We start from the raw sequence: 144,179 nt of genomic DNA, 5'->3' as shown, positions 1-144,179 counted from the left end.
CTGTTGTGCCTTCTTATATACTGAACCCAGGACAGATCCTCTGAAATGATAACACTAAGAAATTTAAAGTTGCTGAACCTGTCCACCTCTGATCCCCTGATGAGGACTGGCTCATTGTTTCCTCTTCCTGAAGACAATAATCAGGTTTTTGGTTTTGTTGACTTTGAATGAGAGGTTGTTGTTTTCAATCATTAGATGTTCCAAGACAGGAGAACAAGACCGCTATGTCTGCGCACTGCGAAGAGCTTATCATGAAATGCACACCCCTTACCTTTTTCATTTCCCGAATATTCTGCAGATTGAGACCCCCTCCGACATAATCACCATATCTAACATGTCATAAGTGAGCCAAATCTCAGTGAAACAGAGAATACAGCAATCCCACATTTTTCTCCAATACACTAATCTTGCCCTTCAGTTCTCTATCTTGTTCTTCAGTGACTGAACATTTTCCAACAAAATACTGATTAGGGGGACCTTTAGACCCCATCATTTTAGTTTGGCTTGGAGTCCCCTCCCCCTTCTCTCTTCTCACCTTGGCAATGTTGCTTCATCCTCTTATGTTTTCCATATCTGCATTCCTGAGAGTTCAGCAGCACAAAATGCTAGAGGCACTCAGCAAGCCAGGCAGCGTCAAAGGAAAAGAGTAAACAGTTGACCTTTCAGACTGAGACCCTTCATCAGGCCAAAACACTGACTGTTTACTCTTTTCCATAGATTTTGGCTAGCCTGCTGAGTTCCTCCAGTATTTTGTGTGTGTTGCTTTGATTTTTCAGCATCTGTAGACTTTCTGGTCTTCCTGAGAGTTGAATCCACCAAGTCTATTAGAAGATCGTAAAATCACTAATTTGTTTAGCTGGTTTAACAGTACATTACTTAAAGGGGAATTACAGGCTACGGATTGCAGGCTACGGAGCTCAGAAGGAGTATATCTAGATGTTTTGTGAGCTGCCCACCAAACATCATTGTATATCACAGTGCCATCCTGTATGAACTTCTTAAAAAATTCAGGATACAGCAGCTGATTGATTGGCACACCATCCACTGCAGATGCACAGAGGCTGTGGTGCGTTCCATCTACAGAAGGTACTACAATTACTTATTCGGGGTACTCTGATTGCATCTCACCGATTCAAGGTGGTTGGGGTTCTGTTGAAGTTCATGACCTACAGTTAAAGCTATGATCTTTTGCAAGTGGTGGGTGTTTGGACCGGCTGTGCAGCCCGATGCTTCGCTATCTCCAGGAATAGCCTGGAAGATGCGTGCCCTCAAGGAGTGGCTCCGCAGACAACTCAGTTCCTCACTGATTTCACTGACTGAAGTGTCGTGGGAGACTGAAAAATCAAGACAGCAGATGAGTGGGTGGAGCATGCTGCTGTTGGAAGAAAGCCTCTGTCCTTGAGCGATCTGTCTCTCTTGCTCTCTTTGATGGTGAATGAAAGCCTGTCAGTTTTCGAGTCGGGGGCTTGGCGAAATGACACGGAAGATTGTAACAACAGAAGTGAGTTGCTAATCTCTGCTCTCTTTGTTGCAGGAGCACTTCACTGCAACGAAGTACTGAGTTATGAACAGTAATTCTTGATGGATTCTGGATCAAGGAGCCATTGGTTGGCATTTGCTATTGCTTGCATGATAGGGTTCGGTTCTTCTGCTGGGGCAAGTGGGGTAGAGAGGGGAGGGGGAAGATCAATGCTTCTATTGCTTGTGCAGTGGGAGGTAGGGCGGGGGGGGGGGGTGTCTTTGGTGTTCTGATGTTCCTATCGTTCAGTCTATTGGGTTTCTTGTTTTGTAGATGTCTGTAGTGTAGGAACTTCAAGTTGTAGACTGTATGCATTCTCTTATATTAAAATTAACCATTTATTTTGTTTTACTTTATTCTACCTCAATGCACTGTGTAATGGTTTTATCTGTATGAAAAGTATGCAAGACAAGTTCTTCACTGTATCACAGTACATGTGACAGTAATAAATCAATTCAAATCACATTTTCAATTCATTAGCTCATTGGATGCTGATAGAGTACCCAAAGAACATAATGGGTGACAGAGAGCATGCTGACATGCAGAATGACAGTGTGGTGCTCTAGCTGCATCAAGACAAATCACAAAGCACTCCAACTGGTTATTAGGACTTCTCAGCACAACATTGGGTCTCAGCAACTGAACCTGGAGACAATCTACAACTCTCGATGCCCAAGGCGTGCTCATAACAACATTAAAGACCCATCCCATCCCGAACACTGCCTGTACAATCTCTGCCATCTGGTATGAGATACAGAAACATCTTAGCCAAGACGTAAGACAGAAATAGAGCTGCTTGCCCAGGGCTGTTGTGCAGTTGAATAATGCTACAGACCAGTTTACCAGTGGCCTCTGAGTGCTATGGACCATCAAAGTCACTTGTTCCATGTAAATATGGGAATTTTTAAAAAGTTGAGCCATACCACATGCATTGTAAATATCTGTTTAGCACAGACTGGAGAAGCACCACAATCTCATTGTCTTTAGCAATATACTCTATTCTATTCTATTCAAAGCAAGTAACTGTTGTGCATTTTTTGATGGCATACTTTGAGCGATCATGTCCCAATGGTAAACATAAGAAATAGAAGCTGGAGTAGGCCACTCAGCCCCTCACATTCAGTCCAATAAAGATTATGTATGGTGACTTCAACTCTATTCTTGTGCTCTTTGCCAACATTGCTTGGTTAAATTATCAATCTCTTGTCTTGGACACTGTATTTACAATGTCTCTGTCTCCATAGTTCTCTGCGGTAAAGAATTCCAAAGCATCATAAACCTCAGGACAAGAAATTCTTCCTTATCTCTTACATTTCTGAACTATGCAAACTAGTTCCAGGTATCCCCTCTAAGAGAAACATCTTTCAAGCAATGCCCAATGGATCTTTTCAAAAACTTGAATGTTTCAATATGATCAGCTCTCATTTATTAAACTATAAACAATATATATGACCATAAGACATAGGAGCAGAATTAGGCCATCTAGCTCATCGAGTCTGCTCCACCATTCAATCATGGCTGATCCTTTTTTCTTCTCCTCCTCAACCCCAGTTCCAAGCCTTCTCCCTGTAACCTGTAATGCCATGTCCAATTAAGAGCTTATCAATCTCTGCCTTAAATACACCCAACAACCTGGCCTCCACGGCTGCATATGACAACAAATTCCACAAATTCACTATCCTTTGGCAAAAGAAATTTCTTCGTATCTCTGTTTTGAAAGGGTGCCCCTTTATCCTAAGGCTGTTCCCTCTTGTCCTAGACTCTCCCACCATGGGAAGCCTCCATTCCACATCTACTCTGTCTAAACCTTTCAACATTTGAAAGGTTTCAATGAGATTCCCCCTTCATTCTCCTGAATTCCAGTGAGTACAGACCCAGACCATCAAATGTTCCTCATATAATAACATTTTCATTCCCGGAATCAACCTTGTGAACTTCCTCTGGACCCTCTCCAATGCCAGCATGTCTTTTCTAAGATGAGGGGCCCAAAACTGTTCACAATATTTAAGGTGAGGCCTCACATATGCCTTATAAAGCCTCAGCATCACATCCTTGCTCTTGTATTCTAGACCTCTTGAAATGAATGCTAATATGACATTTGCCTTCCTCACCACTGAGTCCAATCTATACCCAATCTATTCAAGTTTTCTTCCCCAAATATGTCACCACCTTCATCTCAGGAATCAACGCACTGAACATTCTCTACACTACTTCTTGTGCAGATATATTCTTACTTAAATATTGAATAAAAACTGCACACAATACTCCAGGTGCCATTTCTTATAAAGCTGCATCAGTACTTTCCAACATTCATTCTCTAGTAAAGACTGATATTCAAATATACTTCCTAATTACTTGCTGCAACTGAATGATAATATTTTGTAATTCTCACACAGTATCCCTGGTCCCTTCGTTTTGCAATCACATTCCACCAAATCAATAATTTACATTTTTATTCTTCCTACTAGAGCTGATAACTTACATATTTCGATATTATACTCCATGTGCCAACATTTTACTCCTCATTTAACTTATCTAAATCCCTCCGCAGCCTTTTTGTCTCTTCCTGATGACTTGCTTACCATCACTCTTTGTGTTCTCTGCAAAGTTTTCTAAAATACACAAGTTTTTCCTATAGATTGTTAATAGTTGAGGTCCCAATATGTTGACAGCCTGACAATTTTGGGCAAACCCTATAGTTATGGATAGACCACCTGAAAATGACCCATTTATTCCAAGTTATTGTTAGTTGGCCAGTAAACTCTTATAGGGTATCTCACTGAAGGCATTCTGGATATCCAAATAATTTATCTATTTTCTCTTTTTTATATACTTAAATAACATGATAAATTTATCAAGTATGACTTCCTTTCTTTAAAATATTTGATTGTTTTATGATTTTTGAAATATTATTTTATTACCCCATAAAATGTTCCAACTTCTAAACTTTACCCTTCATGTTGGGTGTCTGGAGAATAATGTTTATGGTGGTGGCTGGAGTACCAGTCAGGTAGAATCCTTTATCCTGGATATTGCTGAGTTACTTAGGAGCTGTTGGTAATGCCCTCATCAGGCAAGAGGAGAGCATTCTACCACACATCTAAATTGTCCCTTCTGAATGATGGAAGGGCAATGGGCTGGTAGAAAATGAATTACCCGCAAACAAAGCATTCTGACTTTTCCTTGTAGTCATAGAATTTATAGGACTGGTCCAACTTTGTTTAATAGTGACCTGCAGGATATTGATAATAAAGGACTTGGCAAAGTTAATGCTACTGGATAAGTGTTTATACTCTCTCTCGTAAAGTTAATGCTACTGGATAAGTGTTTATACTCTCTGTAGTAGGAGTTAGTTTCTTTATGTCACAAATGCTATTTTGTTCCTATCAGTTCATGTCTGAATGTTGTGTATGTCCTTGCTACAGGCAGGCACGGGTTTAGGAGCTGTAAGTAGAATTGAACACTTTACAATTATCTGTATGTGATCTCACAGCTAACCGTACATGCCTGGCTCATATGTTGACAGGGTGGTAAAGAGAACTTCTGGCACATTGATAGTTGTTAATCAGTACTGAGTGCAGGATTTGTATTGTTATGTTGAAGTTAGAAACGTAGTACAGTTGGCCCTCCTTATCTGCGGATTCCACATATGCGGATTCAACCAACCGTGGATCAGGAAAACCTGGAAATTCTCTCTCCAGCATTTGTTGTTTGAGCATTGTTCACCTCGTGTCTTGTGTACAGACTTTCTTTTTCTTGTCATTATTCCCTAAACAATACAGTACAACAACTATTTACATGGCATTTACATTGTATTAGGTATTATAAGATAATCTAGAGGTGATATACAGTATATGGGAGGATGTGCATAGGTTATATGCAAATACTATGCCTTTTTATACAAGGGACTTGAGAATCCATGTTTGTTGGTATCCGCGTGGGGTCCCAGAACCAATTCCCCACAGATAAGGAGGACCGACTGTACCATAGAAAACCTACAGAACAATACAGGCTTTTTGGCCCACAATGTTGTGCCGAACATGTACTTACTTTAGAAATTACCTTGGGTTATGCAAGGCCCTCTATTTTTCAGAGCTCCATGTACCTATGCTGGAGTCTCTTAAAAGACCCTATCGTATCCACCTCCACCATCGTTGCCAGCAGCCCATTCCACACACTCACCACTATCTGCATAAAAAATTTACCCCTGACATCTCTTCTGTACCTACTTCGAAGCACCCTAAAACTGTTCCCTCTCGTGCTAGCCATTTCAGCCATGGGAAAAAGCCTCTGACTATCCACACGACCAATGCCACTCATCATCTTAAATACCTCTATCAGGTCACCTCTCAACCTCTGTTGCTCCAAGGAGAAAAGCCCAAGTTCACTCAACCTATTCTCATGAGGCATGCTCCCCAATCCAGGCAACATCCTTGTAAATCTCCTCTGCATTCTTACTATAGTTTCGACATCCTTCCTGTAGTGAGTCTTACCATTAATACTATATTCGGCTATCATATTTTACCTACCAAAATAAACCACCTCACACTTACCTGGGTTGAATTCCATCTGCCACTTCCCAGCCCAGTTTTGCATGCTATCAATGTCCCGCTGTAACCTCTGACAGCCCTCCACACTGTCCACAACATCCCCAACCTTTGTGTCATCAGCAAATTTACTAACTCATCCCTCCACTTCCTCATCCAGGTCATTTATAAAAATCACGAACAGAAGGGATCCCAGAACAGATCACTGAGGCACATCACTGGTCACCAACCTCCATGCAGAATATGACCCATCTACAACCACGCTTTGCCTTCTGTGGACAAGCCAATTCTGGATCCACAAAGCAATGTCCCTTAGGATCCCATACCTCCTTACTTTCTCAATAAGCCTTGCATGGGGTGCCTTATCAAATGCCTTGTTGAAATTCATATACACTACATCTATGGCTCTATCTCATCAATGTGTTTAGTCACATCTTTAAAAAATTCAATCAGGCTCGTAAGGCATGACCTGCCTTTGACAAAGCCATGCTGACTATTCCTAATCATATTATGCCTCTCCAAATGTTCATAAATCCTGCCTCTCAGGATCTTTTCCATTAACTTACCAACCACTGAATAAAGACTCACTGGTCTATAATTTCTTGTGCTCTACTCCCTTTCTCTACTCCCTTTCTTGAATAAGGGAACAACATCTGCAACCCTCCAATCCTCTGGAACCTCTCCTGTCCTCATTGATGATGCAAAGATTATTGTCAGAGGCTCAGCAATCTTATTCCTTGCCTCCCACAGTAGCCTGGGGTACATCTCGTTCAGTCCCGGTGACTATTCAACTTGATCCTTTCCAAAAGCTCCAGCACGTCCTCTTTCTTAATGCCTATATGCTATAATGTCAGTCCACTGTAACTCATCCCTACAGTTGCCAAGATCCTTTTCCATAGTGAATACTGAAGCAAAGTATTCACTAAGTACCTCTGCTATGTCCTCCGGTTCCATACACACATTTCCACTGTCACACTTGATTGGTTCTATTCTCTCACGTCTTCTTGCTCTTCACATAATTATAGAATGCCTTGGGGTTTTCCTTTATCCTGCTCACCAAGGCCTTTTCATGGCCCCTTCTGGCTCCCCTAATTTCATTCTTAATCTCCTTCCTACTAGCCTTATAATCCTCTAGATCTCTATCATTTCCTAGTTTTTGAACCTTTCATGAGCTTTTCTTTTCTTCTTGACTAGATTTTCAACAGTCTTTGTACACCACGGTTCCTGTACCCTACAATCCTTTCCCTGTTTCATTGGAATGTACCTATGCAGAACGCCACACAAATATCCCCTGAACATTTGCCACATTTCTGCTGTACATTTCCCTGAGAACATCTGTTCCCAATTTATGCTTCCAATTTCCTGCTTGATAGCTTCATATTTCCTCTTGCTCCAATTAAATGCTTTCCTAACTTGTCTGTTCCTATCCCTCTGTAAAGGAGATAGAATTGTGATCTCTATCTCCAGAAAAACTCTCCCTCTGAGAGACCTAAGCTGACTAGGTTCATTTCCTAATACCAGATCAAGTCCAGACTCTCCTCTTCTAGGCTTCTCTACATATTGTGTCAGGAAAGTTTCCTGAGCACACCTAACAAACTCCACTCCATCTAAACCCCTTGATTTAGGGTGATGCCTGCCAATATTTGGGAAATTAAAATCTCCCACCACGACAACTCTGTTATTATTACATCTTTCCAGAATCTGTCTCCCTATCTGCTCCTTGATGTCCCTATTACTATTGGGTGGTCTATAAAAACCATCCAGTACAGTTATTGACCCCTTCATTTGCCTATCTTCCACCCACAGAGACTCAGTAGACAATCCCTCCATGACTTCCTCCTTTTCTGCAGCCGTGACACTATCTCTGATCAGCCGTGCCACACTCCCATCTCGTTTGCCTCCCTCCCTGTCCTTTCTGAAACATCTAAAGCCTGGCACTATAATCATTCCTGCCCCTGAGCCATCCAAATTTCTGTAATGGCCACAACATCATTAGCTCCAAGTACTGATTCACACTCTAAGCTCACCTGCTTTGTTCATGGTACTGCTTTCATTAAAATAGACACATCTCAAACCATCGGTCTGAGTTCATCCCTTCTCTATCACCTGCCTATCCTCCCTCTCGCTTATAAGCTTTCTTTATTTGTGAGCCAGCCACCCCTTCCTCCATCTCTTCAGTTCGTTTCCTATCCCCCAGCAATTCTAGTTTAAATTCTTCCCAATAGCCTAAGCAAACTTCCCTGCTAGGATAATGGTCCCTCTTGGATTCAAATGCAACCCGTCCCTTTTGTACAGCTTATGCCTGCCCCAGAAGAGTTCCCAATGATCCAGAGATCTGAATCCCTCAGTCATGCATTTATCCTCCACCTCACTCTGTTACTATCCTCACTGTCATGTGGCACAGATAGTAATCTCGAGATTACTATCTTTGAGGTCCTGTTTCTCAGCATCCTCCCTGTACTCTGTTTTCAGGACCTCCTCCATTTTCCTACATATGTTCTTGGCACCAATATATTCCACGACCTCTGGCTGTTCACCTTCCCACTTCAGGATATCGTGGACGTGATCAGAAACATCCCAGACCCTGGCACCTGGGAGGCAAACTGCCATCCATGTTTCTTTCCTGCATCCACAGAATCACCTGTCTGACCCCCTAACTACAGAGTCCACGATTACTGCCGCCTTCTTCCTTACCCTGCCCTTCTAAGCCACAGGGCCAGACTCCGTGCCAGAGGCATGGCCACTGCCACTTCCCCCAGGTAGGCCATTCCCCCCCTCCCCCAAAGCAGTACTCAAACAGGAGTACATATTGTTAAGGGGTACAGCCACAGGGGTACTCTCCAGCATCTGACCCTTGTCTTTCCCACTCCTGACTGTTAACCACTTATCTGTCTCCTGAGGCCCTGATGTGACTAAGGTGTTGGTGAGGTTGATTTTAGGATATATTGTGCAATCCTGGTTACCTACCAACTGGATAGCTCTATGTAAGCTTGAAAGAGTGCAGGGGAAATTTACAAAGATGTTGCTGAGACTTGAGAACCTGATTTGTAGGGAAAATGTGAATAGATTTGGATTTTATTCCCAGGAGTGCAGCAGAATGAGGCCCTCTGTTGGTTTGGGTTGACCATGCATATTGCTTCATAGGCTACGTCCACACTAGACTGGATAATTTTGAAAACACCGGTTTCACGTGAAAACAAAAGGCGTCAACACCAACTTTTTTTGAAAATACCTCCATCCACATTAAAACGGGTATTTGGGTGTATCTCCTCCTACTGGGCATGCGCAGGACACATCTACAGAAATCAAGCAACATGTTTGGTGTCGAAGCTCGCTGTGAATGTGCGTGTTTGTGCAGTTACAGACTAGAAAAACTTAAAAGGAAATTGCCAAATGACGGACAGCTGTTGGCTTTCACACAGGAGGACTTAAAACTAAAGAAAAACAAATACTGGAGCGTATGGAGGCAACCGACAGGGAGTTCACGGACAGTATGAACCGGCTGATGATGAACATTGAAAAACTGACTAACTCTGTTGCATTGATAAAGCACCTTGTTAAATGTATAAAACATGTCTGCATCAGTGTTATCTTGTATTTCCATACAATGTTACATTAGGCTGTTACACATCTATTGTCAGAGAAGTACTTGATTAAATAGGTAAACCACCTTCATACGAGCAAGGACAGAAAACAGTGTAAAGTGAGTATACTTATTTATTCAGTAAGTTATGGGTCAAAGTAATTGTGAGTACATTTCTAACTCTTCCGGCTTCAGTTTCGTTGCCGTCTGTTCTGAAATTGTTAGGTTGTGTGGGGGGTTGCATTCAAGAAATCAATGAAGTGACGCCATCTGTTCCGGCACGTCATGACAGCATTTTTTACAAATATCCAGTTACCCCATCCGCACTGCTCTGCCCAATCTGGCATTTTCAAATTTACACACTCTGGAGAGCGTTTTAGAAAAGCTCCGTTTTCGGGGGAGGAAAATGCCGTTTCAGTGCGTACGGAGGGTCAAAACAAAGAGAAAAAGCTTCGGTTACGGATTAATCCAATCTAGTGTGGATGTAGACTTAGCTGTCTACATGATATGCAAGCTAGCATGCAAGCCAGAGTACTACGATATGAAGAGCAAGCAGTTGCCCATGCAGCAGGCTCCCCTTCTCCGCACAGCTAATGAATCCGAAGGAAAGGCAGAGGCTGATACAGTTAGGCACCAGCGTAATCACAGGAAATGATAATCAGCGTTGAATTCAATAATATTGGACAGTCTTAGAGACTCCAGCTCTGGTTTCTTCCTCAGGGTCTGCTTCCAAAGCCTTCCCCATGAGTGGTTATAGCAGTGGAGGTGTGAGAAGAGAGTTCTCCTTCTGCCAACCATGGCTGATGCATTGCATTTGCCTGAAGTGACAAATTTTAAGGCACCAGAAACCTGCATTTGTCCATTCTGTCAGTAGAAATGGTTCTGCTGGGTTGACTAGATCAACCACACATGAAAGCCAGGCACTGGACTTGGCTGTCAGAGGCTATTTGATATGAACACCATTGGGAGAATTTAATAGGTAGTGTGAGCTTATCACCACTATCTCTCCTGAAATGACTGTGTCATTTGGAAAAGGAAGTCGGAGGATCAGAATGGGAGTGCGGCGGGAGCCATTTTGATTTTTTCTTATTCTCATCCGAGTCAAGAGAGGTGGGACTGCGCAGGCGTGTGACGTCAAGCAGTGAAGCGGGGAAGATTTAAAAAGGACACAGCCTTATACAGTGGGCAGTATCATTTGTGGGCAGTGGAGTGAGCTGGGAGCAGAGTATAGGCTTAAGGGCTTTGGCTCAACGGGCTTAGGTGGAAGCGGACGAGGCAAGGTAGGTTTAGGTTTCAGTTTTTCCTGTTATTTGAGGAAAGGGGAAGTATGAGTGTGGGGGCGTGTATGAGTGTGAGTATGAGTGTGGAGTGTTGTTCTCAGTGTCGGATGTGGAAGGTCCTGGAGTCTCCTAGACTCCAGTAGGAATGAGAGTAGGAATGGAATGAGGTGGAGGATAACTGTGTGGCTGAGGGATTGGAGCAGGAGGCAGGGATTCAAGTTTCTGGATCATTGGGACCTCTTTTGGGGCAGGTGACCTGTACAAAAAGGACGGGTTACACTTGAATCCTAGGGGGACCAATATCCTGGTGGAAAGGTTTAATAGAGCTGTTAGGGAGGGTTTAAACTAATTTGGCAGGGGGATGGGAACTGGAATGATGGAGCAGAAGAGAGGGAAAACAGAAATAGATCTAAGGTAGTGAACTGTAAGGATGTCAGGAAGGACAGGCAGGTGATGGAGCAAATTTGCAGCCATTGGGATGAGTTGCAGTGCAATAAAGTTGCAGTGCAATCAATGCAAAAAGTACCAAATACTGGACTTAAGGTGTTATACTTAAATGCACGCAGCATAAGGAATAAGGTGGATGATCTTGTTGTACAGTTACAGATTGGCAGGTATGATATTGTGGCCATCACTGAGACGTGGCTGAAGGATGCATGTCTCTGGGAGCTGAACGTCCAAGGATACACGGTGTATCAGAAGGATAGGCAGGTAGGTAGAGGGGGTGGTGTGGCTTTAATGGTAAGAAATGATATTAAATAATTAGAAAGAGTTGACATAGGATCGGAAGGTACAGAATCTTTATGGGTTGAGCTAAGAAATCGCAGGGGTAAAAGGACCCTGATGGCAGTTATCTACAGGCCTCCAAACAGCTGCAGTGATGTGGACTACAAATTACAACAGGAAATAGAAAAGGCTTGCCAGAAGGATAGTGTTATGATAATTGTGGGGGATTTTAACATGCGAGTGGATTGGGAAAATCAGGTCGGCACTGGATCTCAAGGGAGAGAATTTATAGAACATCTACGAGATGGCTTTTTAGAACAGCTTGTTGTTGAGCCCACTAGGGGATCAGCTGTACTGGATTGGGTATTGTGTAATGAACCACAGGTGATTAGAGAGATGGAAGTGAAGGAACCCTTAGGAGGCAGTGATCACAACATGATTGAGTTCACTGTGAAATTTGAGAAAGAGAAGCCGAAATCTGATGTGTCGGTATTTCAAAGGAAATTACAGTGGCATGAGACAGGACCTGGCCAAGGTTGACTGGAAAGGGACACTAGCGGGAAGGATGGCAGAGCAGCAATGGCTGGAGTTTATGCGAGAAGTGAGGAAGGTGCAAGACAGATATATTCCAGAGAAGAAGAAATTTTTGAATGGAAAAAGGATGCAACTGTGGCTGACAAGAGAAGTCAAAGCCAAAGTAAAAGCAAAGCAGAGGGTATACAAGGAAGCAAAAATTAGTGGGAAGACAGAGGATTGGGAAGTTTTTAAAAGCTTACAAAAGGAAACTAAGAAGGTCATTAAGAGGGAAAAGATGAACTATGAAAGGAAGCTAGCAAATAATATCAAAGAGGATACTAAAAGCTTTTTCAAGTATATAAAGAGTAAAAGACAGGTGAGAGTAGATATAGGACCGATAGAAAATGATGCTGGAGAAATGGTAATGGGAGATAAGGAGATGGCGGAGGAACTGAACGAGTATTTTACATCAGTCTTCACTGAGGAAGACATCAGCAGTATACGGGACACTCAAGGGTGTCAGGGAAAAGAAGTGTGCGCAGTCACAATTACGACAGGGAAAGTACTCAGGAAGTTGAATGGTCTAAGGGAGATAAATCTCCTGGACCAGATGGAATGCACCCTCGTGTTCTGAAGGAAGTAGCAGTGGAGATTGTGAAGGCATTAGCAATGATCTTTCAAAAGTCGATAGATTCTGGCCTGGTTCCGGAGGACTGGGAGATTGCCAATGTCACTCCGCTATTTAAGAAGGGGGCAAGGAAGCAAAAAGGAAATTATAGACTTTTAGCTTGACATTGGTGGTTGGAAAGTTGTTGGAGTCAATTGTCAAGGATGAGGTTACGGAGTACCTGGAGGCATATGACCAGATAGGCAGAACTCAGCATGGTTTCCTTAAAGGAAAATCCTGCCTGACAAACCCAGTGCAATTTTTTGAGGAAATTACAAGTAGGCTAGACAAGGGAGATGTAATGGATGTTGTGTATTTGGATTTTCAGAAGGCCTTTGACAAGGTGCCGCACATGAGGCTGCTAAACAAGATAAGAGCCCATGGAATTACAGGAAAGTTACATATGTGGATAGAGCATTGGTTGATTGGCAGGAAGCAGAGAGTGGGAATAAAGGGATCTCATTCTGGTTGGCTGCTGGTTACCAGTGGTGTTCCGCTTCTTTTTATGTTGTATATCAACGATTTGGATTATGGAATAGATGGCTTTGTGGATAAGCTTGCTGATGATACAAAGATAGGTGGAGGGGCCAGTAGTGCTGAGGAAACAGAGAGTCTGCAGAGAGTCTTGGATAGATTGGGGGAATGGGCAAAGAAGTGGCAAATGAATTACAATGTCGGAAAGTGTATGGTCATGCACTTTGGTAGAAGAAATAAATGGGAAGACTATTATTTAAATGGGGAGAGAATTCAAAGTTCTGAGATGCAACGGGACTTGGGAGTCCTCGTGCAGGATACCCTTAAGGTCAACCTCCAGGTTGAGTCGGTGGTGAAGAAGGCGAATGCAATGTTGGCATTCATTTCTAGAGGGATAGAGTATAGGAGCAGGGATGTGATGTTGAGGCTCTATAAGACACTGGTAAGACCTCACTTGGAATACTGTGTGCAGTTTTGGGCTCCTTATTTAAGAAAGGATGTGCTGACATTGGAGAGGGTTCAGAGAAGATTCACTAGAATGATTCCTGGAATGAGGAGGTTAACATATGAGGAATGTTTGACTGCTCTTGGACTGTACTCCTTGGAGTTTAGAAGAATGAGGGGTGACCTCATAGAAACATTTCAAATGTTGAAAGGCATGGACAGAGTGGATGTGGCAAAGTTGTTTTCCATGGTGGGGGAGTCTAGTACGAGAGGACGTGACTTGAGGATTGCAGGGAGCCCATTCAGAACAGAGATGCAAAAATTTTTTTTTAGCTAGAGCGTGGTGAATCTATGGAATTTGTTGCCACGGGCAGCAGTGGAGGCCAAGTCACTGGGTGTATTTAAGGCAGAGATTGATAGATATCTGAGTAGTCAGGGCATCAAAGGTTATAGTGAGAAGGCAGGGGAATGGGACTAAAGGGGAGATTGGATCAGCTCATGATGAAATGGCAGAGCAGACTCGATGGGCCAAGTGGCCGACTTCTGCTCCTTCGTCTTATGGTCGTATGGTCTTCTGGTCATAAGAGAAAGAGAAGAGTTCTTATAGCGGTATACAAAATTATGAGGAGTATAAATAGGGTGAATGCATGCAGGCTTTTACACCTCAGGGTGGGTAAGACAGAACTAGGGCTCATGGGTTTGGGGTGAAAAGTGAAATATTCCAGGGGAAATCTCAGGGGAAACTTCTTCGGTAGTGCAATTGTCAAACTAGCTGTTAGAAGCAGTGTTACATGTGGGTTCAACTGAAATACCTACTAGAAGTATGGATAGGTACATGGACATAAGATGTTTGGAGGGATATGGGATATGGTTTGGGTGCTGGTCGACAGGACTAGAAAGATCATCAGGTCTGCGTGTACTAGGGACTGTTTCTGTGTTGTAGTACTCTGTGATTCCGTCATAGAAGGAAGGTCATTGATGAAGAAGGTGAATATGGTTGAGCCTAGGACACTGCCCTGAACAACTGCAGTGATATCCTGGAGGAAGAATGCCTGACCTCTAACAACAACAACCATCTTCCTTTGTTAGGTTATAACTTCAGTAACAGAATTACTTTCCCCTCGTTGCCCTTTGACTTCAGCTCTGAATGCCACCTGTTACTCTTCCCAAGGATGTATGTACCGGTAATCTAAATGCCAGGTTTTGTTTTCAGCATTGAGCATTCTGCTTATACGAGCTCCTACATTTTTCATGCCTGCTGTTGCATTTAACTAGATGAGCACCTGCCTCCTGTTATTTGAGGAATGGGGGTTAAAGCAACTAATACATGGAATTTTAAATGTATTTGATTACTTATATTTGGGGCATTTTTGGCATTATATACGAGGGAGACAGTTCCTTTCATCAGAATCCATTACTTTGCAGGTGATCAGTTTTTCTCTATCTGATGTATATCATCATTAGGATGATTAACTGGTTCCTACTTATTGTTCAATAAGTGTTCTGTTTTGAATGTCTAAATGAGAAATCATGCACGTTTTCTGATGGCAGTGTAAGAGAAGCAGAAAAGATCTGCAACCCAGAATTCTTGTGGATTACTTCAAGTATACAAAAAGAAAAGCCACAGCTGTTGAGCATACAATACAGAGGAACAAACCATATTCAACCAGTCATTACATTTATTCAGTAACAGGCTTACTTTACATATTTTCACCGCTTTCTGAAACCTGCAGGTGCATTGCTGCATTGCAGAAATATAATGCTCTTTATTTTGCTCAGTGATCTCCAGAAATTGATAATGCCTTCATCCATTTGTTACTTTATATTAAAGAAAGCTGCAATTAGATTTTAAAATAACAAGCAATTTATGAAAATGGTAAACCACTGAACATTAAACACACTTGGCATCAATTTCACACAGTGTAAACAAATAAAATTTATTCAGTTACCTGAAAATAGGCTTTAATACTTTGCACATTTTCTTTTCTTGCTCTATACTCCAGCAAACTTACCAAAGCAGAGTAATTGATAAAAACATAGAAAATAGGTGCAGGAGTAGGCCCTTCGAGCCTGCACCGCCATATTCAGATGTTAATATCATTATTATCAGATGTTAATAATCTGATAACAAAGCAACAGTCAGCTTTTCATCCCTTCCAAGTTTTACAGTCATACAGAGATACAACATCAAACAGGCCCTTCGGCCCAGCAAGTCTGTGCCATGACTCTGTTTACACTAATGCCTGCATAGCAGCTTTTAATCTCTCCATGTTCTCAGCAATTTCCCCCTGATTCCACCAGTCATTTACACACGAGGGACAAATTACATTGGTCAACTAACCTGTCAACCTGCAACTTTTTGGAATGTGGGAGGAAACCAGAGTACTCAGAAGGAGCTCATGCAGTTGAGAAAATGCCACATTATAGCAGCCCATTTGAGCTGTGAGCAGCAGCTGAACGAGTTCAACATTATGTCTTTGATATTTTATTTCTGTTGATCTTTTGTATCATTCTACCAGAACTGACAATATCAGAACGGTCAAATGCCAGAAATTTTAAAATCTGTTTTCAAGAACTGTAGTTAATTAATGTCTGGAGGATGGAATCAAATTTGAGGTGATTTTGACAACACATTTGGAAGAAATGAGGAAGGTGCAGGATAGATACATTCCAAAAGCAAAGAAATACTCAAAAGGCAAAATAGTTCAACCATGGTTGACAAGGGAGTCCAAGCTAATGTAAAAGTGAAAGAGAGGGCATATAACAAAGCAAAAATGGGTGAGAAGATAGAGGATTGGGAAGCTTTGAGAACCTACAGAGATCAATTAAAAGAAACATTTGAGGGAAAAGATGAAATATGAAAGCAAGCTAGCAATCAATATCAAAGTGGATAGGATAAGTATGTAAAAAATAAAAGCGAGATGATAGGACTGCTGCAAAATGAGGCTGGAGAAATAATAACGGGGGACAAGGAGATTGCTGATGAACTAAATAAGTATTTTGCATCAGTTTTCACTCTGGAATATACAAGCAGAGTGCTAGATGTTGAAGGGTGTGAGGGAAGAGAGGTGATTGCAGTTACTATTACAAGGGAGAATGTGCTCAGTAAGTAGAAAGACCTAAAGGTACATAAGTCACCTGGACCAGATGAATGACACCCTAGGGATCTGAAAGAGGTAGCGGTAGAGATTGTGGAGGCACTAGTAACAAACTTCCAAAAATCATTGGACTCTGGCATGGTGCCAGAGGACTAGAAAATTGCAAATGTCACTGCACTGTTTACGAAAGGAGGAAGGAAGCAGAAAGGAAATTGTAGACCAGTTAGCCTGACCTTTGTGGTTGGGAAGATGTTGGAGTCAATTTTTAAGGAAGAGGTTATGGAATACTTGGTGACACAGGACAAGAAAGGACAAAGTCAGCATGGCTTCCTTCAGGGAAAATCTTGCCTGATGAACCAGTTGGAATTCTTTGAGGAGATTAAAAGTAGGATAGATAAAGAGTATGCAGTGGATGTTGTATGTTTGGACTGTCAAAAGGCCTTTGACAAGATGCCACACATGAGACTGCTGACTAAATTAAGAGCCCACGGTATTACAGGGTTGTTGCTGGCATGGCTTGACCATTGGTTGATTGGTAGGAGGCAGTGAGTGGGAATAAAAGGATCCTTTTCTGGTTGGCTGCCCGTGACTAGTGATGTTCAGCAGGAGTCGGTGCTAGAACTACTTCTTATGCTGTATATAAATGACTTAGATGATGAAATTGATGGCTTTTTTGCCAAGTTTACAGATGGTGCAAAGATTGGTGGAGGGGCAGGTAGTGTTTGGGGAAACAGGTAGGCTGCAGAAGAAATGAGACAGATTAGGAGAATAGGCAAGAAAGCGGCAAATGAAATCCAATGTTGGAAAATGCATGGTCATGCACTTTGGTTGATGAAATAAATGTGCAGACTATTTTCTAATTGGGGAAAATATCCAAAGATCTGAGATGCAAAGGGATTTGGAAGTTCTTGTTTAGAACACCCTAAAGGTTAACTTCCAGGTAGGGTCAGTGGTGAGGAAGGCAAATGCAATATTAGCATTAATTTCAGGAAGTCTAGAGTACAAGAGCAGGGATATGATGCCGAGGCTTTATAAGAACCTGGTGAGGCCTTATCCTGAGTATTGTGAACAATTTTGGGCTCTTCACTTAAAAAAAAAGATGTACTGGCATTGGAGAGGGTCCAAAGACAATTCACAGTAAATGAAAGGAAATGAAAGGGATATCATACAAGGAACGTTTGATGGCTTTAGGTCTGTACTCTCTGGAATTTAGAAGGATGAGGGGGATCTCATTGAAATCTTTCAAATATTGAAAGGCCTATACTGATTAGTTGTGGAAACGGTGTTTCCCATGGAGGGGGAGTCTAGGTCAAGAGGGCATAGCCTCAGGATAGCGGGGTGCCCACTTAAAACAGAGAAGTAGAGAAGTTTCTTCAGTCAGAGGGTGATAAATTTGTGGAATTTGTTACCACAGGGAGCTGTGGATGGTAGGTTGCTGGGTGTATTTAAGTCAGAGATTGATAGGTTCTTGATTGGACACGACATCAAAGGTTACGGGGAGAAAGCTTGGACGTGTGGCTGAGGAGTGGAAAAAAATGATCAGCCATGATTGAATGGTGGAGCAGACATGATGGCTCAAATGGCCCAGTTCTGCTCCTATGACTTATGGTCTTGTGATCTAAATGGGTAAGTAGCCATATTAAGATATCTGGGGTTCCATTGTTTCAGACCTGATAGAGCAGGAGGAATTAAATAGGTGGGGCAAGGAAAAGTGTCATGGCAGTGCTCAGTCAGGACAGACTGGAGGGCTCGTCTAGTGAGGCTTTATGGGAAAAACTAAGGAATAAGAAAGGTATTACCTCATTAATGGGACTATGTTATAGACCAACCAAAAGTCTGTGGGATTTAGAGGAGCAAATTTGTAGAGACTGTTGCAAGAAATGTATGGTTGTAATTGTAGGTTATTTTAATTTTTCACATATTGACTGAATTGAATTGACTTTATTTCTAACATCCTTCACATACATGAGGAGTAAAAGTCTTTACGTTACATCTCCGTCTAAATGTGCCATGTGCAATCATAGTAATTTATAATAGAGTGGTCAATGTAACATAGAGTACACTCAAATCAGTATGAGTTAATCAGTCTGATGGCTTGGTGGAAGAAGCTGTCCCGGAGCCTGTTGGTCCTGGCTTTAATGCTGCAGTATCATTTCCCAATGGTAGCAGCTGGAATAGATTGTGGTTGGGGGGACTTGGGTCCCCAATGATCCTATGTGCCCTTTTCACACAACTGCCTTCGCAAATGTCCTGAATCATGAGAAGCTCACAACTACAGATGCGCTGGGCAGTCCACACCACTCTCTGCAGGGTCCTGTGATTAAGGGAGCTACAGTTCCCATATCAGGCAGTGATACAGCCAGTCAGAATGCCCTCAATTGTGCTCCCATACTGTAAAAGGGCTGGATGGAAAAGAGTTTGTCAAATATGTTCAGGAAAGTTTCTTTAATCAGTACATAGAAGTCCCATCTACGGAGAGTGTGATCAAGATCTCCTATTCTGGAATGAGACAGGGCAGGTGACAGAAGTTTGTGCAGGGGAATCTAATTGGATCTAATGATCACAATGCCATCACCTTCAAAGTAATTATGGAAAAACATAGGACTGGCACTTGGGTTGAGATTCTGAATTGGAGAAAGGCCAATTTTGATGGTAAGTGTGGATTGAGATAGGCTGTTTCCTGGAAAAGGTGTAGTTAGTAAGTGGGAGGCCTTCAAAAGCGAAATTTTGAGAGTACTAAGCCTGTATGTTCCTGTCAGAATAAAAGGCAAAAATAAGAGGTTTAGGGCATCTTGGTTTTTGATAGATATTGAGGCCCTGGTTAAGAAAAAGAAGGAGATATGTAGCAGGTATAGGCAGGCAGGAGCAAATGAGGTACTTGAGGAGTGTAAGAAATGAAAGAGAACAGTTAAGAAGAAAATCAGCAAGGCTAAAAGAAGGCATGAAGTTGCTCTAGCTGACAAGGTGAAGGAGAATCCTAAGGGATTGTACAGATACTTTAAGAGCAAAAAGATACCAGGGTACAAAATTGGCCTTCTGGAAGATCAGAGTTGTAATAGATGCAAAAGAAGTGGGTGAGACCTTCAAAGGATTTTTTGTATCTGTATTTACTCAGGAGAAGGTCACAGAATCTACAGGTATGAGGCAAAGCAGTAGCAAAAGTATGAGGCCTACATAGATTACAGAGGAGGTGGTGTTTGCTGTCATAAAGCTGGATAAATCCCCAGGGCCTGACAATGTGTTTCCTTGAACCCCGTGGGAGGCTAGTGAGGAAATTACAGGGGTACTAACAAAGATATTTAAAACATCCTTAGGTATGGGTGAGATGCTGGTGGATTGGAGGATAGTTAATGTTTTTCTGTTGGTTAAGAACATTTTTAATAAACTAGGAAATTATAGGCTGGTGAGCCTGTCATCAGTAGTGGGAAAGTTACTGGAAGGTGTTCTAAGGGATCAGATATAAAGGTATTTGGATAGACTTGGACTGATTAGGAACTGTCAACATGCCTTTACGTGTGTTAAGTCATACCTAGTCAATCTGACAGAGTTTTTTGAGGAAGTTACCAGGGAAGTTGATGAAGCCAAAGCAGTGGATGTTGTCAACATGGACTTTAGCAAGGCACTTGATAAGGTCCTGCATGGGAGGTTGGTCAGAACGGTTCAGTTGCTTGGCATTGAAGTTGACATAGTGAATTGAATTAAACATTGATTTCATGGGAGAAGCCAGACGGTGGTTGTAGATGGTTGCTTCTCTGACTGGAGGCTTGTGACTAGTGCTGTGCCACAGGGATTGGTGCTGTTGTTTGTCATCTATGTCACCGATCAAAATGATAATGGGTATTAATGGGTAGTGGACAGCAAGGAAAGCTATTAAAGCTTGCAGTGGAATTTGGACCAGATGGAAAAATGAGCTGATAATGGAAGAAGGAATTTAATGCAGACAAGTTTCTGATGCTGAAGTTCAGGAGGACCAGTCAGTGTAGGTCTTACATGGCGAGTGATAAGGCATTGAGGAGTGTGGTAGAACAGGAGGATCTGGAATACAGTTCTAATCTCTTGAAAGTGGTGTCACAGGTAGATAAGGTTATAAGGTAAGCTTTTGCACACTGACCTTCATCAATCAGTGTACTGAGTTCAAGACTTGGGATGTTATGTTGAAATTGGGTAAGGTGTTCGAGAGGCCTAATTTGGAGTATTGTGTCCAGTTGTCATCACCTGCACAGGAAAGATGTAAATAAGATTGAAAGAGTGCAGAGAAAGTTTAGAAGGAGGGTGCTGGGACTTGAAGACCTGAGTTATAGGGAAAGGTTGTATAAGTTAGAACTTTATTCCTTAGAATGTAGAAAATTGAGGGGTGATCTGATGGGGTAAACAAAATTATGAAGGGTGTAGATAGGGTAAAAGCAAGCAGGCTTTTTCAGTTGAGGTTGGGTGAGACTGGAACTAGAGGTCTGCTTAAGGACGAGAGATGAAATGTTTAAGAGGAACATGAGGCGGAACTTCTTCACTCAGAAGTCAGTGAGATTGTGGAACATGCTGCCAGCATAAGTGGTGGGTGCGGGTTTGACTTCAACACTTGGGAGATTTGGATAGATACATCAATGAGAGAAGTATGGAAAGATATATTTTGGATGCAGGACTACGAGACGAATGGCTCAGCACGGAACAGATGGGCCAAAGGGTCTGTTTCTCTGCTGTGGTGTTCTTTGACTCTGTGAGAGATAAAGGGAGAGGTGAGGTAGGGGCTAGCAAGTGATGGGTGCAAGCAGGTGAGGAGGAGAATGATGGGTTGATGGGACCAGGTGGGAGGGAGGGGATTTTGGGACACAGAGGGTAGTGTGTGATAACTGAACACTCAAAGCACTGCTGATACTGGAATCTGATAAGTAAGGAAGGTGATAAGTGGATGACGAGTAGGGGTAGGAGACCCAATAGTTTAGGTGAGAGGGTGATAGGTAGAACAGGGTGGGGAGGGGAATGAAACTGGCTAATGGGGGACTAATGGCATTTTGAATAACGGATGAGAGAATCAAGGTGGATAAGAAGGCAGGAGAAGATCACAATGGGAGTATTTGTTATTCCCAGGAAATTCAAAGGTTGCAGACGACCATGGCAGAATATGATAACACATTTTAACACTTGCATCCCGGGCCCAGTCAAGTATCACTGACTTGTCATGTTAAAGATAAACTTGTCTAGATGATTAAAATAGAGAATAAAATGTGAAATGTTGCAAATACTGATTGGGATAGACAGCAACTGTGAAGAAGGGAACACAATTAAAATCTTAGCTCATTAATTTTTCATCAGAATTGAAAAATATAGTCAGGTTTTATAGGTACTGAAGTTGAAAAAATGGGGGTGGGGGAAGGTGAGGACCAAATGGAAGATCTATGATAGCAGGAAAGATGGAGATGAATGATTAAGGGTCAAAGTAGTATCCCATGGTAAAAAAAGGAAAATAGTGATGGGACTAATAAAGAAATAGAAGGGGATGATAGAGAAATATGATGCTGGGACAAAGTAGAAAACTGACACATGTCCATACCTAAATCGAACAGAAGATATTTGTTTAATTGATCTTTCACCTTGAAGAGGGAGAGTGAGATCTGTTTTCTTTACACGCATGTTCCATACAATCTCTCTCCCACTGTACAGAGAATGCCTTTTATTTTACATAATAAGTGACCAAAGTATGAATGTTCCCCTGTCATTTCTTGTAGAGGATGAATAGCCGTGCGATCAGTTACTCCTGATATAACCTTCACTGAATGTTATTGTGCTCCTTGCAGTCATCAGTGGGGGCTGGGGGCTGGTGGCCTCGTGCCTCAAGTATCCCTTTGTTCAGTTAAGGTATTGGTTACCATGGTGATGGTACTAGGAACATACTTATTATCTCTAATTACCACATTCCTCCAGGGGCCTTCTAGCATCTCTCATCTTGTTCTTTGTTGTTTAAACCAGGTCTGACTTGCTACTTGGTGCAGAATACACTTTTGTTGTACAATTTACATCTATAATACGCAAATTACTCCTGTTGGCTGTTTTCCCTTTGTCCACAATTGAACTTCTTCAATAGGAGTAACAGAATTGTTTTCAATAACTTCTTTTGAACAAATGAGTGCAGTGCTTATGATCTGGAACTATAATGCTCTGCAGTAATTCTCCAAAACAATGGTTAAGTGTCATGAGTAATGATACAGCAATACTTAGCATGTCCATGTACATGTATATTATTCCTTGAGCTCAGGTTGAATTTCATTGGGATGATGAAGTAATGAGAGAGTGGTCAGTGTGGAGAGTTCCAGGAAATAACATTTCTGGTGACAGGAAGATCAGAGTCAGGTTTGTGAACTGAATGGGGTGTTCCGCAAATCTTTTACCAAGTCCTAGTTCAGTTCCCCAGTGTAAAATAATAAGCATCAAATTCTCTGCTCTATTTAAAGAAATTACCGTAGATTCCGGACTACAGAGCGCACCTGATTAAAAGCCGCTGGCTCTAATTTTAGAAAGAAAATCAATTTTTTACTTGTACAGGCCGCACCGGATTTTAGGCCGCACCGGATTTTAGGCCGCACCGGATTTTCGGCCGCACCGGATTTTCGGCCGCAGGTGTCCCACGTTGTAATATGAGATATTTACACAGAAAGATATTACACGTGAGGACTTTTTAACTTTTAATTAAATCCATATGGTAGCATAAACAAATACATATTGCAAATGCTTTTTTTCGAACCGTGCCTGTAACGCGGCTACTTTTAAATATACGTTGCGTATACTTTTTTACTGAACAACATTCCAATATCTCCTAACGACTGGTAAAAAATATATATACTGCAGCCTACCAGGAAAAGTTATTGATCGCCTTTAACTTAAAAGCAGCGTTTGGCTCCGCCGCTCGCCCCCGCCGTCCCGTTTATCGCAAACGGCATTTTTCCCACAAGACGCGGCGAAACCGGGTGTGACATCATAGCATCCCGCGATGTAGTACAGAAAACAAATATAGTTAAAACTCTTCTAACTTTAACTAGAAAATGAATTACTAAGCGAAAATATTATAAACTAAATAACTGCCATAAAGGCAGCACAATGCTTTTCTTCGAGTGTTTTCCATGTTGATGAGGGTGAGTACAAATGACTGATTTACAATAATTTAATTGTGAAAGTGCGCTTGATTTATCGTACAATTTCATTGGACCTCTGTGAACTACTCATCAATTTTATTGGTCTACTGTTACGAGGCAAAATGTTTTTGGCGGCATGAAAAAAATCATGCATTAGCCGCACCGTATTAAAGGCCGCAGAGTTCAAAGCTGTTCAAAATGTGGGAAAAAAGTAGCGGCTTATAATCCGACATCTACGGTACTGAGTTTATGAGTTGGGACATCATGATGTAGTTGTACAAAACATTGGCTAAGCTGCACTTGGAGTATTATCTCTGGTCAGCTCTCTGCAGGAAGAATGTGGCAGTATTGAAAAGAATGCAGAGAAGCTTCACCAGATTTTGCCTGGATTTGGATTGTCTAGCTCTGTGGACATGTTCAGAATTAGAATCAGAAGCAGGTTTGACATCAGTGACATTCAGTCTGTCATGGAATTTGCAGCAATACATTGCAACACTTAATAATAAAAGCAGTAAATTTCAGTAAGAAGTATATATACTGTAAATTAAAAAGTTTAAATTAAATAAGTAGTGCAAAAAGAGAAAAAAGTAGTGAAGTAATGTTCATGAGTTCAATGTTGATTCAGAAATTAGATGGTGGAGCTATCCCTGAACAATTGACTGTGTGTCTTCTGGCTCCTGTACCTCTTCCCTAATAGTAGAAATGATAAGAGGGCATGAGCTGGGTTGATGGGGTCCTTAATGATGGATGCTGACTTTCTGAGGTATCGCTCCTTGAGAATGTCCTGGTTGCTGAGGAGGTTTGTGTCCATGATGGAGCTTACTGTGCTTACATTCTGCAGCTCACTTTGATCCTGTGCAGTACAAGACTGTGAGGCAACCAGTTAGAATGCTCTCCATGGAACATCTGTAGAAATTTGAAAGTGTCTTTATGACATACCAAAACTCCTCAAACTCCTAATGAAACATAACTACTGTTATGCCTTCTTTTTACCTGCATTAATATGTTGTGCTCAGGCTGGATCCTGAGAGATGTTGACTTGAAATTGCTCATCCTTTCCACTTCTGATCCCTTGGTGAGGACTAGTGTGTGTTCCCATGTCTTACCTTTTTTCAAGTCTACAATCAATTCTTCAGTCTTACTAACATTGAGTTACTGCTGCGACACCACTCAACTAGCTGATCTTTTTGTTCCTGTATGCCTTCTTGGCATCACCTGAAACTCTGCCAACAATAGTTGTGTCCTTGGCAAATTTATAGACGGTGTTTGAGTTGTGCCTAGCCACACGGTCATGGGTGTAGAGAGAGTAGAGCAGTGGGCTTAGAACACATCCTCGGGGTGTGCCAGTGTTGATTATCAGTAAGGTGAAGATGTTATTTCCAATCTGCACAGAGTGTGATCTTCCGGTGAGGAAACTGAGTATCCAGTTGCAGAGGGAAGTTGGAGCTTTTTAATGAGAACTGAAGGAATGGTTGTGTTAGACACTGAGCTGTAGTCTACAAACAGCAGCAAGATGTAAGTATTAGTATTGTCCAGGTGATCCAAGGACACGTGAAGAGCCAATTAGATCACATCCACTGTAGACCTATTGTGGGAATAAGCACATTGCAGTAAATCCAGGTCCATGCTTAAGCAGGAGTTGATTGTAGCCATATCCAGCCTCTCAAAGCACTTCATTACCATTGATATGAGTGCTTCTCGATGACAGTCATTACAGCAACTCACACTGCCTGGTATTATTGTTGCCCTTTTCAAGCGGGGGGGGGGGGTCTTCCAACTGTAGCACTGAGAGATTGAAAATGTCTTTGAATACATGACTGCACCCCTACCACAAGGTGAGGCATTCCAGGCAAACATTACTTGGCAATGTGGATCATAATATGTCTGACGTCACCAGTTCCTTTGTCAGCTCACAGAGTCCTGATGAAGGATCTTAGCCCAAAACATCGACTACTTATTTCTTTCCATAGATGCTACCTGACCTTTTGAGTTCCTCCCAGCATTTTGTGTTTCCAACATCTGCAGATTTTCTCATGTTTGTGATAAAAGGCGTTGAGCTTATTTGGAAGTGAAGCATCACTGCAATTCATGATGTTAGGTTTCGCTTTGAAGGAAGTAATGGTCTGCAAACCCTGCCAGAGATGACATGCATCTAATTCCTCCTCTAACCTGATTTGGAATTGTTCTCTTGTTCATCAGTTAGCCCTCTGTAAGTTGTACCTGGCCTTCTTGTGTAGTCCTGGATCACCAGTCTTCAATGCCTCTGATCTAGCTTTCAGCAGACAACGAATCTCATGGTTCATCCATGGCTTTTGATTCGGGTACTTGCAATATCTTCTCATAGGCACACACTCATCCACGCAGGCTTTCATGAAGTCAGTGACAACTGTGGCATATTCATTCAGAGTCAAAGAAGAACCCCTGCATACAGTTCAGTCCACCAACTCAAAGTAGTCCTATAAGCACACCTGCACCTCCCTATGTCCTCTCTACTCTGGTCTTCAACCTCTGCCTATACTCAGAGAGTAGAAGTACAGCCAGATGATCAGACTTTTCATAGAGTGGGCATGGGCTGGCATGGTAAGCACTCCTGATGTTGGTATAACAGTGGTCCAGTGTGTTGGCTCCTCTTGTTCCACAAGTGATATGTCAGTGATAACTTTTTAGATACTTTTTCAAGCTGGCCTGGTTAAATCCACCAAAATGATGGGAAAGGCTTCAAGGTATGCTGTTTCATGCTTGTTGTTTAAGTTCGGGTTGGACAAACTTAGTTTGTTATCTCTAGAGCATCAGTGAATAGGTACTTCTAAGCTGATGAGAGGCTCTCTTCTTTTCCAGCACAGTGGAGTCTAGAACTATAGGGGCCAGCTTTAAGAAGAGAAGGCAGGAATCAAAAGCAGAACTGAGGGAATGTTTTTCACACAGAGGCTGGTGGGATATGGAACAAGATACTTGAGGAAGTGGTTGAGGAAGAAACAATTACAGCATTTAAAAGGCATTTGGGCTGGTACTTGGTAATGAAAGGAATAAAGGGAAGTGGGATGAGCATAGCATAGGCATGCTGAGTGGTCTGATTTGTGCTGTACATCTCGATGACAATGTGAGGGAGTTAAAAATCTTTGCATTATGACTCCATTGCAATGTACAGAGATGTGAGTATGTAAGTCTAATGGCTTGTAGAAAGAAACTGTCCCATAGCCTGTTGCTCCAAGTTTTAATGCTGTGGTACCATTTGCCAGATGGAAGCAGCTGAAACAGCTTATGGTTGGGGTGACTGGTGTCCCCAATGATCTTCTAGGCCTTCTTTCTGTACCTCCTGCTGTAAATGTCCTCAATGGAGGGAAGTTCACATCCATAGATGTGCTGGTATGTCTATACCACCCTCTGCAGTGGCCAGCGATCAAGATTGGTACAGTTCCCATACCAGGGCTGTGATACAGCCAGTCAAGATGCCCTCATTGGTGCCCCTGTAGAAGGTCATGAGGATTTGCAGCTCAGGCCAAATTTCTTTAGTTGCCTGATGTGGAAGAGATGCTGTTGTGCTTTTTTTTGCCACAAAGCCGGTGTGTAGAGTCCAGGTGCAATCTTCAGTGAAGTGTATCCCAAAGAACTTGCAACTATTCACCCTCTCAACTACAGTCCCATTGATATTGATCGGGGCAAGCCTGTCTCTGTTCCTTTTGTAATCCATGATCAGTTCTTTTGTTTTTTTCAGACATTGAGGGAAAGGTTGTTATATTGGCACCACTGTGCCAAGGTCTTAACCTCTCCGCTGTTGGCTGTCTCATCACCACTAGAAATTAGGCCAATCGATGTCGTGTTATCTGCAAATTTGATCAGCAGATTGGAGCTATGTGTGGCAGCACAGTCGTGGGTGTAAAGGGAGTAGAGGAGGGGACTCAGGACTCATCCCTGGGGGCACCTGTGATGAGGGTCAGGGGGCAGAGGTGAGGGAGCCCATTCTTACCACCTGTCAGTGATCCAATAGGAAGTCTAAGATCCAGCTGCACAAGGCAAAGTGCAGACCGAGGTCTCTGATGTCTCTGTCCAGTCTGGAGGGAATTATGGTGTTGAATACTGAACTGTAGTCCAGGAACAGCATTCTACCTTATGCATCCCTCTTCTTCAGGTGAGTGAGGACAGTGTGTAGTGCTGTGGCTATGGCGTTTTCGGTAGACCGGTCCCAATGACTCAATAGGCGAATTGTAGAGGGTCCACTGTGGGTGGTAGCATGTAGTCTTTAAACAGCCATTCAAAGCATTTTCTACTGATAGATAGATAGATAGATAGATACTTTATTCATCCCCATGGGGAAATTCAACTTTTTTCCAATGTCCCATACACTTGTTGTAGCAAAAACTCATTACATACAATACTTAACTCAGTAATAATATGATATGCATCTAAATCACTAACTCAAAAAGCATTAATAATAGCTTTTAAAAAGTTCTTAAGTCCTGGCGGTAGAATTGTAAAGCCTAATGGCATTGGGGAGTATTGACCTCTTCATCCTGTCTGAGGAGCATTGCATCGATAGTAACCTGTCGCTGAAACTGCTTCTCTGTCTCTGGATGGTGCTATGTCGAGGATGTTCAGAGTTATCCATAATTGACCGTAGCCTACTCAGCGCCCTTCGCTCAGCTACCAATGTTAAACTCTCCAGTACTTTGCCCACGACAGAGCCCGCCTTCCTTACCAGCTTATTAAGACGTGAGGCGTCCCTCTTCTTAATGCTTCCTCCCCAACACGCCACCACAAAGAAGAGGGCGCTCTCCACAACTGACCTATAGAACATCTTCAGCATCTCACTACAGACACTGAATGACGCCAACCTTCTAAGGAAGTACAGTCGACTCTGTGCCTTCCTGCACAAGGCATCTGTGTTGGCAGTCCAGTCTAGCTTCTCGTCTAACTGTACTCCCAGATACTTGTAGGTCTTAACCTGCTCCACACATTCTCCATTAATGATCACTGGCTCCATATGAGGCCTAGATCTCCTAAAGTCCACCACCATCTCCTTGGTCTTGGTGATATTGAGACGCAGGTAGTTTGAGTTGCACCATATCACAAAGTCCTGTATCAGTTTCCTATACTCCTCCTCCTGTCCATTCCTGACACACCCCACTATGACCATGTCATCAGCGAACTTCTGCACATGGCAGGACTCCGAGTTATATTGGAAGTCTGATGTGTACAGGGTGAACAGGACCGGAGAGAGTACGGTTCCCTGCGGCGCTCCTGTGCTGCTGACCACCGTGTCAGACCTACAGTCTCCCAACTGCACATACTGAGGTCTATCTGTCAAGTAGTCCACTATCCAATCCACCATGTGAGAGTCTACTCCCATCTCCGTTAGTTTGTGCCTTAAGATCTTGGGCTGGATGGTGTTAAAGGCACTAGAGAAGTCAAGGAATGTAATCCTCACAGCACAATTGACCCCCTCTAGGTGAGAGAGTGATTTGTGCAGCAAATACGTGATAGCATCCTCCACTCCCACCTTCTCCTTATACGCAAACTGAAGAGGATCCTGGAAAGAATATTCAAAGCCTTAGAGAGAGGGAAGGGAGAAGGTGAAATCTCATTGATACATTCATGAGAAATATCTCTAGTCCTAAAAAATATAACAGAGCTAACTCATTCATTTTAATTCACTGCTCCAATACCATTAACCTTTCCTTTCTCAGCCTTCCACAATACCTTACTTCACAATGATTTCAACAATATCAAATCATTTGTTCAGTGAGCTGTTGGCAGTGAACCTGCCATTCCCATGTGCACCTCCTGTAGATGAAAGCTTATTTCTTTCTTGTTGACCCCGCATCCCCTCTGCCAAGCTTGAAATCACGGGAGCCATTACTCGTCGTGAATAATGCAAAATATAAAAAGTAAGCCAAGTCTGCTGGGACTCCCTGCTGAACTTGAGATTGTTTAGGTTATCAGACAATTCCTAAGGGCCAATAAAAAGGAGTTGGGTTTAAGTGGAGCAGCCAACGTGGGAAAGGGGCTGAGTTAGAGTGGAGAACTGAGGCTTTGTCTTAAGAGGCTTCAGTGAGAAGAGACGAAGATTTGGTTGATGTTTATTTCAAGTTTCTCTTTATTTCCTTATTAGTGCCTAGCAAGAGCTGCGAAAATGAAGCCTGGGACAGTGGTGTGCTCCTCTTGTACAATGTGGGAGATTTGGGAACTCTTCAGTGTCTCTGATTGCTACATCTGCGAGAAGTGCATCTGGGCGCATTTTCTGGGTGTTAGGGAACTGGAGCAGGAGTTGGATGATCTTCAGCTTATATGGGATTTTGTGGAACTGAGAAGTAAGAATGACAGACAATCATAACAGTGCTGTAGGAGGCAGGTAGCTGGGTGACTGATAGGAGAGGGAAAGGGAATAGGCTGACAGTGTGGAGTACCCCTGTGGCCATTCCCTGAAGTAACACTTTGGATTTTGTTGGGGGGTGGGATGACCAACCAGTTGAAAGCTGCAGCATCAAGATCTCTAACACTAGGTCTGGCTCTGCAGCTGAGAATGGAAGGGGGTCAAAGAGGAGAGCAATGCTGTCATGGGATTTAGCATTTACGGGAACAGACAGAAGATTCTGTGGATGTGAAAGATACTGCTGGATGGTACATTGCTTCCCAGATTCAGGAACATCCTAGCTTGGTTCCACAGCTTTTGTAAGGATGAGGGTGAGCAGCCAGAACTTATAGTTCATATTGTTACCAAATACATAGGTAGGAAAAGGAATGAGGTCCCAAAGAGTAAATATGTGGAGCTAGGTAGGAAACTAAAAAGTAAAACTTCAAGGGTAGCACTTTTTGGATTGCTGCCTGTGTCATGTGCCAGTGAGGGTAAGAATAGGATGAAGTGGCAGATGATTGTCCAGCTAAAGAATTGGTGCATGGGGCAGAATTTCAGATATGTGGATCATTGTGGATTCTTCAGGGGAGTGTACAGCATGTTACAAAAGAGGTGGGTTTCAGCTGAATTTGAGGGGGGCAATGTCAAGGACTACTGGGAGGTTTTAAATTATGTTGGCAGAAGGATGGAACCAGAGTGTTGGGACAGGGGCTGGAGCAAAGATGTGATGTGTAGATTGACTGTGATGAAGGATAGACAGTAGATAGGACATAAATACTGTCAGTTAGATGGGTTAAAATGAGTCTACTTTAATGTGAGAAGTATCAGTAACAAGGATGATGAACTTACCATGGATCAGTGCATCGGACTATGACATTGTGACCATTACAGAGACTTGTCTGTCACTAGGGCAGGAATAGATGCTGGACTTCCCAGCATTTAGCTATTTCAAAAGGGACGGAGAAGGAGGTAAAGGAGGTGGGAAGTGGTATTAGTAATCAGGGATATTAACGCAGTTGCAGAAAGGCAGGGTGTTGTGGAGGGATCATTTACTGAGTTAGTGTGGGAGAACGTGAGAAAGAGAAAGGAAGCAATCACTCTACTGAGAGTATTATTTTGAGGGTTGTTGTCATGAGGCATATCAACTTCCCTAACAGTGATTGGTACCTCTTTTGTATAAAAGGTGTAGATGGGGCAACATTTGTTTGGTATGCCGAGGAAGGATTTCTGATAATATGTGGGCAGCTGATTAAAGGAGGGATCTAGAACTAGGCAATAAGCCTGGTCAGGTGACAGATCTCCCAGTGGGTGAGTATATTTCAGTGGTCACAACTCTAACATTTAGCATAGCCTTGGATAGGAATACGAGCAGACAGTATGGAAAAGTATATAATTGGGGAAGGGGAATTATGATGCTATTAGCCAGGAATTGGGGAATGTAGATTGGGAATGGATTGATTGTGTATTTGATATTTCAGTAATATTTGAGTAATATTTTAAATACATTGTTTGATTAAGCATTCTTTGTTGTTTGCATAATTCATTATGAGTTATATATAAAAGTACATGAATAGCATACGTCATTATGTTACTATGTCATATCTCATTAAAGCGAAACAAAAGTAGACATGTATCTCACAGTTTCCTGCCTTTTTCTTTTACTTTGTTTCTGGAGTTACAAAATACAACAGTTTTAAAATGAACCCATGGTGACTGCCTACCTGTTGAAGTGAGCAAGAAGTTCAAAAACAGAAGTGCAGAGTGCTTTCTTCGCAAGAGGAGAGAAATGGATGAGTAAAAAAAAGTGTGGTGAATTTTTTTGCAAGAGGAAAGGAAGGTCAATATAAAAGAAGGCAGAAAATGAACAAAAGTTACACGTTCATAAAGAGTGAGTACTGGGTGATAATAATAATAATAATAATAATGATAATGTCTGGATACATTGGAGAAATAGATGCGTTTGATTGCACAATATATAACTGGATTGAATTGGGCAGTATTTTGAATGAAATGAAATTGCCAATGAAAGTGTACTAGTTTTGTTGATTGTAATAGGTGGAAAGGCATACAGTTTGTTTTGATGTTTAACTGCTTCATCCAAATCAGAGAAAATGAGCTTTCCTAATACCTGAAAGTAATGCCCGAACTGAAACCATTGTTGATTGCAGAATACTTTAGGTTTCATAAGCAGAATCAAAAGGACGGGGAGTCCATTTCAGCATATATGACTGAATGAAGAGATTGTCCGAGCATTGTCAGCTCAGTGATGGACTGAATGATGCATGGAGAGTTTATTTACTTTGTGGAGGCTTATAAGAAAAAAATCAAAAATGGCTTATAACAGAAGCACAACTCACATTGAAAAGAGCAGTTGAAATTGCTGTATCAATGGAAACAGCAGACAGAGATGCAACTGAGTAGCAGTCAGGAATGAAAGTGAGTCTGAACAAAACTGCAACAAACAAATTGTGCTACCGTTGTGGCAGGGGATCACATACACCAGACCAATACAGATTTAAAGGCGGAACTTGCAGAAAATGCAAAAAAAGTAGAACACATATGATACAAAGATAAATTTAGGTTGACAAAAATAAATGGTCTTCACAGGAAAGAGAAAAAAATGGAAAGTCAACGATGACAGCAACTCAGAACTGAGTAGTCTTCAGATTTACAACATGAAAAGTAACAGATAAGCAATCGAGCAGACACCAGAAGTGAACAACAAATTAATTAAAATGGAATTGGACACTGGCTATGCTGTGTCAGTCATTCTACAAAGTGAGTTTGAACAGCATTTCAAATGCACTGAACTGAAGTGTGCAGCTATCCAATTAAAGAACTTATAGTGGAGAGAAGCTGTGGGAAAGATATTTGTGCCAGTGAAATCCAATAACCAACAAGATACATTGGTCTTGTATGTGGTAAAACAGGAGGGCCAGTATTGTGGGCCATGATTGGCTGAGACAACTACATCCACCATTTGCATGCCACATCCCCTGCAGAAGAGTCAACTGAAAGTGAATTAAGAAAGGCATTGGATGATACCAGAGCAGTGTTCAAGGATGGCATTAGAAAACTCAAACATATCAAGAGTACAACAGTGTTAAATGAAAATGCCACACCCACATTTTACAAAGCCCGTCAGGTTCCTTATACCATCTGTGATCAATTAGCCAGAGAGCTAGATCACATGGAGGCTGAAGGAATTCTTTCCAAGGATGAGTGCAGGCCATAGGCAATGCCAGTTGTACCATTAGCCAAGGAGAATGGGTCACCATCAACCCAGTAATGAAGGTAGATCAATACCATCTGCCCAGGACAGAGGATGTCTTTGCACGTCTGTCTACAGGAAAACACCTCAGCAAAGTGTTTTCCTACCTGCAGATGGAAATGGAAGAAGAGTCAAATGTGTTTCTCACCATAAGTACTTACAAAGGGCTTAATCACAATGATAAGCTTATTAATGGAGTAGCACCTGTGCAGAAAACTATGGATCAGGTGATGCAAGGCTGTCCAGGTGTTCAGCGCTACCTCAATGACATCATTGTAACAAGTCAGGATGACAAAGAACATCTCCAAATTCTCAAGGCAACATTAAAAAGATTAGAGGAATATGGGCTCAGAGCATGACAAAATGTGTGAATTCTTTCAACCAAGCATCACTAAATATGGTCACACTATTGCTGCACAGGACAAAGCAGTGTGAAATGATGTCAGACACTTAATTCACACATTATAATCCACATTGCCATAATAGGCCAACAGCAGATGTAATCTCAATGTTCGACACACAGCCTTAGACCACCTGGACAATACAAACACCTATGTCAGGATGCCGTTCATCAACTATAGCTAAGGACTTAACACCATCAGTCCCAAATTCCTGATTTATAAGTTACTGAACCTGGGCTTCTGTACCTCCCTCTGCAATTGAATCCTCCAATTCCTAACCAGAAGACCATAATTTGTGTAGATTGGTGATAACATCTCCTCCTCACTGATGATCAACACTGGTGCACCTCAGGGGTGTGTGCTTAGCTCACTGCTCTACTCCCTCTATACCCATGACTGTGTGGCTAGGTATAGCTCAAATACCATTTATAAATTTGCTGCTGATACATTCCATTATTGGTAGAATCTCAGATAGAGTCGAGAGGGCGTACAGGAGTGAGATATGCCAACTAGTGGAGTGGTGTCACAGCAACAACCTTGCACTCAACATCAGTAAGACGAAAGAGCTGATTGTGTATTTCTTGAAGGGTAAGACAAAGGAATACATACCACTCCTCACAGAGGGATCAGAAGTGGAGAGAATGAGCAGTTTCATGTTCCTGGGTGTCAAGATCTTTGAGGAGCTAAACTGATCCCAACATGTTGATTCAGCTATAAAGAAGTCAAGGCAGGAACAACACTTTAAAGAAATTTGGTATATTGGCAAAAACTTCTATAGATGTACAGTGGAAAGAATTCTGACTGGCTTCAGCACTGTCTGGTATGGGGGGTTGGTACTGTTCAGGACCTTAAAAAGCTGTAAGTTTGGTCAGCTCCATCTTGGGTACTAGCCTACAAAGTACCCAGGACATCTTCAATGAGTGGTGTCTCGGAAAGGCAAAGTCAATTATTAAGGACCCCTAGCACCCAGGGCATGCCCTTTTCTCATTGTCACCATCAGGTAGGAGGTACAGAAGCCTGAAGGCACACACTCAATGATTCAGGAACAGCTTCGTCCCCTCTGCCATCTGATTCCTAAATGGATATTGAACTCATGAACACTATCTCACTTGTGAAATATATATTATTTCTGATTTTGTGTGATTTTTAATCTATTCAATTTACATATAATGTAATGGATTGATTGATTGATTTTTATTTATTCTATATTATGTGTAAGCATTGAACTGCTGCTGCTAAGTTAATACATTTCTAGACACATGCCAGTGATAATACATCCTGATTCTGATTCTTATTCTGTGATGCCTCGCCCTATAGTGCAGGTGCAGTCATGTCATGTGCTGTGAATGATGGAGGTGAACACTCCATAGCTTCTGCATCATATTCCTTTCCCTCTGCAGAGAAAAATCCACACAGATTGAACCAGTACTTGTTTGGGAGAGTGTTCAGCCTCATTACTAACCATTAACGACTGGTGTCCATTCTCAATTCACAGAAGGGTCTTACACTAGTAGCAATAGCGCTGTTTCTTGGAGGATACAACTACAAGATCGAAAACAAAAGGACTCCTACTCATTGAAATGCTGATGGATTGTCCCGTTCATGCATTGGAAAAGGAAATATCTGAAAAATTTACGAAAGAGGACACTCCTCTTGACATATTCTCCCTAATGTAAATAAAAAATATTTCTATTACGACCGAAATGATCCAAAATGAAACCCAAAAAAACCCCACACTCTCTCAGGTCTACATGGTCTACTTGACATAATATGTAGAAAAGCATACAAGTGGAGAGGCAGTACTTGATCTGGTATTGGGAAATGAACCGGGTCAGGTGTCAGATCTCTCAGTGGGAGAGCATTTTGGAGATAGTGATCACAATTCTATTTCCTTTACCAGAGCATTGGAGAGGGATAGGAACAGACAAGTTAGGAAAGCGTTTAATTGGAGTAAGGGGAAATATGAAACTATCAGGCAGGAGCTTGGAATCATAAATTAGGAACAGATGTTCTCAGAGAAACGTACAGAATAAATGTGTCAAATGTTCAGGGGATATTTGTGTGGAGTTCTGCATAGGTATGTTCCAATGAGACAGGGAAAGGATGGTAGGGTACAGGAACCACGGTGTACAAAGGCTGCTGTAAATCTAATCATGAAGAAGAGCTTACAAAAGGATCAAAAAGCTAGCTAATGATAGAGATCTAGAAGATGATAAGGCTAGTAGGAAGGAGCTTAAGAAAGAAATTAGGAGATCCAGAAGGGGCCATGAGAAGGCCTTGGCAGGCAGGATTAAGGAAAACCCGAAGGCATTATACATGTATGTTAAGAGCAAGAGGATAAGACATGAGAGGATAGGATCAATCAAGTGTGGCAGTGGAAAAATGTGTATGGAACTGGAGGAGATAACAGAGATATTTAATGAATACTTTGCTTCAGTATTCACTACAGAAAAGGATACTGGCGATTCTAGGGATGACTTACAGTGGACTGAAAAACTTGAGCATGTAGATATTAAGAAAGAGGATGTGCAGGAGCTTTTGGAAAGCATCAAGTTGAATAAGCCAGCGGGACCAGACAGGATGTACCCCAGGCTGCTGTGGAAAATGAGAGAGGAGATTGCTGAACCTCTGGCAATATTCTTTGCATCATCTATGGGGATGGGAGAGGTTCCGGAAAATTGGAGAGTTGTGGATGTTGTTCTATTATTCAAGAAAGGGAGTGGAGATAGCTCAGGAAATTATAGACCAATGAGTCTTACTTCAGTGGTTGGTAAGTTGATGGAGAAGATCCTGAGAGGCAGATTTATGAACATTTGGAGAGGCATAAAATGGCTTTGTAAAAGGCAGGTCTTTTTTGAGGATGTGACTAAACACATTAATGAAGGTAGAGTAGTAGATGTAGTGTATATGGATTTCAGTAAAGCATTTGACAAGGTACCCCCTGCAAGGCTTATTGAGAAAGTAAGGAGGCATGGGATGCAAAGGGACACTGCTTTGTGGATCCAAAACTGGCTTGCCTACTGAAGGCAAAGATTGGTTTTAGAGGGATCTGTTCTGGGACCCCTACTCTTCGTGATTTTTATAAATGTCCTTCAATAGGAAGTGGAGGGCTGGGATAGTAAATTTGCTGATGACACAAAGGTTGGAGGTGTTGTGGATAGTGTGGAGGGCTATCAGATGTTACAGCAGGACATCAATAGGATGCAAAACTGGGCTGAGAAGTGGCAGATGGAGTTCAACCCAGATAACTGTGAAGTGGTTTATTTTGGTAGGTCAAATATGATGGCAGAATATAGTATTAATGTTAAGACTCTTGGCAGTGTGGAGGATCAGAGGGATCTTGGGGTCCGAGTCCATAGGACGCTCAAAGCTGCTGCGCAGATTGACTCTGTGGTTCAGAAATCATACGGTGCATTGGCCTTCATCAATTGTGGGATTGAGTTTAGGAGCTGAGAGGTAATGTTGCAGCTATATAGGATCCTGGTCAGACCCCACTTGGAGTACTGTGCTCAGTTCTGGTCGCCTCACTACAGGAAGGATGTGGAAACCATAGAAAGGGTGCAGAGGAGATTTACAAGGATGTTGCCTGGAATGGGGAGCATGCCTTATGAGAATAGGTTGAGTGACCTCGGCCTTTTTTCCTTGGTGAGACGGAGGATGAGAGGTGTATAAGATGATGAGAGGCATTGATCGTGTGGATAATCAAAGGCTTTTTCCCAGGGCTGAAAAGGCTAGCATGAGAGGGCAGAGTTTTAAGGTGCTTGGAAGTAGGTACAGAGGAGTTGTCGGGGTAAATTTTTTAGGCAGAGAGTGGTGAGTGCGTGGAATGGGCTCTTGGCGATGGTGGTGGAGGCGGATACGATAGGGTCTTTTAAGAGACTCCTGGACAGGTATATGGAGCTCCAAAAAATTGAGGGCTATGGGTAACCCTAGGTAATTTCTCAGGTAAGTACATATTCAGCATAGCTTTGTGGGCTGAAGGGCCTGTATTGTGCTGTAGGGTTTCTATGTTTTTATGGGAACCCAAAATGGCTGGAATGTTCAGCAGAAATTCCAGTTTGCCATTTTTACTAGTGCTGGCATGTATTTACCATTGATGGGGCTTGCCTTATGTGGGGATTGAGAGCTGTTGTATTCTCCAAGCAAAGAGTTAAAGTGCTGGTCATGTCATGTCATCTAGGCACAGTCAAAATGAAAGCACTTGCTTGAAGATTTGTCTGGTGGCCTGAGATAGATCAGCAGATCAAGCAGCTTGCTATACACTGTTTGAGATGCCAGCAGGTATAGAAGATGTCAAGATCAGTGCCTCTCCATTCCTGCATTGCCCTGGCTGAGGATTCATGTCGATTTTACCTGACCATTCATGGGCACAAATTTCTTGGTGGTAGTGGATGCAGCCACAAAGTTGCCAAATATGTTCCCAATAGTCTCCACTACAGCCTTGCACACTGTTGATGTGTTAAGAAGCCTCTTCTCAAGAACTGGTATTCCAGTCAGTGACAATGGAGAACAGTTTGTTATGGAACAGCTACAGTTGTTCCAGTAAATTAATGGAATAAGTCATATTACATCTGACCACACCACCCAGCTCTAAATGGCTTGGCAGAAAAGTTTGTCCAGAGTCCAAAGAATGCACTGCAAATAATTTTCAACACTACACTGACAATTTCCCCTTTGCATAACCTAATGCAGAATGCTCCCTAAACAATAACTCACCAGCTATGCTGTTCCTGGGTCATTTTTTGTGTTCATGCTTGAATCTCCTCAAGCCCAATCTCAGAAATAGTATTTAGGACAAACAGCTAAGTAGGGTCCCTCAAATAAGGAGGTTCAATGTTTCACTCCTGGACAAGCAGTTCTGGCAAGGGACTACTTAGATGATCAGGATTATGTACTTGGAAAGATTAAAGACAGAACTGGACCTCTCTCCTACACAGTGGAGATCATTTGGCGACAACACATCTATCAGTTGAGGACACCAGAGTCAATTATTAGAGAAGAAATGTTTCCTGAGCTGTCAGACCCACTTCCTGCAGTCCCAGAGTCAACTCCTACAACCACCACAGAGGAAGCCCTAGAGGCTGAGATTGCTTTGCAGCCATAAGTCTCACCTGCCAAGCAGAAAAGATGCTGTTGTACAAGAATAAGAAATCTTCCACCGTGATTAAATTGTCAAGTCTGAATGGGACAATTTAAAATTGACTATTCTGTGGATGTCTATATATACAAAAAATATATATGTTGAGCTGCAAACTATATTGAGTTGGAGTTTATAACTGAGCAGGAAGGAGTGTTGTGTATTTAATATTGGAGTAGTATTGTAAATATATTATTTGATTAAGCATTCTTTCTTGTTTACATGATTCATTATGGGTTACATGTAAATATATGTGAATGGCATACATCATTCTGCCACTCCATCATATGTGTGTTCCTCAATAAAATGAAACTGAAGTTGACATATCTCCTCGTCTCCTGTGTTTTTCTTTCGATTGGTTTCTAGAGATACAAAACATTACAGTCAGTATAGCTTTGTGAGGGGTTGTTCATGCCTTATGAGTATGACTGAAATCTTTGAGGAAGTGATAAAGAAAATTGATGAATGCAGAGCAGTGGATGTGGTGTATATGGGTTTTAGTAAGCCACTTGACAAGGTTCTCCAAAGTAGGCTCATTCAGAAAGTCAGGAGGCATGGGATCCAGGGAACTTAGCTGCGTGGATTCTGAATTGGCTTGCCCACAGAAAAGCAGAAGGCGGTAGTAGATGAAGCATTTTCTGTGTATTCCGCAGAGACATATTTTGGGACATTGCTCTTTTAAAATTTTATAAATGACTTTGATGAGCAAGTGAAAGGATGGGTTAGTAAATTGACAGATGAAATGAAAGTTGGTGGTGTTGTGGGTGATGCACCATCAATAACGCTCGGAGACGATAGTTAAGGTAGGCTTTTATTGGCTGGAAGAAAGCACCGTCAGCAGCAAGCGACCACCACACAACAACCTGGAGACTGAGGCAGGAGCAGTGCCTCCAATCGCCTTTATACCGGGGTCTGTGGGAGGAGCCACAGGAGCAGTCAGCGGGGGGGGGGGGGGGCGTGTCCAGACAGGTATATGTAGTTCACCACATTCACCCCACTTTGTTTTAAAAGAGAGTCCCCATGGGGCGGTTTCTTACAAGTATATTTACAGGTTAAGTCTATCAGGTGGTCGAATCTGTCGCTGCGATCTACGTAGCACCGGCTGTGATTGCACAGGTGCCGGTGGTGATTGCACTGGAGACGGTGGTTGTGCTGGTTCTGGCCTGACTGGAGGTGTCAGCTCATTAGGCGTCAGTGACCCCTCATGTGTGTGCGAAGCGCCTGGTATATACGTGTGCGAGGTGCCCGGTATGGGAGTGTCGTGAGGAGTCTGTGTAGGGCTTGGTGTGCGCGGTGTCAGGTGGGTATACACCTTGGTGGGTACAGGGTTCATAGTTACCGTGGAGTGTTCGGGGTAGTGGTCTGCTGCTCCTGCGGGTGCCAGGTCACGGACAGAGACCGTGTCCTCTTGCCCATCAGGTAAGACCACGTAGGCATACTGGGGGTTCGCATGTAGAAGGTGAACCCTCTCAACCAACGGGGAGTATTTATTGCTCCGCGCATGTTTCCGGAGCAGCACTGGCCCTGGGGACGTCAGCCAAGCCGGTAGGGTGGTCCCAGTGGCAGACTTCCTGGGAAAAGAAAAGAGGTGCTCATGAGGGGTGGCATTGGTGGACGTACATAACAGAGAGCGGATGGAGTGGAGTGCCTCGGGGAGGACCTCCTGCCATCGAGAGACCGGCAACCCCTTTGACTTAAGGGCTAAAAGTGTGGCCTTCCACACCATGGCATTCTCCCTCTCCACCTGTCCATTTCCCTGGGGATTATAGCTCGTGGTCCTACTAGTAGCAATGCCCCTAGCCAGCAGGTACTGGCGCAGCTCGTCACTCATAAAGGAGGACCCTCTATCACTGTGGATATAGCAGGGATATCCGAACAGAGTGAAGAGCTGGCACAGGGCTTTTATGACGGACATGGCAGTGGTGTCAGGGCAGGGGATGACAAAGGGGAACCGCGAGTACTCATCGATTATGTTGAGAAAGTAGACATTGCGGTCAGTGGAGGGAAGGGGGCCCTTAAAGTCAACACTCAGTCGCTCAAAGGGGTGGGTGGCCTTGATAAGTTGCGCCTTTTCAGGACGGTAGAAGTGCGGTTTGACAGTCCCAGGTCATCGTCCTGATGTCCTCAAGGGAGTACGGCAGGTTCCGGGCTTTCACAAAATGGTAAAATCGGGTGACCCCCGGGTGGCAAAGATGTGCATGGAGGGCGTATAGCTGGTCGAGCTGTGTGCTGGCACACGCTCCCTGGGATAGGGCATCAGGGGGTTCATTGAGCCTTCCAGGCCAGTACAGGATATCATAGTTGTAGGTGGAGAGTTCTATTCTCCACCGCAAAATTTCATCATTTTTGATTTTGCCCCGTTGTTGGTTGCTGAACATGAACGCAACCGAGCGCTGGTCGGTCAGCAAGGTGAACCTTTTGCCGGCGAGATAGTGCCTCCAGTGCCTAATAGCTTCCACTATGGCCTGGGCTTCTTTTTCCACTGTGGAGTGCCGAATTTCAGAGCCTTGAAGGGTATGAGAAAAGAATGCTACTGGCCTGCCTGCCTGATTGAGGGTAGCAGCCAGCGCGAAGTTGAAGGTGTCACTCTCTACTTGGAAGGGAATGGTCTCGTTCACCGCATGCATCGTTGCTTTGGCAATGTCCCCTTTAATGCAGCTGAAGGCCGCGCAGGCCTCGGCAGAGAGGGGAAATGTGGTAGACTTGACCAGGGGGCGGGCCTTGTCTGCGTAATGGGGGACCCATTGGGCGTAATAGGAAAAGAAGCCCAGGCACCATCTGAGGGCTTTGAGGGTGGTGGGAAGAGGGAGTTCTAACAGGAGGCGCATACGGTCGGGATCAGGGCCAATGACCCCATTCTCCACGACATACCCAAGGATAGCGAGTTGGGTGGTTCCGAACACACACTTGTCCCTGTTATAAGTAAGGTTCAGGGCTTTGGCCACTTGGAAAAATCGTTGGAGGTTGGTGTTGTGATCCGGCCAGTCGTGTCCGCAGATGGTGATGTTATCCAGATATGGAAATGTGGTCTTCAGTTGGCACTGGTCCACCATCTGGTCCATTTCCCTCTGGAAGATAAAGACACCATTCGTGACACTGAAGGGGACGCGCAGGAAGTGATAGAGCCTGCCTCCCGCCTCGAAGGCGGTGTAGGAGCGGTCCTCTGGGTGGATGGGGAGCTGGTAATAAGCGGATTTCAGATCTATGGTCGAGTACACCTTGTACTGAGCTATCTGGTTGACCATATCCGCGATGCGGGGTAGGGGGCACGCGTCAAGCTGCGTGAACCTATTGATGGTCTGGCTATAGTCCATGACCATCCTATTTTTCTGCCTGGTCCAAACAACAACCACCTGGGCCCTCCAAGGACTTGTGCTTGGCTCAATGATCCCCTCCCTGAGTAGTCGCTGCACCTCCGACTGAATGAAGGCCCTCTCCCCCGCGCTGTACCTCCTGCTTTTAGTTGCCACAGGTTTACAGTCGGGGGTCAGGTTGGCGAACAGCGGTGGGGGAGGGATCTTTAGGGTGGAGAGGCTGCAAGTGGTGTCAGTAGCGCAGCTGTCGGCATGGTGCTGGGTGGGATGTGTGGATCAGTGTGTGTGTGTGGTCAGTAGTGGAGTATATGACGAAGTCCCACAAAACTGAGGATTCCTGACAGTGAGTGGTGGGAGGGGCCCGTCATATGCCATAGTCACACTTTTTAGGTGGTTCTGGAAGTCCAGCCCCAATAGCACAGGCGCGCACAGTTGAGGCATGATCAGTAGCACAAAATCCCGATATTCTGTGCCCTACACCACCAATGTCGCTACACAACCCCCCCAGATGTCTGTGGAATGCGACCCAGAAGCCATGGTGACCCTCTGGCTTACCGGTCGTGTCACGAGTCCGCAGCATTGCACTGTGTCCGGGTGAATAAAACTCTCAGTGCTGCCCGTATCAAACAGGCAGCTAGTCCTGTGCCCCTCCACCAGGATGTCCATCATTGACCTTGCAAGCTGGTGTGGAGCGCTTTGGTCGAGGGTTACGGAGGCCAGAGTTGAATTGCCATCTTGGTGCGCGGTAAGCACCCGTGGGTTGGAGGCGGGGCGAGGTGGCGCTGACAAAGATGGCCGCCCCATGCCTCGCACGAGGTGGGCAGGCAAGGTTGCGGCGACCAAGATGGCCGCCCCCATGCCTCGCACGCAGCGCTGCTTGACCCCGCTCGTGGTTTAGACTCACAGACCTTGGCAAAATGGCCCTTCTTTCCGCAGCTGGAGCAGGTAACTTTTCGGGCCGGGCAGTGATTTCGGGGGTGCTTTTCGAGTCCACAGAAGTAACACTGCACGGACTTGCGACTGGCAGCAGCTCTGGCCGCTTCGCCGGAGGGTTTCGGGGAGTTCGTGGACTCGCGAGTGGCAGTAGCTGTGGTTGATTCGCCGGCGGGTGGCGGTGTCTGCAGCGTCCATGGGACCGGCGGGAGATTGCGCGGCTGGACAGCGTCAGCGTTGTGCAGAGCAGCCTCCAGTGTGTCGGCCAGCTCAATCACCAAGCGTAAGGTAAGATTGGCGTTTTCCAGCAGCCGCTGGCGCACCTACACTGACGTGATCCCCGTAACGAAGGCGTCTCGTACCAGGAGCTCTGCATGCTGTTCCACCGTCAGTCCCCTGCAGTCGCAGGCCCACACGAGTGTCTGTAGGGCTCGGACAAACTCAGCGCTCGACTCTCCGGCCCGCTGCCGCAACGTCGCTAAGCAATGTCTTGCATAGACGGTGTTCACCGGCCACAGGTACTGTCTTTTGAGGGCGTCCAGTGCCCCTTGGTAGGTCGGCAGGTTCCTGATAAGGGAGAATACCTTCGGACTGACTCTGGAGAGGAGGATTTTGTGCATGATAGCAGGCTCAGTCACGGGAATCTCTTCCAAGTACGATTGGAAGCATGCAAGCCAGAGTTCAAAGGCAATAGCTGCTTCTGGGGCTTGAGGATCAATGTCCAATTTTTCCAGATGTAAAATACTTTCCATGTTTTAAAATTTCCAGCCAATAAAATTGATGCACCATCAATAACTCTCGGAGACGATAGTTAAGGTAGGCTTTTATTGGCTGGAAGAAAGCACCGTCAGCAGCAAGCGACCACCACACAACATCCTGGAGACTGAGGGAGGAGCAGTGCCTCCAATCGCCTTTATACAATAGTCTGTGGGAGGAGCCACAGGAGCAGTCAGCGGGGGGGGGGGGGGGGGCGTGTCCAGACAGGTATATGTAGTTCACCACAGTGGGTAGTGTAGAAGTTTGTCATAGGTTGCAATGGGATATTGACAGAATGCAGAGTTGGGCTGAAAAGTGGCAAATGGAGTTCAATCTGGAAACATGTGAAGTGTTGCACTTTGGAAGGTGAACTTGAAGGTAGAATACAAGATTAATTTCAGGATTCTAAGCAATGTGGAGGAACAGAGGGATCTTGGAGTCCATGTCCATAGATCCCTTAAAGTTGCTGTGCAAACTGATTGGGTTGTTAAGAAGGTGTATGGTGTGATGGACCTCATTAGTTCAAAAGCTGCAAGGTAACATTGCAGCTCTATAAAACTCTGGTTAGACGACATTTACAGTATTGTGTTTAGTTCTTCAGGGTTGCCTCAGTTTAAGAAGGATATGGAAGCTTTAGAGAGGATGTAACGGAGATTTACCAGAATGCTGCTAGGATTTGGAAGCATCTTTTGGGAAAGGTCGAGCAAAGTACAGCTGTGCTCTTTGGAATGAAGGAAGGTGACAGGCAACGATAGAGTTACATAAGATGATAGGAGGCACATTTAGAGTGGATAGTCAGAGACATTTTCTCATTTAGGAAATGGCTAATATGAGAGGGCATAATTTTAAGGTAATATTGGATGAAAGTCTGTGGAGAGAGGTCCATTACTCAGAGATGGATAAGTGCCTGGTACACACTCTTGGGATGGTGGTAGAGTTGGATACTTTAGGGCATATATGTCAAACTCAAGGCCCGCGGGCCAAATCCGGCCCGCGGTGGAATTATCTTTGGCCCGCGAGATAATATCTAATTACTATTAAAGCTGGCCCCAGTAATCGAAGCGCCTATGGCGTATGATATGGCTAATGCTGAGTTTATTCAGGTACCAGGTTTTCAGGGTTTTTAGTGTTTATTCGGCAGTCTTGCTCGGCAGTCTTCTTCATAAGAAACGGAATTTGTAAAGTGAAACACTTTGTAGTTATAGCAGAGACTGAGACACATGAGAGCAGGCTGAAAAAACGGAGGCAACGAAAGCTGCGTTCGCACGCGTCCGACTGATCCGGCCTGCACGAAGCTGCATTTTGCTCAATCCGGCCTGTGACCTAAAATGAGTTTGACACCCCTGCTTTAGGGGGATTTACGATATGTGAATTAAAGATAAAATGAGGGCCATGTGTGAGGGAAGTTCTAGATTGATCTCAGAGTTGGTTAAACGGGTGGCACAACATTGTGGGCTGAAGGGCCTGTACAAAGCTATATTGTCCGGCGTTCTATTTCTATAGCATTTGCATCTTGCACCATCAACTCCTTTGTCACTTAATCCCTTCTTCCTTTCCATACATTCCTCAGCACATTTTATATTTCTTCCCAATTCTGGTGAAAGATCATCAACTTGAATCATTAATGGTTTCTCTCCCCAAAGATCCAATGATGCTGCCTGACCTGCTGGATATTGCTGGCAATTAATGTTTCTATTTGCAATTTTTGCATGGCAGTGTACAGTATGTCTAAGGCAGGATCAAGTTTCTCAGCAGCAAAAGGGCTGGAAGAGATCCAAAGCATTACATTTACAGTGTTTTTTCTACACTTCTCTTTTGGTGCCAATAAAGTGCAAGAAATTAATTCTTTTGCATGTCATCCAAGTTGTAAATTCTTGCAGCTTTCAAACGTTTAAAACGTATCCCCCAGCCATGCAGGATAATAGTTCACATTTACTCTGACTGTCATGGACCAAAAATAGAAGTGAAATAAACAATCCAAACCTGACAAAAGGGTATTGAAAACTACACGGTCCTAAGAACTTATTTCAAAACTGCCAACTGACACTAACGAAAGTTTTACAACAGGTTCAGATGTCCTGACTAAAGGGCAGCAAATGAAACAATAAAGAGATAATGCAGGCAGGTTAATCTGCCAGAAGACAAGGAAATTAGATCTGACATAGGACAAGTTGACAATTAAGAAGCCAAGGATGAATTAGAATCTGTCAACAAGTAGATGATTAAGAAAAACTAAAAAGCAGTAGTACAGTGTAACTGTGATGAGTCATATAAAAGCATAAGTAGGAACATGAGTAGGCCACTCAGCCCTCAAGGCTCATCCATTATTCAGTAGGATCATGGCTGATCAAATATTCCACCTTCTTGTCTTTTTCACAAAACCCAGGATCCCCTTACCGATTAGAAACCTAACCAACTCATCCTTAAGTATACATAGAAACATAGAAAACCTACAGCACAATACAGGCCCTTTGGCCCACAAAGTTGTGCCGAACATGTCCCTACCTTAGAAATTACTAGGCTTACCCATAGACCTCTATTTTTTCTAAGCTCCATGTACCTATCCAAAAGTCTCTTCAAAGACCCTATCGTGTCTGCTTCCACCACCGTTGCCGGCAGCCCATTCCATGCACTTACCACTCTCTGAGTAAAAAACTTACCCCTGACATCTCCTCTGTACCTACTCCCCAGCACCTTAAACCTGTGTCCTCTTGTGGCAACCATTTCAGCCCTGGGAAAAAGCCTCTGACTATCCACACGATCAATACCTCTCATCATCTTATACACCTCTATCAGGTCACCTCTCATCCTCCATCACTCCAAGGAGAAAAGGCCAAGTTCACTCAACCTGCTTTCATAAGGCATACTCCCCAATCCGGACAACATCCTTGTAAATCTCCTCTGCACCCTTTCTATGGCTTCCACATCCTTCCTGTAGTGAGGCGACCAGAACTGAGCACAGTATTCCAAGTGGGATCTGACCAGGGTCCTATATAGCTGCAACATTACTTCTTGGCTCCTAAATTCAATTCCACGATTGATGAACGCCAATACACTTTATGCTTTCTTCATAACAGATATGCCTTCTTAACCATAGATTGTCTCCCCACTCCCTGTGATAAAGAGTTCCAAAGACTCTGAAACCTCTGAAATAAGAAATTCTTCCACATCTTCATTCTAAATGGGTTTAATTTATTCTGAGACCATACATTCTAGTCCTAGACTCTCCCATGTTAGAAAATATACTCTCAGCACTTATCCTTCCTGGTTGCATAAGGAACTCTTTACTTTTAATGCCTCTTGCTCTTCCAGGGTTCAATGAGTAGAGTCCCTACTTGTTTAACCCATCCTTGTAGGACAATGCTTCTATTTGAGCTTCATTCTTGTGAATTTTCTTTGGACTACAAAATGAAACAATATATTTCCTTAAATAGCAGAAACAAAACTCTTTGCAGCATTCTGTATATCGTCTCACTAGTGCTTTGCAGAAATGCAGTAAGTCTTTCTTATACTCCAATCCCCTGGAAATATGACTCAAGATTGCATTAGCCTTTCATCTTATCTGCAATAAATTTCAAATGCACTAATAAATGAATCTGATTCTGAAGTTGTGTGTTAGCTTTCTGGTTTATTTTTGCACAAGGTCTCCCGGATCTCCCAGAGCTGCAGATTTCTGTAGGTTTCATCACTCAAATAATCCTGCTCATTTTTCCTTTCGACATGAACAACTTCATATTTCCCATTTCTTATTCCAGTGACAAGTGTGTTGCATCCAGCCTGAACTGATACCAAGATAATCAATCCTGGGCACCTATTAAATAGTGCCCACACTACAGTTAAGTATTGGAATAAGCAGATCGGACAGCATGGAACAGTATGGTGTTGAAGCCAAGTCCACTTATAATAAGCCAAGTTAAGCATTTTTTGAACATTTCTCTGTAGTTAGAACTTTGCTGATCTCATCATAAAATTACTGGAATGGATGATGATGAGATGGCAATATTTTTGGTGTGGAATTGAAGATATATTGCATTCAGCAGGTATTGTGAAGTTAAGATAAGGGAAAATCCTGCGTTGTAAAGTGGCTTTCATGTCCCAACGTTCTTTTATAGCCCTTGATGTATTCCTGAATTGTATTCCCTGTTAGAAAATACAAAATGTGAAGCTCTCAGAAACTGTAAGATGAGTAAGACCAGACCGACAGTTTTACTGCTGTAGATCACTGTGCACTTGGACCCTTCCCTGCTATCAAGCCCCCACAAACTTTCCCACTACCAGTCTTAGACTACAGTTTTCAGGCTAACTTGGTTTTGCTGTAGGATTTTAGGTTGTCAGTCAAGTTGGCAATGAGCAGGAAATCTGTGTTCAACATTTGATGAACTTGCAGGTTTTTTGACCTCAACATGCTTATCTGACCCTCACCCCTCCACGCCCCCCCACATTTGACTGGAAACACATTTTATAAGCGGTGATAGAATTTCATGAGGAAATTAGCACAAGAAATGATTCACAAAGAGAGGGCTTTCAAATGTTAGCACAAGATGAAACTTGTCTTCAACACTCATTTGATTAAACCCCAGGGAGCTTGTGGGATCACACGCAGACTGACAATTAAACTGCTAGTTAACTATGATTGAAGTACATTATGCACATAATCACTGTCACTCTGTAATGATGGCAAGGGATAGGGGAACTCATTGAAAAAGCACTAATAAATTAAGATTCCCTTCTACATGCATCTCAAGTCTTCAAAGGCCAAACTCTAACCGCTATCATGATGCAGGCTCCAAATTGTTCCATGTTCTATTGGCTTCTAGGACGTCTCATCTGGAGTGTCAAATGGAATATTAACCAGCAGATAGTCACTGCCTGTAAAAGTGCTGGTGCTTAGGGCAGTAATGAAGGTCCTCCATCTCTGTCCTTGGCCAGCTTCTCTATTGTGCCCCAAGTGTTGTTCAGAGTCCTCATTTCTGCCTCTGTGGTACTGCACCAAGTTGCCTTTAGACTCCCACATTTACTCCACTTTGTAGGGGTCCAATGCAGTGCTGTCTTAATGATGGAGTTGGCCTGTCTTCTCATCATGTGCCCAATCCATCTCCAATGTTCCCTCTTGATGAAACTGAAGGAGTAGGGTGTGGTTGAAGATCTTTCTTGGCCTGAAAATTCAGAGGATCTTCCAGAGGCTCAAGGTGTGGAGTGACAGCAGCTTGGCGAGATCATTCTCTGTCATGTGTCTGCATTCTGACCCATACAAGAGTGTGAACAGAACACAGCGCTGGTACAGCTTCAACTTGGTGTGGACACTGTACTTGGTTAATTCTCATATGTTGCTCATTGATCTGAAGACATTTATAGCTTTGCTGAGTTTGTCCTTGGTCCCATCATCCTGCTGTATGATGCTTTCCTGGTTGATGAATCTGCTAGTGCTGGGTAAGTCAATGCCATACACCTTGATGGGAAGAGGAGACTACATTAAGGGTCACAGTCTCAGTCTTTCTCTGGCTGACTCTGAGTACAACCTGTTCACCAAAGGTACATAGGCACTGAGTGATGGTGTGTATGGGATAGTAATATGAAGTCATCCATAAAGTCACGATCTTCCAAGGTAGAGAATAGAGTCCACCTGATGCCTCTCTGCTTATATTTCATTGTTTGTCTCATAGCTCAATCAATCACCAGGTTAAATAATAAAATAATAAATGACATCACACAGCCTTGCCTGACTCCTGTTTTGACTTCAAAGCTCTCATTTCGGTCCCCAACTATGCAGGAGAAGTTAGCATAGAAACTCTGGATAAGCCTGACAATTTTGGAAGGGATCCCATATGATCTGAGAACTTACCAGAGACTGTCCCTGTGGATGCTATCAAAAGCCTTTTCAAAGTCCATGAAATTCACCAATTGTTGTCTCTGCCATGCAGCGTGCTGTTCCATGATATTACTCAGTGTAAAGGTCTGGTTAACACAACCTCTGTTTCTCCTGAAGCCAGCTTGCTCTTTCCTTGATACACATCAACAGCATTTGTATTCCGTTGGACAATGACTTTGATGAGAATCTTGCTGGGCACTGACAAAACTGTGATGCCACACCAGTTGTTGCAATCACCTAGCACTCCTTTCTTGAGGATTCTAACAATAACTCTCTTTGTCCAGTTTTGGGGTACTTGTCCCCTTTCCAAGAATATAGTAAGCAGCGGATTCAGGGTGGCTGCGGCAACTTTTGATTCAGCTTTGAACAATTTGGGCATTCAAATTGTCCTGTCCTTGAGCTTTGCAGTTCTTTAATGATTTAATCACAGCAACAATCTTTTCTTTCTTGATTGGATCTGTGTTGATGTTGAGATCCTCCTCTGTCTCTAGTGTCAGGATCTTCATTTGGTCGTGCTCTATTCAGTAATTCTCAGAAAGAGACTGTCCATCTTGCTTCTACTCTTCCTCAGTTGTCAAAAGCAGACCATTCTTATCTCTCATGGAGCCACTGGAATTGGCCTGGAACTTTCCACATACCAATTTTGGAATCTTGTAAATATTTTCCTGATCACCTCAGCTGGCTGCTCTTCCGGCTTCCTGTGCACTGGGAAATTCACAAACTGATAAGGTGCTAACCCAAAGGATGAGACAATGATCAATGGTATGTGGTGACAAACCTTGCAGGATGGGAAGTTGAAGAGAGGAGTAGATACAGGAAGTGATTACCACCTTGTTGCAGCAGTGATGAACTCAAGCTGAAAAGCACCAGGAACAGAACACATGCTGTGGTGAACTATATATACCTGTCTGGACACGCCCCTCTGCTGACTGCTCCTGTGGCTCCTCCCACGGACCCCTGTATAAAGGCGATTGGGGCACTGCTCCTCCCTCAGTCTCCGAGATGCCGTGCTCCCTTTTGCTGTTAATAAAAGCCTATCGTTCTCTTCCAGTCTCTGAGAGTTATTGATGGTGCATCACATGCACAAGGAGGTTTTGATGTTGAAAAACTCAAGGACACCAGAGTGCCGTCTGCCTTCGGCATTCATCTTAAGAACAGATCCAGGTTTTTCAGGACCTTGATGAGGATGTATCAGTAGAGAGGCTTGACATAATGTGGAAATGGATTGCTTCAGATTTTAAGGAGAGCAGCAAGGCTTGTCGAGGGTACAGAGCTGGAAAGAAGAACAACACATGGATACAGTAGGAAACATGGACAGCCTTAGAAGGAAGATGAAAAATTAAAAAGAAAATGTTAGATGCAAAGTCAACATGAATTAAGGTGAAACTTCAATCAGCATACACTGAAGCTAGTAAGAAAGTGAAGAGACTTCTGAGACACGGAAGACCTTGCAGAGAAGGCCAAAAAAGCAGCCAGCTGAGGCAAACAAGGAAATAGCCAGCAGATCCTGTGTTAAATTCATCTTGCACCTTACTGCTGGAGCAGCTCGTAGAGGTTTTAGCAGCAATGCTGCATTATCATTCAATTGAAGTGGGAGCACAGCTTATAGCTTAGATGTGCAGCATTATGGCTATGGCAAATGGAGAGCAGAGTTCTGCAATTTTGAGGGTCCACAGATATGTAAGCTTCCCATTTATGAAGCATTAATAATTAAAGCATGGTATCACTTTTGAGTTGCTAGAGTGTTCTGTAATAAATTTTGATTTTTAAGATGGCTAGTTCAGGGATTATTGTTGGCTAAGTATAAAAACTACAAAACAACTTTTGTCCATTCTTCACAGTATTGATGTGCATAATCTTCCCCTTGAAGTAAGATTTACTGCTCAGGTAGGCTCTTGCTCATGGGAATGGAGAAAATAGTTCTTTTGATGTCAATCAGTCTGTTGAGTCCAAATGTCAACACAGATCTCATCATCCTAAATGGAGTAGGCTGAACAGAATCCCTAAAGGCAGAAAAGAAGTTGTCCGTGCTGTTAGATGGCATGTGGTCAAAGCTTAGAGTTCTTCTGTTAGTATGTGATAAAGACAGTGGAAATATCTGTAAGGTGGCTGAATAGTGCTAGGTGAACCAGATAAAATTGTGCCATCTATTTCATGAAACCTTTCACATTGTTAACTCTTCTTTTGGTTATGATATTTTTAATAGCCTTCAACTTCTTACACAGTTGTTCTCTTCCCCGAAGATCGCTTGGAATGGGAAGGTGGAGGCAGGAGCGGAACAAAGCTTGGTTGAAAGTATATAACGAGGGGTGATTGATAAGTTCATGGCCTAAAGTAATAGGAGTCAATTTTAGAAAGCCTAGCACATTTATTTTTTAACATAATCCCCTCCTACATTTACACGCTTAGTCCAGCGGTCGTGGAGCATATGGATCTAGGATCTCCAGAAAGTGTCCACAGCAGGGGTGATTGATAAGTTCGTGGCCTAAGGTAGAAGGAGATGAGTTATTAGCTTCAAACTTTCTGCATAATCACTCAGTGAGTTGAACTGCATGTGCATGTAACAAGAGCTGTATAACTTATCTCCTTCTACCTTAGGCCATGAACTTATCAACCATCCCTCGTAATTATTTAAGACAAAGCTTATCACAAGCTTTTGACGTAGCGCGCCAAAGGTTTAAAAAGGAGAGGAATTTTTCAACGGTCTTTTAAATCGAAGCAAGAGGCTGAGAGTGAAGGACTGAAGACATCTCGGAGAGAAGCCATTTTTTTTACTGTTTGGGGAAAAGAGGCTAGACTGCGCAGGCGTGTGACGTAGCATGCCAAAGGTTTAAAAAAAAGACAGTGGCCATCATTGTAGCAGCCATCGTCAGAGTGGACTGAGTCAGAGTGGGACAGCTTTGGCTCAACAGACTTCGGCGTGAACAGGCAGAGGTGAGGGTAGGTTCTGGTAAGGTTTGTTTTGTTCGTTTAGAGTAGAGAGAATGCCAGGCAGGATGTTGGAATGCTCCTCTTGCAGGATGTGAGAAGTCAGGGAGACCTCCGGTTTCCCTGACAACGAAACCTGCAAGGAGTGCATCCAGCTGCAGCTCCTAACAAACCGCATTAGGGAACTGGAGCAGGAGCTGGATGACCTCCGGATCATTCGGGAGAATGAGAAGCTTATAGATAGTAGTTCAGGGAGGTAAGTACGCCAAAGGAGCAGTGCATAGGTAATTGGGTTACTGTCAGGTGAGGGAAGGGGAAAGGGCAGGCAGAGCAGGGCTCCCCTGTGGCCATTCCCCTCAACAACACGTATACCGATTTGGATACTGCTAGGGGAATGACTTACCTGGGACAAGCAGGATCTCTGGCACTGAATCTGCTTCTGCAGTGCAGAAGGGAGGGGGGAAGAAGAGGAGAGTGGTAGTGATAGGGGACACGATAGTTAGAGGTACAGACAGGAGGTTCTGTGGTCACGACAGAGATTCCCGGATGGTTTGTTGCCTCCCGAGTGCCAGGGTCAGGGATGTCTCTGATCGCGTGCACAGCATTCTGAAATGGGAGGGTGAGCAGCCAGATGTCGTGGTACACATCGGTACCAATGATGTAGGAAGAAAGAGAGAGGAGGACCTGAAGAGCTTGGTAGGAAGTTAAAAAGCAGGACCTCGAGGGTGGTAATCTCAGGATTGCTACCTGTGCCATGTACCAGTGAGGGTAAGAGTAGGATGCTCTGGAGGATGAACACATGGCTGAGGAACTGGTGTAGGGGGCAGGGTTTCAGACTTCAGGATCATTGGGACCTCTTCTGGGGCATGTGGGACCTGTATAAGAGAGACAGGTTATACCTGAACTACAGGGGGACCAATATCCTTGCAGAGAGGTTTGTTAGTGCTATGGGGGGGGGGGGGGTGTTTAAACTAGATTTGCAGGGGGTTGGAAACCAGAGTGACAGAGCAGATAGTGGAGCGGCAGTGAAAATAAATGATGTTAAAGATCCATGCAAAGTCACAAATAGAAGGATTGCGTGTGGTGGTAATAATCTTCTGAGGTGTTTCTATTTCAATGCGAGGATTATCGTGGGGAAGGCTGATGAGCTGAGGGCATGGATTGACACGTGGAATGACACGTGGAATTATGACATTGTAGCTATTAGTGAAACTTGGCTACAGGAGGGACAGGACTGGCAGCTTAATGTTCCAGGGTTCTGATGTTTCAGATGTGATAGAGGCAGAGGGATGAAGGGTGGGGAGGTGGTATTGCTGGTCAGGGAAAATGTTACAGCAGTTCTCAGGTAGGACAGATAAGAGGGCTTGTCTACTGAGGCCATATGGGTGGAGCTGAGAAACAGGAAAGGTATGACCACATTAATGGGGTTGTATTATAGACCACCCAATAGTCAGCGAGAATTGGTGGAGCAAATCTGCAGAGAGATAGCAAACAACTGCAGGAAACATAAAGTTGTGATAGTAGGGGATTTTAATTTTCCACATATTGATTGGGACTCCCATACTGTTAAAGGTCTAGATGGATTAGAGTTTGTAAAATGTATTCAGGAAAGTTTTCTAAATCAATATATAGAGGTACCGACTAGAGAGGATGCAATATTAGATCTCCTATTAGGAAACGAGTTAGGACAAGGGAACACTTTGTTTCCAGTGATCATAACACCATTAGTTTCAACTTGATCATGGATAAAGATAGATCTGGTCCTCAGGTTAAGGTTCTAAATTGGAAAAAGGCTAAATTTGAAGAAATGAGAAAGGATCTAAAAAACATGGATTGGGACAGGTTGTTCTCTGGCAAGGATGTCGTTGGTAAGTGGGAGGCCTTCAAAGGAGAAATTCTGAGAGTGCAGAGTTTGTATGTTCCTGTCAGGATTAAAGGCAAATTAAGTAAGAATAAGGAACCTTGGTTCTCCAGGGATATTGGAACTCTGATAAAGAAGAAGAGAGAGATGCATGACATGTATAGGAAACAGGGAGAATATAAGGTACTTGAGGTGTATAAAAAGTGCAAAAAAGTACTTAAGAAAGAAATCAGGAGAGCTAAAAGAAGACATGAGGTAGCTTTGGCTGTCAAGGTGAAGGATAATCCAAAGAGTTTTTACAGGTGTATTAAGAGCAAAAGGATAAAATAAATGGATAGTAAGGGATAAAATTGGTTCTCTTGAAGATCAGAGTGGTCGGCTATGTATGGAACCAAAAGAAATGGGGGAGATCTTAAATGGGTTTTTTGAGTCTGTAGGAAACTAGCATGGAGTCAATAGAAATAAGGCAAACAAGTAGTGAGGTCATGGAACCTATACAGATTGAAGAGGAGGAGGTGCTTGCTATCTTGAGGCAAATCAGAATAGATAAATCCGAAGGACCTGACAGGGTATTCCCTCGGACCTTAAAGGATACCAATGTTGTAATTGCAGGGGCCCTGGCAGATATATTTTAAATGTCGGTGTCTATGGGTGAGGTGACGGAGAATTGGAGGATAGCTCATGTTATTCCATTGTTTGAAAAAGGCTCTAAAATTAATCCAGGAAATTATAGACCAGTAAGTTTGGCGTCAGTAGTAGGTATATTATTGAAAGGAGTACTAAGAGATAGGACCTACAAGTATTTCGATAGACAGGGACTTATTAAGGAGAGTCAACACGGCTTTGTGCATGGTAGGTCATGTTTAACAAATCTATTAGAGTTTTTCAAGGAGGTTACCAGGCAAGTGGATGAAGGGAAGGCAGTGGATGTTGTCTACGTGGACTTCAGTAAGGCCTTTGACAAGGTCCCGCATGGGAAGTTAGTTAGGAAGATTCAGTCGCTGGGTATACATGGAGAGGTAGTAAATTGGATTAGACATTGGTTCAATGGGAGAAGTCAGAGAGTGGTAGTGGAGGATTGCTTCTCTGAGTGGAGGCCTGTGACTAGTGGTGTGCCACAGGGATCAGTGCTGGGTCCATTCTTATTTGTCATCTGTATCATTGATCTGGATGGTAATGTAGTAAATTGGGTCAGCAAATTTGCTGATGATACAAAGATTGGAGGTGTAGTGGACAGTGAGGAAGGTTTTCAAAGCTTGCAGAGGGATCTGGACCAGCTGGAAAAATGGGCTGAAAAATGGCAGATGGACTTGAATACAGACAAGTATGAGGTGTTGCACTTTGGAAGGAAAAACCAAGGTAGAACATACAAGGTAAATGGTAGGGCACTGAGGAGTGCAGTAGAACAGAGGGATCTAGGAATACAGATACAAAATTCCCTAAAAGTGGTGTCACCGGTAAATAGGGCAGTAAAGAGAGCTTTTGGTACATTGGCCTTTACAAATCAAAGTATTGAGTATAAGAGTTGGAATGTTATGGTGAGGTTGTATAAGGCATTGGTGAGGCCAAATTTGGAGTATTGTGTGCAGTTTTGGTCACCGAATTACAGGAAGGATATTAATAAGGTTGAAAGAGTGCAGAGAAGGTTACAAGGATGTTGCCAGGACTTGAAAAACTGAGTTATAGAGAAAGGTTGAATAGGTTTATTCCCTGGAGCATAGGAGAATGAGGGGAGATTTGATAGAGGTGTATAAAATTATGATGGGTATAGATAGAGTGAATGCAAGCAGGCTTTTTCCACTGAGGTTAGGGGAGAAAACAAACCAGAGGACCTGGGTTAAGGGTGAAGGGGGAAAAGTTTAAAGGGAACATGGGGGTGGGGGGGAAGGTTCTTCACACAGAGAATGGTGGGAGTGTGGAATGAGCTGCCAGATAAAGTGGTAAATGCGGGCTCACTTCTAACATTTAAGAAAAACTTGGACATGTACATGGATGAGAGGGGTATGGAGGGATATGGGCCAGGTGCAGGTCAGTGGAACTAGGCAGAAAAATGGTTCGGCACAGCCAAGAAGGGCCATAAGGCCCATTTCTGTGCTGTAATGTTCTATGGTTCTAATTATGTGGCACAGGCAAGATGGAACGTGACTTCTTACATCACTTGTTCCAGAAATGTCCTTAATATCAAAATAGCATTTGGCCAAATGCCATTTCGCTAGGGCCCTGTTGAAGGTCCATAAATGTTCAGCTACTTCATTAATGATCTTCTGTCTTTCATAATGTCAGAAATGGGATATTTGCTGATAATGGTAGCAGACATTAAATATTACCTGCGGCAAGTAATGCAGGTATATACAGTATGTTAAGCTGATTCACTCAGTGCAACAGAATAGATAAAATCTATTTTTTGTACACAATTTACAATAACATGTTGTTTATGCAGTATTATTTTAAGATATTATTATTCATACACTTCTCTTTGCATTGATGCCTAATTTTTTGCATCATTTATCATACCAAGGTTTTTATAACTCTTATTTTAGGTACCTGTTTTACTTCATACAGGACTCGGAATATAAAAGAGAGAAATTCCAAGGTGATGTTCATTGTGATGTTAGCTAACATTTAAATTAACAATGGACAATCAGTTTTACAATACTGGAAAGTTATAAATAGGCAGGTCATTCTATAATTGTGTTTAGCTAGTGTTGAATTTCAATTCCCTGCAACAGGAATAATCTCTATTTATTATTCAATCCCATTTCATTAGTATAAAAAAACTGTTAATAGGATTGAAGCCTGGACTTTTTTTCAAAAGTTCGGCTGAGAATTCATCAATACAGCTGTGAGTTTGTGAAAAATAATTCCTATTGTGACAGCTGCATGTTTTGCTTGGGTTCCCCTGTGTTAGCTAATGATGTTGCACATTTGTAAATTGCCACTGGTGGTAATGAAGTTATGATTAACATTATTCAAAATTTCCTTATAATATTTATAATTAAGTGACACTTAACACATCAGATTCTCTTTAAGAATGAGCCACTTTCAAAGTATACCAACTTTGTTGTTGTGAAGTTAATTGTGATTGCCACAGATGGTATGATCAGTATTCTATGCTTGTTTGAAGTATTATTTGAGATAGAACATTGGTCCAGATACAGGTGAGAAACCCCTGCTTTTAGCAGCAATGCTGTAGACAACCTATGACCATTTGAACCACAGTTTTGTTGAGATTTGCCCCTGTTTGCAGAATAATCTTCTGATATTACAGTTGAATTTGAGGGGAAGTTCCACAGCCTCTCCTAAGTCATTAAGTCAATGGTTTATCTAAGTTAAAAATAGACACACATAATGGCTGGGTGCTAATCATTGATACTGTTTTTTTTTGTGTGTGTGTTGTTGCACAGTGGATTTCATGTCCTGTATGCCTCCAGCTCAAGTGTTTCCAACCCGAGGTCCATGGACCCCTTGGTTAATGGTAGGATTTTATGGCCTAAAAAGGCTGGGAACCCCTGGTCTAGTAGGATATAATCGACTTTGCAATTTGCGAACTGTTCTTCAGTCAGAGGGAGGATGCGAGTGAAGGGACCCTGGCAAAAGCTTTCTCTGTGGCAGACATCAGAGAAAGCTCCCCTGTAATTACTTTGATTGGCTGTTGTCTTTCTTGACTATGACACCCCTAAGGTTCCCCAATATAGTACGTATCTTCCTCGTCCCAGGTGATGAGGTGGCAAATTTGTGATTACAGTTCTGCATCATGCAGTTGTAGGAATTTAGTTGGGGAGATGATCTGATCTTGAGGCCTTGCTTTTTTTTTTAGTTGATGGCATATGGTCATTTGAACTTCTCGTCAGCCAGGAGGAGCAACAAGAGTGGCCCTGAATGAGTAACTCTGATTGGAGTCAAGATGCTCACATAAAGGTCTTCAAATTGTTTCTTTTAGCATGCATTTGTTGTCTCCTTGTACAGTTTGTTCACATCATCACAGTGGACGGAGCTTGTAGAGCTGTTTCTCCTTCCATGAGGCTATTTACATCCAAGTCAGGATCTGATGTGGCTTGGAGGAAAACTTCCAGGGAATGGTGTTCCCTTGTCTTTGTTACCTTTGTCCTTCTAGCTGTTAAACATTGTGGGTTTAGAAGATGCTGCCTTAGGAGTCTCAGTGGGTTGCTGCAGTACATCCTGTAGATGGTACAAACTGCTGCTGCTTTTGATGGTCCAGTAAGTAAATGGTTGTCGATTGGGTACCTATCAAGTGGGCTTCTTGAGTCTTTTTGAAACTTCATTAATCCAAGCAAGTGGAGAGTAATCCATTAAACACCTGACATGAGTCTCATGAATGGTGGATAAGATTTCTGGAGATAGAAGATCAAAGTTCAAAGGAAATTTTATCATCAAAGTACATATATAACCGAGAGGTTCATTTTCTTAGAAAATAGAAATAGCAAATAGAAAATCTACAGCACATTACATGCCCTTCGGCTCACAATGTTGTGTCGACCATGTAACCTACTCTAGAAACTGCTTAGAATTTCACTATCACATCGGCCTTTATTTCTCTAAGCTCCACGTATCTATCTAAGAGTCTCTTAAAATACCTCTCTTAAGAGTCTCTAAAAGAGTATGTGGACATACTCAACAAATCTATAGAATAGTAACTATAACAGAATCAATGAACGACCGGCCAACTAGGGGGTACAAACAGAGTGCAAAAGACAACAAGCTGTGCAAATACAAAAAGAAGAAACAATAATATAAATAAATAAACAATAAATTTCAAGAACATGAGGTGAAGAGTTCTTGGAAGTGAATCTGTTGATTATAGGACCATTTCAATAATGGGGTAAGTGAAGTTGAGTGAAGTTATCCCCTTTGTTCAAGAACCTGATGGTTGAGGGGTAGTAACTCTTCTTAAACCTGGTGGTGCGATTCCTAAGGTTCTTGCAACTTCTTCACGATGACAGCAATGAGAAGAGAGCGCGTCCTGGGTGCTTTAGGATTCCTAGCCTCTGATGGCATTCTGCAGCCATATTGTGTAGATGCTACACCAATGCAGTTTCCGGTAAATGGTGAGATTACAGAGCACCAACCATCACAATAATCATCCTTTCTGCTGGGTGTGATTCATTTGATTCGCTTGTTTAAATATTGCCTTGATGTCAAGGCAAGTTACTCTCACTTCAGCTATGGAGTTCAGCTCTTTTGTCCATGTTTTGGACAGAGGGTTGTACAACCCATAGAGTTGTAATGAGATCAGACACTGAATGACTGAGTTGATTATTGCAAAGCAAGAGCCTCTTGATAGCACTATCAATGATACCCTTTATCAATCTGCTGATGATAAAGAGTAGACTAATGAGGCAGCAATTGGCTGGGTTGGATTTGTCCTGCTTCTTGGACATATTTCCACATTATCAGATAGATACGAGTGTTGTAGCTGCACTGGAACAACTTGGCCAAGGAAACAGCAAGTTATGGAGCACATCTCTTCACTACTATTGCTTGAATGCTGTTGGGAACCATTGCCATTGCTATATCCAGTATCTTTAACCGTTTCATGATTTTTATGTGGAATTGAATTGGCTGAAGACTGGCATTTATCATGCTAGGGACCACTGGACAAAGCTGAGAGGGATAACCTTCTCGGTACTTCTAGCTGAATTACAAATGCTTAATTTTTCTGCTTTGCTTAACCCATGGTGGTTGCCAAGAGATCTTGCGCTTGTCCCCGTGGTGACGCAGGGTTTTCGCTATGGCAAGGATCCTGTTACATTTAGCCTTCCTTCTCTTTTCATGTCATGTCAGAGGGTCCCGTCTTATTTGGCCTTTTGTTGGTTTGTCCTGTTAGTCTGTGGGCCTGGATATTTTCAAGATCACTGTGGAAATATTATTGGCCTCATTTCAAGCTTCCGGGCTGGAGGTATTCTCAATGATGATGGTAGCATGTTCGTTCTGTGTGAGAAAATCGTAAAGACGTTCTGTATTCATTAAATCATTGAGAGAGTTACTGAGGTGCCAGCCTCATTTATTCTTATGACAAAGCCCACTCAGTGAAGATAGCATTTCCCTCCTGTTTGCCTCTCCATAAGAAGATGCCCATATTCTTTAAAATGACCAAATCTTGCCCTTTTTTTCATCAATGCTGTTGATGTCAGTGTTAATGTGCCTGGGTTCCAGAGTAAAGGTTAGCTGTGTCGTTGTGGGGCCTGCCCATTGGAGTGGAAGTTGCTTGTGCATTGTTCATTTTAATGTTGGGTAGGTGCAGCACAGCAGCTATTACATGGCCTTCAGAGAGAAAATTCTTGATTCAGTGGCAAACGGGATTGTGATATGTAGGTAGGCAAATATACAAAGGACATCTGGCATGTACACAATTGCTCATTTTCTCATGTGCACACAAACATACATGCTTACCACTACGCATGCACTTGCACATTCACACACACACACACACACACACACACACACACACACACACACACACACACACACACACACACACACACACACACACACACACACACACACACACACACACACACAACTGCACATGCAAGCACGCACATCCACACGGTAGCTCTTGCCCTTCTCACTTCTCAACATCCTCACTCACCCTCCTACTAACACTCCTGATTATCTGGCTGTGTCCCGCTCTATAGCTCCCAAGTCCAACAAGATCGGTATGAGGCACATTCCTTGGCTCCAGCCGCTCACCTGAACCTCTGGTTCCTGCTTCATACCTGCCCCCACGTTCCCACTCTTTCAAATGAGCAATATAACATTAGGAATGGCCTAGACAGAATAAACAAGGAGGCTCTACTTCTCTCAGCTGAAGGGTCAATAAAAAGGGAATATTGGTCTAAAGTAACTTGGAGCATGATTAGAAGAGAAATAAGGGGGAAAAATAATTCAGATGGTGGTAGTGCTTTGGAACACACTGCCTTAGTGGGTGGTAGAAAGAGAACTCTCATCACAGTTAATGAGTGTACACTTGAAGAGCTGTGACCTTGACAACTGTAGACCAAGTATGAGTCAGTGTGAATGGAATGGGTGGCTCTTTGTCAACCAGTGCAGAATTAATGCACTGAAATGCATCCATTAATATTCTACGATTGTATGATCCCGATGAGACACAGCCAGACATGGAGGTTTGGGATTTCCTGAAGTACAGATGCCAGGCACTTAACAGCCTGATTTGCTGGTGTTCTCACTCTAGAGTCCAGTGAAAGGATACACATTAGATCTGATGTTTAGCTAACTCCAGGCGGGCTGGCACATGGATGGGAACTCATTGACCTTGTCTGGAGAAAGGTAAGAGCTTTCCTTAATTTACCACAATTTGATTGTTTTAATTAGTTATGATGTATTAATGCATTTTTAATTAGAAATGTTATTTCTTTTCAAGTTTGTAATTTTTTTGTATTATTTATATCTTTTAATAGTTTTTAAATGCCTCTGGCTGTCAAATGCATTTAAAACGGTTAAAAAGTCATTTACATCCATTAACCTCTGATAGACTTCCAAAGATGGTCAGGGTTTCCAGGGGTTGGGTTCAAGATGTGATACCCACTGCTTGGAACCCGCTCCATTTCACTGTGTTCCTGTGGGATGAGCTGAGGCATTTAAGTTGGCCCTCTTGTTCTGAGAAAAGTGAGTGAAGCCAATGGTTGCTAATTCTGTCGATGTTTATGTGGTAGCAAGAGTCCAAAATAATTGTCCTATTGTTTTTTGCATTTCTTATGTGAAACTGCTTTTAGCATATTAAATAAACCTCCTGTTTCCTCTCCTTAGTTAGTGTTGCAATTAGTTTCCTGTGCTGGTTATTACCTGAGGGTTTTGGATTACATCATTTTTTATGGATGCTTCCTTTTGTCATCTTTCCCTCAGAGAGCTGTTTGCTTGAATATCTTTAATTACTTTCATTTGTCACTTCTTTATGATGGGTTTCAGTGATTAACATCTGTGACCAGTATCCTGAAGGATGTCTCTTACATAAGATCATGTTTATCATTTACATTCATTCTTACTTTACTCCGAACACGGCAATACAGAGATGCTAAACTTTGGCAATTATTATGCAATTATGGCTTAATTTTCCATCATATCATTCTTCCATATTTTTTCACATGATTTCAATTTATTGCAATATCCCTCCCTTGAGAGAAAATTCATTCTCAGTAACCCCTGATTTTTGCTTTGGTATATTGATTATTTTAAAATGTGCTTGTTCACTGTTCTGTTTTTAATTTTCAAAAATTCTTAATGAGACTGAATATTAAACACTGTGTCACTGTAAATGCATGAGAAATTATTCTGATTCTTCTAGTGATCATCTTCTTCATGACTCATCTCTTAATCAATAATCGAGTCTGTTAGGTGCGCACTGACTTATACTGATGAACTGTTAGATGTGTTTGAAGTCATATGCTTGATGACTTGTTTGCATACATCCTTCATTGGAGAAGGATCACACTGGAACCTTGCAACATGGCTGGACAATTCATTTTTAACTATGTTATTAACTGGAAAGTAACTCACCCATGAGTCACGATTTTAAGCATGACTTTTTGAATGGCATCAACAGGCGATTGCAGAGAAGAGCGAATCAGGACATGTCATGTTATCTCTGAGACACTGTAGTTGTAGTAATGGCTCAGTACTGAACATTTCAAGGAGCTAATGGCTTGTGTTGCTCATTATATGTCTCTGATCTAACCTTAACATTTATCTTGTTGCAATATTCTCAGGGCCTGACTCCAATAAGTAAGTGGCCTCTACATTCATTACTACAACATGTACACAATTATTTATGCATGCTGTTTCTTAAGTTAGTATGAGATGGTTAAGGAAGGATATAAAAGACATACCTCCTTATTTAAGGAAGGATGCAAATGCATTATTTCCAGTTCAGAGGGCTACTGATTGATACCTAGAATGGGCACATTGGAATTTAGAGAACTGAATGGGTATTGGATTGATACACACATAACTGAATGATCTTGACAGCTTGGATGTAAAGAGGCAGTTTGTTGGAGAATCCAGAACTACATTCATGGTTTAAAAATAAGGAGTCATCTACTTAAGATAGCGGATGCTTGTTTGCCTCTCAGATCTGTTCTTTCTCAGAAGACAGTGGGAAAGATGTCTTTGAATATTTCCAAAACAGAGATTGATAAAAGGTTATTGCCGTTTTGTAGGAATTAAAGGTCAAGGTTACAATCAGCATTTATTTAATAACCCAACAGGGATAAGAAGTTGAGTGGTCTACTTCAGTTACTATTTCATGTCTTTATACTATATGTTCATGCTTAAGACCACTAATAGGCAGATAATAGGCATAGGAACCATTCTACAATACTGTGCTCTGAAGACACAGATGATCAACAAGCAGAACTGTCCTCTATGTATTTTATCTCCACTTCTTGTTCAATTTTCACCATGGCTCTGGGTTGTTAGTGACATCCTGTTCCATCTTTAAAGGGAATAGTTGGCTTTTTCACTGGACTGGTATATTGCCTCTTAACTCATGCAATAGATTTTAACCTTCATTTGTAGCACCATCAGCGGTTAACAAATAGGCCTCACTGTCAGTTTTGGTTATCACATGGTCTTTGAAGTACTGTGTCATCTTATCAATCTTATGTTTTATATACGCTGATGAACAATTATAATGCAACTGAATTATATTTCCTTATGCCTTTACAATCTAATATTGCGTAACAAATCTGGGCACAATATAAAGGGACTGTAATAATATCAAAGTGCTTCATTTAGATAAAAAAAATCCCAATTGAAATTCTTGAGAAGGATGTATTTATCTTTGAACTGATATAAATTATGACACTTTCAACATGAATATATTAATGATACGAACACTCAGAGCATTAAAAAAAAATCTAGGGACCGGATTGACAAAATGCAAATGCTTTTGACAGTAGTAAAATGATAAAATACGTCTTCTCCAGTGCAACATAACATAAGATAACCAATATCATCATTGTTTGTTATACTGCACTGGAAAAGTTGTACAGACTGGAAAGAATAAGTATTAGAACAAAGAAATTATTCAGAACAATGTCAATACGCTAGTTAGTAAATTATAGATCATGAAAATTGATCCCATCCCATAATGTATTACAGATTATATTTAGAAATGCATTTTATAACAATGATTTTTGTATGTCAAATCAGCTGAAGTAATTTTTTTTCTCATTTCTATATCAAATATGAAAATGACAGTAGAACTAATTGTTAGAACTAAATGTAATTTGCTAGTAATGACCTGGGAAAAAATTAACATTCATATAGATAAAAATCAAAAATACATTCAGATTGAAGTGAATTACTGCAATGATGTAGTCACAATGCCAAGAAAAAATAAGCCCAATTAATGTTGGTGCTTGTGTCTTGTTTCCGTGTTGGCCACTGCTTACCATATGATGCCGCAGAGCACTGTAACAAAGTGGAAGACTTCCTGAGGGGTAGGATATAAGCAGTAAGATGTAAGCCAATAAGCGGGAGGATATTCAGGGTGGGTGGTTGTATTAACTGGTTTTCAGTTCAGCAGTGGTGCAAAGGAATTACCTAAAAGAAAGCACTACCTTTTAATGCTGTCTGCTGTATCTCCATTTATTTTAGTGCTGAGCCCATATCTGCAGGTTCTCTGGTTTCATCCTACTTCCTCAAAATGTGAACTTAGTAGGTTAATTGACCACCGTAAATTTCCCTAAGTGTATAGATGAGTATTGAAAGCTTGTGAGAAGTGGGGTTTGAATTTATTTATTTATTGACGTACAGCGTGGAGTATGCCCTTCTGGCCGTTTGAGCTGCACTGCCCAGCAGTCCCCAGATTTAATCCTAGCCTAATGACAGGACAATTTATATTGACCAATTAACTTATCAGGCAGTTTGTTTTCTGAATGTGGGAGAAAACTGGAGCATCTGGACGAAAGCCACAAGGTCAACGGGAGAATGTACAAGCTCCTTACAGAGGCGGGAATTGAACCTGGGTTACCTGCACTGTAAAGCATTGTGCTAGGCACTACACTACCGTGCCACCAAATTGTTTGGAATATGATGAAAATATAATGTGTTAGGGTAAGATTAGTATAAAAGTTGACGATCAGCATGGTTTTGATAAGTCAAAATACTTACTTCCATTCTGTAACACTCCATGATTCCAACTCTTTCTCAAAATGCTCAGTGCCTTCCCTGTGCAGCACAATCTAATTTCAAAAGGAGCTTTTCAAACCAGTGCAGAACTTTCATTAACATGTACAAGGTTCCCACTGCCTGCTTTTGGGTGATACCAGGTATTCTGCTGGAATAAATTGAGTGCTTAGACCAAAAGACTGGAAGACATGGGAGTAGAATGGGCCATATAGACTATCAAGTCTGTTCCGTCGTTTCACCATGGCTGATCCAATTTTCCTCTCAGCTCCTATCTCTTGACTTCTCCCCATATTCCTTCGTGCCCAGAACAATCTAGACTCTATCAACCACTGCCTGAAATATATGTATATATAGACTTGGCCTCCACAGATGCCTGTGACAAAGAATTCCATAGATTCACTACTCTCTGGCTAAAAAAATTCCTCCTCATCTCTGTTTTAAAAGGATGCCCCTCTTTTTTGAGGCTGTGTCCTTTGGTCTTTGACTCTTCCGCCATGGGAAACATGCTCTCCACAGCCACTCTATCAAGGCATTTCAACATTTTATAGGTTTTATTTAACCCTCATTCTTCTGAATTCCAGTGAATATATGCCCAGAGCCATCAAATTGTCTTCATATGACAAGCCATTCCATCCTGGAATCATTTTTGTGAACCTCCTTTGAACCCTCTCTAGTTTCAACACATCCTTTCTAACATTAGAGGTCCAAAACTGCTCGCAATACTCCAAGTGAGGCCTTACCGGTGCTTTATAAAGTTTCAACATTACATCCTTGTTTTATATTCTAGTCCTCCTGAAAAGAATGCTAACATTGTATTTTCCTTCCTTACCACTGACTCAACCTGCAAATTAACCTTTAGGGAATCCTGCACAAAAACTCACAAGCACCTTTGTGCCTCAGTTTTTTGTATTTTCTCTACATTTATAAAATAGTCAACCCTTTTAGTTCTTCTACCAAATACTCATTGCCTCCTGCCAGTCAGTCATGCTAGAATCTTTCCTGGGATACAACGGGCTCATAGCTTGTTAAACAGCCTCATTCATGGCACTTTGTCAAAAGTCTTCTGAAAATCCAAATACATAATACATCAACCAATTCTCCTTTGTCCATCCTGCTCATTATTTTTTCAAAGAAATCCAAAATATTTGTCAGATAAGTTTTTCTCTTAAGGAAACCATGCTCACTGTGGCCTATTTTATCATGTGCCTCCAGGTACCCTGAAACCACATCCTCAATAATCAACTCCAATCTTCCCGACCCCTGAGGTCAGACTAACTGGCCTATAATTTCCTTCCTTCTGCCTCTCTCCCTTCTTGAAGAGTGGAGTGACATTTACAATTTTTCAATCTACTGGAACCATTCCAGAATCTAGTGATTCCTGAAAGGTCATTACTAATGCCCCCACAATCTCATCAGCCACCTCTTTCAGAACCCTGAGTTATACACCATCTGCTCCAGGTGGCATTTATATCTTCAGATCTCTCAGTTTCTCATGAAGCCTCTCCCTGGTAATGATAATTTCACGTACTTCATGACCTCTGAATCTCCACCATACTGCTAGAGTCTTCCACAGTGAAGACTGATGCAAAATACTTATTCTGTTCTTCTGCCATTTTCTTGTTTTCTTGTCCCCCATTACTACCTCTCCAGCATTGTTTTCCATTGGATCATTATGTACACTTATCTCTTTTTTAAACTTCATGTACCTGAAGAAACTTTGTGTATCCTCTTTGATATCATTGGCTAGATTACTTTCATATTCCATCTTTACTTTCTTAATGACTTTTATAGTTGCCTTCAGTTGGTATTTAAAAGCTTCCCAATTATCTAACTTCCCACTATGTTTTGCTTGATTATATGTCCTCTCTTTGGCTTTGACTTCTCTTGTTAGCCATGGTTGTGTCATTTTGCCTTTTGAATACTTCTTCCTCTTTGGGATGCATACCCCCTGTGCCTTCTGAATTGCTTCCAGAAATTCCAGCCATTGCTTAACTACTGTCATCCCTGCCAGTGTTCTTTTCCAATCAGTTCTGGTCATCTCCTCTCATGCCTCTATAATTCCCTTTACTCCACTATAATACACATACATCTGACTTTAGCTTCTCCTTCTCAAATTTCACAGTGAATTTGATCAAATTTTGATCACTTACCCCAAATGGTTCTTTTATCCTAAGCTCTCCAATCAATTCCAGTTCACTGCACAACATCCAATCCAGAATAGTGGGTTCAGCCACAAACTGTTCTAAAAAAAACCCATCATGTAGGCATTCTAGAAATTCCCCCTTTTGGATTCTAGCACTGACCTGATTTTTTCAATCTACCTGCATATTGAAATCCCCCATGACTATTATAACATTGTCCTGTTGGCCTGCATTTTCTAATTTCCATTGTACTTTGTGGACCACATCCTTATTACTATTTGGGTGGCTGTATACAACACCCCCCCCCCCCAAATCGGGGTCTTTATACCCATGCAGTTCCTTAGCTCTAACCACAATGATTCAACATCTTCTGACTCCATGTCTCCTCTTTCTAATGATTTGATTTCACTTTTTAGCAACACACCAACCTCTGCCTTCCTGCCTGTCATTTCAATACAATGTGCATCCTTGGACATTAAGCTCCCAGCTATAATCTTCTTTCAGCCATGATTCAGTGATGCCTGCAGCATCATACATGCCAATCTGTAAATATGCTACAAGTTCATCAGCCTTATTCCATATACTGTGTACATTCAAATCTAACACTTTCAGTGCTGTGTTCACCCTTTTTGATTTTGTCCACCTTTTACTTTGCAACTCATTATGTTGACTGCAATTTTGCCTTATCATCAGACTCTCCTTGCTAGGAGTCACTCCACACATTGCTTCTGTTTGTAAATCAACTGCTTAATCTTCAGTACTGTCACTCTGGTTCCCATCCCCTGTCACATCAGATTAGACCCAGCCAAACAACTCTACCCATCCTGCACTCGAAGATATTGGACCCACTCAGGTTCAAGTGTAGACTAACCCTTTTCTACAGGTCATACCCTCCCGGAAGAGATGCCAATGATCCAGAAATCTCAACCCCTGCCCCCTGCACCAGTACCTCAACTATGCATTCACGTGCCTAATCATTCTATTCCTACTCTCACTGGCACATGGCACAGGTAGAGATTACTACCCTGGACATCCTGTTTTTCAGCTTTCTACCTAGCTCCCTAAACTGTCTCTTTAGGACCTCCTCAGCTTGTCTACCTATGTCATTGGTGCCAATATGCACCAGGAATTCTCTCTGCTCACCCTTGCCCTTGAGAATGCTGTGGACCTGATCCAAGACATCCCTGATCCTGGCATAGGGAAGCAACATACCATCCAGATGTGTCTATTGCGCCCTCAGAACCTTTTCTCTGTTCCTCTGACTAAGGGACATCCAATCAACACAGCGGGCAGTCTCACCTCTCTGCTCTTTTGAGACTGCTTATGTGCAGGAGTTTACCTTTCACTGGACACACAAGAGACTACAGATGCCGGAACCTGGAGAAGTACAAAAAGCGTCGAAGAACTCAACAGATTAGGAAGCATCTATGGAGGGAAATGGACAGTGGATGTTTTGGATCAACACCATTTGTCAAGGGTCCCCAGCTTTTCGGTTCTGAAAGCAGATCCAACACGGTACAATATTTTTAGCACTCCTGCAATCCATGTCAAATGTACTTATGTTACATTTGATGACACTTGGGTTCAGCAATGCTTTGATTTTTTATTGTAAATAAATTAACATATTCTGCTCCCCCAGGATCAGAGAGTTTAAAGTACACCAGAGTAATTATTAGGATGATCAATTTCATCACCACCTGTTTTCTCAGAATGTGGTAGACAGAAATAAAATGAGGTACTTGTGTTTGAGACTGATAGCTCAGAATTATATGCATTTGAATTCCATTAATGTTCCCATGTCATCTTAACTCTTGTAATTTTTTCCACCCTCAAGAGCCTTTAAAATCTCTGCTCTCCTCCAGCTTTGGCTTCCAGCTGGCATAACTCCAGGACTTCTAATACTCTTCATAAATTTCTCTGTTGCTCTAACTCCTTTTAGGTCTAAGATGATCCTTAAAACTAGTTTATTCAAGCCTTTGGTCAGCTCCCATCTTATATACTTGTGCAGTTTGGTGTCAATATTTGATTGCTCCTCTTCAAATCCTGCTTAATTTTGAAAGGTTGACTTGCTCTGATAATGGTGCAGTATAATGATTGTTTCATTACTGAAACCTCTCCTTTATTTCATTTTTGTCCGTTTTCTGTTGGTGCTGACCAACACTGACAAGATTCCTCTAAGCAGGAGTCATACCTAGCTGGATCATAAGTAAAACGTCGTCCTCATTTGCCAATACCAGGTGTATAATAATGTGGCCACTCAGCATTTTTCTCTGCATTGCCACCAAGAAAACTGAATTTCGGAAGGGGAGTGCAACATGCAGGTGCAGCTGTATTGTTGACTCAGAACCACTGTGACCTTTACAGACTGTTTCAAGGATTGGGGGTCGACTCTATTTGTCAAACAGATTCACATGTATTAGGAATTTGATGTGGTGTGTTGATGTGACATGCAACTAAACATAACATTCAGCAATTATGACAATAAAGAATTATATTAAAAACAGAGGTTAGGATAGGGGTACAGAATACAATGTGCATAAATACGTAAATAGCAGCATATATTTACATTGTAAGCAGGATTATAAAAGTGTTTTAAAGTATTTACAGTGCAGAGCAGTGACTGAGGTAATAGATAAAGGGTGGTGGGTGCAGTTAACTGGAATGGTTGACCAGGTTAACTGCCTGCAGGAAGAAACTTTTAAAAAGGCATGAAGTTTTTATTTTAATAGCCCTATAGCACTTTCCAGAAAGGAGCTTTTGGAAAAGGCATTTTGTAGTGTGGGTAGTGTCTACAATGGTTTTTCTTGCATCATCTTGTCCTGGACAAATACACGTCCTACAGTGATGGCAGAATGCAGCAAATGACCTTTCCTGCTGACCTGACAGTTTGTTGTAGTTTTCATATATTGTGAGAGGATGTTATACCAAACTAGACATTTATGACTGATGTGTGAGGATGCTATCTATGAGGGCAGTGTAGAATTACACCAGTATGTTCTGGGAAAGCTGGAATTTTACCAACTGTCAAAAGAAGTACATCCTCTACAGGACCTTTTGTTAATGAAGGAGATAAGGTTCTCTCACATAGGGTCCTGCAAAATAATGATGCCCAGGACCCTGAATGTTGAAATAGTGCTTGTTAACTGTAGAGTTGTTGATGGGTGTAGAGTTGTAGAGTTGAGATGTTGAATGGGTGGAGAAGAGATACATTTCTCCTGAAGTTGATTTGGATCTCCACAGTTTTGAGGGTGTTTACCTCCAAGCTGCACCAGGACTTTAGCTTGTTTACTTCCTGGTGGTACTTGGATTTGGTGTCTCTGGTGAATTGTCCAATGACAATGGTGTCATCTGCTAACTTTATCAGTTTAACAGATGAATCACTGCAGTGCTCCATTTCCTTGCTGACCTAATCAGCGAAAGAATGGAACAGGCAGAGGAATGTGAGATGTCTATTAAAGAGAGAGAAAGACAGACAGATTTTGTTCTCATCTTTGCTTACTGTTGTCACTCCTTTTAAATTTTATAGATTAGGCTGTTGTTTCTTGGCACCGCAAGAGGAATTATTAAACAGCTCTGGTGCAGGAAGCTAAACGACTGTTCAAGATGTTGAACTCATCAATTATAGAGCATTCATTAATGAAGTATATGGATTAGTGCAGTATTTATTGTGTGTACAAAACAACAAATGCTATCAGTATGCTATGAAGATGCAATAATTTAGCTGAGCAGAAACCAACATTAGAGAAGGTTAATGAACATCAAAATGTACAAAACTGAAATGCTGATTTAAAGTGGTGTTATTTATCATCTAGTGTGTATACATTTCTAACAAAATGTTTTAGACATATAAAACCTGGCTGAAATCTCCCAGATGTGTCAGCATTAAAAGTAAATTTTAAATAAGTAATTGTGATAATTTAATGTTTCGATATTGCTCCTGGACATTTCAGTTTGACTGGGAAATTAGTTATTCATTGTTTAAACCATGAGGTACATCAGTTCTGTTAAAATTTTCCATGTGCTGTGTATTGTAGGGATATTACACTATGAGCTTTAAAACTCCAGGGCTTTTTTAAGGAGAAGATGAATTACTGCATTTTTCTTTCCTATTCCTCTTGCCCGATGATAGTAGTGAGAAGAGAGGGTAACTGATCAAATGCAAATAGATGTTGCTGAATATTGGCTCATTTTCTGCTCTCTGTGCTTTATCTGGTTGTCATTTTAATCATCACAAAGTGATGTAGCTGAGCACAGGTTCATTTTCTGCTTTCGGACTTTAACGTAGCATCCACCCCCAGTAATGGCCACCCTGACAATGGCTGTACCTGCATTTTCTAGAGTCAAGTTCAGCGAATCAAAGATCAAAGTTCAAAGTGCATTTATTATCAAAGTATGCATACATTATACAACCTTAAGGTTTGTCTCCTTACAGGCAGCCACAAAGCTCCCCAAAAAAGACAGTCAAACACCCAATGAGCAGAAAGAAAAAAAACATGCAAAAAATAAAAGCAAGCAAATAGCATTCAGAACTGAAGTCCATCAAAGAGAGTCCGACCACAGATCCTCAGTTCAGTGGAGAGCCGAGCAAACGTCAAGGAGCAGCAAGATCACTAGCTTGTTTAGACAGTTCAAAAGTACATTTCTTTAGGGAGATTACGGGTTGTGAATTGTAGTCATCGTAGTTCAGAAAAAGCGTGTCTAGTAGAATGTTTAGTAGTTGTGTGAGCTGCCTGCAAAACACCACCGTATAGTGCCAGCACCATTATGCTATAATGCTATATTGCTATAACAGAAGAACATAGCAGTATTTACTTGGGATGCATCTGCAATCGATATTCAGAATGTCTGATACCATATTCGAGAACAAACTGATCTATGTTTCACGCAAACATATCAGTAACGTACTTTGGTTAATATTATGCTCATATCCACTTAGGTTACATAGATAATTTAACAGGACTATTTTTCACAAGATTTGATCATGTTCAAAATTTGCAAGGACTAAGAATTATCACTGCTTTGCTAATGCACACCAACTTATGTGGGCTCAGATGGCTGACGGAATTGTACTATTATTTAGCGGCGTTAGTCCTGCTGTCGATTGGTAATACATCTAATAAGAAGTTTGAGTATCAGATGGTCGGGTCTGAAGGGATATTGTGACATGTGAAAGGAATAACAGTTATGGAAGTGTTGGACAAATGGTGCAACTGTTAATGTGCTAGAGAATGATTCTGCTTAAAAGGTTCTTTTCTCAATGACTTTTTGCTTTCTTCTCTGATGTTATCATCTCACAGCTTACTTGTCAACTTCTGCTTGTGTCATCAGCACAGTCAGCCAGTGTAATTTTAGCGTCCTCATCCAAATCATGATATAATTGTAAAAGGTTGAGACTTCAGCTTTAATCCCGTCTTTCATTACATCTTGCCAAGAAGAAAAAGACTTATTTATAACTTATTTCTTCCTCTTTAAAGTCAATTTTCTTTCCAAACCAATATGTTACCTTGAAACCATGAACTTTTGCTTTCCACATAATCTTTGATGAAGCACCTTATTAAATGTCTGATGAAGTCAAAGTATCGTGAATTCATTGGTGCTCCTTTAAACACAGCACTAGTTGAGTCAAGTCAGGTCAAGTTTATTGTTATTTAACTATACATATGTATATAACATTTAAACCATACAATGTATATAGAAACAAGAACCAGGGTGTAAGGCACAGTAGCACACATAACACACTTATGAAGATAAGGATAAAATCTACAGATGAATCACACATAAATAACAAATTAAAGTGCATTAGTATTAAATATTGTAAGGTACGGAACAGGTTAACCAGTGACACTTTGAGTATAATGCAGCCAGGAGTTCAGAAGCCTAATGGTGTGGAGGAAGCAACTGTTTCTCATCTGACCGTTCTTGTGTTTATGCATCGTAGTAGAAAGTCAAAGAGGATGCTGGATGGAAGGGTGCTATCCTTAATCATACTAAAAGCCCGCATACGCAGCACTCCTGAAAAATGTCCCCGATGGATGGTAGGGAGACCCCTATGATTCTCTCAGCTGTTCTCATAGTCCTTTGTAGGGACTTCCGATGCTCGACTGCTCCCATAGCAGATAGAGATTCAACTTGTCAGGATGCACTCAATGACGTTTCTGTAAAACGCTGCTAAAATGGTGGGGCGGGGAACATTGCTTGTCTTAATCTTCTTAGGATATGGAGGTACTGCTGTGCCTTCTTGTTCAGTGCTAAACTGTAGGGTTGTCCTGGGTTTTTCAATTGTACCTTTGTCTAGGATGCCAGAGTTCTGATTTCCAGGTAGTTCATATTGCTTTGCTCTTCATGTCTTGCCTAGGTTTCTGCCAAGGAGCCAGGAACCAGATTCTTGTATTCCCCAGAATCTTCTTTGACAGCTGGAGGACTGCATTCAAGACATAGCAAATAAAGACCTGCCCCAAATGAAGTCTGTGGCCACATCAGCAGAATTATGACCATTGGTTGTTGAAACAAGATGGCTTACAATTTAAATTTAACCAGTTGAAATCTTATAGCTGGAGAAATCCATTGGTTTTGAAAAGTCCAAGATCTCTCAGCTCAGTTGCAAGATCCATATCTCATATTGTTTGAAATAGTATATTTCAGTATTTGGCTCTTCAACCTCAATCAGAAAAATACTCCCACAAGAAATAATAGTAGAGTGTCTTGAATGCAATCTGTGGTTCACTCCTTACAAATTGAATTTGTATGACAGTTTGAAATCTGTACCCAAGAATATTGTCAGTTTAGAGATGCTGCAGGTGAAAGGTGAAATAAAAGGAGGATAAGGTTGGAAAACACAGAAGTAATGACAGAAAAAGGTATTAAAGAGCATAAAGTGGAAATGCGGTGACCAGTGATAGTCCTGTGTTAGCCTTAGTCTCGAGGAAAAAGGTTTTGAAGTGATGTTTTGATGGTTTCTGGTCAGGCTGCAGCCTATTATTAACAGGATGGAAATAGTGGGATCTGAAGCCACACAGATGGAAAAGTAATCATTTCAATTTATTTCTTTCCAAATCATTATAATTAGTTTCATTGAACTGCTACTTAATTTTTTTCCTGGTCTGTTTGCTTATTTTTAGACAAGTGCAACACAGATGGAGGCCTTCATCTCTCCTGCTGCCACACTAGTTTTCAAAATGGCCATCCAATCAATCTCAGTTCCCTGTTCCGTGCCCACAGTCACTTTGCTTTCACTTTGCTGGTACCTATCCAACTCTCTCTTGAAAGTCAATATTGAATTCCTGTTAAGTGGAACATTCCAAGTTGTATGAATGAATTAACTTTATTTCTTACATCCTTCACATAGATGAGGAGTAAAAATCTTTACGTTATGTCTCCGTCTAAATGTGCAATGTGCAATCATAGTAATTTTTAATAATTTATAATAAATAAAACAGTGAATGTAAACTAGAATACACTCAAAACAACATGAGTTAGTCAGTCTGATGGCCTGGTGAAAGAAGCTATCCTGGACCCTGTTGGTCCTGGCTTTTATGCTGTGGTATCATTTCCTGGATGGTAGCAGCTGGAATAGATTGTGGTTGGGGTGACTCGGGTCCCCACACACTTGTCTATATAAATGTCCTGAATCATGGTAACTATCATAAATTTGTTTTTTCTTCCTGTCAACTTTACTTTTTGGAAACTACATTATCTTTGTATCCTCTTGTCGCTGGTGTTTTTGCCACAGTTTCTCCTCAGTTACTCATTACAAAATGCTGGCCAGTGGTGTAGTGGCACCAGCACCAGACTTTGAGGTGAATGGTTCTGAGTTCGATTCCGACCGTGCCGCTTTCTATCTGTGCTGGGTTGAGCATCGAGCTAGCAACTTGACCTCATAAAAAAAAAAGTCCAAGTGCTACAGAAATGACAAAAATGCCACCCGATAAAACACAAGGAGTGGAAAGGAACAAAATCACCTCATTGTAAACGCTTCTTGAATCAAAACTCCACTTTATCTCTTCCCAAAAGGTACCATTTAAAAATTCTCTAGTCTATTTATATAACTAGAATCTAACTATATAACTAGGGGTGGTTAGCATTAAGATATTACAGCACCAGTGACCCATGTTCAGTTCTGCCACTGACTGTTCGGAGTTTGTCCATTTTAACCACAACTGTGTGAGGTTCCTCCAGGTGTTCTGCTTTCCTCTCATATTCCAAAGACGTACGGCTTAACAGGCTAATTGTTCACGTGGGTGGTGTGGACTTATTGGGCTAAAAGGGCCTGTTGTAACTCTGAATAAAATAATTAAAGTAGAGGTTTTCATTCATACCATTCTTGTAATGGATGCTTGATTGTCAGTGCATTTTCATTTTCAATCTTTTTTTATTGATTTTCAAATAAAGAATATACAAATCAGAAGAGGAGTTTAACAAATAGATAATATAAAAGACATAAACAGCAATAGTAAAAACAGAAAGTATATAATGTCAAAATCAAATAAGTAAAATGTTATGCTGTTATATATACAATGGTCAAGAAAAAAACTGCAACTCCTCATAGCAATCATTAAAAAAAAGGATTGGAAATTTTATTGATAAAGAAAAAAAAACCCACTAATTAAACTGCAACAAAAAAAAAAGAAAGAAAAAGAAAGATTGGGCAGTCCAATTGAGGATAAAGTTAGAAAAAAAAGAGAGAAAAAAGAACACATCCTTCCAGTCATCTCCGAACCTTCATGGATAAGGATTTTCCCCAAAGAGAATAAAGAAAAATAAATAAATAAATATAAATTAAATCATGTGAAAATATTGAATAAAGGGTCGCCAGACTTGTTCAAAATTAAAGGATGTATCAAATGTCCGGCTTCTAATTTTCTCCAAGCTTAGACATGACATAATGGAGGAGAGCCAATAGAAAACATTAGGTGGGTTAGATTCTTTCCAGTGTAGCAAAATAGCTCTCCTAGCCAGTAAAGTTGAAAAAGCTATCACATGTTGGGCAGAAGCAGACACTTTGCTTGCTTCCTCTGGAATAATCCCAAAAATTGCTGTAAGTGGATTAGGTTGAACATCCATATCTATAACTTTAGATAATATTCCAAACACATCCCTCCAAAAATTATTTAAACTTACACATGACCAAAACATGTGAGTTAGAGTAGTCACTTCTTCATTACATCTGTCAGAAATAGGGCTTATATTAGGAAAAATATGCACCAATTTATCTGTGGACATATGGGCCTTGTGTACTATCTTAAACTGAATTAAGATATGGCATGCACAGATAGATGAATTATTGACTAAATAATAAATTTTACTCCATTGATTATCTGAGAGTAAATGTTGAAGTTCTACTTCCCAGGTGTGTTGAACCCTATCATTAGGCGACATGCGAGCATTCATTAACTGTTTATAAATGATAGCTATTAATCATTTTTGAAAAGGGTTAAACTGAAAAATAACATAAGCCAAATTTAAAGAGCAGATCAAGGGGAAATTTGGTAAAAAATCACATAAAAAATTTCTAACCTGTAAATACCTGAAAAAATGTGTATTAGAGATATCATATTTATCCATTAACTGTGAAAAAGACATTAAACAGTCTTGTAAAAACAAATCTAAAAAAGTTTTTATTCCCTTAATTTTCCATGTTAGAAAAGCCTTATCCAAAATTGATGGTTTAAAAAAGAAATTAGGATAAATATTACTAGAAAGTAAAAAATCATTTAATTCAAAAAATCTACGAAATTGAAACCAAATTTTTAAAGTATGTTTAACAATAGGGTTAAGAGCTTGTCTACCTATTCTGGAGAGCGAAAACAGAAGAGGAGCTCCTAATAAAGAAGCTAACGAAAACCTCATTACTGAATTTTCCTCCAGCTGTAACCACGAAGGGCGATCTTGGTTGCCTATATCATAAATCCAAAAAGTAATAAAACAAATATTAATTGCCCAATAATAAAATCTAAAGTTTGGTAAAGCCAGTCCTCCATCTTTTTTTGTTTTTTGCAATAAAAGTTTATTCACTCTAGAGCTTTTATTATTCCAAACATAAGACAAAATCAGAGAATCTATTTTATCAAAAAATGTTTTTGGAACAAAAGAGGGAACTGCTTGAAATATATATAAAAATTTCGGTAGAATAGCCATTTTTATAACATTTATTCGACCTATCAATGACATTGACATAGGTGACCATTTAGAAAGCGCCTGTTGAGTATATTCAACTAAAGGGAAGAAATTATATTTATATAGGTCTTTAAATTTTTTTGTAATTTTGATACCAAGGTAAGTAAAATAGTTTTTGGCAATATTAAAAGGTATTTGACCATAATAATCAAAATAATTATTAATAGGAAATAATTCATTTTTATGTAAATTAAGTTTATATCCAGAAAAAGTACCAAATTCCATAAATATAGATAACATAGAAGGAATTGATTTCTTTGGATTTGAAATGTAAACTAATAAATCATCTGCATATAATGAAACTTTATGTAAGTTATCCCCTCTCCTAATACCCTGCACAGAATTAGAATCCCTAAGAGCAATAGCAAGTGGTTCTAAAGCCAGATTAAATAATAAAGGACTAAGGGGACAACCCTGACGGGTTCCTCTATATAATCTAAAGTAAGGAGACTTTTGATTATTAGTTAGAACCGCAGCTACTGGGGCTTGATAAATCAATTTAATCCAGGAAATAAATCTCTGGAACAAAATTGAACCTCTTCAAAACCTGAAATAGATAAAGTCACTCCACCCTATCAAAGGCTTTCTCTGCATCCAAAGATACAATACATTCAGATTCTTTGGCTGAGGTGGAATAAATGATATTTAATAATCTTCAAATATTAAAATGTGAGTACCTATTTTCAATAGAAACATAGAAACATGGAAAATAGGTGCAGGAGTAGGCCATTCGGCCATTCGAGCCTGCACTGCCATTCAGTATGATCATGGCTGATCATCCAACTCAGAACCCTGTACCTGCTTTCTCTCCATACCCCCTGATCCCTTTAGCCACAAGGGCCATATCTAACTTCCTCTTAAATATAGCCAATGAACCGGCCTCAACTGTTTCCTGCGGCAGAGAATTCCACAGATTCACCACTCTCTGTGTGAAGAAGTTTTTCCTCATCTCGGTCCTAAAAGGCTTCCCCTTTATCCTTAAACTGTGACCCCTCGTTCTGGACTTCCCCAACATCGGAAACAATCTTCCTGCATCTATCCTGTCCAATCCCTTTAGAATTTTATACATTTCAATAAGATGCCCCCTCAATCTTCTAAATTGCTGTGGGTATAAGCCTAGTCGATCCAGTCTTTCTTCATATGAAAGTCCTGCCATCCCAGGAATCAATCTGGTGAACCTTCTCTGTACTCCCTCAATGGCAAGAATGTCTTTCCTCAGATTAGGGGACCAAAACTGCACACAATATTCTAGGTGCGGTCTCACCAAGGCCTTGTACAACTGCAGTAGAACCTTCCTGCTCCTGTACTAATAAATCTTGTTTGATCGTTTGAGATAATATTAGGCAAGATACTCTCAAGCCTATTTGCCAGAATCTTAGAGAGGATTTTAAAATCTACATTCAGTAAAGAAATAGGTCTATAGGATACACATTCCAGTGGGTCTTTTCCTTTCTTTGGAATCAATGAAATTAGTGCTTCATAAAAAGTTTTAGGAAGATTCCCAAAGGATGTAGAATCGGTGAACATTTGATGAAGATGTGGTATAAGCATTTCATGAAAGGTCTTGTAAAATTCTACCGTATAACCATCAGGTCCCAGAGCTTTACCTAATTACATAGAGGATTGTGATGAACTACATATACCTGTCTGGACTGCTCCTGTGGCTCCTCCCACAGACCCCTGTATAAAGGCGATTGAGGTCTGAGCCCGGCCTCTCAGTCTCCAGGATGTAGTATGGTGGTCAACCACTGCTTGTTCCTTCTTCCAGTCAATAAAAGCCGATATCTCGCCTTTACGTCTCAGAGTGAGTTATTGATGGTGCATCAAGGATATAGCCTTGGCTATCTCCTCTTGTTTAATAGGTGCATCTAACATATCAGCATCTTGAATCGAAATTTGAGGTATGTTTAACCTTTGCAAAAATCTATTCATAGTAATAGTACTATCAGAGAATTCAGATTTATAAAGATTAGAATAAAAGTCCATAGATATCTTATTAATTTCATAAGGATCTAAAGTTTCTGTTCTATCTGGTCGACGAATTTTAGAAATCTGTCTTCTGACCATCCCAGCCTTTAACTGACCCGCTAAAAGTTTAGCAGATTTTTCCCCATGTATATAAAATAAACTTTTTGATTTAAAAATTTGCTGTTCAATGGGAAAGGTCAGAAGCAAATCATACTGTGATCGAAGTTCCACCCTTTATATAGGTCTTCAGTAGGTTTAACTGAATACGCTTTATCTATCTGTTTAATTTTATTAATAAGCACTGACAATTCCACTTTAGTTTTCTTTCTCAAGGCTGCTGAATATGAGATTTAATTTTTTTTTACCTTAGTAATAATTAGTACATATATAACTGTTTTGTAGGGAACCTTTATAGTATTATACTCTAATGGTCCATGTAGGACCTGTTGTGTGTTAATCTTTTTATTTCTTTTATTTGTTTCAATACTTATAGTTTTAGGTCTGTTATATATATATATATATATATACTCATTTACTTTTCTTTTTCGAGGGAAAGAATATTGTTTGTAACATTATTTGCTCGGATTTATTCCTTCTTTTGAATATGTGTTTAAGCTACTTTAGCTGATTCTAAGATGGCCGTTGTTGATTATGTTTTTATTAATGCTAGACATAACATTATAGTAGTTGAATTCTGTTTGTGCCTTTTATTATGGCTATTTTTCGTGGGATTTTTGCTTTTTTTAATTATACGGAGCTGCAAGATGGAGAACAGGGTCAAAGGTTATTAGTTAGCATGGGACCAGCCTATCGGTTCCTTCATTTCTATCTATTGGGTGGAGGGAGGGGGGAGGGGTCTATTAGAGTAGGATCTTTTCTTGATTGGGCAGTTCTTTTGATGGATTTCTCTTTCGTAAATGCGTTACTCCTTCTGGTTGTACCTGCGCCTTTTGGTTTAATCTGTACTTGCATAACATTTCCTTTATATAATATTAAACTCAATTTTAAACATGGATGTTAATAAAATCAATATAATATCTTGGAATTGGAACGGTGTCAATCACACCATTAAGCGTAAAAAGATTTTTAAGAAATTAAAAACACTTAATGCTGATATTATTTTTGCGCAAGAAAATCATATACGAAAACAGGATGAGGACAGGTTTTTTCGCTTCTGGAAAGGGCCCTTATTTCACTCACTGTCGGATAGTAAAATAAGTGGCGTTTCTATATTTCTTAGTCCCAAAATCCCTTTTGTACATTTTAATACTACTACTGATTCGATTGGAAGATATTTAATTGTTACTGGTTTATTATGCGAGCAAAAGGTAGCTCTGGTGTGTGTATATGCACCTAATGTAGATAATTTTGATTTTTTTAAGAAACTTTTTTCAGAGTTACCGAATCTCAATGAATGTAAGCTGATCATGGGTGGTGACTTTAATTGTTGCTTAAATCCGGCGATTGACAGGTCATCAACCAATCTGTCGCTTTCTAATAAAGTGGCAGCTTGTATTAACTCTTTTTTATTAGAATATGGCCTTGTCAATATTTGGAGATATAAACACCCCAATGATAAAGATTTCTCTTTTTTCTCACACATCCATCACAAATATTCTCGAATTAACTACTTTTTTTTAGATACACGTCTGTTAAATTCCGTTGTTGAATGTGCGTATGACATCATTGCGCTTTCAGATCACGCGCCTTTAAAGTTAACCCTTAAGCTTTCAGATAGATTTTTAAAAATCTCACAGTGGAGATTGAACCCCGTATTGTTACAGGATCCAGCTTTTGTTAATTTTATTAAGGAGCAAATTTCTATATTTTTTGAATTTAATACAACTGAAGGAATGTCAAATCTGGTTATATGGGACACCTTGAAATCTTTTCTTAGGGGACAGATAATCTCATATTCAGCAGCCTTGATTGTCAGTGCAAATGTACTGGGCTGTAGGCCCTGTTTCTGTGTTGTATAGAATCATAGATATGGGCGTCACTGTGGCATAGTGGTTAGAGCAATGGTATTACAGCTCGGAGCGTCGGAGTTCAGTGATCAATTCCGAAGCCATCTGTTTGAAGTTTGTATGTCCTTCCCATGATTGTGTGGGTGCTCCATTGTGTGGGAGAAGAGAGTGGAGAAAGGGAAAGAGGAAGGGACCCAAGGGAAAGTAATAGGCAGATGAGAAGAAGTGGAAAGTCAGAGTGGGGAATAGAGGAGGGGGGGAATGGACTTTGCTCAGAGGAAGGAGAAATCAATATTCATGCCATCAGGTTGGAGGCTACCTAGATGGAATACTGATTGGGTAGCCTTCCAATAATGACTGTCTTGCTGGCAAACATGAATAAAATCGATGATCTCAGAGCTAGGGTGCTGAATCAGAGGGACATTAGGACTGTGTATGTCCTTTATTTTATGGAATCCTGGTTAACCCCTTCTGTACTGGATGCAGTGATTCAGATCGATGGGTTTACTATACACCATCAGGATAGATTATAGAGTCTCTCAAAAGCAGAAGTGGAGGAGTATGCCTCATGATCAGCACTTCTTGGTGCACAAATATATTAGTGCTGTCTCAATTCTGCTCACCAGACCTGGAATATCTCACAGTTGTGCCATCCTTTTTACCTGCCATGGGAGATTTTCAGGATCATTTTGGTAGCGCTATACATTCCACCTCAGGCCAATGTCAATCAGGCTTTAGATGACCTGAACAATGGGATCAACATGTATGAAACAGCATATCCTAAAGCTTCACCATCTTTCAGGGGATTTTAACAAGGCCAGTGTGAAAAAAAAATCACTAAGCAATTACCATCAAATTACCACTTGCAATAGCAGAGGAAACAACACACTGGACCAGTGCTACACCACAGCAAGAATGCCTACCGTGCTATTCCATGCCCTCACTTCGGGAAGTCTGATCACCTGGCTGTACTTCTACTCCCTGAGTATAGGCAGAAACTGAAGACTGCAGCACCAGTAGTGAGGACCAAGAAAGTATGGACAAGGGAAGCATAGGAGCGCCTACAGGACTGCTTTGAATCGGTGGAATGGACTGTATTCAGGGATTCAACTTTGAATCAAGATGAGTATGCTGCAGTTGTTACCAACTTCATTGTGTGGATGAGTGTGTGCCTACAAAGACTTACTGTCCATTCCCAAACCAAAATCTATGTATCAGGAGGTAGATCGTCTGCTGAAGGCTGGATCTGTGGCATTCAAGTCTGGCGACCCAGGCTTGTACCAAAAAAACCAGGTATGATTTGCAGAGGGCTATTTCAAGGGTGAAAAAACAATTTTGAATGAGGTTGGAGGCAACATCGGATCTACGACAACTCTGGTAGTGTTTGCAAGACAATAGCATGAATGGCAGCCATGCTTCACTACCAGATGAACTCAACGTCTGTGCACGCCTTGAAAGGGAGAACACAAGGACAGCTGTGAAGATCCCTGCTGCATCTGATGACCCTGAGATCTCTGACTCAGAGGCCAATGTTAGACTGTCTTTAAGAGAGTGAACACTCGCAAGGTGGAAGGTCCCGATGGAGTACTTGGTAAAGCTCTGAAAACCTGTGCCAATCAACTGGCGGGAGTATTCAAGGACATTTTCAACCTCTCACTGCTATGGGCAGAAGTTCCCACTTGCTTCAAAAAGGCAACAATTATACCAGTGCTTATGAAGAATAACATGAGCTGCCTTAATGACTATCGTCCAGTAGCACTCGTATCTACAGTGATGAAATGCTTTGAGAGGTTGGTCATCACTAGGCTGAACTCCTGCCTCAGCAAGGACCTGGACCCATTGCAATTTTCCTATCACCACAATAGGTCAACGGCAGATGCAATCTCAATGGCTCTTCACACGGCTTTAGACACCTGGACAACACAAACAGCTATGTCAGGATGCTGTTCATCCACTATAGCTCAGCATTTAATACCATCATTCCCACAATCCTGATTGAGAAGTTACAGAACCTGAGCGTCTGTACTCCATCTGCAATAGGGTCCTTGACTTCCTAACTGGAAGGTCACAATCTGTGTAGATTGGTGATAACATCTTCTCACTGATGATCTGCACTGGTGCACTTCAGGGGTATGTGTTTAGCCCACTGTTCTACTCTCTATATACAAATGACTGTATGGCTAGGCATAGCTTAAACACCATCTATAAATCTGCTGATGATACAACCATTGTTGGTAGAATCTCAGATGGTGACAAGAGTGCGTACAGGAGCCAAGTATGCCAACTAGTAGAGCAACAACCTGGCACTCAGTGTCAGTAAGACGAAAGAGCTTATTCTGGACTTCAGGAAGGGTAAGATGAAAGAACACATACCAAATCCTCATAGAGGGATCATAAGTGGAGAGTGTGAGCAGTTTCAAGTTCCTGGTTGTCAAGATCTCTGAGGATCTAACCTGGTCCCAAGATATCGATGCAGTTATAAAGAAAGCAAGGCAGTGACTATTCTTCATTAGGAGTTTAAAGTGATTTGGTATGTCAACAAATATACTCAAAAACTTCTATAGATGTACCGTGGAAAGCATTCTGACAGGCTGCATCACTGTCTGGTATGGAAGGACTACTGCACAGGTCAAAAGAAGCTGCAGAGGGTTGTAAATTTAGTCAGCTTCATCTTGAGTACTAGCTTACAAAGTACCCAGGATATCTTCAAGGGCCAGTGTCTCAAAAAGGCAGCGTCCATTATTAAGGACCCCCAGCACCCAGGGAATGCCCTTTATTCACTGTTACCATCAAGTAGGAGGTACAGAAGCCTGAAGGCACACACTCAGTGATTCAGGAACAGCTTCTGATTCAGCTTCTGAATCTGCTATCTGATTTCTAAATGAACATTGAACCCTTGAACACTACCTCACTTTTTAATGTATATAATTTCTGCTTTTGCACGATTTTTAATCTATTCAATATAAATATACTATAATTGATTACTTATTTATTATTATTATTATTATTATTTCATTTAAAATTTTTGCTTCTTCTATATTATGTATTGCATTGAACTGCTGCTGCTAAGTTAACAAATTTCACAACACATGCTGGTGATAATAAACCTGATTCTGATTCTGAATACAACTTCTTGCTCCTCCACCCTGAGGGTGGCCTCATCTTGGCAAGAGGCCATAGATTTACATGTTGGAATATGAAAGGGAATAGAAATTAAAATGTTTGGCTACTGGAAAGTCCTGTTTGTAGTTGATAGGTCTCTGAAATGCAGATGGAGCCATATCGGGAGCATTGGACAAGATAGATGATACAAGCAGATTATTAGGTGAAGTGTTGCCTCACCTGGAAGGACTGTTTGTGTCCCTGAATGGAGGTGAGGGAGGAGGTGAATGGGCAGGTGTAGCACTTAGGCCGCTTGCCAAGGTAAGTGCAGGGAGGGAGATTAGTGGGGAAGGACAAGTGGACAAGGTTTATTGTGGAAGGAGCGATACCTGTGGAAAACACAAGGGGGGAAGGAAGGGATATGTTTAGTGGTAGGATCCCTTTTGAGATGGCAGAAGTTGCAGTGAATAATATATTGGATACGGAAGCTGATGGGGTGGTAGGTAAGCACAAGAGGGATTCTATCAGTATTACTGTGATGGGAAGGTGGGGTGTGCATGGATGTACAGGAAATGGAGGAGAGCATCAATAATAGATAGAGAGACACTCTGTTCTCTAAAGACGGAGGACATCTCTGAGAATGGATGCAGTGGAAGCGAGAGAACTGAGGAAAAGAAATAGCATTCTTACAGGAGATAGGGTGAGAAGAGGTAAAGTTGAGATAACCTTGTGACCTTGGGAAGAGAGACCCCGATGATCCCTTCAGCTGACCTCACTATCCGCTGCAGGGTCTTATGATCCGAGATGGTACAATTCCCAAACCAGGCAGTGATGCAGCTGCTCAGAATACTCTTGATACATCCTCTGTAGAATGTGATGAGGATGGGGGGTGGGAGATAGACTTTTCTCAGCCTTTGCAGAAAGTAGAGACACTGCTGGGCTTTCTTGACTATGGAGCTGGTGTTGAGGGACCAGTGAGATTCTCTGCCAGGTGAACACCAAGAAATTTGGTTCACTTAACGATTTCTACCTAGGAACCATTGACGTTCAGCACAGAGTGGTTGCTCCGTGCTCTCCTGAAGTCAACAAACATCTCTTTTGTTTTGTTCACATTCAGAGACAGGTTGTTGGCTCTGCACCAGTCCGTTAGCCACTGCACCTCCTCTCTGTAAGCTGACTCATCGTTCTTGCTGATGAGACCCACCATGGTCGTGTCATTGGCGAACTTGGTGATGTGGTTTGAGCTGTGTATTGCTGCACAGTCGTGGGTCAGCAGAGTGAACAGCAGTGGACTGAGCACACAGCCCTGGGGAAGACTTTGAACGTAGACTGTTCTACATAGCTGACAAAGGGGTAAGCATAGCTTGGACCCAGGCAAGAACATATGGCTACTCCTTGGGTTTGGAGAAAGTGGGAGGAACTGAAGGAAAAATTGTTCAGGTTATGGACCAGTTCTGCCAGACGAAGGAGTGTGGTGGAGGGGGATTGGTGGGTTATTGTGTCAAGAAAGAAGCAGAGAGCTCTGAGGCCTTTCTGACGGGACATAGAGGTGTATACGGACTGAACATCCATGGTGAAGATGAGGTGGTCAGGGCCAGAAAATTGCAAGTTTCTGAGGAGGTCATTGGCATGGGAAGTGTAATAGATGTGTGTGGGAAGGGACTGAACCAAGGGGGATAGAATGGAATCCAGGTATGAGGACACGAGGTCAGGGGGCAGAAGCAGGCAGATGCAATAAGCTTACCCAGACAGTCTGGTTTGTAGATCTTGGGTAGGAGGTAGAGGCAAAGAGTGCAGGGCAAGACAACTATAAGTTTGGTGGCAGTTTGTTGGTAAGTATGGGAATTTTGCAGAGAGAGTGGATGGCAGTGCATTTGGAAGGGGCCAGGTTGGAGGTGGAGAGAGTTATAGTAATTGACAAATCCTAATAAGGACCACAACTGTGACATGTCCTTTGGCCTTGGGGCATCCACCACTGTTCGAATTTTCTCAGCAACTTGTGTAAATCTTGTATGTAAATGGTATGACCACATTAAGTGATGCTTGTTGTATCATGCCCTGAGCCCATTATCTTTTTAAAACTGTCTTGAGATTTTGGAGATGTTCCTTGTCATCCTTATGAGTAACAATGGCATCATCCAGGTAACACTGAGTGCCTGGACTGCCTTGCAACACCTGCTTCATAGCTTTTGCCAGAGTGTAGATTTTACTCCAAAAGTAAGCCTATTACAGCAATAAAACCTTTTGTGAGTGTTTATGATACAAAAGACTATGGACTCTTCTTCTTTCTCCATCTGTAGTTAGTCCTCAGCTAATTAAGTTTGCTGACAATGCTCAATCATTTATGCTGAAGTGAACTCCCTTTCCTTTTGATTCTACTTATGAAACCTAAATCCATCTTCAATGAATAATGGTTTAGGTTCTAAATGTTGCTGCATTATGTTCATAAAAACAGCAAAGCTAATTTCAACTGGTTTGGTTGGAACAGTTAAACTTCTAAGCAGACAGCTTGCTTCACACTCATTGTTTTTAGCAACACTGGTACTTGTTTTGCATTGGTTATTTCATTTGCTTCAAAATACCGCTGAATTTGTTCAGTATACTGTACATCATCCAGTTATCTATTGTGCAATCGAACATGTCAATTTTTCCAAAGTAGCCAGCCATTTGTGTTTTTAAAAAAATTATCATTATTATCTGCTGTTTATAAGCCTGCAAATTTTTTCCATTTTCTGCCTTTTTTAAAAAAACTCCAATATCTCTCTCCCCTTACGAAGAAAAAAATGTGCTGCACTTCTAGAGTTATGTGGTCGTCTCGGGTTTGTTTTAAAACTTCCTTGTTGCCACTGTTCTGCTTTGTAACTCATAGAAACTAATTGAAAGAAAAACACAGGAGTCAGGAAAATGTGTCTACTTACTTTTTCTTCAGAGAGTCGCTCACATATGACATGGTGGTGTAATTATGTATGACATTCACATACATTTTCCATGCGAGGTGAGGTGAGGGCCTCTGTCGGTCAAAGTTGTCCATGGATATTGTGTCCTAGCAGGTCAGGAGAGTATGGTATGGAGAGAAAGCTGCCCCTCTCCATGTATCTGGTGAACCTAAAGGAGAGACCGATACAGTTTGGCACCAGCAGTATCGAAGGAGTTGCCTGTCAGCATTGAGCTCAATTTAGGACTGCCTTAGGACTCTAGTCCTGAATTTTTCCCTCAGCATTTACTCCCAAAGCTTTTCCAATGAGAGGGTTTAGCCACAATGCAGTGGAAGTTTGAGATCAGAGTTTTCCTTCTTCTATATGAGCTGCCAACCATGGCTGATGAGTGCCATCTGCCCAAAGTGACTGGGTTTAAGGCACCAGTAACCCACTTTTGACCTTTCTGCTATCAGTAGAAATAGTTCCACAGGGCTTGGTAGCTAAGCCACACATGATGGCCAGGAGCTGGATTTGGTTGTCAGAAGCTTTTTGAAGTGTAAGCCATTAGAAGCATTTAATAGGTAGTGGGAGCTTATTCCCATTACCACCACTGGCTATAACAACCTTAAGAGAGCATTCTTACATGGAACCCATATTGAATTATATAACTAAACAAAGAATGCTTATTCAAGCAATATATTTACAGCCTGACTCAAATATTATTGAAGTATTGAATACACTTCAGTTCCAATCCGTTCAACTTCTTTTCATAGCTCAGAGCCTCGAGTCCTGGCAATATCTTCTTCAATCTCCTTTGCACTCTTTCCAGCTAAATAACACCTTTCGTACAGTGGGGTGACAAATGTTCCAAATGTGACCTTACCAAGGTCTTGAACAGCTGCATCAGGGCATATTAACTTCTAGAATCAATGACTTGACTTGTGAATGGCAGCATGCCAAAAGCTGCCTTCTCCATTCTGTCTATCTGTCATGCCACTTTTCAGGAACTATGTACACGTACTTCCAGGTCCCTTGGTTCTACAAAAATCCCCAAGGCCCTACCATTCACTGTGAAAGTCCTGTTCTTATTTGTCTTCCCAAAATGCAGCACCTCATACTTATCTAAATTAAACTCCATTTACTATTCCTCAGCCCTGTTTCCTAGCTGATTAAGATTCCCCTGTAAATCCTGATAACCATCCTCACTCTCTACAATACCACCTATTTTAGTGTTTTCTGCAAATATATTAACCATGCTCTGTACTTTCTCATCCAAATCTTCGATATACCAATGACAATGTGCAATGGAACTATTAACAACCCTAGGGTATTATTCTTCAGTTATGAAATTATGTGAATATATCAGATATTAGTTCAAACAAGGGCCAGTCTTCGATTCTCAATGTAAATTGCAAGCAGTAATTAGCTTGGAGTTAAGAAGAGAGCTTTGCAAACAAATGGCAATGTGTATAGAGCACAGGTTGTTGGCCCATAGCAGGGGTGGTTGGCTGCCAAGAGATATGAATTGCAAAGTGAAGTGACCATCAGATGTTCTTGTATGCATCAGCCAAATGTTAGACAATGAGGTTATGTGAGCTGGCCTACATTAATCCAGGTAACCCAGGACATAGTTATTTTGCACCATTGTAACTGGATCCAAGGAAGCTTGCTGACCAAACTAACTTTTTCACATCAAACATAGTCATGGGCATAGTTAACCCATCAAGAATTGGGATATTTGTGTGCTCAAAGAGTCAGCCCTCACAGTATTAACATTGGGTGCTGTGGATCTCTGTCTGCAGAAGTTGTGATTTACTTTGTTGCAACAAACGGGATTGAACATTCAGAGGTACATCCTACTGTATATATGTAACTCAAAGGAAGCCAGACACAAAATATTGAAGTAAACATCATTGTAACTATTAAAATTGTACTGAATCACCTGCTGTTACTTTGATCTTAAATGTATAAAAATGTGATGTTACTTTGAGTTGGGAGACTCCACCAAGATGGTCTCTAGGAGAATGCATGCTGGATGGTAAATAAAGTTTTCTATATCACCAGTTTCGCTGTCTCTCCAGTTACTCAGATCACAATCACAACAAACACCTCTAGCTACAGGCCTCCAGTCTGAAAAAAATGTCCATTTAACACCACCCTCTGCTTCCCACTCTCAAGCCAGTTGTGTATCATATTAGCTAGTTCTCTCAGGATCCCATGCAATCAAGCCAACCATGCAGAAGCTTATTAAAGGCCCTATTTAAGGCTATTTAGACTATATCAACCATCCTGCTTTAATTGATATTCTTGGTTACTTCTTAAAAAGCTCTGTCAAATTAACCCTGAATATGACTCTAAATCTCTGCAGCCTTCTCTAATGTCCTTCCTTAAGAACGATGCCCAGTGTATTCCAAACAAAGCATCATGGACATTTTAAAATAAGCTGAACTTAACTATATAGAATTATTGTATTCTATAGAAGAAAAGATTGCCTCTGGGTGTCATTACCAAATGCACAAAAGAATATTTGTCACTGGTCATAAAACACCTCAGTCTATTCAGCTTCACAGACTTCAATAAGCAGGATGTGCATGAGATGGGGACACTTTTGATATACAGGACCACACACTTTTCCTTAAATGTGAGAAATATCTAACAATAATGTTCCATGTAATATTATAACATACCTTCAGGCAATCGGAAAAAAGATTTAAATTTCATGGAATGTTTAATGCAATGTTCGTAAATCTACTTGTCTCCCTTGTAATGGCTTCGGTTCACTTTATAACATCATTAGTGTAGCTGATTTGCTCATGTCTTCTTTCATGTCCTGATATATCCCTTTCCCCGTTCACAATAATACTCAACCCTTGCCTTTCAGCTGTTGAGGTATTCTTTTGGTGATAATGAAGCACTCTTGCTATCTCCTTCTGTCTTTCCTTTCACCAGGACTGAATATATAATAATTGGTTGCAAGTTCCTGGAACTTTCAGAGCCCTTTTGACTGACAAATGTTAATTCCTGGAAACACACACTCAAAATGCTGCAGGAACTCAGCCTCCATGGAAAAGAGTATAGTCCACGTTTTGAGCCAGGACCCTTTGGCAGGACTGGAGGGAAAAAGGTTGAGGAGTAGACTTAAGAGGTAGAGGGAGGAGAGAGAGAAACAAGGTGATAGGTGAAACCTGAAGGGGGAGGGATGAAGTAAATAGCTGGGCAGTTGATTGGTGAAAGAGATACAGGCTGGAGACGGGGGAGTCTGACAGGAGAGGACAGAAGGCCATGGAAGAAAGGAAAGGGGGAGGAGCACCAGAGGAAGGTGATGGGTGGGCAAGGAGATAAGGTGAGAGAGGGAAAAGGGGATGGGGAATGGTGAAGGAGAGTAGGGTACATTACCGGAAGTTCAAGACATCGATGTTCATACCATCAGGTTGGAGGCTACCTAAGCGGAATATAAGGTGTTGTTCCTTCAACCTAAGTGTGGCCTCATCATGATAGTGGAGGAGGCCATGTATAGAAATATCGGAATGGGAATTGAAAGTGGAATTCAAATTGGTGGCCACTGGGAGATTCCGCTTTATCTGGTGGACAGAGCATAGGTGCTCGGCGAAGCTGTCTCCTAATCTACCTTGGGTCTCATTGATATACAGGAGGCCACACTGGGAGCACCAGACACAGTATATTACCTATCACTTTCTGTTTCTCTCTCCCATTCCCCATCTTTTAAATTTACTCCTCAGCATTTTTTCTCCAGTCCTGCCAAAGTGTATCAGCTTGAAACGTTGACTGTACAATCAGCCCTCCTTATCCATGGGTTCCGCATGTGCGGATTCAACCAACTGTGGATGGGAAAACCCGGAAGTTCTCTCTCCAGCATTCGTTGTTCGAACATGTACAGACTTTTTTTTCTTGTCATTATTCCCTAAATAATACAGTATAACAACCATTTACATAGTATTTACATTATATTAGGTACTATAAGTAATCTAGAAATGATTTAAAGTACAGGCAGTCTTTAAGTCAGATTTGTACGTAAGTCGGAACAGGGACATCCGGTATTATTTAGCGTCAGTTCGTCAAATGTTTGTGTTAATATATAGTTTATATTTTACATTTCTATGCATATAAAACACTTAAGAAATATATGTATTTCAATAATTAAACCACTATGTTGCTTAGTAATAATTGTAGCTTTCATTGGGACAGGGCCTTTCACATGCTCCATTATTCTGACTTTATCCTTTAAAATTGTTCCAATCATTGACCGATTGTAGCCTAATGTTTTTCCAATGACTGATGGCATTTCACCTCTTTCCGATCGCTTTATTATTTCTACTTTAGTTTCAATTGTGATCGTTTTCCGTCAACAGAACAGAAACACTGCGGATTCAGCAGTAGCCACGGGCAGCAGATTCTGACCTGAGTTCCCTTGGGTCCTAAAGTTCACCTGCACTGAGACAGGTTACATAAGGGACTTGAGCATCTGCGTTTTTTGGTATTCACGGGGGGTCCGGGAACCAATCCCCCGCAGATAAGGAGGGCCGACTGTACTCTTTTCTATAGATGCCGCCTGGCCTGTTGAATTCATCTAGCATTTTGTATGTGCTTCTTGGATTTCCAGCATCGACAGATTTTCTCTTGTTTTAATTCCTGGAAAGGCTGTGCTTTGGAAGAGAGATAGTGACATTTCCCGAACTGCCTCTACAATGCCGTGTTAATCTCAACTGCCAGGACTTGTTATCTTTCCTCTGACGCATTTCCCTCCAGAATGGGAATGCAAAAATGATGAGAAAGTGCTTTATCAGAGGGAAGTTGAGGAAGGATGTGACTGCGAAGAGGTCCAGAGCTGTACGAGCCATAGGATTACACCTGCCTTTCTTCATCATAAAAGAAATTCTAAATGTTTTCAAATCATCATGACCATAATGAGGAAGTAATAGGAAGTTCCTTGCTTAGCTCAACTCACTTTCATTAGCCGATCTGTATATGCCTACTTTTAATCAAAAGTAAACCCCATAGCAAGACTTACAGACATTCAAAGATTTATGTTCATCAATTGATTCGGTATTATGAGCATTAAATTCTTTAAGGATCATACCACTGATACACTAATAGATGGCTTATTTGTTGTTGCGACAAATAATATCACACTGTCAGAGAATATTTAGAACTTATGTTGTAGTTGTTCAATATATTGGTGAGGCTAGATTTGAGAATATTATGTTCAGTTTTTGGTATTCTGCTATAGAAGAGTTGAGGATGTTATCAGAACTCAGTACAAAGTAATGGAAGAAGATTGAGTAGTTTGGGACTTTCTCCACTGGAGCATTGGAGGATTTGGAGTGATCTAAAAGAAATGAAAAAGTTAGAAGCGTAAATAAGATCAACATGCACAGCCTGTTTACCAGGACAGGGGAAACAAGAACCAGAGGGCAGAGATTTAGTGTGAGAGGAAGAGATTTTTTAGGAACCCAAAGGTCAACTTTTTCAACAAGAGAGTTGTCACTATAAGGAATGACCTGCCAGGGGAAGTGGTTGAGGCAGGTACCCTTAACCACGTTTAGAAGGTAAATAGACAGATACATGGATAGGAAAGGGTTAGAGCGATATATGCGAAATGTGGGCAAATGAATCAAGCTTAGATGAGAATCTTGGTCAGCACGAAGCATCTGGGCTGAAGGTACTATTTCTATACAGTATAACTCTATTATTTGATATAATTCATCACAGAATGTTCTAGAAATTTTGTTCATTTCCATATCTGGATTTGATTGAATTACAGTTACTGTATATGGTGTTCCTATACTGTACCTGGACACTCATAGGAACTGGACGACCAGTAGGTATACAGCTGAAGTTATTGCTATTTATCTAAGCCTCCAATTTTTCTAATATTTCTTAATCAGTCATAGAATCACACAATATGGAAACAGGCCATTCAACCCACTGCATCAACACTAACCAGTAGCTATCCATCCGTATTCATTCTATTTTACAGAACTTAGCCTAGAGCCTTTTATGCCTTTATGATACGAGAGACCAGCGATCCCAAAATAGGCGATATTGCCTTGGGGGGCAGTAGGAGCTTTTAAGGGGGCGATTAAGATAAAGTAGGCAATAGCAAGGAGGAAGCTGAGGGATTATAGGCTTAACAAGAAATTAATTACTTATTATAAGCATTAGATCCTCAGTGCCTCATAATTAATTACAATGATCATGTAATCACCTCATCTCTTGCTGAGATTTCTCTGAGAACTTGTTCGAAGCATTATAGTTGTTGAAAAGCAATGTGATACCTCTACACTTGACATATTATGAGAAACGTCGACTGAAGAAATTGTGTTATTTCTGGGCCCGGCCCCTGCATTATTGCAGTTCTCTACCGTGGTACAGTGTTAGCTAGTATGATTCTCACACTCTAATTGCGCAATTCCTGTGGCTTGGAGTATGGTGTTCAATAGGGTAAAGTTCAGAATCTGCCCTTTTGAAGGGTCTTGACCACATTTCTCTAGTCCACAGAGAACTGAGATATCACTGCCCCACTTTATGTACAAACGTTTGTACTTCCAGGCAAAAAGTCAGGTTATGCCTGAGCTATGATAACATCCTAACTTTCCCCTTTACTGATTGCAGCACTTGAGATTGATGTTAAAGTATAGACAACTGACTGTGGTTGTTAGTCCATAATGAACATGCAGAAGTAGATTAAACAAAAAGGAAGTGTAGAGAGTATAGTGTGGAATATCTGAAATATGGATTTATACCAGCACCAAGCAACCACAGCAGCTAATGTGTCTATCTGTGAAAAAAGCTTTTTTTTCCCAATTGAGGCAATTACATCATACAGGCTCCTTGAACATTTGAAGAATACACTCTGATAAAGCAAATAAAAACGTGGCTTACTTTCAATTACTTGGTAAAAGCTTTTAGAAACAGAATATATTTCAAAACATGTTTGCCAGGACTTAACAACAAAACAGTGATGGCTTGTGTGCTTCATATGTACCACATTTCATTGCTCCTTGCTGAAACTGGAAAGCCCCATACAAATGGAGAAGAACTCATTCTGCCAACAGTAAGGGAGGTTCTGAATACAGTTCTACATAAGCCACCAGACTAATTAATTAAGGTGATTCTGCTCAGTGACAACTTTATAAAAAGACAAATAGATGAAGTGTCTGAGAATGTGGAAGACACATTGTGCAAACTACTTAGAACAACAGAATTTGCTCTGCAGTTGGACAAGTCAACTTTCTTAGGCAACAAACCTTGGCCTCATGGTTATGTTCTCTTCATAAAAGATGAAAGCATGGTTCACGAATTGTTTTTTGCAAGGAGATTAGAAATAGATGCAAAGAGGGAGTCAATATTTTGGTACCTTGAGCAATTTTTTCAAAGAGGAGGACATTACACTCACCAACATTCTTGCTTGTGTAACAGATGAAACATCATCAATGACGTAATGCATCTTGGGGTTATTACTTTCTTGAAAAAAGCTGTACCTAACGTATTTACCTTCAACTGTGTAATTCACAGACAATATCTTGTCACAAAAAAAACCTAAGTGATTGGTTGCACAAATTATTAAACACTTATCAAGTCCTATTGTTCTCAATCCTCGACCATTTTGAGAGCTTTGTATTGAGAATGATGAACAGTTTGAATACTTGTTGCACACAGAAGTCAGATTATTCTCAAAAGGAATCTACCTGAGTTTTTTTTTGAAACTGTGATTAAAATGCTTTGAAGATGAAGCAAGGCATTGTCTGTTTGTACGAATTATGTGCAAAGTTTAATGAAATCATTATTCAATTGCAAGGAAATGATGTGAATCTTATCAAAGTCGCATCAGTTGTTTCCACATTTCTGTCCAAGTTAACCCAATTTAAGTACAACCTTCATCATCACACCATTTTCCAACTTCTGAGCCTCTGAGTGAACTGTCAGGGAAATTTCAGGATCTTCTCTCGATAATAATTCCAGATTGAGTAAGAAATCCATTCCTGAACACTTGAATTGAGGAATTAACAAGAAAGATGGAGGAAGAACTGTTTTCACTACAAACTAACTTTGAACTGAAGTCCAGGTTCAAAAAACCATATCTAAACTTTTTGCTGCAGAAAAAATTCTCCAACCATTATCGTACACTGAGAAAAAAAGTCAAGATATTCTTTATTTCCTTTCCCGTGTCATATTTAGTGGAGCACGGCTTCAGCGCAATCACCCAACTTCTTTCAAAGCAGTGAAATAGACTGAAAAATACTAAACTTGGGGATTGGACTCATCTTCTGAGTGACATTCAGACTGAGGTTGAGAAGCTAATATGACTACACCAAGCCTAGCCATCTCATCTAAAGCTGAAAAAGCAATAAAGTAACTAATTGTTGGACTGCTCTTAAATTGATTTTAGTGTAATTAAATAAATAATTTTACTTGCAGCTTTAAATAGATTTGAAATTTTTTTGAAATGATTTGTCAATGCTTTGAATTTGCAGTTCCTATTTTCTTTCACTGTGCATTGTGAATCAAAATTCTTTATAGATTTTATGCAATGACTGGAAAGGGAAAGAGGTTGTCACTGGGGATGAGGTCCGGGAGCCAAGGGGTGGTAACCAAAAAAGTTTGTGAATCACTAGTATAAATTAATCACACATTGTAATCTCAGCACACATGTTCCAGTAATATTTTAACCTTCACAGTGTTCACAAATACAACAGATTGCATACAGATATGATTGCATTTTGCTTTATCTGTGAACAATTTAGTGAAATTAATTTCTTAATATCATATGATATTAACAAATGCTTCTTTTTCCTAATAGAAGACCCAAAGGATTAGTTCAACTTTAAAAGTAATTATTCTGTTTGGTGATAATGCCATCAGCACCGTTGATTCTGGGTTGGTAAAAGTTCACTTTCATTTGGCTCTGAGATTAGTGTGTTATTACTAGAATTAAGTGCAAATGCAATTTAAAGCTTTCCTTTTTGCTTGAAATAACAAGGCCTTTGACATGCTTCTCAGTGAAATAATCAGGCAGATTAATGATTGTTATATTACTAGAGTTTATTGTCCATTTTCCAGCAAACCATTTCAACCGCTTCTTCCAGGAGGCTGAAATTTGCCATTATCTGTGATACGTTCTCTCACTTATATAACATGCAAGTGTTGTAGCATTTTCTGGTGATCAACAGTTTTACTTGCAACTGGCAGAGGTTTAGATCAATTCAGATAAAATGCAGAACATAGCACAGTCAGCAAGAACTATCAGTTCGCCCCTATTTAATTAAACTTGTAATTAAATGCCTGGCTGTATAATTCCTTCTGTCAACACAATGCCCATATCCCTTCATTTTCTGCATGTTCATGTGCCTATCTAAGGAATCTTTAATTGCCTTTCTCATATTTGCTCCACCACTATGGAAGCACAATCCAAGCAACGATCACTCTGTTTCAAAAACATTGCCCCTCATGCCTCGTTGATATTGCCCCCCTCACCTTAAAAGCATACCCTCTAGAATTAGACATTTTGGTCCTGGGAAAAAGATAACAGCTGTCTACTCTGTCTCTGATAATCTTACGAACTCTACCAGATGTCCCCTCAGTCCCCACTGCTCCAGAACAAACAGCACAAGATTGTCCAACCACTCCTTACAGCACCTGCCCTTTAATCCAGACAACAACATGATAAACACCTTCAGCACCCTCTCCAAAGCCCCCAAGTCCTTCCAATAATGGGGCCAGAAGAAATGAATGCAATACCACAGATGAAGCACATGAAGAACTTTATAAAGCTCCCATATAACTCCCTGACTCCTGAACTCAGTTTCTCAACTAAAAAAACATAATGAAAAGTTCAACTATTTACCTCTACCATGCAAACCTGTGCAGCCACTTTCAGGGAGAAACTGATTTTCCCCAATTTTATCATCATTATAAATCCTGTAATATTTATTAAAATGTGTATTTGTGCTGCAACGTATTTAAGGTGCTATCACGTGCTTTTGATAGTAGTCTGTTTTAACATATCTATTAATGAAAATCTGGATGATCTCATCACAGGACTCCACTGGCATCTTGGAACAAATAATCTCACATCCAAACTGATTTGGCCAACTGTGTTCAGCAATTCCTCTTCAGACACTGTGTCTTCTGGATCGCAATTAGATGGATTCTGATTGTTGTGGTGCTGTCATGAAAACTATTTTGTGTCTTGAACCACAATCCAAGGCACCTTTTAAATATAACTTACAGTAACCTGATTATGCACATCTGTATGTGAAGTATTAATTTACCTGCCGGCCAAAAGCCACTCCCACCCTGCTGTTTGCTGATTGACCCATTCAAAAGATATGGCAGCTCTCTCCCATTGGCTGGCTTTCGTGCCATGGCACTGGCTTCCGGTTTCGGATACTCCAGGGGTATAATTGTGGATGCAAGATGCTCCATCTCTTATCTAGGGGCTTGCTTCAGGCTGGGTCACAACCAGGGCTGCAGAAGCGTTGGCAAGGTGTACTGCAGATAGGACAGCTCGCGTGCACACATGCTTTTTGAACGTCTAATATTAGACAACACCGTACAAAAGTCTGAGGCACATTCGATATATATTCAGTAGCTAGGGTGCCAGAGACTTCTGCACAATACAACAATTGCATAACCTAGGACCTAACAAAATAACTGTTTGAGTTAAAAGCATTATTGAACGTTTAGTGCTATAGTTCTGTAACTTAGGGGGTGTGAATAAGTACTTGTTTGACTCAAATGTTTGGTTGAATATTTCACTGTTTGTTTGTAATTAAGTAGTTTATGAGCTTACTTACAATCAGTGTCTTCTGTCACACTTACCAAATTCGCAAATCTGCTTCCATGAACAATTTGGTGTAGTTGGCAGTATTTGGTGAGCGTAACAGGAATTTAAAATGTTCAGCGGTAATAGCATACGAGAGAACCCCTCATGGAAGGAGAACCAAGCCTGGGGTGGATCGACAACTGTGCTGGCTTCGTCAATCTCGCCGTTCTACTGGCAGGCCACAACACACTAGCGGATTGGTCAGAGTCAATTTTCCACAGGGAGACGATTGGACACCACATTGTTTCCATGTTAAATGAGGTAGGGTTCCCAGACATGAAGGGGAGCCAAAGGGGTGCCTTTTGGCTGCTGGCAACCATTGTAAAACAACAGCACGATATGATTATACAGAGAGAACAGGAGACACTGTCCTCAATCTAAAGAATGAAGCGGAAATGCTGCATCATCACTGTACTGCCATGGTTGAAACTGTCTAATTGGAAAGTACCGAGGCCAAAGAGCAAAAAGACAAAGGTACAGAGATGGCCTGTCTGCTAGTGAAGGTGCAGCAATTAGTGGTCGCCTGATGGGCCAATTGGTAAAAAGGCCCCATTAAGGTCTGAGCCTTGATGCTGTGGGGAGAAGATTTCCAATGTAAATGTGGGTTGGGCATACCTGTCTGGATGGTAAGGATGGGGAAGAGACAGTAGAGCAGAGTCCTATGATTCTCCATGACAATATAGGACAGACGGGTGAGCACGTGCTCCAACACCCGGTATCAGGTGCTTTGGCCTCTGATCTTCTCGGGACAGGGGGAGGATGAAGAGGAACATGGGGAGAGTAGTACAACGGGCCCTCCTGAGACAACAGATATTAAGGATTTCTCCACCAAGGAACTGGCAGGTTTGGGGGATAGGTACAGGCAGAAGCCTCTGACCACATGGCTGTTGAGGATATGGGATGAGGGAGAGACCAGAGTGAGTCTCCCTAATAGAGAGATGGGCATGCTAGGGGGCTGTCATCCCAAAATGCAGTCAATAACCCCCTGAAGATGCTTCTCACTTCCAGTGGATAATAAATCCTTAAAGGATCGGGTGGCAGCGGTAGTCAGAGTCAGGATTTAATCCCTTAGTGGGATTTAAATACCTGGGCAGAGTGGAGCACAGAAGAGGAAGGGACCAGAACCCTTTGCCAATGGCTCTAATTACAGGTTTACAAGGCCTGTTGGAGGATTCTGAACTAGCCTCTGCCATGGTAGAGTACTTGGTTACAACAGCAGCTCCCCACTTAAAAAGGGTGGTGCTGCCTTTAATGGGACTGACAGGGCTTCCTGTAAGTGTAGCCTTTCGGTTGCTGGAGGGGTTAGAGGTATGTGGCAGAAGGTACACAGAGCATGTCTAAGATTTGGATGAGCAGATGGGAGGTGGAACATCCCGTGTGACTGTAAGGAGATGTTTTTAGGGCTGCTTAGGGAGGGGTACCAAAGGAACAGTTCGATGGGGTTACACTCCCACCCTCGATACAATGGAGGAAACATTGTGAGGGGACATCAGGCTAGGGGACTGTCAAGCGAGGGGGCTTATCTTCTAACCCTTCTTGGTTAAGGGTTCATTTGATCTCTGGCCAGATTCCTCATCTCACGATCAGGGTTCCCTATATCCCTCACTAGAGGCTCTACAAAGGCGCTGGCGGACCTCCAGCAGGGGGTCAAGTGGTAGGTGGTGCTCTTCTGCCGCACTCCCATAGGGACCAGGCCAGGGCTCCAGGTGGATATGCTCCGTGACCCTTTCCGAACTGGGGGACCCGAGGCCTTACGCATTGGGGGAAAGGGAATATACAGCAATGATGCCACTGGTAGATGCACCATCATTCCAGGTAACCTCGGCAGTTGGCAGAGTCCCCTAGCTACAATAGAGGGTTTAGGGGGTTCCCTTCTTCCTGCCCAGAGGATATCCTGTAAGTGGCCATTGGACCAGACAGCCAGGACCCATGACTGTCTGGTGCTGAGTGTAGATCCCTGCAAACAAGTAAGGGTCAGTTTACCTTTGCGGTGGCCCAGGTGAAGGTACTGGTGGATTTGGCCAAGTGAGAGTCTTTGATGATTCTGCTCCCCACAAGGGTGGTCAACTATGAATGGGATCCTAGGAGGCAGCAAAGAAAATGGGGAGACTGTAGGTGCCCTGCTGTGGGAGGGAGTCATTCACTCTGCAGTCTCCCCCTATAGCAGCCCAATGTGGCTGGTGCAGAAGAGGTATGGGACACGACAGATGACGGTCGAGTATTGTCAGTTGAACAAACATGCACCACCCCTCACAGCAGCTGTCCCAGATGTAGTGACCATTATTGAGGACATACAAGGTAGGCAGGGGATGCATAAGATGCAGTATTGGACATAACCAGTGCCTTTGTCTCTATTCCCGAGTTCAGTCACAAGACCAGCCTGCCTTCATGTGGGAGGGTTGGCAGTATCTGAATAGCTCCAGACAGAGTGTTCTATTCCTGTGCATACAGTGGCATTCTGGTCAGCAGGAGATATCTCCAGGGAAGAGATACAGTGCTTTGTTGGGCTCCTTGGGGATTAGCACCCACCTGACCATGACCCCCTACACCAGGCCTCTGCAGAAAGACCATTTTCTAATGGGTTCTGAACAGCAAGTAGCCTTCAATGCTGCCAAGCAAGCAGTGGAACAGGCTCCCCCATTAGAAACTAGACAGAGTGGAGCAACGTTCCCTCTTTTTTTTACAGCTTCACGGAGCAATTGTTACCCTAAGCAGGAAATTTTTACAAGGCTTGACAACTGTGCGGCACTTCAATAAAACATTATGTAAAAGAGAATTCTGTTGGTTCAGCAACAGAGGCTATGTGCACAGAAGCATTTCAGTTAACCACACCAAAGCAGCTTCGAGGGAACAGAGGAGAGGGGGACCCTTTGAGCTGCGGCTTTCACCTACTACTAGAGTGGAGCCTGAGGCATGTGTTAAAGTGCGTCACGTCCCCTTAGAGATTTAGATGAGGTAAAAACAAGACTTTCCCTGAGGCGGTGACCTAATACAATCCCTTTGAGAGGCAGTTATTGACCTGCTACTGGGCCTGCTATTGTGGACAGGACAGAGAAAGTCCTGGTGGGGTGAGCCTTTTCCATGAACGGGTTATGTCCCTGCCCAATAATGACCACCTCACCCACGACGAAGTCCCTACGATCGACCCCTCACCTATACAGTGGGGTAAGCCGTATGACGATCTGAGTAGAAGCAACAAGTCTGGTTCAATAATGGCTCCAGTTGTTGAAAGGGCAGCAAGCAATGGTGAAAGGCCGCGGCCTCCACCTTGAGCAGGGCAAAGCCATCGTGTCGAAGGGAGATGGAGTACCCAGCCAAGTGGCTGAGTTGGTGGCTGTGACCCTTCCCCCCCGAGTGCCGACTGGGCCTATTAGGATCTATAATGACTCCCGGGCAGTGGTCAATGACGTGGCAGTATGGATGCCTCAGTGGTGCTAGCAAACCCCTCTGGAGGGGCTCCACTATTGGGAACGTATCTGGAGGGATGCACACCAACAGCAGATTACGGTCCACCATGTAGATGCCCACACCTCCTGGGACACTGCGGAGGTCACACACAATGCCGTAGAGGATGGAGGAAGGCCACAAAGTGTTCTGAGGAGGAGGACCATGCTTGCCTGGCAGTCTGAGCACAGCAGAAGAGTGGACACTTAGGGGTGGATGGGACAAGGAAATAGGCAGAGGCTCAAGGCGTAGCGCTAATATATGAGGTCAAAATAGTGGCCATAAGCTGCCCAACCTGCCAACATGTTAAACCCAGGAGATGCGATGAGACACACCTGGAGGGTACGGGGGCTGGTCAGATCTGGCAGATAGATTACTTTGGGCCTCTGCTGTGACAAAAACAAAAGCAGCATGTGCCGGCCATGGTTGACACGTATTCTGGAGTCCCGGTGGTGTTGCTATCTGAGCACACTGACCAAGAAAAAACACAATAAAAGGGTTACAGCACTTGTCATCCATGACGGGGATACCCTGGGAGATCCAATCAGATAACATCCAGGAGTGGGGTGTGCAATCCCACAGGCGGCAGGGCTGATCAAATGCATGAATGGGCCGTTAAGGCAAAAGATTAAGTTATTGGTCCCCACCCCCTCCCTCCAGGAGTGTCTGGGTATGCTGCAGCAAGTGGTAAACCACCTGAGCTTCTGGCCTGCGAGTGTGGATGGAACCCTGATGTCCGGGCGCTCAGCAATGTCGGACCCTCTAAAGCTAGGGGTGGAGTTGGGCGAGGAATCGGGGGAGGTTTGGGTGCAGCAACCATAGGATTTGCCAGGGCAAAATGAGATTGTGGTGTTTGGACCAGAGACTACATGGTAGGTTAGTGTTACCAGGGAAACCGGGAATAACATGTCTAAATGTACAATGATTAACCAGGAGGGAGGGAGTGAGTTTGTGTCACATCACAGAAAAAGAAAATGGTGGGCAAAGATGGCAGTGGTGATGATACTGACTTGCAACAGGAGGTCCCATAACACATTCATGTGAGTAGTGTATGAATATGCAAGCAGGCCCAACATGTCGGGTCATTGGATTTGTATGCAGACTCCAAACCATTCTGCAGAAGGGATACCATTAATACTGATCCCCTTTGGTGACAAGGAAAAAGACTGCTGGGGGAAATTTTCCAGTTCCACTGACTTTGCACTTCTACTTTGGGGGAACCAGGGAAAGTGTAGTCCAATCCAACCAACCTGGACCAATCATATGGTAATGGCCTTAAAGAACTTGAGCCTAGTGAATCCTGGTGGAATGAATCTTTTAAGGGCTGGTATTTCCCTACTTATGACTTGCATAAGCCAAAGGTCTTGACTCTGAAAGTGTTTCCCAGCTGACAGGATAGGGAAAGGAATATTGGTGTAGGCAGTTCGATAAACAGTGATCCAACTATTCTGTGGAACACAGCGAGAGTGAGCAGGAGTGGTATCCTGGGACAATTATGTCTATGATGAATGGTTCTGTAAAGATGGGCTGTCCCTGCGCACTGAATAGCACTTACTGGATATGCAGCTCCCAGGCCTACCTGTGGCTCCTTATGGGGTGGTACATCTGCTGCTGTCTGGGGTATGTGGTGCCGTGCACGGGGTGTACGAATTAGCACCCTGCCCATAACTCAATTACTATAACCTTAACAGACAGTTTGATCTGTCCTCATCAAAGCATTCCATTCAAAATGATCAAAGTCAGAATCAAATGAGAATCAGAATCAGATTTAATATCACAAGCATATGTTGTGAAATTTGCTGTTGTTTATTTCAACTTTGGCTTTCAATACCAAGGGGATTGGTAATGACTTGGAAAAGTTAGTTTCATACTTGTTCTAAAACGAATATGCTTTCTGAGATAAACACGTTTCTTCAATTCAATCTCACCTAGAGGGGTCTAATACCAACTTTACTACTTCACTAAACTTCCACTTGTCCAAGTGGTTTGATTTCTCCTGAAAATCTCTTCCAATGGACTATTTTCCTTTCCTTAAACTAATATTACATCAGAGCCCTGATTACATTTTTTATACAGAGAGTGGGGAGTGCGTGGAATGGGCTGCTGGCGACAGTGGTGGAGGCAGATATGATAGGGCCTTTTAAGAGACTCCTGGATAGGTACATGGAGCTTAGAAAAATAGAGGGCTATGGGTAACCCTAGCTAATTTTTAAGGTAAAGACATGTATGGCACAGCTTTGTGGGCTGAAGGGTTTGTACTAAGCTGTAGGTTTTCTATGTTTCTATGTTTCTAAAATTTCTTGGTTCTGGATAGTGCTGCTTGATGTGACTGACTAAAATGGAGCCACACAGAGGCTACAAGCCAGAATTAGCCACTACAGTCACCAAAACCGTGTGTTTCCTCCTGAGGACTCTTCTTTCCTCCTGATCTTTGCAAGCGAAGAACCAGCAGTCATCATCATCAACATCGCCAATGGTATACAAGTCAAAATGTAGCACATAATATAAACTCATTGTCCTGTTTATTATGTGCACCCATAGACCTGCTCATTAATGCAAATATCTAATCAGCTGATTGTGTAGAAACTGAATGCATAAAAGCATGCAGACATGATCAAGAGCTTTAGCTTCTGTTCAGACTGAACATCAGAACAGGGAAGAATTGTAATCTAAATGACTTTGACCATAGAGTGATTATTGGTGCCAGATGGGATAGTTTGAGTATCTCCGAAACTGGTGATTTCCTAGGAGTTTGATGCACAGCAGTCTCTAGAGTTTTATAGAGAATGGTGCGAAAAACAAAAAAAAACCATCCAGAACAGCAGTTCTGTGGGCAAGAACACTTTGTTAATGAGGAGAATCAGAGGAGAATGCTCAGGCTGGTTCAAGCTGACAGAAAGGCAACAATAACTCACATAGCTGCTACTACTACAACTACTACCACTACGTCGACTCAGGCCTAGAGGGCCGGCATCAGGCACGATGACGGACTCTCCACTCCTTCCTCTCCCTCATCAGTGTATTCTGTTCATCTACATTAGCCGGGCCGCTATCTTCTAGGAGCGTGTTGACCATAGTCATCCTCCCTTGCTTGGGCTCCCATGTGATGACTAGGCTGGCAGGTAGTTCAGGGTGGTGTAGACAGTGCCCCGCTAGTTTCAGTCTTCTCACCTTGATTTTAGTAGTGAGCATCCGTAGGTCATCATAGAGCTCGACGTTCGTCATGTGCTGTTGCCGACTCACGTCAAGAGCCATCCGGAGCATTCGTGTATAGCAACCATCTAGTGACTTTCGCATGGTCTTGGTGAGAATGGACTCTATGACTGCCATGAAGATCCTCTTTTTGAGCCCTCTGGTCAGGTTCAACCTCCAGATTTCCTTCAAGGCAACTCAAATTACCAACAATGGTGTGCAGAAGAACAACTCTGATTACACAACCTGTTGAACGTTCAAGTGGATGAGTTACAGCAGCAGAAACCACAAACATATACTCGGTGGCCACAAAAAAGATACAGGAGGTACCTAAAAATGTGGCCACTGACAGTATAACATATAACACCTTATGGTTTGGAATTTACACTGCTGTTCCGATTAATTGCCGTTGTATTTCCCAAAAGTGAGCCATATAGGCAAATTCTTTACTTTTTTCCTCCATATAACTGTCACTGTGAGTATATTTGTACATACTATTTTGGATAGATGAAGCTGTTTCCCAAAGATAAGCTCAGACAGTTCAAGTAATGGAGATTGAATCTTATCAATAAATACACAAACAAGTTTATTTCTTAGAGCTCTTTTAAGAAACTCTCTAAAGTTGTAATGTAATAAAAGCTGCTTTAATGCCTTATTTACCAGTGGATTCACTGTGTTTTTGATTTCATATTCTGCACCTTCAGCTTTCAGTAATCTCTAAAGATACAAGATTAAAGTGTTCCGTTACTTTACGTCCATATATTTTTTAGATGTAAGTAGGTGATGGATAGAACACTGATTGTCTGATCTCCAATTTCAGCTAAAAGGATATGCTTTATTTTCTCTTGATTTGTCTTATTGGGTATTACTATATTCTTGGCAGTTACATATAATTCTGTGATGATTTTAAGCCCTAAAATGTATCTTCTTTTGCTCAGTGTATTAGCCAAGGAACTCTAAATACTTGTTGAGCACTCCTAAGCTTCCATCAGAAGAAGATGAAGTGGCCAGCTGACTTTCTTCTTTGAATTGTGGTCAGCAAAGGAGAGAATATTACAATCCAGGCTAATTAAACCCAAAGATGTAATGTTAGGAAGCTCCACCTGTAGAGGGATTAAAATTGAGGTTTACTGAATTTAAAAAAAGAACTTGGGAGAAAAAAATCTATGCAAGAACGAGGAATGGCTGATGCAGCATGGGAAAGTGAAAGAAACACAGCAAACGATTAGAAACTAAAGATATAAACTGTTGAAGTGGAATTAGTAGTGAGTATCTCTGCCTTACTTACTTGAAAACTTCAGGGTGAAACCTCTGGAGGAGAGATGATAGTGATAAAAGGTCTGTTAAAGCTACAGTTATAACAAGCAACAGCTGTAATGAGACAATATCGACAGATCTCTACAGTGTAACCGGGAATTAGTTCTATTAAATCACACTAAGAGATTTGGTCAATTTTCTTGTGTGTAAGTGTTGTGAATCAACACTCCGTGGATGATCAACTATTTCATTCAACGAAACAAGAAACAAAATGGCGAGCCACCCAAGATCGAAGAACCAGCGTGGGAACAAAATGTTTCATGATGTAAAGGAATTAATATGGTTGGATGTATTTTCATATGAAGGATCTGAATTTGATTTTCTGCAAGACCTGATTATTTTTGCAAAGACTTTGATAGGTTACTGAATGAGATTTACTTTGTTTAAAAGTTGTGATGTTGGAGAATTGCTAAGCTGTATAGATATATAATTTTTGAATTTCAATTTCAATTTGTAGACATACTGACTTGAACTGAAACTGAAGTTACCATAATACTTAAGAACAGGAATTTAATTAGTTTTCTAACTAACAAAAAAAAAGGCAAGGTTAGTCTGTAAACCTTTAAATAGGAATAACACTGGATCTAATTAGTTAGAGAAACTGAAGTAACAAAGGTTATTCTAATGAATATCACTGATTCTAACTAAACAGGAATTTGGTTCTTGTTTGATAGCTGAGATTTGGAACCTAAACAGAATGTTGGAATTTTGAATAATTTTTACTCATGTAAATGTATCATCTATTTCTTTTTTTAAATAAAGAAAACTTGCCTCCGGAAGTGTGTGTTTCCTATTCACTGCCTTCTTCTGATATCTAGAGCTCTAATGGCCAACTAGCACTTTGTAATTTGATTTGTCTCATAAAGAGTGCAGTGACCAGTCACACAAGATATGACAAGCACTACACAGGTGCTACTCAGCACAGGTGAAGTTTTTCTCTACCGTTTTGTTTTGTTGAATGATTATTCATACACCTTAGCTTCATTTTCTCACGCACTTCCCAAAAATGCCGGGAACTCTCTTGTCCCACACATGCTTAGAGGTGCCCTGTTGCCCACACTGAGTAGCCCCAGTTTTGTTTTGTTGAGTATTGTGCAGTGGTGGCCAACATTCTCCTTTGTGCCCAGGCTCTCCACCACCTACTCAGAATTAGGCACCTCTCTGTTCACAAGCATGGCTTGTAAGTTCTCCCTGTGTCAACCTGCTGTCAGCTGAATAGATGTAATTATTCTTTTGGAGTTGCTTGTCATATTTCTGAAGTTCTAGACTGCTGTTATTCTTCTAAAGACTAATACTGCCTCCCTCCTAGCATCCAGATAGATCTTCCTTGTCCTACTACCAGTTCCATCTGTCACTCCTTCCACTCATTGCTCATGTGTATTGTTTTTAAAATTACAATAGGACTGCATTTGGGAAGTGTCCAGATCAGTGATCCCAAACTTCTTTGGTTTACTACCCTTATGCTCTCAGACTACAACCCAGCCATTACATAAAAACTATAAAGAATTTTGATTTTTGATACACAGTGAAATACAATAGGAACTGCAAGTTCATAGCATTCACAGATAATAACAAAAGTTATTCAAATCTATTTAAAGATATAAATAAATAAAATTATTTATTTAATTAATTACAGTAAAAACAGTTTTCATCAACAATTTTAGAGCATAGTTGGTAGTCCAACTATTCACTACTTCATTGCTTTTTCACCTTTCAATGAGATGGATGGATGGACTTGGTGCAGTGATATCAGCTTCTCAACTGATATCACATCTTCTGAACGGAACTCAGGAGTCCCTGATCCCTATGTTCAGTAATTTGCATTCTATTTTGTTGCCTTGAAAGAAATTGTGTGACTGCACTGAAACCGTGCTCCACTAAGTATGATGTTGGAAAGGCAATAAAGAATATCTTGACATTTTTCCACAGTGCAGGATAGCGTTCAGAGATTTTTTTCTGCAACCAAAAGTCTTGATAAGATTCTTTGCACCTTGGGTTCAGCTGAAAGTAATTTTTTAGTGAAATAAGTTCTTCCATCCTTCCTGTTTACTCCTCAATACAAGTGTTTAGGGATGGATTTATTACCCAATCTGGAATTTGGATCGAGAGCAGATCCTGAGATTTCCCTGACAAACCTTTATGCAGCTCACCCAGGTGGGCACAGTATACTTGAAGATGATCATCTAGTATTCTTTCTTTTTCTGCCAACTCAGAGATGCTCAGAAACTGGAAAAGGCAACTATGACCAATGTTGCACTTAAATTGGGTTAACTTGGACAGAAATGGGGAGATGACTGATTAAACTTTGATAAGACACATATCATTTCTTTGCATTTGAATATTGATTTCATTAAACTTTATAAATAATTCTTACAAATAAGCAATGTCATGAGTTGAGTTGATTATTGAAGGAAGTATTCGATTTTTCAAAGAATTTTATTGCAGTTTCAAAAAGTACATAAAAGTATCTCAGAGCTATCTGACTTCTGTGTACAACCGAAAGTGGTCAGACTGTTCATCATTCTGAACACAAAGCTTTCAAAATAGTCCAGAATGAGCATGGGACTTAATTTCATTTACTGCTGCAATAACGGTATTTCATAATTTGTGCAGCCAATTAGTTTGGTTGTTTTGCGACAAGATATTACCTGTGATTTGCACAGTGAATAGTAAATATGTTAGGTACAGCTATTTTCAAGAGAGTAATAACCCCATGGTGGCATCTGTCATTGATGGTGTCCCATTGTTGCACAAGCAAGAATGTTAGTAAGAGTAATGTCCTGTTCTTTGAAAAATTGCTCAAAAGCCCGAAATACTGACTCCCCCTTTGTATATGTTTCTAGGCCCCTTACAAATACTTGAATACTTACAGCACTTGAACCTTGCTTTCATTGTCTGTGAAGCGAACAGGTCCATGACGCAAAGATTTGTTACCAGGCAAAGTTAACTCATCTAACTGCAGAGTAAATTCTGTTCTCCTAAGTATGCTACGTAATGTGTCTTCCACGTTTTCAGACATTTCATCTATTTGTCATTGAACAGAATTGTTGCTTTAATTATTTAGTCTTGTAACAAATGCAAAATCATACTCAGCACCTCCCTTATTGTTGGCAGAATCATTTCCTTTCCAATTGTATGGAGATTTCCAGATTTAGCAAAGCAATCCATCACTATTTTGTTGTGAAGTGCTGGCAAATATGTTTTGAAGTGCTTTGAATATCTTTTTTGCTTTATCAAAGTGTATTTCTTTCAATTGTCCATGAAGCCTGGAAGGTCATTTGAAGAAACTTTTTTTTCACACAGCAGACACGTTGGGTGCTGTTTGTTGCTTGGTGCTTGTATAAATCCATATTTCAGATACACCACACTATACTGCCTACACTTCTTTTTCATTTAGCTTGGTTCCGCTATTTTTGTTACAGATTCATGACCATAGTCATTCACTTATTCTTTGAGTTCAATCTCAAGTTCTGCAATCAATAAAGGGGATAGTTATGACATCATCATAGCTCAGGCATAACACAACTCTCTGCCTGAAGGTCCATAAAGTGGGGCAGCAGTATCTCAGTTGGGACATGAAATAGAGAAATGCGGTCAAGACCACTTGAAAAGTCAAATTCTGAACTTTACCCCATTGAATGCCATACTCTAAGTCACAGGAATTAGAGTATGGGAATTTTATTAACTAGTATTGCACTACAGTAGTGATCTGCAATAACACGTGGCCCGGGCCTGGAATTAACATTACAAGGGTGATTGATAAGTTTGTGGCCTAAGGTAGAAGGAGATGAGTTATCCAGCTCTTGTTACATGCACATGTAGTTCAACACTTTGAGTGATTATGCAGTAAGTTTGAAGTTAATAACTCATCAGGGGTGATTGATCAGTTCATGGCCTAAGGTAGAAGGAGATGAGTTAAAACACAAAACTCATGGAGGAGGTTTGTGGTGGAGTGGAACTAGTTAAGCTTCTTGTCGAGAAAGAAGCAGAGAGCTTGAAGGGCTTCATGATAGGGGATTGAAGTGTATAGGGACTGGACATCCATGTTGAAAATAGGTGATCAAGGCAAGGGAACTGGAAGTTGTAGAGGAGATCAAAGTCATGTGCAGTGTTGTGGATGTAGGTAGGAAGTTACTGAACCAAGGGGATAAAATGGAGTCAAGATATATGGACAACTGTCTGCTGATATCTTTTATAAATCTACCAATTCTCATGGCTATCTTGACTACACCTCTTCCCACACTATCTCCTGTAAAAATGCCACTCCCATTTCTCAGTTCCTTTGTCTTCACTCTGTTACCCAGCTGAAGCTTTCCTTTACAGGATATCAGGAACATCCTCCTCCTTCAGATAACGAGGTTTCCATTCTGGCACCATTGATGTTGTTCTCACCCACATCTCCACCATCTCCCGGACATCCATTCTCACCGCCATCTTCCAGCCGCCTTAACAGGAATAATTTCCTCTTGTCCTTACCCACCAACCGATGAGCCTCCACATCCAAACCATCATTCGTTGCAACTTTGCCATCTTCTACAGGACTGTACCACCAAACTTGTATTTACTGCCCCTCCACTGACTCTGTTTTCTGTAGAGATTGATTCCTTTGTGATACCCCCTGTCCATGTGTCTCTCCCAGTAATATCCATCTGGTATCTATCCTGACAAATGGAAGAAGTGCTACACCCCATTCAGGGCCCCAAACAATCTCTCCAGGAGAGGCCACTCTTCACCTACGAATCTGCTGGGCTCGTCTACTGTATCCTGGGCTCCCAATATAGCCTCCTCTACATTGTTGAGACCTAATGTAGATTGGGGGACCACTTCATTGAGCACCTTCACTCCATCTGTAAAAAGCAGGAATTGCTGGTGGCTAAGAAACACACACAAAATGCTGGAAGAACTTAGCAGGCCAGGCAGCGCCTACGAAGAAATAAGTACAGTTGACGTTTCGGGCCGAGACCCTTCGGCAGGTTACTGGTGACCAATCATTTCAATTCTAATCCTCGTTCCCATTCCAACATGTCAGTCCATGGCCTCCTCTACTGCCATGATGAGGCCACGCTCAGGATGGAGGAGCAACATCATATGTTTTGTCCAGGTAACCTCCAATCTGATCATATGAATATCAATTTCTCCAACTTCCGGTAAGTTTCTGAGCCCCCTCCCCCTTCCCTCTTCTTCGTTTCCCCATTCTTGTCCCTTCATACCACTTCTCCTTAGAAACATAGAAAACCTACAGCACAATACAGGCCCTTTGGCCCACAAAGCAGTGCTGAACATGTCCTTACCTTGGAAATTACCCAAGGTTACCCATAGCCCTCTATTTTGCTAAGCTCCATGTACCTATCCAGGAGTCTCTTAAAAGACCCTATCACATCCACCTCCACCACCATCGCCAGCAGCCCATTCCACACACTCACCACTCTCTGCGTAAAAAAAACTTACCCCTGACATCTCCTCTGTACCTTCTTCCAAGTACCTTAAAACTGTGCCCTCTTGTGCTAGTCACTTCAGGCCTGGGAAAAAAGCCTCTGATTATTCCACACGGTCAATGTCTCTCATCATCTTATACACCTCTATCAGGTCACCACTCATCCTCCGTCGCTCCAAGAAGAAAAGACCAAGTTCACTCAACTGTTACGAAGGATGAACAACTCTGATGGGCAGAAGGGTGCAGGGTTGCCCATGTCCCCCTCCCCTGGGAGAATTACAAACCGTTACTGTTGCCATGCTGCTAATGAGAGAGAAAGAGATGGAACAAAAACATACTGGGTCTGGAACATTTGCTTCAGACAAGGGAGAGATAACACCGGGAAAGAGACACTTGTTGTTCCACCATATTATGACTCCTGTAAGACTTATGGCTTCGGAGAAGGATTGTTTACTTGGTACTATTCTGTTCATTAAAATTCCTCAGTGGACAGCCGGAATGGGCTGGTTTGATGGACTAAGCCATTCAAAACTGATTGACACCTGAGACCCCGTGAGTAGGGATAAAAGTGAGGTCTGGGGAGACACCCCTCAGACGCACCAAGAGACACACTAAGAGCACTGCTTAAGTGTTGGGACCCACAAGAAAGTGTGGGGCATCGGAGACCGAACGAAGGATCGGTCAATTTTAACTCACAGTGTTTATAGCGAGGCCGGTGGGGGCTTGTGTGTGTGTCCACCCTTGCCTGGGTGACGAGTCCACCATAGAAGAACGGTCTAGCTAAAGGACAGAGGGGTCATACCTGAATGGCCACAACAGCACATCGACGGATCAAGAACGTAAAGGAAGGTTTGACTGACTGTAGCTGTCACTGTTTGCTTGCCCTCTCTCTCTCTCTCTCTCTCCCTCCAACAGTTATAACAACACATCAACCACAAGAACCAACAACTACCTCAGCCTGTATGAACTGAACTGAACTTTATATTCACATATGACAATTCATTATCCTCTAGACATCGATAGAGCTTGTTTATTATTGATTATTATTATACCCACACTTTTAGGTTTAGTATTGCTAACGTGTATTATCTGTATATTTGCATTGTTGATATTGATTTGTATATTTTACTAATAAACACTGTTTGGAAAATAGTACCAGACTCCAACGGACACTTCTATCTTCGCTGGTAAGACACCCAGTTACGGGGTACATAACACAACTTATTCTCATAAGGCATGCTCCCCAATCCAGGGAACATCCTTGTAAGTCTCCTCTGCATACTTTCTATGGTTTCCACATCCTTCCTGTAGTGAGGCAACCAGAACTGAGCACAGTACTCCAAGTGGGGTGTGACCAGGGTCCTATATAGCTGCAACATTATCTCTTGGTTCTTAAACTCAATCCCATGATTGATGAAGGCCAATACACCGTATGCCTTCTTAACCACAGAGTCAACCTGCACAGCAGCTTTGACTGTCCTATGGACTCGGACCCCAAGATCCCTCTGATCCTCCACACTGCCAAGAGACTTACTATTAATGCTATATTCTGCCATCATATTTGACCTACCAAACCATTCTTTGCCTTCCGTGGGCAAGCCAGTTTTGGATCCACAAAGCAATGTCCCCTTGGATCCCGTGCCTCCTTACTTTCTCAATAAGCCTTGCATGGGGTACCTTATCAAATGCTTCGCATAAATCAATGGAATGCCTTGCTGAAAACCTTACCTGCCTATCGCCTGCCCTTGATGCCCATTTACCTTTCCTTTCTCCCATTGTATACTCACCTCTCTTATAACAGGTGCTGCCTGACATGCTGAGTTCCTCCAGCATTTTATGCATGTTGCTCTGGATTTCCAGTATGTGCAGTATCTCTTGTGTTTATCGTGTGTAGATGAATCTGAAAGATTTCCAGACAATACTGGTGTCGCTGAAGTGGACTGGCAGGAATTGCGACCAGCAACTTGACTCAGGAGAGTTTTATTTAGCATATTTTTTCTTGGAATTCAGGCATCAACAACAAGGCTAGCAGCTTTTGACCATCTCAAATTGGTAATTGTGAGCAGCCTTCTGCTTACTCTAGTCCTTCTGGTAAATGTACTCCCTATGAGCTTGAGGAAGGAATTTCAGGAATTTGGTGCAGTCATAATGAAGGAAATACTAACTTATTTCCAAATCATGATGGTATGAGATTTAGAATGGGAAGTGTAGGGGGTGGTGGTCATCAGTACTTGCTAACCTTGATGGTTGAGATCATGGCTTTGGGAGGTGTAGCTGGGTGACTAACTGGATTGAATGTACTTGGTAGACACTGTAGTCATTCTGCACAGTGGAGTGATAAGCTTAAATTGGTGAGTTAAAAGTCAAAGTAAACTTAAATTAAATTTATGTTACCGTATACTACCTCAAGATTCATTTTCTTTCAGTCATTCACAGGAAAATAAAGAAATTCAATAGAATTTGTGAAAAACTATACATAAATAAAAAATAACGGACAATCATCATGCAAAAGAAGACAAATTGTGCAAATGAAAATGTGGAATCAGTTCAGAGTTGAGGTGAGTAAAGTCATCCATGTTAGTTAAGAAGCCTGATTGTTTTAGGATAATAATTGGTCCTGAAGCTAGTGGTGTGGGACGTAAGGCCCCTGTACCTCATACCTGAGGGTAATAACAAGAAACGAGTATGGCTTTGATGGTTGTTGTTCTTGATGATGAATGTGGCTTTCTTGTGACAACACTCCTTGTAAATATATTCAGTAGTGGGAAGGGTGATGTCTGTTTTGAATTGGGCTGTATCCACCACTCTCAGAAGTCTTTTCTGTTCCTGAGCTTTGGTGATTCCAATGTGATACAATCACATAGGATACTCTACATGATGTATCTATAGGAGTCCATCAGTTTAAGATAACATGCTGAATCTATGCAAACTTCTCAGAAAGCAGAAGTGCTGATGTGCCGCCTTTGTATTGATACATGCATGGTGGTCCCAGGGCAGATCCTCTGATTTGATAATGCCAAGGAAGTTAAAGTTACTGACTCTCTCCACTTCTGATCCCTAATGAGGAATGGCTCATGGACCTTCAAGTACTTTGTCCTGTAACCAATAATCAACTCTTTGGCTTTGTGGATGTTGAGTGAGAGGTTGTGTTGTGGCACTCTTCAACCAGATTTTCAATCTACCTTCTATATGCTAATTCATTACCACATTTGATTTGACCAACAACAGTGCTTGTCAGCAATCCTCAATATGGCACTGGAGCTGAACTTAGTCTCACAGTATAAAGTGAGTAGAGTAGGGGGCTAAGCACACAGCCTTGTAGTGCACCTGTGCTGATGGTGATTGTGGAGAAGATGCTGTTGTCAACCTGTACTGACTGGGGAGTGCAAGTGAGGAAATTAAGAAGCCATCTGCACAGAGAAGTACTGAGGCACTTGCAAGGTCATCTGCAAAGTCAAGTTCTTCCAAAGTAGAATAGAGGGTCCACTTAATGTTTCTCTACTTATCCTTTGTTGTTTGCCTCATAACCCAGTCAATCACTAGGTTAGACAATATCACTGACATCACACAGCTTTGCCTCACTCTTGTCTTGACTTCAAAATTCAAGTTACTGCCCGAACTGTGCAGGTGAAGTTAGCATAGAAGCTCTGGATAAGCTGCACAATTTTAGAATGGATCTTATTTAATTTTAGAATTTGCCAGAAGCTCTTTGTATGGATGCTATCAAAATAAATAGGTCCAATTACTAGAGTGAGGCTGAATTTGTTGTAATCAAATCTCATTGAGAATTGGCCATTTCAACAACATACTTTAAAAGGAAAGGGATATTTGTTCTTGATTAATGAGAAATTAAAATTAAAAAGCACCAGAAGGTGGAATTTTGAAATAATAAAAATAACATGTGTTGGAAATATTCAACTAATTGACGTGATGAAAGATTATTGCCTGAAACTCTGCTTCTATATCAACAGAATGCTACTGGACCTTCCGAGCATTACCTGATAGATTTAACAATTTACTGCACGCTATTGTTGTAATATAGGGCATTTACACAAGACATCCAGAACGATGCAGATGACCTTGCATTATTATCACATATACACAGCACATGCAAGGGAAAACAACACCTGTGTACCTTTGGTAGACACTCAATGTCAATGCCCTCTCCTCCTCCCATCAAGGCATATGCTGTCAGATTTACCTACCTGGGTAGCGTCATTCAGCAGAATGGTGGGACCAAGGATGACATCAGCAAAGCTGGAAATGCATTTGGAACAATTTCCAACACATGGGGTCAAACCAAGTGTAATGTCCACAACAAGGTGAAGCTGTATCAGAGTTTTGTTCTGTTCACACTCTTGTATGGGTCAGAATACTGGAGAGACCTTGCAAAGCTATCATGATTTCACACCATGAGCCTCCAGATGTTCTTTTGTATCTCCTGGTCAAGAAAGATCTTCAACCATGCCTCACTCCTTCAGTGTCATCAAGGGGACATGGCTACAATCAGCATGAGGAAATGCTGGAGATAGATTGGGTGCATGATGAGAAGAGAAGCCAACTCCATCATCAAGACAGCACTTCACTGGATCCCTGAAGACTGGAGAAAATGCAGGAGACCAAAGACAACTTGGCACTGTACTGAGGCAGAAATTAAGACCCAGAGCATAGCTGGGACACAATAGAGAAGATGGTCAAGAACTGACTGAGATGATGGACCCAGATTGCTACCTTAAACAGTTGATGTAATGGGCTGTAAGTAAATAACACATAGTTTTATGCACAAATATGTATAAAAACCTTGCTGCACATGTTTTAACAGGTTGAAAGAAAGACTCTTATTAATGGAAACCTGAAATAGAAGAGAAAAACAAAATGTCTGTGGGGAACAAGAAAGAGTTAACATTTCAGATCAATTTCCTTTTGTCAAAACACTGATTTCCTGTTGGAAACCTGTCCATTGTGATAATTGGACCAGGTACTTCCTGATGCAATTCATCATAGTGCTACTGGTTTTTCTCAGGCTTCCTTTGCTCACATAATGACATCATAAATGTTCATCACACTCAACTCTGTTTTATTGACAAAAATTGGAATAATAATGTGAAGTTTACAATTCTTAACAAAAGAAATGGGAAATCTCCTCAGCGAGTGAATTAAGAGGTCTCACCAGAACATCTATTTGTATGCGTATGAATTTTCATACCTGACCTATTAACACTCAGGGCATTTAACGTATATTACTGATCCCACCGTGCTTAGCACTGCAGTGCACAACAGAGATACAGGCAGCAATCTCTGCAGAGAGATGATCTTATGTCTTGGTGCCACTCTTGGCATAAGTTTCCACTTATACCAAAGGTGAAAACTGAGGTAAATATAGTAAGAACTGGGAAAATCAGGAAGAGAAAGAAAGAAAAGGTATGAGGGGAAGCAGTTAGCTGGAAGTTTGAGAATGGAATGCTTACATCATTGGGTTGTAAACTCCAACTTTTGGTAAATTGTTCCCCTCTGATCCTTTTTCTTTTATCCTCTTGAGATACTCAGTTCTTCTGACACTCACCCCAGCTCCCATTACCCTGCTTTCACCCATTACATCTGTTCATGTCTTTGTCTACCCTTACCAATGTTAATCAATGCACCATCGAAAGCATCTACCTTGATCTTTCCTCTGATTGGTTTTTAAAGTTGCACCTACCAGCCTTCTCCTTCCCACCCTCCCCCCACCTTCTTTATAGGGCCCCTGCCCCCTCCCTCTTCAGTCCTGACGAAGGGTATCGGCCCGAAACGTTGACTGTTCGTTTCCACCGATGCTGCCCGACCTGCTGAGTTCCTCCAGCGTGTTTGTACATGTTGATTTGATCACAGCATCTGCAGTGTGCTCTGTGTTAACTGGTATGGCAACTGCTCTGCCTGTGTCTGCACATCACACAAGCCATATTCCCCTCCATGGACACGTTCACTGTAAAGCAGCCAGCATAATCAATGATCCCACCCGTCCCAGATGTTCTTTCTTCTCCTCTCTCGCATCAGGCAGAACGTACAGCAGTCTGAAAGCATGTACTGCCATGCTCAAGGACAACTTCTACCCCACTATTATTAAATTGCCCTCTGGTATGTTAAGGATGGATTCTTGATCTCATAATCTACCTCGTTATGATAATTTGCCTTATTGTCTACTTTCACTGCACTTTCTCTGTAACTGTTATACTTCATTCTGCATTCTGTTATCGCTTTATCTTGTACTACCTCAGTGCATTGTGTAATGAATTGATTTATATGAACAGTATGCAAGTCTTGCTTTTCACTGTACCTTGGTACTGGAGAAAATAATGAAGCAGTTCCAATTCCAATTCATCCCACTGATTTCCCTCCTCCACTTCTTGATTCCATGCTCCACGTTCCTCTCCTATCAGATTTAATTAAAAAGCATATTACTTAAATGGTGAGGAACTGCAGTACTTTGAGAAACAGAGGGTTCAGGGTGTCTTAAAGCATGATTTGCATTAGATTAGTTACAGGTACAGCAAGTAATTAGAAAGCTTGCAAAATGTTTTTGTGAAGGGCATTTAAATTAAAATTAGGAAGGTTATATTTAAGTTACAAAGTGCATTGGTGAGACCACATCTGAACTAATTTGTACAGTATTGGTTTTGTTATTTACATTGGTATGCAAATTTGTTGGAACGTTCTGAGAGAGTTTACTTTAAATTGGCGGCTTGTTCTTTGAGGATAAATTGGACTAGTTAGACTTATATTCAGTGCACTACCTCTGCACTGCCTCCAAAGGAAATATATTCTTCCTCAAATAAGGAGACCAGAACTGTACGCAGTACTCTGTACATTTGCAGCATTACCTCCCTGCTCTTACATACAATCCCTCTAGCAATGAAGGTCAACATCCCAATTGCCTTCTTGACAGCCTGCTGCACCTGCAAACTTTTGTGATTCATGCTCAAGCACTCCCAAATTCCCTACCCTAACTGAACAGCATCCACTATTTGAGATAGAGAGTTCCAGAGACTTACAACCAGCTAAAAGAAAAGAATATCACTTCATATCTGTTCAGATGGACTGACCCTAATCTTTCAACAACACCTAATTCTAGGTTCACCTACAAGAGGAAGCATTCTCTCCCTAACCGTCTTGTAAAAACTCCTCAGGATCTTATGCATTTCAATCAAGCCATTTCTCCCTTTTCTAAACTTCCTCTATACTCTCAGTTAACCCTGACTTTCATCAGCCCAGCCCCACTCTGTCTGGACTTGCATGAGGAAATTTTTGTTTCTCTATCTTTGTCTAATGAAGATATTTCAAGAGGATGAACAATTAATTATCTATTTTGTTTGCTTCAATTAAAACAAATCAATTTGAAAACAGGGATCAATAGTAGAGAGATTTTGTCAACTTGTTCACTTTCTTATAACATGGCTGTGACACTATCAATTAAATTAGAATCCAAAGGCTCTTAACTTTGGGTTACATTATGAGATTAAAAATGTTGTCCAGAAACTCTGCCATGTTGAGGAAGAAGTGCTGAAATAATTTTGTATGGAGGGTGCACATATACTATTGCAGCCCTGTACTACACAATTCCACTTTTGAAGAAGACCAACAATTTGTCCACCATAGAGCATATCCTAAATCTATAACATTTACTAACTTCCTTCTTCTGCTCATTTTCTATTGTAGAGAAAGGTTGGGGTAGGGGGTGTTACAAGGAAGCAATCAGGCAAGTTAAGACAAGTTACTGTGAGTATGAGTTAGTTCTTAGTGGGGAGATCCCTTGAACATCTGTGTCAATAGCATTACTTTCCCCCTTCTGGTCAGTTGCTGCTACTTCTGCAGGTGAAAGAAGTTCCTTGTCAGAGTGTGATGTGGCTGGAATGGTTAAACAGTTAGAAGTGTTTTAGAGAACTGGAGGGTGTTTATGAAACAAATACAGTATTTGGGGGCACTGGAACCTGCCATTGGTAGGTATGGGGTAAAACAATAAAGAACTGAGCACATCTGAAGCTAACTGATGGGGTATAGTTGATGAAGATGCCTTGATTGTCATTTAATTTCCTCCTGCACTCCTCCCAAGCTGTCATTGCTTAACTCCAAGCATTTATTTCTGACACAGCTCTTAATTCCTTGCACAAAAATACATCTTTCCTTCTCTACCACATCAAACTCCCTTGGAAGCCAATCCCTCCTACTTTGTTTTCACACTTTCCCCAAAAGATTTCACATGTACCACCATCTGCCACAAAGAATCTCTCCTATAATAGGTGCATACTGGCTCTAACAATACTGGCTGAATTTAGCCGCTCATGTTATAGGCCACCTGATAATATTGCCAGCCAATCAACAATGGAGTTCGCACTCACTGCAGACTAAAAGATCATCAAAACCAACAGGAATTAATCACATATGTGAATTATCTGTCCCAGGAGAATATCTAATTAAATCTGTTAGTGACAGAAGGCTCTACCAGGATGTTAGATTGGAGACAGTTATCTGGAAGGTATTGAAATAATGTAGTATAAAACTGCACAAAGGTGAGGACTTACCCTTCATACAATGCAGTCATTATCTATTGAAATGATTCAACAGGTGTAAAGAGAAAATAGTTACTTATAAAGGAAAAGTGTGCCTAATTTCACCACTGAATTACCTGGCTGCAAATTGACGATTGTGCCTAACTTTGTATTGTATCCTTCCAACAGAAGAAATAGATTCTCTGGATCCGTCTGAGAGAATGTTCTTAACATTTTGAGCACCTCAGTTAGAATATCCTACAATCTTCTAAATTAAAGAAAAAATAAATTTATTTTATGCCTGCAATTGAAAATGTTTGTTACTATTAACACCAATAACAGGCTAAACAAAACATAGTTGGGCAATTCATAATCCTGCCCCTCCTGCAACTCTCACTAATGGCTACAATGATATAATAATACTTGTGCTGATCCATGCTCTAAGCTTATCTGCCTTTCCTACAGTACTCCTAGTATTTAAATATATGCAGCTCAGAACATTAGTCCCACCGTGCTCAACATTTTGATTGCTGACCTTGAATGTAGACGTAACCATATCTTTCTCCACAACCACACCACTATCTGTTCTGGCTCTAGTTTAAATACCCCTTAAAGTAAAAAAAAGAAAGTAATGCTGTTTTCTGTTTTTTTTCCTACTCTATATTCATATTAGGAACAAACAGCATAAGCAATTGCAAAGATTCCTGAGCCAATTAGAGCACTCTTACTGATTCACTAGCCTTGTACAACATAAGGATGCAAAAGCAAATCTTTAATTGTACTCCTTCAAGAGAAATTCCATCCTACCCTTTGGTGTAGCAAAGTGATAATTAATTATTCTGTTTTATATATATATGAATGACAATTTTTTTTAGGAAGCAATAACCAATGGCAACATGTTTTCCGAAGCTTTCTTGTCCTTACATACCACCTCATGAGCCTTTGCATCCAGCACATCATCCTCCACAATTTCCTCCATCTTCAATGGGATCCCACTATCAAATACTGTACATCTTTAAACCCACCCTCAACTCTCTGCCTCTCTCCATTATTCCCTTGACCAATTTTCTCTCTCCACTGAGCTCCTTCCTGACATTTAACCCGCAAGCAGCATAACAGTTACACCTACCCATTCACCTCCTCCTTTACCACCATTCACGCCCAACAGTTCTTCCAGCTGAGGCAACTTCACCTGAAAATCTATCGGGGTCATCTACTGGATATGGTGTTCCCAATGCAGCCTCCAATGCATCAGAGACTGACATCATTTTGTCAAGCACCTTAGCTCTGTCCAAAACAGGGAGGATTTCCCAGTGTCCAATCACTTTACATCCAATCCTCATTCCCATTCTGATTTGTGGGCCCATGGCCACATCTGCTGATGAAACTGCTGTCAGGTTGGAAGAGCAACAACTCATATTCCGTTTAGTTAGCCTCCAAACTGACAGCATGAATATCGATTTCTCCAACTTCTGAAATCTCTCCCTCCTTCCACTACTAACCTTTTCCCTTCCCATTTCTGGCTCCCCCTTACATGAGAACATAAGAATATGAGCAGGAGTAGGCTATCTGGCCAGTTGAACCTGCTCTGCCATTCAATAAAATCCTGGATGATCTGGCCATGGACTAATCTCCACCACCTGCCCTTTCCCCATAACCTTTAATTCCCCTACTATGCAAAATTCTATCCAATCTTCTCTTTAAATATATTTACTGAGGTGCCCTCCACTGCTTCATCGGGCAGATAATTCGACAGGTTTGCACCCTCTGGGAAAAGCAGTTCGTCCTCATCCCCATCTTAAATCTACTTCCCTGAATCTTGAGGCTATCTTCCTTAGTTCTAGTCTCACCTATCGGTGGAAACAACTTTCTTGCCTATATCTTATGTATCCCTTTCACAATTTTATATGTTTCTATAAGATTTCCTCTCATTCTTCTGAATTCCAGCGAGTACAGTCCCAGGTGACTCAATCTCTCCTCATAGTCTAACCCCCTCATCTCTGAAATCAACCTGGTCAACTACCTCTGCACTGCCTCCAAAGGAAATATATCCTTCCTCAAATAAGGAGACCAGAACTGTACGCAGTACCCTGTACTTTTGCAGCATTACCTCCCTGCTCTTACATACAATCCCTCTAGCAATGAAGGTCAACATCCCATTTGCCTTCTTGACAGCCTGCTGCACCTGCAAACTAACCTTTTGTGATTCATGCTCAAGCACTCCCAAATTCCTCTGCACAGCAGCAGGCTGTAAATTTTTACCATTTAAATAATAATCTGCTCTTCCAGTTTTCCTTCCAAAGTGAATGACCTCACATTTACCAATATTATATTCCATCTTCTGGACCCTTGCCCACTCACTTAACCTATCTGTATCATTTGAAAACTTAGATACACTACACTCGGTCCCCTCTTCCAAATTGTAAATGTATATTTTGAATAGTTGCAAGCCCAGCACCGACCCCTGTGGTACACCACTAACCACTGATTGCCAACCAGAGTAACACCCATGTATCCCAACTCTCTGCTTTCTATTAGTTAACCAATTGTCTATCCATGCTCATGCACCACCCCCAGAGCTATTCATCATTATCTTCTGGATAATTATTTTATGTGGCACCTTATGGAACCCCTTCTGGAAATCCAAGTAAATGTCATTCATCTGTTCCCCTCTACCCACTGCACTCATTATATCCTCAAAGAAATCCAGAAAGTTTGTCAAACAGGACCTGTCTTTGCTGAATCCATGCTGTGTCTGCCTGATGGATCCATTTCTTTCCAGATGCCTCCCTATTTCTTCTTTAATGATAGCTTCAAGCATTTTCCCAACTACAGATGTTAAATTAACTGGCCTATAGTTACCTGCCTTTTGCCTACATCCTTTTTTGAATAGTGGCATGACATTCACTGTTTTCTATTCCACTGGGACCTGCCCAGGGTCCAGAGAATTTTTGTAAATTATTACAAAAGCCTCTACTGTAACTTCTGCCATTTCTTTCAATACCCTGGGATGCATTCCATCAGGACCAGGGGACTTATCTGTCTTCAGGCCTACAAGTTTGCGCTGCACTACCTCTTTAGTGATAGCTATTGTATCGACGTCCTCACCTCCCATCACATCAATAACATCTCTCGTTGGTATGTCAGATGTGTCCTCCACCGTGAAGACCGACACAAAATAGTAATCAAAGCCTCTGCCATTTCCTCATTATCCAGTATCAATTCCCCCTTCTCGTCCTCCAAGGGACCTACGTTCAATTTAGCCACCCTTTTCTGCTTTATATAATTATTTAAAAAATTACTATCTGTTTTTTATATTTTTTGTGTTTGTCTGTTTTCATAATCTATCTTCTCTTTCTTTATTGCTCACTTAGTTGTTCTTTGTTTCTTTTTAAGGTTTTCCCAATCTTCCAGTTTCCTGTTACTCTTGGTGACATTGTATGCACGAGCTTTTAGTTCAATGCCTTCTTTTATTTCCTTAGTTATCCAAGGCTGGCACTCCCCAGCCTTACTGCCAGTGCTTTTAACTGGAATATACTTTTGGTGAACACTATGAAAAATTTCTTTGAAAGTCTTTGACTATACCTCAATCATCCCACCATGTAGCCTGTGTTCCTAGTCTACACTAGCCAAATCCTCCCTCATCTCATTGTAGTCTCCGTTGTTCAGGCTTTATACACTGGTTTTCGATTGAACTATTGCACCATCCATTTGTATGAGAAACTCAGTCACACTGTGATCACTCTTTCCACAAGGATCCCTAACTACAAGATCGCTAATTTTACCTGACTCATTGCACAGGACCAGATCTAAGATAGCACGTTACCTTGTAGGTTCAGTAACATCCTGTTCAAGAAAGCCATCAAGGATGTATTCTATGAAGTCCTCCTCAAGACTCCCTCGAGCAACTTGATTCACCCAACTGATGTTCAAGTTAAAGTCTCCCATGATAAATGCTGTTCCATTCTTACACGCCTCAGATATTTCTCTGTTTATTGCCTGTGCCACTGTAATGTTATTATTCGGTGGCCGATAGACAACTCCCACCAGTGATTTTTTTCCCTTTACTATTCCTAACCTCTTCCCAGATGGATTCAACATTCTGCTCCTTAGATCTTATATAATCTCTCAATATCACCCAGATCTCATCCTTAATTAAGAGCACTACCCCACCTCATTACCTTCCTGCCTATCCCTCTGTTTTACCTGATATTCTTAGATATTTAATTCCCAATCCTCTCCACCTTGCAACCATGTTTCTGTAATGGCCACTAAATCATACCCCTTTGTACTGATTTGTGGCATAAGTTCGCTGACCTTATTTTGAATACTGCGGGCATTCAGATAAAGTGCCCTTACACTCATTGTGGTTTTAAAATCTAGTAATCTTTTTCTCTTTTGCACTTGACTTTTCTTTCCTCCACTCTTACTTCTCTGTTTTTTAACTTTTGCTTTTAATCTTTATCCACACTTTTCTTTTTTTACTTTATTCATATTTCTCCAATCTCTTGAACTACCCCCCCCCCACACTATTTAGCTTAAAGCCCTACCCACAGCCCTAGTTATGCAATTTGTTAGGATCCAGGTCCCATCATGGTTCAGGTGGCGCCCGTCCCATTGGTACAGCTCCTTCCTTCCCCAATGCTGGTGCCAATTTCCCATAAATTCAAACTCACTTCTCCCAAACTAATCCTTGAGCCACACATTTAACTCTATACCAATTTGCACATGGCTCAGGTAGTAATCCAGAGATTGCCACCTTTTTAGTTCTGCTTTTTAATTTAGTCCCTAGCTGCTTAAATTCCCTCATCAGAACCTCCTTCCTCATTCTACCTATGTTGTTGGTACCCACATGGACCACTGGATCTTCCCCCTCCTACTGCAAATTCCTCTGCAGGTCAGATAAGGTGTTCCAAACCCGGGCACCAGGCAGGCAACAGAGCCTTCAGGACACACTATCCTCACAACAGAGAACTCTGTCTATTCCCCTGATTATACTATCCCCAATCACCACTACATTTCTCTTCTCTCTCACTCTTGAATGACTCCCTGAACTAAGGTGCCACCGTTAGGTTGCTCATCCTTCCTACGGCCCCCACTCTCATCCACACAGGGAGCAAGAATTCTCAAACCTATTGGACAAGCTCAAGGGCTGAGAGACTCCTCCAGTACTGTCTCTTGGATCCCACAACCCGCTTTACTCATAGTCACACGGTCTTGTCCTTGACCACAGACCGAATTTTAGGCAGCTAATCTAATGGGTATGACTACCTCCTGAAACGGAGGTTCCAGGTAACTCTCCCCTTCCCTGATGCACCGCAGTGTTTGAAGCTCAGATTTCAGATCATCAACTTGGAGCCTGAGTTCCTCGAGCAGCCAACACTTGCTGCAGATATGGTCACTAGGAACCATAATGGGATCCACCAGCTCCCACATCATGCAGTTACAGCACATCACCTGATCCTGCAACAACACTACATTATTTAATTAGTTGTAATTTAGTGACTTTTTATTTAACTATTACAAAAGCCTTGCCTGCTACTTACCTGTGCCTCCCCGCCAAAGTCTCAAGTTCCCACTCCTACACTGGTCCACTCACACAATGGACACTCTGCTCTGACCCTGCCTTACCCTTATTTACTTTTATTTGCGCTTGCTAATGAATCGCAAGTCAATTGGTCTGCTGTTAATGCTCCAAGCCCTGCAAATCGCTCCCTTTTTTAAACTCTTCTCCCCAACCTGTGCAAACCTTCCTCTGTCTGTGAATCCATTGGTTTACTGCTAATGCAGATTACTCCTTCTCTTCTCCTCACCTGCCTATCACGTACCCTTTGGTGTCTTCTCTTTCCTCTTTTCCTGTGGTCCACTCTTCTGTCCTAACAGATACCTTCTTCTACCTTTTCCACATGTCACCTCCCAGCTTCTCACTTTATCACTCCCCTCCCTGCCCATTTACCTACCTTCCCCTTCATCTGGATTTATCAATCACCTTCTAGCTTGTACTCCTTCTCCATCCCAGTCCTTCCGATTCTGCCTTCTTCCCCCTTCCTTTCCTGTCCTGATAAAACATCACGGCCCAAAATGTTGACTCTATTCCTCTCCATAAATGGAGAGGAACTGACCAGCTGAGTTCCTCCAGCACTTTGTCTGTGTTACTGCAGATTATCTGATAGTTTATTGCAGTCTTTCAACTGGTGAGTAACTATAATATCTGAGGCCCTGATGTCTTCATTGCTTATTGGACTTACATAAGAACATAAGAAATAGGAGCAGGAGTAGGCCAGCTGGCCAGTTGAACCTGCTTTGCCATTCAATAAGATCATGGCTGATCTGGCCATGGACTAATCTCCACCTACCTGCCCTTTCCCCATAAACCCTTAACTCCCCTACTATGTAAAAAATCTATCCAACCTTGTTTTAAGTATATTTACTGAGGTAGCCTCCACTGCTTCATTGGGCAGAGAATGCCACAGATCCACCACTCTCTGGAAAAGCAGTTCCTCCTCATCTCCATCCTAAATCTACTTCCCTAAATCCTGAAGCTATGTCCCTTAGTTCTAGTCTCACCTATCAATGGAAGCAATTTTCTTGCCTCTATATTATCTATCCCATTCATAATTTTATATGTTTCTATAAGATCGCCTCTCATTCTTCTGAATCCCAGCGAATGCAGCCCCAGGCGACTCGATCTCTCCTCATGGTCTAACCCCCTCATCTCCGGAATCAACTTGGTGAACTTGTGGCTTCCAGCTGGTTATTCAGCAAGTGGACTGTTAGTGTTGAACTGTGCTAGAAAAGAATTGTAATTTACAGAACTTTGAACAACAGGAGCTCAGAAGGTCAACGATGTAGGTTAGTGCATCTGATTTGCATCTTACATAATTTTCAAATTAGAACTAAATTATAAAATGTTCCTAGACAGAAAATGACATGGCTATTATTCAGATCCAGACCAACCTCAGAGGACAAACTTGTTGTTGATGGAGTTGGATTATATGCATAATAATTTTTTTTTGCCCTTGAAATTTGTTTTCATGGTTATCCCATTTCAGCTGGGTGGTTGGCTTTGGCCTTTTGTGTTGCAGTGCAATTGACATCTTTTGCAGGACTTAAGACTGATGATTGCCTTCTGTAGATGCTACCAGAGTGAATTACGTTTTAATGGCATTGGTCAACATGTTCTGTGGAGTGGTTTTTGTCACTTTTTACTTTCAAAAAATGTGGTATTTGTTATCTTCACTATTTTGCATAAAATTCTATCTTTTTGAAATGTGGCTTAAAGAGCCATTTCTTGAATATGAGTTTACAATGAGTATAGTCCTGCATCTCTGTATTGGTTTATCTGACAGCAGCTTATAAGGGGAAAACAGGCAGAAAGAATTGTACACCTTCTAGGGAGCTGACTTGATACTCTAAGTAAAGCACTACCAGCATACTAAACTGTTATATCAAGAGACTTTGCTTCATAAGTGAATGCATCAGTTTGTAATACTGTATTGACGAGATGACAAAGGACAGAACAGTCAATACAGCAAAGAAGCTTGTTAGATTTACTTTTGTGACATGGTTTGAATTAAGTTTTCTGTGTTTATTCCAGATATTAACTTAGGAAATAGTGAGAAAGTTGAAGCCAGACAGCCACCTTAAACAGCCATGAATTTCTTCCCTAGTTTTTTCTTTTCTGCTTTGAAGAATTGCAACACACAGTGGTTTATGGGATTTCTTAGGTGCCATCAATCCTTTAACACTGTCCAAGTAATCCCTCTTTATATTTAATCATATGCAATGATTGCCTGACAATATTCATTTGCAAGGACCACCATAATCGTGTGTGCTCTTGTACTCATTCAAGTAACTAGTAAATTTAGGTGCTGATTTTTTTCCCTCTCCTTTCTGAAGAGACTGTGAGTTTAACATTAATCAATTTAGAGAAGTCTGTGATTGAACCTGATTCCAAAGTCAAATTTATCAGAATTAGATTTATTATCATTGACTTATATGACAGGAAGTTTATTACTTACTAGCAGCAAAGACATAAAAATACTGTAAATTACAGAAAACACAGTGCAAAAACAAAATATTAAGGTAATGTTTATGGACCATTCAGAAATCTGGTGGTGAAGAAGAATCTGAGCCTGAGTGTGGGTTCTCAAACTCATGTACCTCTTCCCCAATGGTAGTAACAAGAGGAGGGCATTCCCAGATGATGAGGGTGTGGAATGTCATCTTCTTGAGGTACCTCCTCATGAAGATTTCATCAATGATGAAATTTCAATGATGAAACCAATGATGGTTATGTCCATGATAGAGCTGGTTGAGTCTCAAATCCCATACATTTGGGTCTCCATACCAAGCTGCAATGCAACCAGTCAGGCCTATATAGGAAATCCCTGTCACCTATGAAGCTGAAAAATTTAACAATATAGGTAATGTTAATTTATGAATTGTAATAGTTTGATTTGATTGTTAAGAAATTTGTGATGTTTCCACAATGTACATTCTGTAGTAATTGTATTCTTAGTAACCGTGGTTAGCTTTCCAGAACAACTCTCTTAATGTTTCGAAGGAAAATAAGCCAAAGTTGAGAATTCTGAAGGTTAAAAAGAAGATTCAATTGAACATGCAGCCAGTCTTAAGCAAAGGTACAAAGTACAAAGACGATCCATCAGCAACAGAGAAGAGCAAAAAGCAGTTTGACATTTCCGAAAGACCAGCACCAGAAATGAGTGCTGTCATAGTTGACTTGTCCAATAACAGGAAATCACTGAATCTAATCACAGTGTTAAATGACCCATGCATTTGCTTAGGTCAGAATAAAAGGAGCCCACAAAAAGCCAGTAAATGTTCTCGTGTATAAGTTATTTCCTTGTCCTCGGAAACTGTTCATAAACAGATTTATTGAACTTTTCTTTATCTCAGCTTTATTACACAGCTGACTGAGTCACCTGCCCTAAAGCAGTGAGACAAGCTATAGCATCTGTAGAATATACCTATGGATCTTATAATCTAACATTCCTTGTGTTATAAATACACTATATACTGCACACTTTATATCTGGAGGATGATTCAATTCTCAGCTATGCCCTATAGCTATGCATGAAATTACTTCCTCCCCCATTATTGTTTTCAGACCACCAAATCTTAATCTCAACCGGACTTTGAATCAGATATCCAGCTTACCTTGTGTATCAATTTCCATGCCACCATTACGGAGAACAAGAAGAGATAGCATATAAATCTGAGGTGAATGTGACTGTGTGGCAGAAAAGATTACCCAACAATGCAAAATGTGTGATGAAGATGCCACAGTTGACTGAGGCAGCATGGGATTGGGGACAATCAGGACAGTTATCATTCAATGTAGCTATAGACATCGCTGCTGAAGCAGCAGGAAAATGGAGAAAGCAGTTATATCACATCGATACATTATCCAGTGCATAAGTCACCGTGGAGTTCATGACCTATAGAAGATGCCAAGATTGACTGCATTGATTAATAAGAAAGGCTGTCAGTTACTTAAGGAAAGCAGTGGTCATCTGTAATTCCAGTTGCATGAAGCTATATATAAATGCAAAGAAATTGGCAGCCACCATAATGTTTTCATTCTGAACTTCCATGGCCTTGTGTCCCTCATCTGCAGAACATCTTTGGAAGCAAAATATATTTCCTAAAATTGCAGTTCGCACAGAGTCATACTAGTGCATAGAATATAATGAGTAATGCACTACTCAGCACAGAAACTTGTGTTAGAGGACATTAAGACCAATGAAGCACTGATTTCAGTGTCTGAGCAGATCAAGAAAAGATGAGGAGGCTATCTTCAGAGCACTAGGATCCCAGTCATGTGCTGTACCAACCAGCACTTACACTAAAGGAAGGCCAGTTCTGCTAACGGAAAGTTAGTGAAGAGCTCAAAACATAGAAACAAAAAAATCTACAGCACATTGCAGACCCTTCAGCCCATGATGTTGTGCAGACCATGAAACCTACTTTAGAAACTGCTAGAATTTCCCTACCGCACAGCCCTCTATTTTTCTAAGCTCCATGTACCTATCTAAGAGTCTCTATCTGCCTCTATCACCTTCACTGGCAGTGGATTCCATGCACCCACCTCTCTCTGTGTGAAAAACTTACCCCTAACATCTCTCTTGTACGTACTTCCAAGCACCATAAAACTATGCCCCCTTGTGTTAGCCATTTCAGGCTTGGGATAAAGCCATTGATCCACGCAATCAATGCCTCTCATCATCTTATACACCTCTATCAGGTCACCTCTCATACTCTGTCACTCCAAGGAGAAAAGGCCAAGTTCACTCAACCTATTCTCGTAAGGCATGCTCTTCATTCCAGGCAACATCCTAGAAAAATCTGTGCACTCTCTCTATGGTATCCACATCCTTTCTGTACTGAAGTGACCAGAACTGAACATAGTACTCCCAGTGGGGTCTAACTAAGGTCTTATATAGCTGTAACATTACCTCATGGCTCTTGAATTCAGTCCCACAATTGATGAAGGCCAACACACCACATGCCTTCTTAACGACACTGTCAACCTGCGCAGCAGCTTTGAATATCCTTTAGGCACAGACCCCAAGATCTTGCTGATCCTCCACACTGCAAAGAATCTTATCATTAATATTATGTTCTGTCTTCAAATTTTACCTACCGAAAAGAACCACTTCACACTCACCTGGGTTGAACTCCATCTGCCACTTCTCAGCCCATTTCCGCATCCTATTGATGTTACACTGTAACCTCTGACAATCCTCCAGACTATCCACAACACACCCAACCTTTGTGTTATCAGCAAACTTACTAACCCATCCCTCTACTTCCTCATCCAGGTCATTTATAAAAATCACAAAACAGAGGGGTCCCAGAACAGATCCCTGTGGAGCACCACTGGTCACCATCCTCCATACAGAATATGAACCACCTACAAACACCCTTTGCCTTCTGTGGTCAAGCCAGTTATGGATCCACAAAACAAGGTCTCCTTGGATCCCATGTCTTATTACTTTCTGAATGAGCCTTGCATGGGGAGCCCTATCAAATGCCTTACTGAAATCCATATACACTACATCCACTGCTCTACCTTCATCAATGTTCAGTACAGTACATTACACAATCATCTGTAACCCTTGAAGTTACTACCAAACTAAGCAAGAGACAAAGAGCAGCCCGCAAAGCCTCAGTAGGCCTCAGCAGGCCTGTTCCAGTGTTTATGCACAGTTTGTATAAACTCATAGAAAAGAATCTGTATACTTTATTACTATGAGAGTTTTTGCAGATGCAGAGTAGCACACACAAAATGCTGGAAGAACTCAATAGATCAAGTAGCATCTACGGAGCAAAATAAACAGTTCATGTTTTGGGCCGATACCCTTCATCAGGATTGGAAAGGAAAGGAGAAGAAGGCAGAATTTATCCATTTTATACAACTTAAACAAACAAATGTCCATTTTTTTCATGAAAAGTGTGGTACCATTCTCTGCTACACTGAAATGATAACTTAGATTATAATTTCAGATCTGTTGTGTGCAGCTTCAACTCATCCTCCAATAGCTCAGAAAGTGCTTTGAGTGCAGGATTTGGGACGTTATGTTGAAGTTATACAAGATGTTGGTGAATGTGAATTTAGAATACTGTGTACAGCTCCGATCAACTACCGACAGAAAATATATCAATAAACTTGAAAGAGTGCAGAGAAAATTTAGAACATGGAATATAGAGCATTACAGCACAGCAAAGACCCTTCTGCCCTCAAGGGGGTTGTACTGAATATTTAGCCTACCCTAAGATGAACGTTCCCACATTACCAGGCAAGAAAAAAGAAAACTCTTGCCAAAGAAATACCACAAACAAAAAAAATCATTGCACTGTGGGGGGAAAATAAAATAGAAGATGAAAATGAAGATGTTTGTAGTGGGAGATTGATTTTTGTTGTTTTGCACTTTCCAGTCAGTATTATGCTTATCTCAGTGCCTATTAATATTGTGTTGTAGACCGTTTATAATCATGTTGTAGACATTCCTCTTATCTTCCAAAAGCAATCACAGAAGGATCAAATGCTGCATTATTAACTTGTTGAGGATTTATGGATTATAAGGTTGCATTAACACCCTAGAGTTTGGTGTGATTACTTTTAGGGATCAAGAAGGGATTTCTTATAGCTTCATCTTTAAAGAAGGCTGAACTTGTGGTCATTCTCCTGCTTCAGCATGTAGACTGGGCCTGGAAAGGTCTGTGATAGGATAATTACCACATGTGTTGAAAGGAATTAGATTGCTGTGAGAAGGATTTATTTCTGATCAGAAAGTTCTTCTGAGTTACAATTGAACATTTCCTATGCAGGGTTGCAGGAACTGATACAAATTTAAAGCCCAAGAACTTAACCTCTTGAACATTTAATTTTGCTTGCAAACTTTAACCCTTTTCCAATCTATTTCTTTCCTGACGAATGTACCTGAATATGTTATTTGTTGGTTCATTATGTGCTGTGTCCAGTAAGTTGTAGCCATCCAAATTGTTGCTCATCTTTCCCAGAATTCCTTGTTTGAATCCTATCAGTTGCTTTGTCAACACTGTCCCTGTTTTGAAATGGTTTTAATCATAGTAAAAAGGCATTATGTGATTGTGTCAAGATAATCTATCCACTTTTGCTTCTTTACCTGCTGCATACTTTGACATAGTTTCCTAACCTCTTCAATGCTGTTCCACTGTCGAATTGCATTTTCCAGGTTCTCTCTCAGTCACTGACAGAGAAACTTCTTTTCACATATCCAAATCAATACTTCTGGTGATCTCTCAGTAACAGCTTTGGAAAACATAACATGGTGTCATCACAACGCAATTGCTGATAATAATCGACTCTACTTTGCTCTACCTCCAATTAATCCTCTTTAAAGTAAGGCCTTTGATAAGGTTCTGCACGGAAAGTTAGTTAGGAAGGTTCAATCGTTAAGTATTAATATTGAAGAAGTAAAATGGATTCAACAGTGGCTGGATGGGAGATGTCAGAGAGTAGTGGTGGATAACTGTTTGTAGGGTTGGAGGCCAGTGACTAGTGGTGTGCCTCAGGGATCTGTACTGGGTCCAATGTTGTTTGTCATATACATTAATGATCTGGATGATGGGGTGATAAATTGGATTAGTAAGTATGCAGATGATACTAAGGTAGGTGGCATTGTGGATAATGAAGTAGGTTTTAAAAGCTTGCAGAGAGATTTAGGCCAGTTAGAAGAGTGGGCTGAACGATGGCAGATGGAGTTTAATGCTGATAAGTGTGAGGTGCTACATTTTGGTAGGACTAATCCAAATAGGACATACATGGTAAATGGTCGGGCATTGAAGAATGCAGTAGAACAGAGTCACCTAAGAATAATGGTGCATAGTTCCCTGAAGGTGGAATCTCATGTGGATAGGGTGGTGAAGAAAGTTTTTGGTATGCTGGCCTTTATAAAGCATTGAGTATAGGTGTTGGGATGGAATGTTAAAATTGTACAAGGCATTGGTAAGGCCGAATTTGGAGTATTGTGTACAGTTCTGGTCACCAAATTATAGGAAAGATGTCAACAAAATAGAGAGAGTGCAGAGAAGATTTACTAGAATGTTACCTGGGTTTCAGCACCTAAGTTACAGGGAAAGGTTGAACAAGTTAGGTCTTTATTCTTTGGAGCGTAGAAGGTTGAGGGGGGACTTGATAGAGGTATTTAAAATTATAGGGGGATAGATAGAGTTGACGTGGATAGACTGTTTCCATTGAGAGTAGGGGAGATTCAAACAAGAGGACATGAGTTGAGAGTTAGGGGACAAAAGTTTAAGGGTAACACGAGAGGGAATTTCTTTACTCAGAGAGTGGTAACTGTGTGGAACGAGCTTCCAGTAGAAGTGGTAGAGGCAGGTTCGGTATTGTCATTTAAAGTAAAATTAGATAAGTATATGGACAGGAAAGGAACGGAGGGTTATGGGCTGAGTGCGGGCCAGTGGGACTAGGTGAGAGTAGGTGTTCAGCACGAACTAGAAGGGCCGAGATGGCCTGTTTCCGTGCTGTAATTGTTATATAGTTATATGGTTATATGGTTTATTTTTTGTAATATGCCTGAATTTGCTTTTTCCTCAAGTAGAATTGTTGAATAGATTTAATATTTAATCGTATCCATTGAGAGTACTGCTGCTATTTGAGTCGTGCCTAGGCGCCCCAGAAGTAGGAAGAAGTTGCAGAACCTGGACCTCTGTACTCCCTCTACAGTTGAATCCTCAACTTCCTAACTGAAAGACCACAGTCTGTGCGGAATGGTGAAAACATCTCTTCCTCACTGACGATCAACACTGGTGCACCTCAGGGGTGTGTGCTTAGCCCTCTGCTCTGCTCTATGTATATGCATGACTGTGTGGCTAGGCATAGCTCACATGCCATTTACAAACTTGCTGATGATACAGCCATTGTTGGTAGAATCTCAGGTGGTGATGAGAGGGCGTACAGGAGTGAGATATGCTAACTAGTGGAATGGTGCTGCAGCAACAACCTGGCACTCAACGTCAGTAAGACGAAAGAGCTGATTGTGGACTTCAGGAAGGGCAAGACGAAGGAGCACGAAGGAGGTGGTGCAGGCTCAAAGGGCCGAATGGCCTACTCCTGCACCTATTTTCTATGTTTCTATACCAATCCTCATAGAGGGATCAGAGGTGGACAGAGTGAGCAGTTTCAAGTTCCTGGGTGTGAAGATCTCTGAGGATTGAACCTGGTTTCAACTACCAAAGAAGGCATGACAACGGCTATATTTTATTAGGGGGTTTGAAGAGATTTGGCATGTCAGCAAATACACTCAAAAACATCTATAGTCGTTCTGTGGAGAGCATTCTAAGAGACTGCATCACTGTCTGGTATGTAAGGGCTACTGCACAGGACTGAACGAAGCTGCAGAAGGTTGTAAGTCTAGTCAGCTCTATCTTGGGCACTAGCCTACAAAGTAGACAAGACATCTTTAGGGAGCAGTGTCTCAGAAAGGCAGCGTCCATTACTAAAGACCTCCAGCACCCAGGGCATGCCCTTTTCTCCCTGTTACCATCAGGTAGGAGGTGCAGAAGCCTGAAGGCACATACTCAGCGATTCAGGAACAGCTCCTTCCACTCTGCCATCCGATTCCTAAATGGACATTGAAGCTTTGGACACTACCTCACTTTTTTTAATATACAGTATTTCTGTTCTTGCACTTTTTAAAAATCTGTTCAATATATGTAATTGATTTACTTGTTTATTTATTATTATGTTTTATTTTTTTTCTCTCTCTCTGTTGGATTATGTATTGCATTGAACTGCTGCTGCTAAGTTAATAAATTTCACGTCACATGCCGATGATAATATACCTGATTCTGATTCTGATTCTGAACAGATTTCCTCCACTAAATATTTGGGAGACCAGCATTCTGAGTCTATTCTGAGGTCACCTAATCCATTTCATATCTTTTGATGGCATATCAGCTCTATCTCTGGAAACTCATCCATCCTAACAAAATTCCATTCTGATTTTGTTGCAACATATCTTTGATTGCTGAGAGCGATGAGTCCTTCTGGCTTATTGATCATCTGAATTTCATTACTGATACATGCCTTCAGCTCTCAAGGACCCAAATCATTAAATTCTTTTTCAACATCTCTCTGCCTCTTCTCTCTAATGTTTCTTTCAATGTTCTCCTTAAAACCCATCTCTTTGATGAGATATTTGGTGTCTTTCTTAATTTATAATGTATTAAATTTCAAATATATAATTTCAAATCAAGTTGCTGCTTATAGCTCTGTTTGGACAAATGGGTTTGAAGCAAATTGCTTCAAAATATTTCTTCATTCCTTAATTAAGAAACAATTATTATTCAAAATTAATATGAATATTAATATTGTCTTATTGTACCTAATATGGTGAATATGCAAAAATTTGTAATGCCTCCCAATGATTGGTTGATATTTGACCCAATTAACGTAAGCCCTTTATATTGTATACATTTATCTCCAGTCTTATTCTGCATGTTCTGACCATTGCAACACACATTTAAAGGTAATCCATTTCTTCCTCTGTTCTGATATACTGTTCAAAATTAACTGTTTGAATTTCATATTTCAAATTTTGAATTTGAAATACTAATTAGAGATCTCACCATCAATGCTGATTATTTTAACACAAGTGCAGTGCTTGTCTTATCTCGTATGTCTGGTAGCTGCACAATTTATGAGAAAATCAAATTGCTAGTACAACACTAGATGCAAGTAGGTTATCAGAAGCTCGAGATATTAGAAGGAGGCAATGAATGGAAAGCACACACTTCTGGAGACAAGTGTTGTTTATCAAAAAAACAAGATATACAAAATATTTACAAGAGTAACAACAATTCAAAATTCCAACATTCTGTTAAGTTCCAAACCTTACATATCAACAAAAAAATTCTTCCTTAGTTAGAATCAGTGAAATTTGTTATAACAATCTTTGTTACTCCAATTTCTCTAACTAATTAGATCTACTGTTATTCCCTATTTAAAGGTTTACAGACTAAACTTTTCTTTTTATTTATCCCTAGTTAGAAAACTAATTGAATTCCTATTCTTAAGTATATCGTTAACTTCAGATTCAATTCAGTATATCTACAAATTGAAATTTAAATTCAAAAATTACAGTATACAGTATATCTGTATACTGTACACACCATCACAAACCTTATTAGCTCTGGGGATCTCCCATCCACTGCCACCAACCTCATAGTTCCCACACCCCTCACTTCCCGCTTCTACCTCCTACCCAAGATCCACAAACCTGCCTGTCCAGTTAGACCCATTGTCTCAGCTTGCTCCTGCCCCACCGAACTCATTTCTGCATACCTCAACACTGTTTTATCCCCCCTTGTTCAATCTCTTCCCACCTATGTTCATGACACTTCTCACGCTTTGAATTTTTTCAGTGATTTTAAGTTCCCTGGCCCCCATTGCCTTATTTTCACCATGGATGTCCAGTCCCTATATACCTCCATCCCCCACCAGAAAGGTCTCAAAGCTCTCTGCTTCTTTTTGGATTCCAGACCTAACCAGTTCCCCTTTACCACCACTCTCCTCCGTCTAGCGGAAATAGTCCTCACACTTAATAATTTCTCTTTTGGCTCCTCCCACTTCCTCCAAACCAAAGGTTTAGCCATGGGCACCCATATGGGTCCCAGCTATGCCTGCTTTTTCCATGTTCCAGTCCATGCCAGTCCATGTTCCAAGCCTATACGGGTATCCGTCCCCCAATTTTCCTTCGTTACATCGACAACTGCATTGGCGCTGCCTCCTGCACGCATGCTGAGCTCATTGACTTCATTAATTTTGCCTCCAACTTTCACCCTGCCCTCAAATTTACCTGGTCCGTTTCTGACACCTCCCCTTTCTTGATCTTTCTGTCTCCATCTCTGGAGACGGCTTATCTACTGACATCTGCTATAAGCCTACAGACTCTCACAGCTACCTGGACTATTCCTCTTCCCACACTGTCTCTTGCAAAAATGCCATCCCCTTCTCGCAATTCCTCTGTCTCCGCTGCATCTGCTCTCAGGATGAGGCTTTTCATTCCAGGATGAAGGAGATGTCCTTCTTTGTTAAAGAAAGGGGCTTCCCTTCTTCCAACTTCAACTCTGCTCTCAAATGCATCTCTCCCATTTCCCGCACTTCTGACCTCACCCCCTCCCCTGCCATCCCACTCGGGATAGGGTTCCCCTTGTCCTCACCTACCACCCCACCAGCCTCCAGGTCCAACGTATAATTGTCCATAACTTCCGCCACCTCCAATGGGATCCCACTACCAAGCACATCTTTCCCTATCCCGCTTTCTGCTTTCTGCAGGGATTGCTCCCTACGCAACTCCCTTGTCCATTCATTCCCCCCATCCCTTCCCACCGATCTCCTTCCTGGCACTTATCCTTGTAAGCAGAACAAGTGCTACACCTGCCCTTACACTTCCTCCCTCACCACCATTCAGGGCCCCAGTCAGTCCTTCCAGGTGAGGCGACACTTCACCTGTCAATCGGCTGGTGTGGTATACTGCGTCCGGTGCTCCCGGTGTGGCCTTTTATATATTGGTGAGACCTGACGCAGAGTGGGAGACCGTTTCGCTGAACACCTACGCTCGGTCTGCCAGAGAAAGGAAGATCTCCCAGTGGCTACACATTTTAATTCCACGTCCCATTCCCATTCTGATATGTCTGTCCATGGCCTCCTCTACTGTCAAGATGAAGCCACACTCAGGTTGGAGGAACAACACCTTATATACTGGCTGGGTAGCCTTCAACCTGATGGCATGAACATTGATTTCTCTAACTTTCATTAATGTCCTTCCTCCCCTTCTTACCCCATCCCTTATTTATTAATTCATTTATTTATTTGTTTGTTTGTTTATTTATTTATCTATCTATCTCTCACTCTCTCTCTCTCCCCCCCTTTTTCCTCTGCTCTCTTTTGTCTCTCTCTGCCCCTCTCACAATCACTCCTTGCCTGTTCTCCATCTCCCTCTGGTGCTCCCCTCCCCCTTTCTTTCTCCCTAGGCCTCCTGTCCCGTGATCTTCTCCCTTCTTCATTTCTGTGTTCCTTTTGCTAATCAACTTTCCAGCTCCGAGTTTCATCCCTCCCCCCCTCCTCCCGTCTTCTCCTATCATTTTGGATCACCCCCTCCCCATCCCACTTTCAAATCTCTTACTACCTTTTCTTTAAGTTAGTCCTGATGAAGGGTCTCGGCCCGAAACATCGACAGTGCTTCTTCCTGTAGATGCTGCCTGGCCTGCTGTGTTCCACCAGCATTTTGTGTGTGTTGCTTGAATTTTCAGCATCTGCAGATTTCCTCGTGTTTGCGTGATACAGTATATCTATACAGTTTAACTCCTTTCACAGCAATTCTTCAACATCACAACTTTTAAACAAAAAAAATCTCATTCAGTAACTTAACAAAGTCTTTGCAAAAATAATCAGTTCTTGCAGAAAATCAAATTCAGATCCTTTGAATGAAAATAATTTATACATCCAACCATACTAAATCCTCTATCTCATTAAACATTTTGTTCCAGCACTGGTTCTTTGATCTTTGGTGGCTCCCTGTCTTGTTTCTTGTTTTATTGGATGAAATAGTTGATCATCCATGGAAAATTGATGCACAAACTTACACCAAAAAAAACCTTACCTGATCTTACTGAGCTGTGATTTCAGCTGTCATTTGGAATTCATGTTCTGTTGAAAAGCCCATATACAGCAGCTAGAATCACCCGCTGATGGACAGTGCAGTTTCACCCAGCTGTCAAGCCTCCATGCCCAAGAACCAAGACATGAGCAGACAGACAGACCCCCAAGCACAGTCCCCGTGGACGAGCTCAGCTATGCCTCCATCTAGCACAGGTGGAGCTTTCTAACACCACATCCTTTGGGTTTAATTAACCCGGGTTACATTACTCTGAACTAACACCTGCAAAGTGGTGGCTAAGATGTCTGAGTACAAAGCCAATGTGAGTAATAAAGATTGCAGCTGCTATGTTCAGCAGAGAATAACTATACTGATATGAATAAATTAAATTATTGAAAGATTGAAAAATCTTTGGAGATTAATGTCTCCATTTAAAATGAAACCAAGAAGAAAAGTAGCAACTTAATAATTAGCTTTTATAAAGGTCAGAAATATGACATTTCCATGGCTTTTCAATTGCTTCTCAATTCTTAAATTTCAAATTTATTTCAAAAAGTAATGACTAATTTTAATGTCTCATTTTCTTTGCTATATTCAGTATTATGTATTGTAATATTATAGGGAAATCAAAAGTCTGATTGTTTTGTGCCTTTCTGAGTATTGCCAATTTGCTTTCAATCTTATTATCTTCAAATTTCATATTTGTAAGTAAAAAATATTTTCTGGTGGGACTCATGCTTTGTTGTATTTATTATTTGATTTAGAATATCATCACCTGAGACTATTTATACTGTGAAACTTACCCGTAATGAAATCGACAGGCTTGCTAAATGGAGTTTTATCTTTGAGATACACACTACAATGTAACGATTACAACACGTCCTACTACCAGATATATAGCGTATGCTTACTGTTGACACTGCTCGACAATGATTTCTGCTAGCATATAATCTGCTTAGTCAGTTGTACTGTCATTGACTTCTGTCCAAGTATATCTTCTTCATTTCTGCTGCCTGAATATTGCATTCATTATGGGTAACTGATTGCTCCTGTAGAATTATATTAATATTTTTTAACTGGCTTATTGTTTATATCCCTGAACTACACTAACTCAAATTGACTGCATCATTGCACATGTAGAATTGAATGATACTAAATATAGCAACCATTATGAAGAAAAGATTGTTCAATAAATTGCAGTAACAAAAATATATGCGTATGTATATGTTTTGACAGAGTATTATCTTCAGGCTTGATTAGTTATAGAAATTGATAGACGTAGAATAGAGAGAAGTAAAATTCCATGGGGTAACTCAATGTAAATTCAGGGAGATGGTATAATTCACTGTGGGGCAATTTTGCAGATTAAAATGCCACGGTTATGTGGTTAATTTCAAGTTTGTGCATACATTTTCTGGTCAAATGAAAATATACATTAAGGACTTTGGAGGTTTGCCAATTCCTTGCAGAGGAGTTGCAAGCCAGTTCTCAATAAAATGAAGGAGGGGTGACTAGATATCGCTTATTATGCATAAAAATCCCCCAAAAATCTGGAAAATCCCAGCAGGTCAGGCAGTACCTGTGGGAAAAATACTGTCAACATTTCAGGTTTGCAACCCTTTGACAGAACTGGGAAAGAGATAAATGTATGTTAGCTTTCAGAAGCAGAGAAGATGCGGGGACAGATGAGCAGGACAAAGGGAATGCCTGTGATAGAATGAATTAAAATGGCAGTCATTATCAGCAGATTAAGCTTCTAGGTCTGTGTAATAAATTAGTAATGATTAGAGGGTGTCTTAGCATTCTAGATTTATACAATAGGATAAGATTAACTGAACTGAAAGTGAAAATGAAAAACACAGAGAAAACTAAGCAGATCAGGCAAAAGCTGCAAAAAGAGCTGGAGTTAGCATTTCAGATGAGCATCCCTTCATCAGACCTGAAAAACTGAGGTATAAACTGTTTTGGATAGTGGTAAACTGTGGAGCAAAGAGAATTCCTTTGTTAAGAATAAATTCATAAATGGTAGTTTACAATAGTGGTGAAATAAAAGCCGTCATCCTGTCCCTCCAATTTTCATGTCTATTTATATTAAATTGAAAAAATTCAATAGATTTAATATAGGACTATGTGTTGTCTTTCATACAGCAATTGCATAATATCTAAGTAATTCTGTTTCCCTAGACATATATGTTGGTACTATCAGTAAATGTTTGCTAGAACCATTCTCCGCATCGTTTATGAGGACTATACACAACATAGAACTCTAAACAAATGCCTGAGCGGTTTATAATTACACATGCACAGAAGAATTGAATTACAATAAATTACCTAATTTCCACTGTTAAAAAGAAAGAAAAAGATCTTTTGCAGCTGCCACTACTTTTAAAGTCTACAGCCCACGCAAAGAAGTCACCTGTACAATGAAGACTTCGCATATTATTTGAAAAGCGATGCATTACAAGTTTGGGTCAACAGGAAATCAATACTCTACCAGTATATGGATGAAGCTCAATTATGATTCCATGTTAATGCTTCATCATACAATAGAACATTCAGCAACATAATTAATTAAAATAATCTGAGATCATAGAAACTATTCAGCACAGCTCTTTCTTAATCGAATTGAAAATCTCTACAGCTATCAGGGTAAATTAGTATGTACTTTCATCTCTATTTTTCCTACATTAAGTTTAATCAAGTAAGAATCTGTTGTAGTTTCTTTCATTTTTATTTGGTTTACAGTTATCACAGAATGAATTAAATTTGAACTTCATGGTATATTTTCAAAATACTTAGATTGTAGAATTTATTTGGTAAGTGTAACTATCTAATGCTTATCTGTATACATAGAGTAAATTAGAATTATTTTGATATCTAAATGCTCCAGAGCAGTGGTTCCCCAAATGGGTGATATTACCCCGCAACCCCAGGGTCGGTGGGAGTTTCAAAGGGTACGGAGGGATAGCACTCAGTAGTTAGCTGATGGATTATAGGCTTAATTTAAGAAATAAATTACTTACAATAAGCATTTGACCCTCAAAGCTTCATAATTGGTTACAATGATTATGCAATCACCTCACCTCTTGCCAACCCACTGTTCTCTTAGACGTTGCTCGAAGCACATTTTACTTGTATTTGATGTATCAGGAGAAATCTTGACTTCAGGAATCATGTGATTTCTGGGCCCTTACTGAACATAACTGCTGTTCACTACTGTAGTCCTGAGTTAGCCAGTTCAATTTCTATACAGTAATCATGCAATGCACAATTCCTGTGAATTAGGGTATGGTGTTCAATGGGGTAAATTTCAGAATCTACACTTTCAAATGGCCTTGACAGCATTTCTCGAGACACTGGCTCAACCAGAATATCGCTGCTTTTCTTTATGTATATTCAGCGAGACTCAGTTTTTGCCCGAATTATGATAAGATCATAACTTTCCCTTTATTGTTAGAGGTTGGGCTTAAACAATAGGCATAGAGTCATAGAAGAGTACAGCACAGAGACAAGCTCTTTGGCCCCTCATGTCCTTGCCAAACCATTTATGCTGCCTACTGCCATCAACCTGCACTCAGACCATAGCCCTCCATACCCCTCCTATCCACGTTTCCCAACTTCTCTTAAACATTGAAATCATGCTCGCATGCACCACTTACAATGGCAGTTCATTCCACACTCTCACACGTCTCTGAGTGAAGAGGATTCTCTTCATTTTTCCTTTAGTCATTTCACCTTTCACACTTAACCTGTGACCTCTATTGTATTCCCATCCAACCTCAATGGAAAAGTCTGCTTGCATTTACCCTATCTATATTTTTCATAATTTTGTATACCTCTATCAAATCTCCCTTCAAACTTCTACATTCCAAGGAATAAGGTCCCAACCTATTTAATGTTTCTTTATAATTCAGGTCCTCTAGATCTGGCAACATCCCTGTAAATTTTCTCTGTACTCTTTCAAACTTACTTACATCTTTCCTGTAGGTAAGTGACCAA

This window comes from Hemitrygon akajei, chromosome 9 (genome assembly GCF_048418815.1).
Source record: "Hemitrygon akajei chromosome 9, sHemAka1.3, whole genome shotgun sequence".
NCBI classification, from domain to species: domain Eukaryota; kingdom Metazoa; phylum Chordata; class Chondrichthyes; order Myliobatiformes; family Dasyatidae; genus Hemitrygon; species Hemitrygon akajei.
This window is presented reverse-complemented; position numbering follows the sequence as displayed.